The sequence below is a fragment of the Crotalus tigris genome, unplaced genomic scaffold (genome assembly GCF_016545835.1).
Source record: "Crotalus tigris isolate CLP2741 ecotype Arizona unplaced genomic scaffold, ASM1654583v1 scf7180000024412.151370, whole genome shotgun sequence".
NCBI classification, from domain to species: Eukaryota; Metazoa; Chordata; class Lepidosauria; order Squamata; family Viperidae; genus Crotalus; species Crotalus tigris.
The window spans coordinates 7,609-151,370 of NW_024100579.1; the positions used below are offsets into that span (position 1 = coordinate 7,609).

At 39.0% G+C, this 143,762-nt stretch overlaps 1 protein-coding gene and 1 pseudogene across 4 annotated transcripts; one reads left to right on the forward strand and one right to left on the reverse strand.

Moving 5' to 3' along the window:
* Positions 1–5,860: 5,860 nt before the first annotated feature.
* Positions 5,861–8,734, reverse strand: LOC120301935 (annotated as a pseudogene).
* A 50,397-nt stretch (positions 8,735–59,131) lies between these two features.
* On the forward strand, positions 59,132–121,618 carry SESTD1 (SEC14 and spectrin domain containing 1). 4 transcript variants are annotated; one of them, XM_039329745.1, is made up of 21 exons: positions 59,138–60,115; positions 65,168–65,233; positions 66,863–66,965; positions 80,711–80,791; positions 89,148–89,256; positions 90,998–91,088; positions 94,557–94,670; positions 98,369–98,482; positions 100,289–100,386; positions 100,950–101,005; positions 103,331–103,542; positions 109,600–109,722; positions 111,325–111,519; positions 112,462–112,576; positions 113,733–113,892; positions 117,339–117,420; positions 117,605–117,727; positions 118,736–118,927; positions 119,116–119,237; positions 120,334–120,498; positions 121,263–121,618. In XM_039329745.1, the coding sequence occupies exons 4-20, from the start codon at positions 80,737–80,739 to the stop codon at positions 120,461–120,463; spliced, it is 2,091 nt and encodes a 696-aa protein (XP_039185679.1). In that variant the 5' UTR covers positions 59,138–60,115; positions 65,168–65,233; positions 66,863–66,965; positions 80,711–80,736; the 3' UTR covers positions 120,464–120,498; positions 121,263–121,618. The 4 variants fall into 4 exon arrangements, with proteins under 4 accessions (XP_039185680.1, XP_039185679.1, XP_039185676.1 ...); XM_039329746.1 differs by having other exon boundaries at positions 59,132–60,115; positions 103,331–103,533; positions 120,334–121,618; XM_039329742.1 differs by having other exon boundaries at positions 59,410–60,115; positions 120,334–121,618.
* The last annotated feature ends 22,144 nt before the right edge of the window (positions 121,619–143,762 follow it).

Here is a 143,762-nt window from a genome sequence, read left to right on the forward strand (position 1 = left end):
ACTATTAATGTTACCATGCATTGTGTGGCTTTAAATTACAAGAAGGCATTTTATTAATCTTTTGGGACATTTACCACTGGCATGCCCATTTAGTTTAATGAGTGGAAATGTCAGCTTTCTATGTGGAATGAAATTGGCCCAATAAAACAAAATTTTGTTGCTTGTAAAAGATTGAGTTATTTTTAAGAAGTTGTCAGACAAGGTGGAAAAATTTACATTTGGAGGTTAATATCGATATTGACTTGAAACAAAGTTGAAATTTTGTCAGTGAACAGATTACTTTTAATTTACCTTTAAGTTAAACCCAATTTAATAAATAGATCTGATTAAACTCATACTGTAGGTGTACCTTTATATCTGACCAATACATAATATTATATATTATTATTAATAATAATACCTCCAAATCACAAGTCATTGGCTTTATTCTTATTCTTCCCCTCTGCAGTTTGAATATAAAGTGTAAAAGACTAAAAAGAGATTTTCGTAGACATCCCAGCCTTTGAACTACCCAAGGAATTGAAACAGCAAAGTTTCACTGTCGGGGAAGCTTCCACGCCAGCCACCTTTCTTTTCTCTTGTTTCACCTCTTTTTAACCTCACACCCCACCTTCTGTAAGGGAAGGCAAAAGGCTCATTCACCCTCTTGTGAAAGATGGCCTCCATGTTTATTTGTCTCCCACCGCCACCATCGGCTTCCACACCAAGCAGGCCACACTCTGGCTGTGGTGCTCCGGCACCTCATGGCTCCTCCTAGAGGAGGCAGAAAGCACCAGAGGGGACCCCACTCACACCGTACCACCAGTGGAGCATTTTCAAAAGTAAACAAGGATAGGAAGGGCAACAATAGGAAAAGAACGCAACTCTGGAAAATCCATCGAAAAAAGGTGCCGGAACTCCATTCCGGTGCGTTCTATGACAAAAAAAAGCCCTGGTTCTTCTTATCAGATACCAGAGAGAGTTTCTGTACCTTTGTGTTGACCTACTATATAGTCATAATAATGATTTTTTTTTTCAGTTCAAAGTCTACTATACAGGATAGTTTTAATGTACATAGGATTAGTCTTTCAGTGGCAATCACCAATTCTCCAATTCTTGGAATTTGGCTTTGCAGAAGTCACTGAGAACTGTGAGGCAAAAAAGAGGATGAGAAACTCCATTCCACAAGATTCAAATGGTTATGTGATTGTCCCTACTAATGGTGATTCATCACCCTTTGTCAGGCTGATACCAAGGTGACTTTAGATATATTATGAATTGAGACTCAGTTGTGTGGCTTAGCTCCCCTAGCTGGGATTGGTTGGCCCAGCCCACTAAACAAAAGAAATCATTTCTGTATATGGATGGGCTGTTGACATGAAATATTCACCAATCTCTACTTTTGAGCTAAATTTTTGAGGTTATCATACATTTTGGATTTCTATGTCCCTCTCTCTGGGTTAACCATTACTTCTTTTGAAAGGTGAAGCAGAATCAATACTAAGTAATATAAATGCATAATCTGGTCAGATTCAACTGAGGAACGGAATTGAATATCATAACTATGGTATTATGCAATATGGACATGAAAAGAACTGGTACAGAAGTTTTCATTGTCATTAAAGGATTGATTGATTACACCATGACACCTTTTTTTAAAGACATTTTGAAGTAATGAATGTGATAAGCCTGTTACAAACAGCCTGCAAGAAAAGCAGTCTATGTAATAAGTCCAAAGCAGGACTCAGGAAATCAATACCTGGATGGGCTCAAAAATGTGAAGATGGAAGTTTTGTGTGGCTTTCCTGTTTGCTGTAGCAGATCAGTGAAATGACTCATATCATCACTTCCAATTGCAAACCATCTTGAATTCCAGTTAGGATACACAGATGTGTAAACTTAGAGCAGTTAAAGTTAGGGTTAGGAGGGGATAGCTGTGACGGATCCTGGATTTTCTTAACAAGAAGGAGTGAACTGATCCAACAGCTCATACAAATATTGAAGCATTTTTACAGCAATGTTTCTTACATGGCATAGAGAAAAGCAGAGAATGTTTCAAAAAATTATCCAGAGGGGGAAAGAGAACCATCAATGTTACATATAGGTCTTATTGAACTAGTCCATGAACTCTAGCAGTTTAATAGTGCTTCATGTAAATGGCTGTTTTTTCAGAAAAGAAAAAATGATGAATGGAAAAGTATTTATTTGTTTGTATCCCACCTTTATTATTTTTTTATAAATAACTCAAGTTGGCAAACATACTTCCTCCTCTTATTTTCCCTTAAACAACAACCCTGTGAGGTAGGTTGGGCTGAAAAAGACAGACTGGCCCAAAGTCACCAACCTGGCTTTCCTGACTGAGGCAGGACTTGAATTCATGATCTCCTACTTTCTAGTCTGGTGCCTTAACCACTAGACCAAACTGGCTCTTTAGGTTTTGTTGGTGCTCAGTCACTATATTGTGTCCGACTCTTCTCAATTTCATGGACCATAGCATGCCAGGCTTCCCTGTCCTCCCTGTCTCCCAGAGTTTGCCCAAATTCATGTTCATTGCCTCAGTGACACTATCTAACCAACTCATTCTCTTCCATCCCCTCCTCCTTTTGCCTTCAATCTTTCCCAACATCAGAATCTTTTCCAATGAGTCCTCTCTTCTTATTAGGTGGCCAAAGCATTTCAGCTTCAGAACCTGCCCTTCGAAAGAATCGTCAGGATTGATTTCCTTTGGGATTGACTGATCTGATCTCCTTGCTGTCCAAGGGGCCCTCAAGAGTCTTCTCCAGCACCATTTTGATACTGTCCATGAGATTTTCTTGGCAAGGAAATTGCAGTGGGTTGCCATTTCCTTCTCCAGTGGACCATGTTTTGTCTTTTAGTCTAACTCCTTATTCCTAATGTTGCCATGTAAATTCGGTTGCATTTTCAGGCCAAGGAAGAAAAATAAATTCAGACAGGAGAGAGAAAAAATCAATTTAACCATATTATTTGTAATGGATCTATTTTGTATACAAAGAATCATTTGAGAATTAAAAACCTATTTTTACACTTTTTAATGGGTTAAGCCAGCTAAACACCCATTCACTGTGTATGTGTGTGTCTCTGTATGTAATAAATGCTAAAGAGGAAAACAAATGAGATGGGGGGAGAGGGAGTTATATTTTCCATTTTGCTTTCCATGCCCAATCATATCATGTTTTCACTCTTATCCTTCACTGGATTATTGCTGCAAAATGACAGGGTGGGGAAGGCTAGATTTCATATTCACCCTAAAAGTTCTTTCAAATTATTTTCTTTCAACTAATATGAATGTAGTGTTTTCAATTTATAAGCACTTTGTCATTGGCAGGATGATATATCTATGTATCCTAACTGGAACTCAAGATGGTTTGCAGATCACAATTGATCGGACCATTGTGTAATAACAAATTGTCCAGCCGAAATAATGAGATATAGAAATGGGAATCACTGAGCTTCAGATAGGAAATGTACATGCTGAGAAACAAATGTGTACAAGGCGGAAACAGAATAGGACATTCGATTGCATTTATTAACTTAAAGACAAGGTGACCTCTGGTTCATGTCTGGAATCTTAAATCCTATCCAACTTTAGATCTATTGAAGAATAAATGAAGCCCTCTGGTGGTTAGAATTGGATGTGCTAATGGGATTAGACTTGATTCGAAGGCAGATTGGGGAACTGGTGATCCTCTTAAATCAGGGGTGGGGAAAGAGGGCCTTTTTTTGACTTGTGGACTTCAACTCCCAGCATGTTGGCTCAGGAATTCTGGGAGGTTGAAGTCCACAAGACATAAAAGGGCTATCTTTCCCCACCCCGGCTCTAAGTATTTCTCATTGTTGAAGGACAACTACTAGCAAGTTTAGCCAGCATGGCCAAAGGCAAGGCATGCTACAAGTTGAAATTTAACAACACCTTATTCAAACTATCCACCACAAAATCTAGATGTTTTATGTACCTAGATAATTAGCTACATGCAAAGTTTGTACAAATACTGGGTCTTAAGCAGAAATATCAAGTACTTGCTTGTGCCCTTTATAAAAAAAAATAGATTTTTTTTTACCATTTTTATCATTTACCAGAAATTTACCATTCAAGCTCTACTCCCTGTGCTAATCTCTTTTTCCCACATCTTACCACATCTATCCCTCTTCTTAACCCTATGTCCAATAATTTTCTCCATATGCATACCCACATGTCCCTCATATATCTGCATATGCTTACATCTTTTTCATTGTTGCATCTTTTTCATTGTTTGGTCATACAATCATTCAATTGTCAATGGTTCATAATATGCTGGGTGTATCTTGACTGTTCTGTCCCTGGAATCTGATGAGATGGATATGGGAGATGCAAAGAGTTCAAAGGAGTTGCCTAGGAAACAAGCAGCTGTATCAATCCCCATGATTGTACCACTCCCATCTTCCCAAACCTGCCTTTTCCAGTAGACCAGATCCTCTAATCTTAGTTACTGATTACTGCATTGTATATTGAATAGGAGACTGTTCAATCATATTAGAATGATTCTTAGCCTTTGTTCTTGGCTGTCTCCTCCATATGAGGAAATGGCCAAGCTAGTGAATGACTGTTGCAAAGAACATGACATTTGCAAATTTAAGAACCATATTGGCAGTGAGATTGCTTATAAAAGAACTTTAATTTAAAAAAATCTCCCCAAAATATCTGATTTTACTCAAAAAGCTGAATCAGCTACTGTATATGCAACATTAGCCATTCAGGATCAATATATATGGAGTCTATTATAGCTGAGTCTACAGTTAGTGCTTATATTTTTCTTGTTCATTTAAACATATTATTGTAATAGCAGAGACTCTCTGGCTCCAGTTTCTTACCACAAGAATATATCAATTGAGCAACAAGCTCCCAATATTTTATTTGTCTATTATTTTGCATAAATTGAATGCTGTATACATTTTTGAACTTAATAGCAATCGGTTCATCCTTTGGTAGTTTCTGTTCACCCAGATTTGCAGTTCCAATGAGGTATAAACTATCCCCCATGAAAAATAGCAGAAATATACACTATGGATCATAGCAATCCTAGAATATTTTTATTTATTTATTAAGAAAATGTATATGGCCACCCAACTATCTTTCAATGAATTCAAGCAACTTACAAGAATAAAATCCAGTATAAAACCAATAATCCCTCAACCCTATATATATATAAACATATATGAATCTTTGGCCCATAGATCTAAATTGGTTTATAAGGCTGCCAGATATAGGATAGGACCAGGATGTGAACATTTTTGGCCATGGGGTTTCATGCTTCACCAAAAGCACTTTTTCTTCACCCATGTCATTCAGTCACCTTCATTTTCTGATGAGGATAGGGTCTCCCTGGGACTTCCTTTGCCTTTCTACTCTGTGAGAAGCCCCACTGAACCACACTGGCCCTTGGGATGCTGCTGCTTCTTATCTGGAGTGCTTTCAAAAAGCACCATCTCTCAGATGCAGCTGGATGCCATATCCTTCTAGAGCAGTGGTTCTCAACCTTTCTAATGCCATGACCCCTTAATACAGTTCCTCATGTTGTGGTGACCCCCAACCATAAAATTACTTTTGTTGCTGTTTCATAACTGTAATTTTGCTACTGTTATGAATCACAATGTAAATAACTGATATGCAGGAGGTATTTTCATTGTTACAAATTGAACATAATTAAAGCATAGCGATTAATCACAAAAACAATATGTAATTATATATTGTTAAATAGTTATTTCTAATTACAAATAAATGAATTTTTGTCTTGAAGCATGGTGTAGCATGGGTAACAGTCTTAATATAACAGCAGTAAACTACATTGCTACATTTTTCAACAGTATGTGTAAGAAGCCAATGTCAGTGGGAAGGTTGAGATTGCTTCTTTCGCACCAGATCAGCAATTCTCGGGGCAGTCTTTGCAAGAGCACAACGAAGATCATCTTCCACAACAAGTCTACTTTTGTATTTAGACTTGATAACCAACAAGCTGGAAAACTCTGTTTCACAAAGATATGTTGTTGGAAATGGAAGAAGAAGGCGCAACACAGTCTCAGACAGAATAGGATATGACTGCAAACATTTGATCCAGAATTTTGTAACTGGCATTGTAGAGAAATCAGTTCTCGCTGCATCGCTGTTAATAAGTTCAATGAACTCCTCTTGTGCTGTCTCAGGAACATTTTCAACTTTGATGGTGAAAGGGCTTCTGGCAAGTGCAAATGGGGTGTCAGGTAGATTTGGAAAGTACGATGAAATTTCATCTGCCAGCATGTGCAAGTGTTCTTTCACAGAAATGATCATTGTAATCCTTTTGTCTGGTTCAATGTCATGTTCCTCAAAGAAAGCAGATAAGGTAGGCAACATGTAAATTTTTTTGTCGTCCAATTTTTTTTGCCAAAGCTGAAGTTTTATTTGGAATGATTTTTCAGACAAATCGAGGCATGTAGCATTTGGTCCTTGCAGTGATAAATTTAACTCATTCAAGATGGCAAAGATGTCAACCAAGTAAGCTATTTTCTGCAGTTCACTGTTATCGCTGAAAAGTGCCTCGAAGTGTGGTCTTCCTTTCTGACTAAAAAACGTTTTGAGTTCATCACGAAGCTCAAAAACACGTTTTAAAACTTTTCCTCTCGACAACCATCTCACTTCAGTGTGAAATAACAGAGCATTGTTCAGCGCATCCAACTCATTGCACAATTGGGAAAACAGTCGACTGTTTAAATTGCTTGCCTTTACAAAGTTGACAGAATTTATGGCGCTTCTCATTACTTCTTGTAACTCTTGTGGCAGCGCCTTTGATGCTAATATTTGCCAATGAATCACACAGTGAGTTCCGATGGTGACTCATTCAGAACCAAACGTTGAAATCCAGAGCGACATCCTAGCATAGCTGGAGCACCATCTATGCAAACACCACAAACCTTTTCCCAAGAGATGTTATGCTCTTTCAGAAATAAACCAACTGTGTCAAATACATCACGTGCAGTAGTTGTTGTTTCAAGAGGTTTGCAAAAAAAGAAACTCATCTTTAAAATCGCCATCATTAATATACCTCATGTAAACCAGTAACTGTGAATAGTTTGCAACGTCTGTAGATTCATCAAGCTGAATACTAAATATTGGAAGTGGAGCAGATTTAATTTCTTGGAGTACCTGACCAAGAATATCAGCAGACATGTCATCTACTCTTCTGCGGACAGTGTCGTTAGATAAGGAAATTGCATTCAATTTCATCACAAATTCATCTCCGATCGTAAGTCAAACAATGTCTTTGGCCGCTGGCAACAGTAACTCCTCTGCAATAGTGTGAGGCTTCATAGCTCTGGCAATTCTGAGTGCCACCGCATATGAAGCTTCAACAGCTGCCATGTTGTGTTTGTGGTACTTGCCACCAGTGTCAAGTCTGGCTTTCTTGAGTCCATCAGCCTTGCATCTAAAATACTTGGTATCCTTGCCAGCAAAGCTTGGATGCTTGGTCTCAAAATGCCGTTTCAGTTTGTTTGGCTTCATGGATTCGGCTGATAGGACTTCAGAGCATATGACACACAAACCACATTGTGGTTTCTCTTTTCCAGCTGCAGTTATTGATGTAAAACCATATTGTAGAAAAGCCTCACAATATTTTCTTTTCTTAATGTTCCCCTCTGCACGATCCATTGTCATGGGATGGTTTGCTAATGAAAGTAATATATAACAATAGCTTTAACAATACAAAAGGTTATACATGGCAATACAGTTCATTAAAGTTTCCTATGATTTACCATTTTTTTTTGGTTACATACATGTTACTATAACCCAGTGGTTCTTAACCTAGCCAATATTGCCCCCCAGGGGGCAATTTCATTTTTCAGGGGGGCGATGGAACTAAAAGGGGCGACGTGGGCGCAAAGGAACAAAAAGGGGGCGATATGGGGGCGATGGAGCGAGAAGTTTTGGGGACACTTTTGAGACTTTTTTGTACAGTGAATGCCTGTATATCTGTTGTACAAAAACATCAGATCACTCGCTATTAGTGGATTGAATTGTGTTTTCAAATGTTCCTCCAGCTAGCTTCAGTACAGAACGGCGTACATATGTAAATATGCACTGCTTATCTTCATGCGTGTTGTGCAGCAGCCTCTACCCATACAGTGGGGTGCCATTAGCCAGAATATGGGACATATGGGGAAAAGACTGGAAATAAATTATTTGCATTGATATGTCCTGATGAACAATTTTAAAGAAAACAAAAACAAAAATGAGTAAATTGAAGAATTATTTCCTATGTTGTGATTGAGAGGTTATGTTGGGGGAGGGGGGCGATGACAACTTCCTCATTGGCTCAAGGGAGCAATTTGTTCAAAAAGGTTAAGAACCACTGCTATAACCCAGTGTTTCTCAACCTTGACAATTTTAAGGCATATGGACTTCAACTCCCAAAATTCCACAGCCAGCAATGTATAACCCAAAATGCATGCTTAAAGTGATGTTTGAATCCAGTCATTGCAAAGCAACATTTATGACACAGTATATGTCCTAAATAAGTCAGTTTGGGGCATACTCAGGAAACTATGGCCTACTAATATGTGTGAACTTGTATAGAATATCCTCCCCTTCTGCTTGCAAGGAAACCTGATCTTAACTTGTACTGAGGAAAGCCAAAGTCTGCTCCGGGCCTGACTCGGAACCCCTTGGACCTCCCTGGAGCATAGAAATGGCCAGCCACCAGCGGGAAGCTTGGCTTGGCCCCATGGGGGTCTTCAGCCTCCCCTCACTCCCTTCAAGGGTTGTGAGTGGAGCCCTTAAAGCACAGAGGCTTTAGCGAAGGGGTTATTGTTATTGTTAGCTGGTTATTGTTCGCGCCCTGGCTTGCCTTGGGCGGGGACCCCCGTCTGGTTTTGTCAGCCCGGGAGGGGCGCAGGCAGGGTCCCCTGACACCCCCCCAGCTATGGCCACTCTCCGCTCAGCAGCAGCGCTGCTGCCGCTGCTCTTTGGCAGAGCCTTTCCTCCCATGGGGCGCGAACCATGGGCCAGCACTTGCCTGCTTGCCTGCATGCCTCGGGGACTCCTGGGCGCCTGCCCTGTGCCATCAGCTCACCAGGACTGTGGCCCCGATGCTGCTGCAGACGTGGATGACATGGAACCTGGCCGGCTGCTCAGCCATCCATCGCGCCCCATGCATGGCATTTTCACACGCAGCACCAGCCATTGCCCCGCCAGAACCACCTCCACCGCCAGCCGTCCCATGCAGCCCCGCTGTGTGAAGCAGGCCCTGCAGCTCCCATTGCGCCACCTGCACACCACATCGATGGTACAGCACTTGAATTCGCCACCCAAGTCGGATGCCAGTGGGGGCGGCAGGAAGGTGCGGACATCAGGCAGGCCCAGGTGTCTGCAGGCGGTGCGGGCCAGGTGCTCCTAGGCGGCCATGTAGGCTCCCAAGAGGGGACCCCCATCCAGCTTTGTCAGCCAGGGAGGGGCGCAGGCGAGGTCCCTGACACCCCCTGGCTATGGCCACTCTCCACTCAGCACAGTGCCGCCGCCGCCACTCTTCAGCAAAGCCTTTCCTCCTGTAGGGCATGGACCGCGGCCTGGCACTTGCCTGCCGGCCTGCATGCCTTCCTCTCTCCCTCCGTCAGGGACTCCTGGGCGCCCGCCTTGTGCCGTCAGCTCACCAGGACCGTGGGCCCGATGCTGCAGGCATCGATGACATGGAACCTGGCCGGCTGATCAGCCATCTGCCGTGCCCCATGCGCCCCACATGCGGCACTTTCACACGCAGCACCAGCCACTGCCCTGCCAGGAACACCTTTGCCACCACCTGTCCCGTGCAGCCCCGCTGTGTGAAGCAGGTCCCACTGCACCACCCACACATCACACTGATGGTACAGCGCTTGAATTCGCTGCCTGAACCAGATGCCAGTGGGGGGCGGGGGAGGGTGCAGACGGCAGGCAGGCCCACGCGGCAACAGGCGTTGCGGGCCAGGCACTCCTGGGTGGCCACGTAAGCTCAGGATCAGGCAGCGTTGGCGCAGGTCCAGCACCGGCCAGGCCAGCCTCCCTTCACTCCCTTCAGGGGTCTGGGTGGAACCCTTAAAGCCTGGAGGTTTCATCAAGGGGATCTCTCTCCAGGATCAGCAGTGCCGCTCACCCCGGGCTGCCCTTAGAGACACCCAAGAGAGGCTGGTTATGGTTCGCACCCCGGGACGCCCAGCTTGCCTCAGCCCAGCACTTGCCTGCCTGCCTTCCTCCCTTTCCTCCCATAGGGCGCTGACTGCTTGCCTTCCTCCCTCCCTCAGGGACTCCCTGGCCCTGCGCCATCAGCTCACCAGGACCGCGGCCCCGATGCTGCAGGCATGGATGACATGGAACCTGGCCGGCTGCTCAGCCATCCGCCATGCCCCACACGCTCCACATGCGCCACTTTCACATGCAGTGCCAGCCGTTGCCTCACCAGGAACACCTCCGCCACCGCCTGTCCCACGCAGCCCCACTGTGTGAAGCGGGCCCCGCGGCTCCCACGGCACCACCCGCACACCACACCGATGGCACACGAGGTGAGCATGCTTTTTCGGCAGGGCAGAGTTAAGCGCTGCTATCCACCTCCCACCCCTGATCCTCTTTTACTTACAAGTAGTAGAGTAGAAGATGGTGTTCTGTAGTTGCTCAGCAGGAATGGGTGGAAAGTTCCTGCAAAGTCGCCTTTGCTGCAGAGAACTTGCAGCAACGTTTGCCATCTGGAACTTTTGGCACGCTCAGCAGTCCAGAAGCAGCCTTTAATGGCCAGGTCTGGACAATTCCTATTGGCTTGCGAAAGACTCTATTCTATTGGTTTTCAAAAGCCAATAGATTAAGAGTCTGTTCAAATAGAGTCTATTCTATTAGTGTTTGAAAGCCAATAAAATAGAGGGAGTAGCACAGCTCATGGAAAAATTGAAAAAAATCCATCAAAAAACATGCCGGAACGCTGTTCTGAGCATTCTATGCAAAAAAAGCTGGTCTTTGGCGACCCCTGTGAAATGGTCGTTCGACCCCCAAAGGGGTCGCGACCCACAGGTTGAGAACTGCTGTTCTAGAGGCAGGACTTTTGGGGAAAGCCGTCTCGGGACACTCCATGCAATGCTCAGGATCCTGACTGGTGAGTCTGACCCAGAGGTGGAGCCCTCTCTGAATGGAGATTACTCAGAACAGAAGTTGCAGGAATTCTTAGTTGCGTGAAATGGTCCTCACGAGTCAGGGGCTTACTCAAAAGCAAGTCCTTATTCCCAAGTAATTCTTCCAATCATGGTTAGCCATGATTAACAGCTAGATGAAAGCATCTACAGAGATAGATGCACTTTCACTTAGGAAGAAGCCAATACTATTGCAATGTGTTTGTCAAGCTTCTCGATGAATCTTAAGAGCTCCCTGGTCTTGAATTTGGGATATTTTTATCTGGACTCTTTGGCTATATTTCTTGTTCACGGCAATACTGAAAATGGAAATTCTGTTTCACTTTGACACTGAAAGGTTTAAAAGAAAATTAACTGACCTGTTCATCTAGATCAGGGATAGGCAACCTTGGCTCTTTTATGACTCATGGACTTCAACTCCCAGAATTCCTGAGCCAGCCATGCTGAGGGGAAAGGGAATGGTTTCCAAGTTGAGCCATGCTGGCTCAGGAATTCTGGGAGTTGAATCCACGAATCATAAAAGAGCCAAGGTTGCCTACCCCTGATCTGGATAAAGGCTAGAGAAAATCAAAGTCCAAGAAAATCAAATGTCATAGAGCCAATCAGGAGGGTGGATTTCTTTTCTCAGATGAGCTTTTAAAATAAGGAGAAGACAACTTCTACTTTTTCGTTGGCTTTATGTTTTCTCCTCCAAGGTTGGGTGAAGACCGATGAACCTTCCCACTTCAACATGGGGAATAGAACTGGGTCTAGTAATGTGAACAAGAACTATACTTCTGTCTGCTTTGTTTTATTGGCTGAGATCTGAGCTGGGTGAGCTTGTTCTCATGTATTTGTGGTTAGGTGAAATCTTAGAGGTAAGAGCAAGGCATGTTCTGTGCTGATTGAGATCAACCTCTACAGAAAATCGGTCGCAGAATGGATTCCCTGAAGTAAAGATGCTGATAGCAGTACACCTCCTTGACTCTCTCCAGTCCAGGAAAGCTATAGCGTGCAGCAGGACTGTAGTCTGCTGCTGTTGCTTAGGTGTTCAGTCTTTGGATGATCTCTTAGTGTTATTTCAACTCTCACCATTTCCACTGACCTGCTATTGCATTTGCTGTGTGACCTGTCTTCAGTTGTTTGACCTTGCTTCTATACTGATCAGCTTGAAGTTCTTTAGACAGACACTGTCTTATGCTTATGTGACTATAAGACCAATGACATTGTGGGAGAGATTTGGGAACTTTGGATTTTAAGCTGCCCCCTGTGATATGGTCCTTTGGCATGTCCTGTTGTTTGCTTTTGACTGGGAGAGCCTGGTACTGGTTCAGACCATATAGATGTCAACGTTGAGAAGTTTGGATTAAACATATGATTTTCTTTTGCTATCAAACAGCTTTTTTTATCACCTAAGTGAAAACAAAAATATGCTGTAGGAATGTGCAACAAACTCTATTCCAAAGACTCAAAAGCATCCCATTCTTCCTGCAGCCAATGCCAAGCTGGCCCTTCCAAGCTAGGTTTGGGAGCTTGTGATTCTTTAATCAAATATACATGTGTTGGATCATGTATATTTGAGTAAAGTATACAAGTAGTCCTTGACTTCTGGCCACAATTGAGTCCAAAATTTCTGTTGCTAAGTCTGGCTTATATCAATAGCACTTGGACTTATATACTGCTTCACAGTGCTTTACAGCCCTCTCTAAGCAATTTACAGAGGCAGCATATTGCTCCCAAACAATCTGAGTCCTCATTTTACCGACCTCAGAAGGATGGAAAGCTGAGTCAACCTTGAGCTGTTGAGAATCTTACGTTAGGACAGAATAAACCCAACAAGACTGCTTTGTGATGACGTGAAAACATTAAATCTTGTATCCTTGACACTTACTGAGTGACCTATTAAAGTAGTTACAAACAAATTAGCTTTTTGTCTCTGGTGCCAAGGAGGTCTGGGTCTATCCAATAGCAGGATGCAAAATTATATATCTTTGTGCTTTACGAAGTTTACAAAGTGAGGCAAGAAGTTAGCTGGGAAATAAATGAGCCCCGATGTACTTATTCAGGTGGCATCATATTTTTTAAAAATATGAGATACTGAACTGCGGCCCCAGGCCTAAATCATCATGATTCAGTAGTGAATTATCGCAGATCATTTTTTTTGTCTTGTGGGAAAATAACCTTTTCTTCCAATTTAGAAAACATCTGCTCATTGGCTAGCTTGGCTAGCTTACATTTTCTACTCCCATTTTGGATGACAATATAATTCTCAGTGGAGCATAAAGGCCTTCCCTTTTTCATTTGTTTTCAATAAGGATCTGCTAACGGTGACTAATATTTCTTCCCCTGCTAAATTTCTCCCCCTGTCCACATAATAATAACATCATTTTTATGGACTTCCTAAAAATCCTCCAGGGCAAAAGACTGAGTCACACTGACTGGACTGACTCACCTCTAAAACACTGAACAAGCTGCCCAATCATGCACACATATACACACAGCACACACAAAACAACAACCCACACACACACGCAAGACACCAACTAGGGTGTTTGTAAGTAATGTTTCCTTGGGCAGACAGAAATTGCCACTTATATAGAGCATCCCCATGGACTGTTAGGGGGTCAGGCTAGAATCTAGATTCCCAGATCTTGCTTACTGTATGCATTTGGATCAGGAGAAAAACTCTAAAGCAGAAAGAAGTCACGGTGGCCAGATACTGATGGAAAAGGAGATCGGTAGATATATATGTGTCTCCCAAATTGAAATATTGTACAATTATTAAGGTATAAAATAAATCATCTTTGCATGATTCAGTTTCAAGGGCATAATAACTGAGCGTGCAGTGCTGATTTAGTTCCTTTATAAGTCTACCCAATAAACCATCTGCGGAGAATACGAAAATATATATTGACCGACACATAAAAGATAGGCACCTGGATTCCCCAAAAAATCATATGCAATCCTCTTCTCCTTGCTTATCTACACTTCATTGTTCCATAATATAAGATTTTACTCTCACCAATTATATATTTTCAAATGGTGATGAGGTTCCTAAATCATGACAAGATTATAGTTTTTCAAAATGAAAGTTTGTTGGTCAAAATGTTTGGATTCACTATAACAAGAAGCTAAAATTAAATCAAACGCATGTTGAGTTTAGTTGCCATATAAAACCAGCCACTGCCAAGCTCTCACATTACTGATTTTTGTACCACTTTTTCAATCTTTTTTCTTAAAAAAATATATGCCATAGCTAAGTCTAAAATTAAGAATTCATATTGACTCATTTGTGCATCCCAACTCTTGAATGCAAGCCAAGCCTGGATTCAGTCTACTGGCTGTGCTGTCACAATATATTTAACACAAACCAGCCCATCATATTTTAGATTTGTACATTGGGCAAATCCATCTCCCATGAATAGTTTATGGTTCAATGTGTCATATACATATCCAAATGTAATTAAGTCATAGTCGAGTTTAAACATGGGTAAGAGTATTGGTGAATGACATTTTGAAGATATAGGAATCCTTTAAATTATTTTTAAATCTTATTTATATTTCAGAAAGTTATTGCAAGAAGCTGTAAAGCACCCTTAAAAAGGGGAACAACCATCAGTTGTTAATCAAAAATGGAGTATGAATTTATTTGGGAATAATAAGCCAAGAGTTTTGTTTTTATATTTCCCCCCCTAGAACAGAATTGTAATATTCTGAAAAACTTCATTTCCCCCACAACTCCAGAATACCAAACAGGCTAAACAAAGCTGAGCAAATTCCATTTTCCCAAACAGGCAGATGGAGACTCCATCGTTAACATGCCTGCTCCTTCAGAGGAGACATCAGTTGCAGCTTTTTGTTTCCTTGTGGCTGTAAAGATTAGCACAAGAATGAAAATAAGGAGTTTTGTGTAACTTCCCTCCCCCAAATTACACCAACTGCATAAACCCCAATTAATTTAATTTACTGGCACCAATATGTCTTGCATTTTATTTCTTTTTGGTCATCCCCCATTCATATGTTGATGTTCAATTTGCTTAGTTGCTCTGTAATGTTGAATAAGTAAATCATCTGTGCTGATTAGATAAAACTTGGGGACAAATGGAGAACATTTCTTACAGGCAAAGACTGTAATTTTGTTGCAAGCTTTATGGGCTATTGCTTTATCCAAAGCCAACAAGTTTATATTAGTAGCGATTGATTTTGTTTATTCTAGAGAATCTTAGAGAAACAGCTGTTCTGATCCAAGGAACAGCAACAGAGAAAGCATGGGGAGGGATACTAGGAGTCATTTCTAAATTACTCTTAAACTGTCTTCTTAAAATACAAAATAATAACATTGAAATTTAACTACTCTGTATAATTTGATATATAACGCCATATACCAGTGATAGCGAACCTTTTAGAGACTGAGTGCCCAAAAACTGGCCCTGTCCCTGCTCTGCCCCCTGCCCTTCCCTGCTCCACCCCTCCCCCGCCCCCACTTCATCCCACCCTGCCTGCCCGCAGGGCCACTCCCCACCTCCAGGGCCCACCGCAGATCACCCAGGCAGCCCAGCAGCACATTGGCAGCCACGCCCTCTGCCCATGTCCCGCAGCATCAACTGTGCATGTTGGGGCATGAGGGTAGAGTCTTGTCTATGCTGCTTTGCTGCCATGTCTTTGGCTGCACTGCTCCACGTGGGCCACACTCGGGGGTGACTCCTCCAGGGGGGTTGCTAGTGAGGAGCAGGTCGCGGATGGAGGCAAGGCTGGGGCAATGGCATGTGTGCCCACAGAGAGGGCTCTGAGTGCCGCCTCTGGCACCTGTGCCATAGGTTCGCCATCACTGCCATATACAATAGGTGTCACTTACAGTCACTATCACAGTTCTTGCAAATCTATATTGAGGTTAGGAGTAGAGATTTGATGTCTGGCCACTTCATGCAGAGATTCATACCATTTCCTTGGCAGAACTGGGAAACTGATTGCCATTACCCTTTTCAAGAACATATTTCCAGTTGCCAGAAATAAAACAAGAGAGAAAACTAAAATCCAGGTTTCTCTGCTTCTAGTCCAGGGCTGGTTGTACACCAAGCTGGCTCTTTTATATGGAAAGTTAACTATAAAGCTTCAATTTGAGTATTGGCAAAAATCAGTATTTTGTAATGCAGATTGATTGATTGACTGATTGATTGTGTACTGTATCATCAAGTCAGTGTTGATTTTTAACAACCAGATAGATAAATTTTCTTCAGGAGGATCTTTCCCCATACTGGTCATTCAGGTTTTCCTAAGCTGTACCTAGCATTGCAGTAGCTGGATCCATCCATCTGGATGTCATCTTCTTCCCTTTCCTTCCATTTCCCCCAGCATTACTGGCCTTTCCAGAGATGTAGGTCTTCACATAATGTACCCAAATTAGGTTAATTTGAGCTTGGTAATTTGTTGCTCAAGTGAGATTGCTGGACTTTCAGGATCCATTTATTAGTTTCTTTGACTCTCCATGGTATTTTCAGGACTCTTCTCTATTAGCAAAGTTCAAAAGTGTTGAAGCTTCTTCTATCCTGCTTCTACTAAATCCAACTTTGTGATAAAACGCTGGCCATATCTTCCTTTTTCTGGTTTGCTGGTGCATGGATCAGCTGAAAGTTATCAGATAAAAGGAGGCCTCATATAAAAGGCCTCCCTTTGCGTATACTGTAGTTCTTCAAAGATCTGCCCATGGAAAGGAAAGGAATTGGTGCTTGCTTTCCCTGTCTGGCTGGGGAGGATGAAGAAGGGAGGAGAATACACCTATCAGGAGTCAGGAGTTAGTTTCAGCGCAATGCATTCTGGACAAGGCTCTTCTAAATGCCTCTTCAATTTATTACCCTCAGGGGAATTTCCGGTATCTACACTACCCACAGCAGCACAGCACTTTAGATTCAGAAATGAGAAGTTGGAAATGCTTCTCAGATTTAACCAAATAGGTAATTCCAGGGACTGCATTGACTCCGGGTAATGTGTACTCACTCAACCCATTCTAATTCATGACTAGTTGATTCTCTGAGTAAGCTGGTTCTGAGAGGCTTCAGAAAGATTCTTGCCCTCCCACTCTGTCAGTCCTATCTGGAAATAAGTCAGCTATCAAATATCCTGTGCAAGATCAGCTTCCACCTGAAGAAATGAAATAGAGTATATATCTGAAAGGAATTTTTTTCCTCAAAATAATTTAACTTTTACAATGGTAGATTTACTAAGGATACAGTAATAGAGGCAGATCATCTTATTCTGACTAATCTTTGGAGTGGGGAGAGAGAGAGAGAGAGAGAGAGGATCATAAATTCATGATTGTCTTCCTTTGTGGCAAATAAGTATATCAAGGTAGAAGAGCTTGAAGAAACTGTTCTAAAAGGAAGGACTTCAAATGCTGGGAACATGAATAGGAATTCAGCAAAATCAGAGAATTGCCCTAAGCAGCCTGCTCTCAGTTGGCCCAGTAGCTGTGTCTCAAAAGGTGTGGAGTTATTTACCATGGCTCTCTAGGTTATTACAAGACCTCCTTGGGTGAAAACCACGGTGGGAATAACAAGACATTTTCGGACTGGGAAAGCTATTCAGCAGTGGAAAAACCTGCCTCCTGGAATCATTGCAGGAAGTTTTTTAGGCCAAAACTATCTATCGGGAATGGCATGAGGATCCCTATCCTGAGCAAGTGTTGGATTAAAAGGTCTCCAAAGTTCTTTCCAATCCTTTAATACAAGGTGACATTTCTTTGCCATGGCTTGCTTGTCGAAATGTATGGTTGGCTGCAGACGAAGGCCCACAAAGCGTGTCTATTTTGAACAGCAACCCCAGCCCATTTTGTAAGGATCATTTTAAGGAAGCACTTTCAGAGGCCCTTGTATCAGCTTATACGGTAACGAAATTTGGAGGTGCCAAGTAGAGGCGGGCAGTTTACGCTATAAACTAGATTGAAGTCCCATTGGTCTTTTTGCTCTATTGTTTTGGTTTCTGCCGCTACAAAGAATGTCCTCATCTTCCTTTGAATGTTATGTTCAACTCTCTCTCTCTCTTTTCCCCAAACAGTTTTTTTTTTTTTTTTTACATAGAAAGGATTTCTATTTAAAGCCAAAACGTGCAGAACTTGTTCAAAATCTCTTGCCAAACAGCTCTCCGGGACAGTAGCCAGAAAGCATTGCCAACATTGAGACGATGCAGGTACTTTTGATCTTCATACAAATGAGAGATTAGGAAACCTGCAAGGAGATCTTGTGAAAAAAAAAAAAAGATAGGAGGGGATAATGTTGGCAGGGCTTTTAGAGTAACTCCGGGAATTTCTTTTGCAATTTTTTTTTAAAGCACAGATGTGTTTCTATCTGAATAAGGCTATTTAGGTAGACTTAAAGTGGTTACCCCGTCTAGCTATTTGTGAGTTGTTTTTTGTTTTCAGAGACCAGGAAACTGCAAGGAACCGGCTTGAGCCTGCCTAGGGTCAAATTTCATTCAGGCACCACCTTGCCAAGATTGAATCTGCCCACCTAGTAAAAACACCCTGCTCTCAATTCCTCCCCTCCCAACCAGAGAAATGTGTTTGTGTGGGGGGGTAGGCTGGATTAAATATTTCACTTGTAGTCTTCAACATTATGAAACTTTTTGCCCCAGGAGTTTCACGAGCATTTTGGAAGGCTGTTAAAACAATTCCACCAGCATGTTTTCAATCTGAGATGGTTGCTTTGTGGTACCCACTTAGTGATGGGGTATTGTTTCCTATTATGGTTTTGGTTTTGTTGCTTGCCTCCCCCCTTCCTGTATTTGGATGATGGAGAAAGAGAAGGAGAAGAATGTACGGGATGAATAAGTAAGTCTGAGACTTGTAAAAGCTCCCACAGCAGCTGTTCAGATCCATTCTGTCTAAAGAGAGAGAATTTGAGTCATATTTGAAACTTGAACCAGAACTGATTTTCAATGCTGAAACTAAGGAAAAAATTTGAGTGATGATCTACTGTCTATGGAGATTCTCAGCCATCCAGGTCATAGCTATCCCAAAGCTGAAGAAGAGCTGAAGAAGCTTCCTGGATGAGAAGTAAAATATCTTCAAAGAAAAACAAGAAAGTCCAGTTGCCTCATGAAAAAACATCTTTGGGTGATGATCTACTGTAGTCTTCATCCTGCCATTCTCCTGCATTCCCACCTTGAAGAATTGCTGGTAGACTATAAAGCTATAATTCATATAACATATAAAAGACACTCTGGAGTCAGGGGCTAGGCCCAAAGAGTACCTGTCACCTGACTTTGTACAACTCTCTAACCAAAATGTTGTTGGTTATTTTGAAACTCAATGAATTATGTTGATCCAGGCTAGTCAGCAAAGCAGGGGGTAAGAGAATGTGCGGACAAGGCTTTTCTTTTGGCTTAGATATACATCAACATCCCACTGATGCCTCATTGAAGCTGCAAGATATCTCTGGTTACTTCTCTCCAGTTTGCTGCCCAGATTCCCAGTCAATCCTGTTCTGTTTCAGGAAATGAAGCATTGAGACAAAGCAATGAGTTCCAACAGTCTCCTTTATTGCAACACCAACAGAACAAGTTTTAAAATGGTGCGGCCCTCTTTTATAACCCCCCTGCACAATACCTTGCTGGCCAATCATTGCAAAGGCTGGAAACAGCCTTTCTTGTCCCGGTCTGCCCGGGCCAATCACTGCAGCCTGGGCCTGCCGGCCCAGGACATAATACCCCTCCCCCCTTGGCTAAAATAATAAGGCACACTTATTATTTTAAATACTCCAACACTACATTACATTGCTTACGTTGCATTTATATATACACAACACTACAGTCTTGCTATCGCCATGCTCCCCACTCCCCTTGAGCTGCATTACTTAACCCAGACTATCAGGTCTGCCCATGAACTGACAAGGACCGTACATAGTCTTGTAAGTATTTGGGAGGACCTCTGGCCTTCCCTGATCTTCTCATGGCCGGTGTGTGTGCCTGGCCTGCCAGCTCGCCTGCCAGGCTAGGCAGACCAGGATTTTGTGGCCCCAAAGACCCAGGGGACCCACCCAGCTGCTGACTAGCTGGATCTGCTAAATCCAAACCAGGGTTCCTTCGGGGGGAGTGGAATTCCCCAAGTCCAGTGGTAGGGTGGAATTCCCCAAGTCCCCAATGGACTCCTCTTGGGAGCACTGTCCCTTGAGTCCTAGACCAGCAGCTGGAGTGGCCTGAGTGCCAGAGGCCGGAGCTGCCTCCATGGCGAACCCCCTTTCTGCGGACTCCCTGTTTGGAGCAATAGCTGAAGTCTGGGGATGTTGGAGAGACCATGGTCCATAATCGTAATTGTAGTCCTCCCCCCCCCCGAGAGCAGAGCTAGGAGTGGAAGAGTTGCTGGGAAGCCTCCAGCGCAGTTGGTCAATGTGACGTCGGATCACACAACCATCGTCCAAGGCCACTTTGTATGACAGCGGCCCAGAGACCTTGCATACCACTGCTGTGACCCAGAAATGTCCTGGTCCATAGTTCCTTGCCCAGACCGGATCTCCCACTTGTAGTCTCCTAGGTGCCTGCGGTTGTGACACCTGTGAAGCCACCCAGTCTGGGTGCAATCTGTCCAGTTTTGTGATGAGGTGGCGACCCCAGTGGAGTTCATCTGGGCTCTTTCCAGTAGCTGTGCAAGGTGTGGTGCGGTGGCAAAGAAGGAAGTCCGCTAACCTGTGATGCCAGGTCCCATGCCTGATCCTCTTTAAGGCATCCTTGGTTGTGCGCACCATTCGTTCAGCCTGAAAGGGCCCTGCGTAGTCGATATGGACCCTCGACCATGGGGTATGAGTTTCCTTCCACCTATGAACTGGGGCCTCGGGCATCTCCGGCCTTGACTGTTGACAAACAGTGCACCTGTGGACCTGGGCCTCGACATCTTTGTCGAGCCCAGGCCACCAAAGATGGCTGCGCGCTAACGCCTTCATCCGGACTATTCCCGGATATCCCTCATGCAGAGACTGCAGGACTCTAGTCTTCAATGAGGTTGGGATTACTACCCAGCTACCCCATAGGACACATCACTTGAAGGTGGAAATTTTATGCTTCCTCTGCCAGAAGCTCTGGAATTCTGAGCCTGGACATGTGTCAGGCCATCCAGACAACGCCCAAGTCAGCACGCATGTTAGCATGTAATCAGTGGCTGTTTCTGCAGCCACGTCCCTAGAACTGAGGGGAGATTCAGGCAAGTCCTGAATAGACAGGATGCGATTGGCAGGTGCTGGATCTGCCTCTATCTGCTGTAATGGCAACCTGCTGAGACCATCTGCATGACCCATTTCTTTTTCTGGCTTGTGAAACAGTGTATGGTCATATGCAGACAGGAAGATAGACCACCTCAGCATTAATGGGGATATTATGTGTGGGGTTTGTTTGTTCGTTGTGAACAACCCCAGCAGTGGCTTATGGTCTGTAAAGATCGTGAAGTGGCGGCTGTATACAAAGTCATGGAACTTCTTTATGCCAGCCACTATGGCTAAGCTTCCCTATCTATCTGTGCATAATTGCGTTCAGGTGATGATAGGGTTCTAGAGTAGTATACTGTTGGGACTTGCGTTCCATCAGCCTTCAAGTGACTTAACACAGCCCCAATCCCATAAGGGGACGCATCACAGGCGATGCACACTGGCAAGTTCTCATTGAAGTGCGCGAGGACCGCATTTGAAGAGAACAAGGCCTTGACCTTTTTGAAGCTCTTTTCATGTGCTTGTGTCCACTGCCACGGGGACTGTTTGTCCAAGAGCCGGTGTAACGGCTCAGCCATTGCAGCCTTGTGAGGAAGGAATGAGTGGTAAAAATTTAGCAGTCCCAGAAAGGCCTGAGGTTCACCCTTGGATTTGGGACTTGGGGCCTGCTGAATTGCTTGCAGCTTGGATTCTGCAGGGTAGATGCCCTGAGCATCAATGCAGAATCCTAGAAACTCTGTAGCGGTAACCCCAATCTTGCACTTGTCTTGCTTAAGCTTCAGCCCCGCTTGGAGAAAACGTAGCAAAACGGCTCTCAGCCTTTCGGCTAAATTGTCAGCTGAGTCCCCCGTAATGAGGACATCATCATCAAAGTATGGGCAAATGCCAAGGATATTTTGGAGCGTTCGCTCCATTACACTCTGGAAGATGCCGGGGGCCACGTTTACTCCAAATTGCAATCTTTTTACCTTGAATGCCCCTCTGTGAGTCACTATACTTTGGGCCTCGGCTGTTTCCTCATCAACTAGCAATTGTTGATAGGCCTGAGCCAGGTCAAGCTTAGCAAAGATCTGGCCCCCCTTGAGGGAGGCTAGAATGTGACTGACCACTAGTACTGGGTACGAATACTGCTGCAGCGCTTTGTTAAGCGTGCACTTGTAGTCCGCACAGATTCAGACTTCACCATTGGCCTTCAGTGGCATAACTATGGGTGTTTCCCATGGACTACTGTCCACAGGCTCTAAGATACCCTGCTGAATCAGTTTATCCAGCTCTGCATCTATTTTACCTTTTAAGGCAAAGGACACCCTGCGTGGCTTGATTCTAATGGGGGCTATGGCTGGGTCTAGCCTCAGAGAAATAGGAGGGCCTTTGTAGGAGCCAAGTTCTGACTAAACACATCTGCAAACTCCTTGCAGACCCCAGCCAGTCCTGTTGTTTGCACGCTGTGTATTCCAGTCACCTGTTTCAGGAAAAGAGGCATTGAGACAAAGCAACGAGTTCCAACAGTCTCCTTTATTGCAACACCAACAGAACAGGTTTTAAAATGGTGCGGCCCCCATTTATAGCCCCCCTGCACAATTCCTTGCTGGCCAATCATTGCAAGGGCTGAAAACAGCTTTTCTTGTCCTGGGCATCCACATGGTCTGCCTGGGCCAATTGCTGCAGCCTGTGCCTGCCGGCCCAGGACATAACAAATCCCATATCCTTCTCTCTGACAAGGAAGGACAAAAGGGCCAGGGTGATCAGCCCAGAGAGTGGCTTGTTCTGGGAACTTCAGATTGCTGTTATATTTCCAGGGCAGCCAAAATACAACTGAGAAGAGACAAAAAAATTTTTTCCAAAAGGGAGGAATTCTTTCTATTTGGAAATTATGGCTTGACGGCCACTCATTGTACTTTGCTGTGAACCATATCAAGGGATGAAATTATAAATCTTAATTGTGTTCTCCACATACATTTCCTAAAAATTATTAATGCAACGCCCTACTGGCATTTAAAGCAGACATCATTTCATATAGTGTCACCATGTTACAATTAAGAATTTTGAATTATTAAAGCATCTTATTACAGCAATGAGGTTGAAACTGGATGCTCTCTCTTCTCCTTAACCAATGTCAATGATATTAGTTCTTACTCAGCCAGTTTAATCTCAACAAATCTGCATCTGTACAGTTGTACAGCTTCCATAATTGAACCACAAAGGCCCATTACATTGGCATTGAAGTTGGACATGAGTGTGTGTGTGTGTGTGTGTGTGTGTGTGTGTGTGTGTACGAGAGAGTGTTATTCTAAGAGCAGGGATCTCACATGAATAACAATTAGTGAAACAGGTTTCATAGCTATAATACATAGGAGATTTACTTACAGGCCAGGACAGACAAAGCCTAACACCTAGTTAAGTATATCTTAACAGAAAAAGTGCCAAAAGCCACATGCTCTGTCCATATGTGATAGAAAGAAGGCAGAAGGCAGTGGCCAGATTAGCAGTCTGATAAATAAAGAACAGGCAGAGTGACAGACAGAGCAAAGAACAAATCTTTAAATATTATCCAGTTCTAACTTCCTTCCCCCTCGTGGTCAGTAGTTATGCACTGAAGAATGGTCAGTGCTATTTGATTTGAGCCTCCAAATAAACGTCTCATTACAAGGGGACTATATTTAAATAGGTACCAATAAATAGTAAAGTCTGCAGTCTAAATGACAGTCAATTGAAATGAATGACCATGACTCTAAACAATAGCGCTCATCAGTAAATAATACACTGAATGTGGAATTAATCTGGTCATTTAATTTGACTGAAGATTACTGTTTTCATAATACCACACTGTTGTAACGGGAATTTAGAGAGATGAGTTTGCATGCTCTACCACTGGATTATTTTTAGAATAACTTGCTTGGGGCTTTTTAAATTAAAAGATGAATGCTTCATGGGTTATCAAGAGCCATGCCCACCATGATTGCCTGTGCTGTGATCAGATTTAACCCCTAAATTGTTTAAGATTCATACATCCTATCTTTGGATACTCAACCTTAGCATCACAAAATGGAAGTAATACAAAAAGACTGAAATCACACTGTTAACACAATACAAAGACTGAACACCTGGACCTGAATTGTGGCTGTTCATCTGCTTCCTGTAAATGGATTGTTGCAAACTACACACACACACAAACCCACATATACTAATTAAATTTGGCTATGGTAGTAAAGCCTGAATGCCAGAGCTAAATCCACAGATTAATTGCTGAGTGCCTTGCAGTAATTCTCAAGGATTAGTCTCCTCATGCTTCAGTTCAGCTGATTTATATAATCCATTGGGTTTTCACTAGAGAACTCACATCCTTACTTCTGTCTCTCACTTCTTCTCACTTAAGCCCTGCCTGTTTTTACATGTATTGCATGCTCCTAGATGTGCATGTGTGTGTACTTGCAGGCCTGAGTCTGGAAATTACATTATAACATTATTTTTTTACATTCTGAGATTCCAAGGGACCATTGTGTTATTTCTATTACTTTTCATTTTTTACAACGTCCCATAGTCTTTCAAGAATGATCAGATTTGGGGAACGTAATCATATCAATCATGAATAAATAAGGGATTTTAGCCTTCCAAATATAAAGTCATAAAAGAAGGAGAAAGCAGACCTAGTGAACAGAAGCTTGCCCAGAGATGGAATATACTTTAGGGATGATTACTTTGGAAAATTGGCATAGCAATATTACGATAATGGGTTAAAGCACCAGAAAAGCTGACACAATTGCCAAGATATCAACATTTCATTGAGTTAAAGAAAGGAGTGTGTGTGTGTGTGTGTGTGTGTGTGTGCATTTTATACAAAGACAAATTTCTCTCTTCCTTCTATTTCTGCTTTACAGAACAATAATAATTTGCTACTAACACTTTTCTCCTCGTAGTTTTATATCTTATTGCTTACTTTTATTGTCTTCTGATAGGATACTTTTATACATTTTACAGAGTTCACACTGTGGTGCTTTCAGGGATTTCTTGTGCCCATGGGACACCCATTGCTCAGCTCTGAACTTTGAAGCGTTCCAAATGAACCATTGCTTAATGAGACCAGGAGCATCTTTAAATCCTAAAGAAATGAGGAACTGCAGTCTGTTGGTCATTCACAATCGGTCAAGGACAGAGGAGGGCCAAGGAGGGCAGGAAACGCAAACAGCTGCATTTCTTGTATTGGGGCCAGAGGAGAGAGGAGACCAAAGCACGGTGTGGCACAGCGCCAATGAGCTCAGCCCGTTGTGTTAGATGATGAGGTCATTGGTCATAAATGCTAGGACCATCTGTTGCTGTCTTCTGTTCCTTTTCTCTCAGTATCAAATAGAGTGGACTAGCAGTCAATGTAAACAAACCAAAGCTAGCTTATAATGATAGGACTCAACTTAAAAGAGGTGCTTGGCTGGCTCTAAAACCTACAATGTGCATCATCTTTTGATAGATTCTGTGTGGCACTTACAAATGGAAGACACATTTGTGAGTCCCAGGGCAAGACCTTTATATTTATTTATCAATCAATTTTTAAATCACCCATCTCCCCCACAAAGGGACTCTGGGCAGTGGCATGAATGAAATATATGACACTGTATTGGCTCCAAGTAAATGTCTCACAGTGTTACTTTGGAGACTACCCATGATCTGTTGGATGTAGTAGAGAGGAATCTTGCCTTTTTTCTTCCCACACAGAGTTGACCATTTGTTAGTTAGAGAATTCTGCCCTGATCCCAACAAGGATCTAGTGGAATGGAATGGAATGGAACAGAACAGAACAGAACAGAACAGAACAGAATAGAATAGAATAGAATAGAATTCTTTATTGGTCAACTATGCTTGGACACACAAGGAATTTGTCACTTTTGCATAAGCTCTCAGTATATATACAAACAACAAAGTGATAAATCATAAATCATAAAATAAAATCATAAATTATAAGATACAATCAACAAAGTGATAGTCATAATCCATTGGGAGCAGGTAATAGGAAAGATGAGAAGGATAATAGTAATAATCCCCTACTACATGGGTAAATATCTTTAGGCATAAAACAGTGCTGTGGGAATTAGGTGTTTAGCAGAGTGATGGAATTGGGGGGAAGGAACTGTCTTTGTGTCTAGTTGTTTTGACATGCAATGCCCTATTATGGTGTCCTGAGAGGAGGAGTTGAAACAGTTTATGTCCAGGATGTGAGGGGTCTGTAGATATTTTCTCAGCCCTCTTGCAGTATACAGGTCCTCAATGGAAGGTGGGCCGGTTGCAGTTGTTTTTTCTGCAGTCCTAACTATCGACTGAAGTCTGTACCTGTCCTGTTTAGTGGCTGTACCAAATCAGACAGTTATAAAAGTACAAATGACAGACTCAACAATTCCTCTGTAGAACTTGTCAGCAACAACTTGGGCAATCTGCACTTTCTGAGTTGACACAGGAAGAACATTCTTTGTTGTGCCCTTTTAATGATGTTTCTAATGTTAAGTGTCTATTTCATGTCCTGGGAGGTTATAGAACCCAGAAACTATTGGTTTGAACTATTGAACAAAATATTGGTTCACAGTTGCTTTCCTGTTGCTTTAATGATTTTTTTATTGTTATTTCTGTTCATGAAAATCTTAGGTTTAATAGGGGATCTCATCTGTAGGCCAGATATTCCCAGAACTTCCCTTTTTAGGTTGTAGTGTGTTTGCATTTGATTTTGAAAATAAATACAAGTCCTCAGTCATTCCTAAGGAATGATAACAACAGAGGACATAGAGTCAATCAGCTGCCAAGTTTATTTAGGAACCAAAAGCAGGATTCCTCAAACATATATCTTTTCTTAAGGCCTTTTCCCAAGTTAATGGGCTTCTTTGGATTTTATCTTTTAATTTATATAGCCTTTAGGATTTTTCCTTGGATGTGTATGATTCCTTTGCTTTTTTCTATGAGGGCTCACAAACAGATCCATGGCCTTCTTCAGCAAGGACTGCAGATGGAAACATCTGAAAAAAACAAAAAATAATTGTGTGGGTTTTTTTGGTCTTATATTATTTATAAAGGCAGTGTTCCCATTGAGTGAGTAAGCAAGCTTTGTTCATACTGTCCTATTCCTTTGATTACTTATTGCCACCACTATAAGTTATTCACAATTAATAATAATAATAATAATAATAATAATAATAATAACAACAACAGCAGCAGCATTGGAATGTACCTTGGAGGTCATCTAGTCCAACCCCCTGCTCAGGCAGGAAACCTTACACCAATTCAGACAAATGACTGTCCAATCTCTTCTTAAAAACTTCCAGTGTTGGAGCATTCACAACTTCTGGAGGCAGGTTGTTTTGTGTTTCGGGGTTCAAGGCATTGAAGCACGACACATGTTGTAATCAAACTTTTATTGCTCCTTAACTCCAATCGCTCTGCAAACAGGCACACAGGCCTTTTATAGTTTTTCCAACCCCCAGGCAGTCCAGCCAATAGGAAACCCTCTTTCTTCACACCTTGCGCATGGACAGAAGTCCAGCACCAGCCAGTCTGGTCCTGGGCAGCTTTTAGGTTGCCCAGGACCATTTGCAACATTTCTGGGCCTGCTGAGTTGCCTCATCAGGCTCAGGACACAACAGGTTGTTCCACTGGTTAATTGTTCTAACTGTCAGGAAGTTTCTCCTTAGTTCTTGGTTGCTTCTCTCCTTGATTAGTTTCCATCCGTTGCTTCTTGTCCTGCCTTCAGGTGCTTCATTGGCTTTTTGGGCAGTGTAGCACACTGCTGACTCATATTTAAGTGATTGTCCACTGTACCTGTGCATGTGGTTTTTCTTCCCTAAGTGTAGAACCTTACTTTTTTCACCATTGAATTTTGTTAGATAGGTTCAGTGTTCAAGTCTGTCAAAATCCATTTGTATCTTTACTTACCAATACCACTCTAGTTCACACATGTCAGGAGAGGAAAATGAGGTTGTTTTTTCTGAAATACTGATTTTTTTTGATCTAATATTCAGCCCAATATTATAGCTGTTTCTTTGTTTTTCTCTAAAAAAAAATACCCAGTTGCTAAGTAACTGTAGCAGGAGTACTGAAATTATGCATATAAGTTTGATGTTATTGTTGCCCTCACTTTATTTTTAAATAAAGGTACGTGTATGTTGAAAATAATTTCAGAGTGAAACCACTGGGTGTTCTGAAAAATAATCATGCCATTGTTTGCTCTGACAACATTATCTGGCTTAGACTTTGGAACTGTTTTCATTGCATCATTGCACACAATTGCCCCATCTTTTCATGCATCTCTCAATTAAAACATGACACTGTATTTCTCCCTGTGAAAAGTCTCCTGTGCCCTTGATAGCTGCATGATAGATAGACATGTGAAGACCTCTTTATCCCTAGCATGGGAAATCTACCACATTTGTTAACATTTTCCTTGCAGTGAAGTTGTTTAAAATCAGGAAACAAGTTAGAAAAAGATGACAGTCCTGCATGGGAGATTTTTAAACAGCATTAGCTCTTCAGCTGGACAGGCTTTGGCACTGCCTAAAATGGCAGAGGCTGGAGGCTATGGAAAAGATGAGAGCTAGAGCAGTGGTTCTCAACCTTTTTAATGCCGTGACCCCCAACTGGTCGTAAGTCGAGGACTACTCAACCGGTCATAAGTCGAGGACTACTCAACTGGTGCAGCACCGTTTGCAGAATAGGACTTTTGGCGGGCTCAGCAGGGCAGAGACAGCCTGGACAATTCCTAAGTGGAATAGACTCTCTCTATTCAAGAGAGTCTATTCTATTGGCTTTCAAAAGCCAATAGAATAAAAGGGAATAGCACAGCTAAGGAAAAGGGAAAAAAAATGGTGGACTGCGTTGTTTGGTGACCCCCGTGAAATGGTCGTTTGACCTCAAATGAAGTCCCGACCCACAGGTTGAGAACCACTGAGCTAGAGCGATATAGCATGCCCTATGCTCCTCATACACAGGGAAAGTGAGTTCTTCATTGCAAGTCTTGAAAATTCAGCTGTTGATCTGTTCATCTTTCATATGAGGAAAGGAAAGAGCTATCACCTCTGCCGCTGGAAACAAAACCCTTTGGATTGTCCTGCTTCCCTCTGGTTTGAGACTGAGTTTTGATCAAACATATCCCTGAATGCAGACAACAACCATGTTGCCCACTAATGGTTCTGACACTCCTGGCCTTCCAGAAGGCTGTGAAGACCTGGTTTCCCACCAGGTGTTGAACCAAGAGACTAGATGAGGCCAATACATGTGTGTCTGTGCTGTGAGTTGATATTCAGTACCTTGGTTAGTCCCCAAGTTAAGACTGAGTTCTGTTCTCACACTCTCTCTTTAATCAAAACTTGTATGTAAATCGGAACTTGCTTTAGTTCCAGATTGCCTATTACTAAAATGTTGGATGGTATTAACCTTTCTCAAGCCGACAAAGCACTGAAGCTGCGCAGTGCTTTCAGGGACTGCTGAAAACTGCAGAAAGCAGTATATTAAAAACATGGAAATTTAGGGGTTCCTGAAAACATTGTGTGGCCTCAGTCAACTCAAGGAAGAAGAATGCCATCCACCATTTTTAGTAATAGGCAGCCTGGTTCATATCCAAGGGTTGCCATTAAGTTGCATATTCTTAACTTGGGGACTGCCTGCATTGTGTTATGGTTACTTTAATTGTTTTTTTGTTGTGTGTTGGTAGAGGCTTTATTATATTGGAGGCTTATTAGCCACCCAGATTTGTGTAAGGTGAGGGAGCCATATACATTTTCTAAATAAATAAATGCATTCACTCTACGCATTTTACCCACAAGAGGTATCCGACTGTGTTGTGGATTGTCAGATTTAATGCTGGAATGTAATCCTGTACCCCTGCTCAGTTAGTATATTTAATTTAGCGCAGGCAAAATAATGCTAACATTGGAATTATGTTCCAACCAGTCTTTTCTATAGTAACTAGTTTTCTTAAAGAGCTCCATTTTTATGCTGGGTTCATATTTAATTTGCTGTTATTTTCTTCTTCCCAGAGAATGAAAATTATACTTTACAAATAAGGGTTTCATATGGATTAGAGGAAATGAACGTTGCAGCAATATCAGTCTGGGGTGAATTTTGTCTTTGAGTGTTCACAATGTAATACTTTGCCTGCGTAAGCTTGAAAAGGTCAAAAATTGATTTAATAAATTAATCTTTCAAGAATATAAGGTCTGTTCTTTAAAGTCTAACATTAGCACTTTCTGGAAAAATGGATATGTAGGGCAGTGATAATGAGCTCTTTAACATGCAGATCATAAATCTGAGCCCATGCAAGGCAGCCATCCAGGAAGTTCTCTCTAATAGCCTTTGTGTTATCTCTTTGGATTGATGCATCAGAAGATCCTGATTGGTAGGATATCATGGCAGAGAGTTCCAGAACCGCAGGGCAACATTAGCTGTAGGCAGACGTCTTGTGATCTTAACCTCCATTGCACATCTGTGGTACTGGCAAAATTGGATTTGCTATTAGATAGAAAGATAACCTGTATTGTCATCTTTTACTGTGGTCACAATGGCACACATTAAAAATGGAATTTAATTGCTTGCTCTCAAAGTGTACACATACTGTACACAACACACATTTAAACATATTATATACAACATATGTATAGACCTACACCCTTACATATAAGTAACATATAAATATTAATCACTGTCCATCTTGAATACATAACAGAAGGAGGAAGCTTTTGAGTTCACAGGTTAATACTGTATGGAGCAAAACTGTGACTGAATCTGGATTAAGGCATCAAGCTAGCAACTGGGTCCATCAGTTCTAGTGCCTTGGGCACAAATCCAGATGGATAACCTTGAGCCAGTCCCTCTCTCTGTCTCTCTTGCCCTGGAAAGCAGGCAATGGCAAACCCCTTTTGAAAAAAACATTGCCTAGAAAACTTCAGGAACATTTCCAGGCAGTTGCCAGGAGTCATCAATGACTCCCATGGCAAAACCATACTTTGCTCCCTCTCCACAAGAAACTGGGAGCAAGCACATCTCTCACTGATGTGTGGAAGCTTCCTTTCTTGTTAGAAAAAGCAGAGAGGGCTCAAGGATGAAGTTTGTGTGTCCTAGTTGACATCTTCCCATCCCTCGGAGACCTTCTCCGTGCCCTCCCTTGGGATTTAACAGTAGGGTAGGAAGCCAGGGAGAGTACTGAGTGCTGGAGAAGTGCACATACAATGAAAGGTAAGATGTTCACACACACACACATTCCTTGGCCACCTTGGAAGTACAAGAACACCACCTTCCAACTGACAGAATTTCTCCCTTAATGTTTTTCTTCTTTGAAAGGATTTCTCAAGCAATTCTCTTTCATCAAAGAAAAAAGTATGCAAGATAATATCAAAGCATTGGACAGTCTATTGAATACACAAGATTTCTCAGTTTTGGTGTACTGTGAACTATCCATCCCATTTCCACCTCCCTTTCTCTTATGATCAGAACCAGGCCCACTCTCCTGAAGAAGAATACGGCTCACTTTTTAGTCCTGTCTCTTCAATAACAGTAGCAATCTTATTATGGATGGCAGCCAAGACTGAAGTGCAAAGCTGTCTTTTTAAGATTAGTAGTTTGGAGCAGATGCTCTCAAATGATTTTTCTGAAAGAAAGGATGTCTGCTGTGATTGGCGTGTTAAATATAAAAGATAGTTATTATCTTCTTTGGAGCTGCCATTTCCCGGAACAAGAAGCAATCCTTTATGACAAATTATGCCGGGCCAATCTTGTAGGAATATGGCTAATTGTCAGCCCATTGTTACAGGTGGGGTCTGGTCTGCTCCACTTGTGTCTGGTAGTTAATTTGTTTGACTTGACTTAAATGGCCACTCATCTCAAGCAGCTGATTCTAGTATTGCTTTTGTTTTTACTTATGGAATAACATCTGTCCCAAAAATCCATATTATGTCTATACTGTATCAATCAATCAGAATAGAGCTGGAAGGGACCTTGGAGGTCTCCTAGTCCAGCCTCCTGCTCAAGTAGGAGACCCTATATCATTTCAGACAAGTCCAGTCTCTTCTTAAAAACCTCCAGTGATGGAGCACCCACAATTTCTGGAGGCAAGCTGTTCCACTGGTTAATTGTCCTCACTGTTAAGAAGTTTCTCCTTAATTCCAGGTTGCTTCTCTCCTGGATCAGTTTCCATCCCTTGTTTCTTTTCTTGTCTTTTGGTGTTTGGAAAAATAAGTTGAGCCCCTCTGCTTTGTGGCAGGCCCTCAAATACTAGAACACTTCTATCATGTATCCTTGGTCTACTCACCAGTCTTGCGACCCAAATTCAGGCTTGGTTTTATTCTGGGGAGGGCAACTCTGCTTCTTGAAATAAAATGGCTTTTAATGCACTTCAGGAAAGCTAATGCTAGGACAAATGTATTTGTCTTTCAAGTATCCCAAGACATTTGAGTGTATGGGCAATAGATTAACACACTTATTTTACTGGAGCCTACCTGGAATGGTAATGGAGCTTGTTATTATGTATGTAGGTATGTATGTATGTATGTATATATGTATGGATGTATGCAGGGCTTTTTTTTCTCATAGAATGCCCAGAATGGAGTTCCGGCACCTTTTTCAGATGGAACCTTGTAGGGTAGGCAAGGCTGGTTGAATGACGTGTGTGAGTTCCGGCACTTTTTTTTTTTTTTTAGAAAAAAAGCACTGTATGTATGTATGTATGTATGCATGCATGTATGTATGTATGTATGCAGTGGTGGGATTCAAATATGTGAACAACCGGTTCTCTGTGTGGATGCCGCTTCTGGAAGTCCATTCTAGGCCTGGGCAACAAAAAAATAGCTACCAGTTCTGCCGAAGTGGTGCAAACTGGCTGAACCCCACCACTGTATGTATGTATGTATGTGTTGCGTCCTTGGCGGGAAAGCAGACACGAGAAGCAGCTGGAGTTCTCAGTTTCTTTTATTCAGCGTTCAGCTTACAGGAAGATGGCTTCAGCCTCGCCCAAACGCCTCGCAGCCTCTTATATAGGCAACTCCCGGGTAAATGGGTTACTTTTCCCGCGCCAGCACCCGCGCATGCGCACGGCGCTGGCGACAGCCTGTCTGGTCCCGGGCAGCTTTGCACCTGCCCGGGACTGCCTGCAAACGCCCGAGCCGTTTGCAAAGGCTCGGGACATAACACCCCTTTCCCCCGGGCTAAAACTACTACCAACATACAACATTTATTTTATATGACATTTTGCTCCCCAATGTTCCCACTGTTTACTGGCTTTTGCTTTGCCAGCAATGTTATGTAGTCTTCTAGGTACTTGGGAGATTTCTTTGCTCTCTGTGACCTTCTTAGCTCTGGATTACTGGCATAAGTCCCCTGACTGGAGGGAGGCGTGAGCCTTTTCTCTCTATTGTGCCCTGGTGTCTTCCAAGGACTGTGCCCCAATGCCTGGCCTGCTCGCTTGCCCACCGGGCTCGTCAGGCCAGGGCTTCTGTTGCTTTGTGACCTGGTTGACCTGCCTAGCTGTAGACCCTCGGGCCCCTTGAAGTGATAGCCGCTGCTGGGCGTCTCTGTAGGACCTCCTAGGTCAGTCCAAGACCTGTCAGGAGGCTGTCCATTCCCTGAACCCCATTCTGTGTTTCGGGCTCGTGTGGGTTTCTGTACTTTCCCAAAACTCAGGTGTTCCCTGATTTGTGCTAGGGTTGTTGTAGTCGGGACTTGGTTCCTCGACTAGCTCTGTGTATGTTTGACCCCCTGTAGGATTTGGGGTAAGGTCAGGCCAACCTTGGGAATTGTGTGCCAGCTCTCTTGCGGGGAATGATTTGTTGGGATGCCCCCGGGTATCCTCCGTTGCTGGAGTGCTGTGTGATGTGTGTGGAAAGTGAGTATGCCCCCGGGGTGACTCCCTGGCTGGAGTAGGCGTGAGTGCCTGTTGGGTGGGTAAGCTCCATGACTTTCTTTTCGGAGCAATTGCAGAACCTTGGGACGAGCCGTTTGTGGCTCCCTCAGTGGAGGTGGGCAGTAGCTCTTGCCCTTCCCTTTGCTCCAAAGGGTCCCCCTCCCCCCCTGGAAAAGACCCCGGAGTCTCAGCAGAAAAGTCTCGCCTCGAGCGAAGTTGGTCGATGTGCCGACGCAGGACACGACCGTTGTCCAGGGCACCCTCGTAGGAGATGGACCTGTGTCCTGGACACAGAACGGGACCATGTATACCAGGCCCGTAATTGCGAGCCCAAACCAGGGTCACCACAAATCTTGTCTAGGTGCCCTAGGATGTGAGGTAGATGAAGGCAGTCTGTCCGGAATGATGCAACCGGTCAAGTCTAGTATTACATTGGCGCCCCCAACGAGTTCAGCTGGACTATCTCCTGTAGAACGTGGACGTGTTGGTGCGATAAGAAATGAGAACGTTCAGCCAACCTGTTATTCCAGTCCCCGTAGGTGAGTCTCTTCAAGGCGTCCTTTGCGATGCGCACCATGCGTTCAGCCATACCGTTGGTGGACGGGTGAAAAGGCGCAGACGTGGCATGACGAATCAGGTTTGCCTGTAAAAAAGCTTGGAATTCGGAGGAGGTGAATTGAGGGCCGTTGTCGGACACAATGACATCTGGCAGCCCGTGTGCAGCAAAAATCCCCATCAGTACCTGAATAGTCTTTGCAGTGGTGGTGGATGAGACAGGCACAACCTCAAGCCATTTTGAATGGCTGTCAACAAGGACCAAGAAGAACTGGCCCTGAAAGGGCCCAGCGTAGTCAATGTGCACCCTAGACCATGGGGCTGGGGTTCCTCCCTCTATGCACAGAGCTTGGGCATATCTGGCGAGATCGTTGGCACAAGGTGCATGCCGTGCACTTTAGCTCAATATCTTTATATCTAAACCAGGAGCCACCCCAAGTGGCTTCGTGCAAGAGCCTTCATACGAACAATGCCAGGATGACCCTCGTGGAGGGATTCTAAGACCCTAGTCCTCATTGAGGTGGGAATGACAACTCTGTTTCCCCAAAGCAGACAACCCTGAGAAAGGGACAGTTCGTTTCTTTTGGACCAGAAACTCTGAAACTCAGGACTAGGGCAGTGCTCAGGCCACCCGGACAGGACCCAGGAGCGGACACGTGAAAGTGTGTGATCTGTACCCGTTTCAGCGGTAACATCCCTGGCACTAAGAGGGAGCTCGGGCAAGGCTTGGATTGATAGAATGTTGACAGCTGGCGCGGGGTCAGCTTCTACTACTGGCAGAGGCAACCTACTGAGGCCATCAGCATGGCCCATTTCTTTCCCAGGCTGTGGAGTAATGAAAAATCATATTCAGACAAGAAAATAGACCACCTAAGCATTCTAGGGGAAATGATGTGGGGAGTCTGCTTACGTGTGGTAAACAGTCCCAGCAGAGGCTTATGGTCAGTGAAGACCGTGAAATGCCTGCCATATAGAAAATCGTGGAATTTTTTAATTCCAGCAACAACAGCCAGAGCCTCCCTGTCTATCTGAGCGTAGTTGCGCTCGGCAGAAGACAGTGTTCTGGAGTAGTATGCAATAGGAACCTGAGTTCCATCAGACCTGAGGTGACTCAGGACAGCTCCAACCCCGTAGGGGGATGCATCACAAGCGATGCACACAGGAAGAGACTCGTTGAAATGTGCAAGAACACTGTTAGAAGTGAGCAAGGCCTTGACTTCTTTAAAGCAAGCCTCATGTGCTTGTGACCACAGCCACACAGCTTGTTTGTCTAGTAGCCTGTGAAGAGGCTCAGCTACACTAGCTTTATGTGGAAGAAAAGAATTGTAGAAATTCAGGAGGCCTAGGAAGGCCTGAAGTTCGGCCTTAGACTTTGGCCTGGGTGCTTCTAAAATAGCAGTTAGTTTGGATTCAGCAGGATGAATCCCAGCAGCATCAATTTTGAATCCCAGAAATTCAGTAGAAGGCACCCCAATCTTGCATTTGTCTTTTCTGAGCTTGAGGCCTGATTCCCTGAATCTTAACAGGACAGCCCTAAGTCTTTCAGCTAGAATGTGTGTGGAGTCTCCTGCAATCAAGACATCGTCAAAGTAGGGGCAGACCCCTGGTATACCTCGTAGTGTGTTTTCCATTACGCTTTGGAAAATCCCAGGAGCGACATTTACTCCAAACTGTAGCCTTTTTACTTTAAAGGCTCCCCTGTGGGTCACAATGGTCTGAGCTATGGCAGCATCATCATCAACAGGCAGCTGTTGATATGCTTGAGCTAGGTCAAGCTTTGCAAAAACACGCCCCCCCTTGAGAGAGGCCAGGATGTGACTGACCACAGGAACAGGATAGGCATGTTGCTGCAATGCCTTATTGAGTGTGCATTTGTAATCAGCACAAATGCGAATGTCCCCATTTGCCTTTAGAGGCGTGACAATGGGGGTCTCCCACGGGCTGGAATCAACAGGTTCTAGGATTCCCTGTTGGATTAGTTTGTCTAGTTCAGTGTCAATCTTACTTTTTAAAGCAAAAGGGACCCTTCTTGCTTTAATCCTAATGGGAGTGACAGTGGGGTCTAGCTTTAAGGACACAGGTGGTCCTTTGAATGTGCCCAGCTGGGGGCTGAAAACATCTGCAAATTCTTTGCAGACTTCCTGTAGGTCGAGTGTTTGTAAGCTGTTGAGTCCTGTGACGTGTATCCCCAGGGCCTCAAACCAATCGAGTCCTATGAGACTCGTTCGTTCACCCCCTACTACTAATAAGTCTAGTGGACCTTCAAAACTCTTGTATTGCACGTTAAGGGTGGCCTCCCCCTTAACACACACTCTTGAGTTCTGAAAATCTGTTAATACAATATCAGAAGGCCTTAACTTGGCCTTAGACCCACTTCTGGAACAAATCTTCCTAAATGTATGCAATGAAATGATGGACAGGGCAGACCCTGTGTCTAGTTCCATAGATAATGGAACCCCTTGTAGCTTCACGTTGAGTGACAGCTTTTTCTTCATGGGCTTGTGTGTGCCTGTTCTACAGATGCTTCTTCGCGAAGCGCAAAACCCTACCCTATTCTGGCTGGGGAATCTGGTACCTTTCAGGCGTTCTTCTTGGGGTTGTGCCTTTCGTCGGCTCAGACACACAGCTGCAATGTGCCCTTGTTTGCCGCATGCCCGGCAGGTAGCGGAGCGGAACTTGCAGTCGGTTCTTCTGTGGCGACCTCCACAGCCGATGCACTTGAGCGGAGCCGAAGAGCTTCCCTTCTGGTTCTCTTCCTTCGCGGGGTGTAGACGGTCGACTTCCTCGTCCGGATCCTCCTCGGAGTTTCGTCGGACGTCTTCCTGGTGCACGGACGCACCCTCTGCACTGTTTCTGATCGGCCGCATGTTTTTGATGGCGCCGCCTGCTGCTTCTTCTGCGGTGACTTCCCTTAAGGCGTCTTGGAAGGATAATTCTTCCTTTGCGAAAAGTCTCTGTTGTAGCTCGCGATGCCTTAACCCGCACACGAATCGGTCCCTCAGTCGTTCCTCGAGGTCCTTGAACTCGCAGGGCTTGGCGGCCTTCCGTAGCGCGGCGATGTATTCCTTGGCTGTTTCACCGGACCGTTGATCCCTCTGCTCGAAGGTGTGGCGCCATGAGATAACGGACACCTTGGGGTGGAAGTGCTCTTTCAGCAGCTTCTTCAGGTCTGCGTAGCTTACAGACTCTACTGGAACAGGTGCTGCAAGATTTTCTGCGATTTCGAAGGCGTCTTGGCCGCAAACGCAAAGCAGGGTGGCGGCCTTCAAGCTATCTTCCCTCACTTGGTTTGCCTTGAAGTAGTTCTCCATTCTGGATACGTAGGACTCCCACCGCTCTGGATGTGAGACGTCGAATTCCGAAAGCCTTCCGATTTTCGCCATCTTCGGATCTTCAGGAGACGGGTCTATCAGCCAGCCTACCCCCGAATGCGCACCGGATTGGCGGGCAGCTGCCGAGTCGACGCCGTTCCTCTTCCGCCGCTCAGGACTCCTTGGGTAAGCTTACACTTCTTCCTTTCCAGGTAGTGCAAGGCATCCCACCTTCGTCGCCAGTGTTGCGTCCTTGGCGGGAAAAGCAGACACGAGAAGCAGCTGGAGTTCTCAGTTTCTTTTATTCAGCGTTCAGCTTACAGGAAGATGGCTTCAGCCTCGCCCAAACGCCTCGCAGCCTCTTATATAGGCAACTCCCGGGTAAATGGGTTACTTTTCCCGCGCCAGCACCCGCGCATGCGCACGGCGCTGGCGACAGCCTGTCTGGTCCCGGGCAGCTTTGCACCTGCCCGGGACTGCCTGCAAACGCCCGAGCCGTTTGCAAAGGCTCGGGACATAACAGTATGTATGTATGTATGTATGTATGTATGTATGTATTGTAGCTATAATAGTGCTGTGTACAGTTCAACTTTGATTAGAAAAATAACACTTCAGGTCTTGTGTGAGCGTAATACCTCTCTGCTTCTCATTAAAACAATTATTGTTTTCCCCAAGTGTCTGTGTTGTAGCTGCTTTAAGTGTCAATCACATTCACAGGAGGTCTGAAGCACATTTTCATAAACAAATTCAAACTGTGTAATGCACTAAGATATTTCCTTTTTCTTTTTTCAGGCTCCTTACACCAGCCCTCTATGCCAGCCAGTTTTCAGAGGGTCACAAGCAAACAAACCAATAGTAGATTTGTGAATTATCGAAATAAGACATGGGGGGGAAACAGTCCCTCCTGCCCCAAAAACGGGGATTTCTAGCCAGTCCCATCATGTGCCGTTCTTGCTCATGGTATCCAGAAGTAAGAAAAGGAAAAAAATGAAGAGGTTCTCAGATGCTCGTGCAAATAGAGACATTTCTTAAAAGAACAAGAGGCAGGGAAAAATCATCCCTCTCACCCAAAATTCTCATTTATGACATGATACGGGTGGGAGAAAGAAATGTGAGCATTTGAATCCTGATTTAATTATCAACAGGTCTTGCACTTTGTACACATAGTTTGCTGAGATGCTTTTATTGCTATGGAATGCAAAACAATTCTATCAGATGAAAAAAATTTGTCCGTGACTCAGCAATTTCATAACTCTTAATTGCTGGCAATGTATAGAATCTGGCTGTAGCAAACAGCGAAGTTGTTTGGCAGAACAATAAGTCAGCTGCAGGAAGGGGTGGACTGCAAAGAAACCATTTATTCTTGGACTAGTAAATGGTGTGCAAAATGGGGAGTTTTCTTTGCAATCATTGACGGGCTGCTCCCAATCATTCCTGCAATTTCTGTTCATGTGGTTGGGCCGGATTAGGTACAAGGTGGCCAGACATAAAATAGGTTAGGGTTTCTGCGTCTTGAATAGTTGCATAGAAAAAGCATTTGCAGCAGGGGTAGTTTGTTAGGCCAGCTTTGTATCAGTTGGGATTCACTTTTCCACCTAATCCTTTAAGATGCAGGAGCCCCAGCAACGGAGATGGCCAAAACAGATTGACAGCAGCAAGATATAGCCTTGTGATCACCTTGGGTGCTGCCAGGAGACCATATATGGTGAAGCCACCCTGTGCCACACCATATTTTTATGGAGTCAAGATGCTGCCAACTCATTGAAAGCCTTTCTATTCCTCCCCCCCCCCCCCATCACCTCCAGTGCTTTTTTCTTCAAGTTTAAATCTGAGGAAAAATCCTTTTCAGAAGGATGGAATCACTGTCTTTGGACTGATGGCTGCAGGAATATAATGTAGTATTCTAGGTTTGCACATCCTGACCAGGCTTTGCCTATTTATCCATCAGTTATGGATACAATTATTCAGTAGATGGTCTTACATGCTATGTTAACCTATCAACCTCATCTTACCAGGGACAGGTTTCAAAACAGTCTACTATGTCCAAAGGAACTGAGCTGTATTGATGTAATGTAGAAAACCAGGCTTTGCCTCCCAAGATGTCTCCCTAAAGAGAGCACCATCTCTTTCAGAATAAAAGGGTCCAGGAATGTGTACTTTGATGACAGTGGTTTGGTTCAAAGATGCCAATCTGGAACTACTCAGCCAAACATGCCAAGGAAGAGCAGAATTGGAAAAGATTGTCCTCACATGTTGGTGCCAAATCCTTCAGCTGTTTCTCTTCCTGTATGGTTTCCTAAATAGAGGAGTTCATCTCCAGATGTTTACAAAATAAGTGAAGCAATAGCAAGGGAAGCTTGAAACAGCTGGTCTTATTTAGAAACTTTGAAAGTTAGTTTTTCCACAACATCCTTGGCCCTGCCTCATTTATCATTCCATTTTTACACACACATACAGCAAAATAGGCTATTCAGTTATTTACTCAGTTTTGTTTCCTTCTAAGATAGTCATACCTGGGCCTGGTTCATAGATTACCCTGAACTATAATGTAGTTAGTCTAGGCATTTGTCCAATGTGTAAATCCAGTTACTTGCAGCTTGTTTAACAGAGCACTATTAAAATGAATCAGGACTTACTAGGATCATTTCAGAGGATCCCTTAACCTTTCAGAGAGACCTTTGGAGAATATGGTAGGTCTTTGCATTGGGAAATATGAAGAAGGAAACTTTCCTTGAAGATCCAGATCACAGGCCGCCATATCAATCATTTAAATGAATAAATACTATCCAAAATGCTTTTTAGAAAGAGAAGATGTACAAGAGCTCGGCAAGTTCCTACTTTTTTCATCCAAATATGAAATCATCACACTTTGGGGCATGCCTGGGATATCCCACTGCACAAACAGGAAAGATTTTCTGTTCCTATAGCTTGATGCTGCTTTTGCATTTGCTCTCCCTACAGATGCTGCAGAATCCTCAATAACTTTCCTGATGTACAACCCTGGGTTATACATTCAATTAATATTCATTTGATCGTAATTCATTGAAAGTACAATTGACTGGTGTCTATGGAGATTCTGTCATCCAGGTCATGGTTGTCCCAAAGGTGCTTTTTCAAGAGACAACTGGATTTCCTTTGTTTTTCCTTGAAGATGTTTCGCTTCTCATCCAAGAAGCTTCTTCAGTTCTGGAGAAGTGAAGAAGCTTCTTGAATGAGAAGCGAAACATCTTCAAAGAAAAACAAAGGAAGTCCAGTTGCCTCCTGAAAAAGCACCTTTGGTACTATTGACTGACTTTACTTAGCATACCAAATAGTAAACCAGAATTTACAAATCCCTGTGACTGGATTTCTACAGCACATGCACAAATCAATTGAAGGCCCTTAAAACTGAAGAGAATTTGTGAGCTCAGCTTCATTCTGTTCCATCACAATGAAATGAAGAGCTGATTTCCAGGACACTCCTGTCTTTTCTGCTGAAGCCAACGACTGCCCTGTAGGCACAGTGATTATGCTGCAAATTTTCTAAAGCACTGTTCCATTTTGGAGAACTGTAAATTGAATTACTCCGCAGATGGTACTTGAGATTTTTGTGTAGGGAAGATATTTTGGTCTCAAAAAAAAAAAAAGAAAAGAAAAAAGAAAAAAAAGAAAGAACAAAAGACTATATTAAAATGGCTGCTTGTCTTGTCCTCAGCCACATCTGAAATCATTACTCTTTCTTGCCATAAAAAGCAGGAGGGGAAAAAAAAACTTAAATTTTGTATAACTCATTGTTTAGACAGGCTCCTTGTTTTGGCACACAAGGCCAAACTTGCTTTATCAGGACAAGGCTTGTCATATAGACAATTTGGACTTGTGGGGGTGACTCTGTGTGAGAGAGAGAGAGACAGGGAGAGAACAGCTGGGATGGCAAACAGTGTACTTTTTATCTAAGAATTGGTAGATTAACAGTTACAAATTTATTCCCAGTGATTCTGAATCTTTCTGAGAACCTAGTTGAACTGATACTGTGCAAGTTCAATAAATAAATACTTTCCTGCCCTTCCAAAACTGGCACTGTTGACAAATGGGAGTTTAACAGAGATGCAAAATGCAGTAAATGTGTAATGTTTCAAACTATAGCAGTGTGTCAGCATGAGACAGAATTAACTTTAATACTTGAATGCAGGTGTTAGTGTTTGAAAACTATGGCTTATGTTCTGCCTGTCCTATTGATCAATCATATAGTGTTTAAATCTTTTGAGTAATTTTGTTGAAAGAAATACAAACTTGTTTAGGAAAATGTCTCACACAGATTCAAGCCTTGAAGGGAATGTTACACTTCATTTAGTCCTGTCTTCCCCAACATGCTGCTTCCAGAAATATTCAGATTGGAGGTTAATCCTCAGGTAGTGAAATCCAATCAAGTATTAAGATGTTTCTTTCCCATAATTCCATGTGGCTTCCATGGAGTTCTTCCTCTGGAGAACTCATTGGAACATTCTAGTAAGATGTTTTGGTAGATTTGAATAATTTGAATAATGGGTAAGGGAACGAATAACTGCTTTCTGATATGTTGTTTTTTTTATAACAAAACAAACTCCTTACTTTTTGCTCAGTGAAAAAGAGTAAAATATGTTACATAAAGTAAAACATTTTGTTATAATTCCCTGTCATTGTTGTTGACATCTTATAATATTTAGTCTTCAAGAAGAATCTGAAGTGGCAAATCTTTTTCTTAAGAAGGTACTCAAAATTAGCAATGAACAAGTATATCCAATTTCATTTCTCTTGGTTTCTTGGTAAGAATTTTTTTCCAATCCCTACCTAACTGTTCCTCAACTGCCAATTCTTCAAATTCCTTTCACTGAGAAACCCACTGCAGCTGATAACTGGGATGATGCAGGGTTAGAGAATGCCCATTTGTGTCATCACCTATTGGGCTGAGTTACAGTTTGCTCAATCCAGATTGAATTAATATTGCCTGGATTAGCACACCACAATGGCTGCATCTATAAGCTAAGTCTAAACTAAACCAATGCCATATAGCGGCATATAGTGTATGTACTTTAGCATGAAGAATGGAATGGTGGATATTATATCTTCAAATTTTAGACTATGGAAATGGCGCTCTTTTCTGTTGCAGAGATCCTAATGTTTGGCACTGCAGATAGCTAATGTCTCTCTTTTTGCCATATGTGCAAACAGCTTTTTCACATTATTGGTTATTTAAACAACTGAAAGTCATTAATGTGAGTTAATGTTTTTGGAACAGCTAATTAACAGGATTGCTGTGATTCAATAAAGTCAAACCTCCCTACGTATGAAAAAAAAGTGTTAGGCAATCATTTTTTCCTCAGCATTGCAGATGGAAACTTTCCTGGCAAGCACCGGCATGCAATTTTTATTATCTTTGAAAAGTTATTAATAGAACCTTTAAAATGTCATTCATAAATAAACAACTGCTAGGAAAAATAATTGCATACAGTCCCGTTCCATTACCGATAAGAAGAATTTGTTTACTTGGTAATAATGCATTATTAGTTTTCCCTTTCTAGATTGTCTAACTTCATAATTTTCAAATGTACAGTCCAATATGGATAATATATTATTTTTCCCCAAATGAAATTAAGAGTTTCCCCCCCAAAAAATAATGACCTGTGAAGTAAAGGGGGGCATCTTTCTTCAAAATATCAAAGAACAGGCAGGACATCTGTAGAATATGGTCAAAAAAATCAAGATGATAGTCATGACTATGTGATCAAAACTTCAATTTTCTTGTGGATCTCACATGCACCACCAATCAAAAATGGGTGGAGGTTTGATTGCAGTCCTGTGGCCACAATATTTTTGATCACATCTTCTGGACCCTCCTGAAACAGAGGATGACAAAGATAAGATGGAGCAAATCGGTAGGTAGGAGGCACAAATACAATAATAAAAAGAACTGGGTGAGAGGGAGGAGAGAAACAATTTAGTCCCATCCCCTTATAGAGACAGCCAGTTTGCTGTAGTGGGTAAGACTTTAGTCTAGAAATGGGACTCCTGGAGTTCTAGTTCTGCCTTAGGCACAAAGCCAGCTGGGTGAGCTTGATCCAGTCACTTTCTCTCAGCCCCAAGAAGCAAACAATTCACTTCTGAAAGACCTTTCCAAGAACACTGCAGGGGTTTTTCCAGGCAGTTACCAGGAGTCAACACTGACTTAAAGACGCCCACACATACCCTCCTCATAGAGGTCTCTTTGCAGTGGAAATCCTCCTCTATGACAAAAGGAGGCCATTCCCTTTTGTAAACAGAAAGGTGCCTCCCTCCCAATCCAGGATGGCTTCTCCAGTTGCCACCCCAGAGAGTATTGGGGAAAACTGGGCCAAGCAGAGGAGACCCAGCACAGCAGCTGCTCAATTGAGCTAGGAGTAAAAAATCATGGAACTAACTGGTCACTTGGAATAGTTTATGCTCACTCAGCCTAGATCTCCAGACTCTCTTTCTCTATACGTGAGAGTAGTTTGTTTGAAATATAATGGCTCTTGTTTAGATGTGAGGATAAGAGATCAATTAATTTTACAAACAGAGCCCCTTATTTTATGGGCCATTAATTTTAATTGGTGACCATTATTTCAATTAACATTTGATTTGTTTTTGTTCTGACTCTCACTCTCCCATTTTTTTTTTTTGATAGGATAGCCTTTGGTTAATGTGGGGTGATATTTATAGATAGATGCACATATTTATAGATAGATGTGTCTATATGCAATATATATGGATATATCTCGTTAAGTATGTCCCATGCAAACATTTGTTGGGAGAAGAACATCTCCAGAATTGTTTTCAATGGGAGTTAACAATTACAGTTGAAAAAGAACCGCGGCTGGGGCAGACATGTCATTTCCCCATGACTGGTTGACTGACTGACTACTGTAATTGTTTGGTTGCCTTTTTCTTATCTAACCTGCTTTTTTTGTGAATGGAGAAGCAACCACATTCTTTGGGATACATACATTTGTTTTAGAAATTTGATTTTTGAAGGACACCTTTACAAAATGTTTTGGCTGAAATTGTTATTATCAAAGGAGAAAAATAAATTCACTGCTTAATATAAATGATTATACTGACTCTTGGCATTAGAGCACTTTTCCTTATGCTCCTATGATCCTGTATCAACCCAGGCTCTAATCTTCCAACATAAACTGTGCTGTCATGCTAGCCAATCCCTCTTCTGCCTTCGTGACAAGCTGACAGTTGGTGCTGCTTTTAACAGAGGAAAATTAAAGGGTAGTAATTCCTCCATTTGCATTCCCCATTATCCACCATCTCTTGGCAGAAGCCCCCTGTCCCTGTCTTTAATATGTGATAGAGTAGTTTTGGACAATACCTGGAACAGAGACTTTCCTCACCTTTCAAATTGTCTGAGTGACAGGCTACCCTGAAGAGGTTCTTTGAGATGGTGGCCCATCACTCAAGCGATTTCTAAACATCAGTCTATTGCTATTCTGAAAGAGAACTAAACCTGCCTCTGAAACAGCCCAGTTGACAAGCCAGTAGAGTGGAGAAGAATCCAAAGTAAAGTAGGATGGAGTTCTCTTGACACATCAGAAGATCTCTCCTGCTTCGCTCCATGCCTTTCTTCTACTGTATTGTTCGATCACGGTTAGCACTCTTCCAGAAAAGCAGTACTATAGACCCATTTTCAAAAATATTCAGAGTGACATAGCTGGTAAAACCTGTCTCTCTTCCCCAAGACAATCAATCTCCTGGGCTATCATATATTTGATGAAGGAAAAATAAATTTAAGGAATCCTGTCAGCCCTGCCTCAGCCTGAACCCCTGAGTAAAAAACAAAACAAAAAAAACCCAATCCTTGGGTCCATTTGTTGCAAAAGGTACCATTTTATTAGACATCAAGTGAATGCAGTAAATGAATGCAGTAAAGCAAAGCCAGAACTGAAATTTGTACGCCAAAATCCTCAAATGTAACTTTCACTCTCTCTTAGATACTTCCTCTTACTGGCTCCCCCATCAGTTTCCAAGAAGATGTTTCTGAAAGAGTCATTCTGACTTTGAATTTGAGTTGGTCAGCAGCTACATTCCATTCTTTGCAGTCCGACCTTGAAACCGTGTCTCAGGAGATACAGTGAACAGTGAAGCCTTCCCTCCTCCCATCTAGCTTCCCCCCTCCCTCCCCCCTCCAGAGTTCATGGCAGATTGGTACTGAGCGATTGCAGAGAGAAGGCGTGAGGTAGCAGTTCTGACCTACTGACTCCCTTTGGAAAGAAAGGGCTAGACCTGGAGAATAAAGAAAGAGCGGTTACAGTATTAATGAGAGCTATTCAGTGGGGTTTGTCAGGGTAGCAGTCATGGAATTTACACAATAGCTTTGGGGGCTCACATGTGCTGGGCAGCCACCAATTCAGCCTCAGCAGAAGGGAAATGTTTCCAGAGGACTAAGTATTGGCGTTTGCCTGTATAGAGGTATGAGATAGGATTTCCTTTACTTCAAAATGTTCTTTGCCCTCAATGAGAATGGGGGAAGGACAAGGTTCTGCCAGTGGACGTAACGGCGAGGTTTTGTCATGCTTAAGGAGCTTTTTTTTTTTTAACACAGGTCTAGCAACTATACAAAAGAGCACCTAAAGTTTATAGGTACCCCCAAATTAAACAAAATTCCTTTCATTATAGTTATTGACTTGTGATTTGATTTAACGAATAAAACCCCAAACATTTTAACGCTTTCATCAGTTTTCACGCACAGTACTGTATTAGCAAAGTTACTGATTTCATTTATTTATTTATGAAATTTAAGGGCCATTCAAGGTCATTCTGTCCCATCATGGTGATCTTCTCATTGCATAGCCTTGTCGCTAAGTAGCAAAACTTTGCTGGAGAATAGATGATTTTAGGATTTTAAGCAGCTGTATAACATTTGTCATGGAAACTAGGAAAATTCTTTAATAATGGCTAGAAGAGTTATCCTCTTGAATCAGACTAAAACAGATAAAAACCAAAAAGCCATGCTCCAGGAATCATGTCTGATGTACAGGGATGTTGCAATACTGTCATCGTCCCCCCATGAAATTTGCCCTTCTAGACGGCTGACAGAAAAGTATTAAAGCCAACCTTGGAAAAGGTCCATCTATAATTGGAGGAAGTCACAAAAAAAAAAAAAATGAAATATTTTGCAGGTGCGAGCCTCTGTATTTGCTTCATGTTTTGTAATAAGGCTCAGCTCTGTATTTTACTGCTCTAAATTTCCAGTCTGTTGCCTAATTAATTCCTTGGCCTTCTCCGAACCCCAATTTAACAAGAACTCAGGGCCACACTTTCTACAATCCCAGGTAGGCAGATGTCTATGTGGGAAACCGTGTGTCCCATCTCTCCTGCAGAAAAGCAAAAAGCACATGGAGAACATGGCCTAGGACAGAGGTCTCCAACCTTCTGGACAGCAGGGACCGGTTCCGTGGAGAGAGGTTTTGCGTGTTGCCTGAATCCTGCAGATGGGGCTTCGCTTGTTTCCACGGACTGGTTTCTGGCATGCGTGGAGCCCCAGATCGAGGGAGATTATCAGTGGTCTTGTATGTCTTCCATTTTCTAATTATTGCTCCCACAGTTGATTTCTTCACACCAAGCTGCTTGCCTATTGCAGATTCAGTCTTCCGAGCCTGGTGCAGGTCTACAATTTTGTTTCTGGTGTCCTTCGACAGCTCTTTGGTCTTCACCATAGTGGAGTTTGGAGTGTGACTGTTTGAGGTTGTGGACAGGTGTCTTTTATAGTGATAACAAATTCAAACAGGTGCCATTAATACAGGTAATGAGTGGAGGACAGAGGATCCTCTTAAAGAAGTTACAGGTCTGTGAGAGCCAGAAATCTTGCTTGTTTGTAGGTGACCGCATACTTATTTCCCACCATAATTTGCAAATAAATTCTTTCCAAATCAGACAATGTGATTGTCTGGATTTGTTTTCTCATTTTGTCTCTCATAGTTGAGGTCTACCTATGATGACAATTACAGGCCTCTCTCATCTTTTTAAGTGGGAGAACTTGCACAATTGGTGGCTGACTAAATACTTTTTTGTCCCACTGTATATCACATCCTATCTACAGTATGAAGAATCTTGTGATTTTTTTTCTCTGTCTTTCCAAATCCTACGTGGTGGATTTGGTGAAGATAGTTCTCCCAGTTTAGCCTCTATTTTTGCCAATGTATAGTTATAATTCATTTAAGTCTAATTGGTTCTGTTGAATGTACAAGGAAAGTGAAGTTTGGATTTGCATAGATAATTTAATGGGGCATAAGTAGCAAGGCTGATACTATATACTAAATGGAACATCAAGACATGGTTTATAGACCCCAATCACTAAGTTCATGCAAGATATTGAGTAAAAAAATAACCAACATTTTTACTATAAATTTGATATAATCAAGCAAAATACAATCATTCTGGAAGCTTTCCACTAGTATGAATGAATGAATTCAATTCCTCCCTCCCTCCCTCCCTCCTTCCCTCCCTCCCTTCTCTCTCTCTCTCTCTCTCTCTCTCTCTCACATTCAGTTTGGTTGGTTGTCTAACTCACCTTGGTGATACTGGGCAGCTCACAACAATTAAAACAATAGTGCCCAAGCCAGAAAAAAAAAATAAAAAATTTAAAAACTACAAACTTAATGGCTAATATAAAAATTATTTAAGCTATTTTACATGCATCACCCTTATACTTATGAACAATTAATTAAAAAGTTAGTTCTTGGAGCCTAACAATCATAATCTCCTAAACACAAATCTGATGTCCTCCGACTTTTGGGATTCTAGTCCCATCTAGGATAGCTAGCGTCATAGGATTATAGTTGGAAATATCTGAAGTGTAATCAAAAGCAGCTGTAGGGGATATCATATCTGAAGAATGAGCACCACTCAATAATAATAATTGCTTAAATAATGCTGAATTATTAATTAAAATACCATGCCTAATACAAGATTTAAATTATCTCCAGTTTTATTAATATAAAGACAATCTAGCTCTAATGTTTTCCACCCATCACAAAATATCTGCTTCACACAGCAGGTTGGATTTTAATAGCTCAGTCTTAAGATCCCCCCAGAACTAGAAACAGTTTTCTGCTTGTTTCTTCTTCACAGCAAGCTTCAAAAGAGTCCTTGGTGCAATTTAACAGCACATCTGTACAGTTCTTTAAAAAAATCTCAATTTTCATGCTGTTTGACATTCCATATTTCATCTTAAATAGTGGCTTGATGCAGAAAAATTTTCAACATAGGTATCTACACTTCCCGCCTTCCTCTTTTTTAAACTGTTTTGCCTAATGAAAAATTCCTTTGCACTTTTCAATTAATTATTTTTTGAAAACCTTCAGCTGCCCCCTAATAATGGTGTAATTATGGATTTGGAGTTTCTTAAAAAGTTTCCAAACTTTGTCTGTTATCTTTGTGGTTCAAAAAATGAAATATAATCTAAACTGAGGAACTAGACATCTACGATCCATGCACATATAATCCACAGGATGCTTAAGCTCTCATTGGATTATCGTGTTCTTTCTTTAAAAAAATAAAAAAAGATTTTCTCAGCAAGTGATGAGTTTTGTCAGAAAACCACCAAAAGCAATTCAGATTTTCATCATCCTTACAATCAGCGTGTGGTGATAGGCATGTATGCTGATTGATATATAGAAAAAATATGTTGGAAGTTCACAATGGAGGGAAATTAAGGTCATAGATAGCCTTCATCTGAGTTTCATTCAATTCATGTAACAGAGAAGAAACAGCAATATTGATAGTAATAGGGGTGGGAAAGATTCCATCCAAACACGTAGCAACAGAGTCACTTTCTGGAGTGAAGTGAGAGTGGTAATGAGTTTTCTCTAGAACATGGGTGTCAAACTTGCTGTGTCATGGGACGTGTTGTGACATGTCGTGACTTTTTTTGCATTGCTGGAGCTGGGGTGGGCGCGGCCTCTGCATGATGCAACCGGCCTGCAGGCTGGCAGTTTGACACCCCTGCCCTAGAAGGACTAATCCTTCAGGATATGGGGATTCATAACGTGAAACACTGCAATATTTTGCAGTTACTATTAATCCAGAATGCTTGAATGGCACCAGCAAGAAGGGGAAAAAAAGCCATCTCCTTCCATGTTTATTTCAGAGGCTTGTTTTGAAATGGGTGTAGGAATTTGAATTTGAAGAATGCTATATATGACTGGCTCAAGGTTGACTCAGCCTCCCATCCTTCCAAGGTCGGTAAAATGAGGACCCAGATTGTTGGTGGCGATATGCTGACATTTGTAAACTGCTTAGAGAGGGCTGTATGAAGTGGTATATAAGTCTAAGTATTATTGCTATTGCTATCTCTTTTTAGGAGGAATGGCTACACTATAGTGTACTATACACTACACTATACTATATTCCTATAGTAATAGGAAGCTGCGGCTATCTCTGTGGTAAATTTGATATTGTTGATCTAGAAATTTATTTGAGATTTGTTTTAGATGGGCAACAACATCAAATAGATGTAGTTTTCTTGCTTTCCTTCAGAGCATATTTAGAGCACAGATTTGGTACTTTCAGAAAAGAAGGAAAATTTGACCCACTGGCTGAATCTGGTCTTCTGGTGGACAAATGTAATTGAATAAATAACCCATTTAAAATATATGCTATTGAATTATCTATCTTTCTAAAATACTCTGAGCATTTTTTTTTTTTGCAATAAAGGGAGAGCTGAAAATACTTTAGAATTAATTGATCCATAATCCTTTTAGATTTTGGCAGAGGGGAATTTGTTGCCATTGAAACAATCCTGTGTCATTTGTATCCTTTATAAAGCCTTACTGAAGTATCAAGATATTAATTAGGAGTGAGTTAACTTCTCTAGCAATACTTTGGCACATCTTCTGTGTCCTCTAAAATCTTTTGGGCACCAGGGACTGGTTCTGTGGAGAAAGATTTTTCCGCGGACCAGAGAGGGTATGGTTTTGTATACTGCCTGCATCCTGTGGGTGGAGCTTTGCTTGTTTGTGCAGACCGGTTGCTGGCATACCGTGGCCCGGTACCAGTCCACGGACCGGGGGTTGGGGACCTGCTCTAAAATTGCTCCAGAATGTTTCCTCCCATCTCTTCCCAAAAGTGCAAGTAAGACCCACAAGGAAAGATGTTCCATTCCTATTACACCAAGAAAATTTACTTCCGCTGATGGTTTAAGATTTCCAGAGTATCAAAACCATTTAAAAATAATCTTGCTTGTTATAAAACACTTAAGATGTTACTGAAATATACAATACTTCCTATTCTTCCCAACCAGGTATGTTATAGTACATCAGCCTTTGGAGTGGCACAAGTCATCTACTCCCATAATTATCCACATAAGTACTAGCTGTAGTAAGCTCTCCTTTGAGTAATTTGATCCCTGGTGGCTTCACAGACATGTTCACGTAGGCTTCTTGGAAACTACCCAAAAAAACCTCCAATCCAATTCTCTTCAGATGTTTTTATTTTTATTTTCCAGGAAAATCTAAAGCCTTAGGATTTTCTGGAAATCTTCCATCTAAATAATAACCAGAGCTAATCCATCTGAGTTTCCTTCCCTAGGCAAGGGCAGCCAACTGCCTACCATTTACATGTATGTTATGTATTCCGCATTCCAGCTCTGAGTATATGATTAGCTTGGCCACAGATTTTCAGTCTACTTGATTTAGTATTTTTTTTCTTTCCACGGTTTGTTAGTCTTGGTCCTTCATGGATAAATGTCTCAGTGGTAACATATAATACGATGCACTGCTTTCTATGGACTAATGTAGTTTGAGGTAACTTGTATAATTATCTCCTGTGATCCAAGAAGACTGTGTTAGATTTACTCATCAAAATAAATTGGAGCTCGTAGATCATACCCGGTACTCCAATTTTATTCCGATAATAGGTTGATCAAGTAGTTTGGGTTAAAAGTGCAAGTACAATAGCAAAATATCTCACAGAGAGCTTCCATATTTAACAGCAGACTTGAATCTGGTTTCCATAGGCTGAAAGCTACTTCTCTTACAAGTTACTTATACAAAGTTATTTCTCACAGAAGATAACTGTAGATAAGAGAACTTTCTCAGCCTACATATTGTAGGAGTCCATACTATAGTAGTGAATCTGGTAGCACCTTTTCAAACTAACATATTTTACTAAAAGGTACAGCTTCTTCTGTTCTGCCTGGTGTTACGAAGTCCCTTTATTCCCAGCCATTGCTCTGTATAAAGGAAAGATGAACTGATAGATGAGAGCCAAATGGAGGGCACATTTCTGGTCTTTAGAATGTTTTTGATATTACTGATAAAGGCCAATATTTGTAACTCAGGGTTGAAATGAGGGGTCCTTGGTGCTCTCTGAGCTTGGTTGTTTTCCAGCTCAGAGAGCACCAAGGAACCCTGATTTTGATATTACGTAATATCTTGCTATTTCATCATCATATGAATTTGTCTTATGATATAATCCCAGTAATATCTGCTCAAAAATATATCCATTTTGTTGATTTATATCATTGCAACTATGCCCACCACTGAAGCTTTGTGGACATTCTTCCATACTTTCCCTACCCTGAACCAAAGCTATTTAAAATGTTGATAATGTAACATTACAACTTGCAGCCTTATGGGCAGAGTGCCGGGAATAGGAAATATAGCTCATGATAAATATGAAAAATAAGTATCAGCAATTAAGGTCAAATTGAAATAGAAAAAAAGGGTTGTTGTGGAAAATCTGCCATAGGTCTAATACATGACTTGTATATTCCATATCATACTCCTCCCTGAAGGATAATGAATCAAATCATTCTCTGAAGTGTTTCTCGAAATTTTATCATCATCATCATCATCATCATCATCATCATCATCATTATTATATGGTGGTTTCTTTTGTTTGACAGCAGAAAATGTTAAAATGGAATGTAAACCCTACCTTTACATAGAGATTGGACAGGATTCCATAGCTGATGTGGCAAATTTCATCCTTCAATGGAAGAAATGGAACATTTACTGAAGCAGTAGGATTTTTTTATATTAATAAAGAAATAAGGATTCCTCCTCAATCTTTTTTTTAGTCAATAGTCCATTATAAACTTGTAGGAGAATATTACAGACACTGATAATGGATGTGAGTGTGCATTATATATTTTTGAAATATTTTGAATATACAGTACTGGTGACCAAGAATTCTAATTACTATTTAGTTCTGTTAGTTAAAGAGAGTTTATACAGAAATGCAAAAATAAAAAGATATTTTAAAACACATTAAGACCTTTTTAAAGAAAAAAAACAGCAACAAATTGCCTGATGAAAGATATACATAGTGATTATTTTTCTAAAGGCAAATAGTGCATTATACAGCTCTTTCTCCATGCCAGATAAATGAGCTTCTGACACTGGGAATATCTGCAGAAGCCCCTCTCCTGCAGATCTTAATGCTCATATGCTTTGTAAGAGGAAAGCCATTCCAGATAGCCAGGTCCTTTAAGCTGCTTAAATGTTTAAAATTAACATCTTAATTTATGCTTGGATAGCAAATAGAGCCAAATGCAGCTCTGTCAGTGCAGACATCCTATTATCCTTGCATCTTATAGTAGTCAGCAACCCTGCCAAATTTTGCAATTTCAGCTTCCAGATAACTTTACACTGTGAGCTCCCATATAGATTGTGATGCAACAGAACATAGAATAATAGAGTTGGAAAGGACTTCAGAGGTCTTCTAATCCAAATTCCTGCTTGAGCAGGAGACCCTATACCATTTCAGACAAATGGTTTTCCAGTCCCTTTTTGAAAGCTTCCAATGAAGGCAAGCTATTCCTTTGGTTGATTGCTCTCACCATTAGGAAATTTCTCCTCAGTTCTAGGTTGCTTCTCTCCTTGGTTAGTTTCCAACCATTATTTCTTGTCCTGCCTTTTGGTGCTTTGGAAAATAGTTTGACCTGCTTGTCTTTGTAGGAGCCCCTCAGATATTGGGACAGTGCTATCATGTCACCCCTAGTCCTAGTCCTTCTTTTCATTAAACTACACATACCCAATTGCTGTAACCATTCTTCATGTTTTAGCCTCCAACCCCCTAATCATTTTTTTTGTTCTTCTCTTCACTCTTTCTAGACTTTTACTAAGGTCTTAGTAAGACTGATAATAAAGACAGGATTTGACCAGCACATTGATTGTTATCAAATCTGACAAGTTCAATAGAAATAGTACATTAGTCATAATTGTGTAAATAAATTCCTTACTATATTCCTTACTGTTAATCTAGAAACAACTCGGGATCAAGGATCTCTCCTACGCTACAGGCTACCTTTAAAGAAGCATAAGCTATCAAGAACAAGTGAACTTTAATCTGGACTCCAGTTTCCAGATCTTCTCTTTTTATCCAGAATGAATTTTAACTGATTCTCTTTTATATAGCCCATTACTGAACTTGCCCAATGATTAATAGTATTGATTGCTTCCTTAAAGTTGGCTGCAAAAGTGGCAGAGCTGGTTTTTGTCAGCATACTGGTAGAGAGCCACTTCAAAGCTCTAAAAAATCCTTTGCCTTCATATAGCTATTGAACAAGAGACACAAGATACAAGGTGGATCAAAATAGGATAATGGTCTCAATGCTGAATGGTAATCACAGAGCACATTATTTATACAGACTGATGGGAAAGATCAGAACCATTGTACTTCAACAAAACTCAGCCCCACAGATCAGACATGTCAAACTCGCAATGTCACGGGACGTTGCATGACGTATCGGAGCTTTTCCCCCATTGCCTGCAATGGGGTGGGTGCAGTTTTGTCATGACACGTCCGGCCCACAGGCCTGCAGTTTGACACCCCTGCCATAGATGGTCCAAGGAATACCACCATTATCAAAAGTTACTAACAGATCTGAAAGAATTAGTAGGATGGCATTGTTTCCATCAGCAACCAAGGTGATGAAATCAGACTCAGTATCATATCCATTTGAAACTTTATTTCTATGAGTTCAATTAATCAATACCATATTATCAAAATGCAAGGCCATCACAAGTTTTAACTCACTTACATGCTAATCATATGCTTCTCATCATATACTTCACAGACTTGGAGCCTTAGGATGCATACTTCTACAGTAGCCCACCATTTATTTTAATTATTGAGCTCACTGAATAACCCATAATGATTAGGTCTTCAGCATATTTAGTCATAAATTATAGTGTACAAACTGTAGTAGCAGAGTTCAAGCTCAAGCCAAATATACTGCACTATGACCCGTTTGTATTATCACCAAAGAAAAATATTATTGACATCTCTCAAGAGAGAGAGAGAGAGAGAGAGAGAGGGAGAGAGAATCATCTATCAATCCGTCTGCATACACATACTCAAAATTAATTTACTGGAGGATTTTTTGAGCTGTGCAAAATCCTATATATCTTAAGATCTTTACTATTTCCTGGAGGTAGGTTCCCTTCCCCTTGAAAGCAATGAAATATTTCTGATTAAATTGTGATTGTATTGTTATTTTAGGCCACAGTTCTGTGAAAGCTACTTAGCAAAAGCATAGATCAGGGCTTTTCAACCTTTTCACCCATTGTATCACTTTTAGGATATGGCAATATCTGAGTACCTCCAGTCACCCAGCAAGGTATCAAAAACTTGATGACCCCCACTCAAAAAGGAAAAAAGTGATGAAGTACAGGTAGTCCTCGACTTACAATAGTTCGCTTAGTGACTGTTCGAAGTTACAATGACACTGAAAAAAGTGCCCCCCAAGCCACAGCCGAGCAAGACACCTGCCTGCCCGCCCACTGGCGTTCTTCCTCCTGTCCAAGATTTTCATTGTTGTGAGCATTTCTGTTGAGGATTGGCAGCAGGGGTGGGGGGTGTTTGGTTTTTATTCCCCCCATCTGCTGGGTGTTTGCAGCAGGTTTTGGTCATTTCACATGACCCTGGGACACTGTGACCATCATAAATATGAATCAGTTGCCAAGCATCTGAATGTAAATCACAAGACCCTGGAGATGCTGCAACATTCCAGCTGATCAGTGCTTCTTCAGGGCTCAGCAGAAGTGCCAGGATCAGTGCCGAGCTCCAGCTGGACCCTGGCGCTGATCCTGGCACTTCCACTGAGCACTGACACTCCCAAAGAAGCGCCAATCAGCTGGAAAGCGGCACTGATCTTGGCGCTTCCGCTGAGCCCTGAAGCTCCAGCCATCTCTTGCTCAGGCTTGTGCGGTGCGGTTCAGCTCATTCCCCTCCCCCGTTACTTTTCTAGGATGGTCATGTACCACCTGCCTGGTGTCAATGTACCACAGGTGGTACCCGTACCACTGGTTGAAAAGCCCTGGCATAGATAATATTTCTCATGCTTGCAGGAAGTTCAGAAATTGCCATTCCAAAATGTGCCATTATCTCAATGTCGCAGTCTCAAAATATCTGAATGGCACCAAGATGAAGAACAGTCTGGATTTTTTGGGGGGGAGGGGATGATATGATTGCACAATTTAATTCATATTTACTCATTAAAATATTTTTGAATTACTTGGTTCTTCCTCCCCCCCCCCAGGGCAAATATCTAAACATTATAGCCTAGTATTATGTAATATTGAATTCATATTCTATAAGGGTAAAACATAATTCAAGGTCTAGCCTTTTAATAAAATATAAAGAATAAAGTTTACTGATATCCTACATCATTACCTTCACAATAATTATTTACATCTTAAAATTTACACACACACCCCACCCCAAGAAGACAGATGAATACTTGTTTTTCTATTTATGAAAATATTTTAGGATGGCTTTGATTTTATTGCACTGATGTTATTGTAAATCCCAATCTAACTTTTGGAAAATCTTTAAAACAGAAGGGGGTCTTACTGAATATCCTTAAAGTGATTAAATGGTGGCTTAATATAATCACCCTTAGAAGTTAATCCACAGAGCAATTCTCCACAGCAGAGATGATTTATCCATTATTCTCATAAGCCTCATTTTCATTACTGTCCTGAATGTATTTGGTTTTCTCAAAACATCAGCAATATAAAGAGCTTGCACTTTTGGTTGCTGCAGAAAGAGAAAAATCAGTGTCCTGAAGATTTTTCTGAACTCCAAGCCTGACAATTGGCTAGACAGTTAGGGCTACTAGGGGTTTTAATTCACAACATCTGGAAAACATCAGGCTGCTTTCTTTTTTATATTACAATAGTACCTCTGAGGTAGGGATGAACAGTCATCAATTTGGTTTTCACCATATTTCTCACTTTATTATTCTGTTCAGTTCTGTTCCCACACTGATTTGGTATCTCCTCCCCTAACAAAAAAGACCAATGCTCATTTGTGCATATTTTTATACACACTCTTCCTAATTTTCCAAGCATTTGCAATACATGCAATTATTGCTAGATATGTTTCGATTGTAGCATCTTTTTTTGGCAGGATCCAAGACTTTTACCTTGCTCTTAAATTATTGGTCAACTAAGCTGGACACCTGGACATTTTTTTGTTAAAGTAACTAGGATTTGGAAGAAAACTTCTTCCTAACTGCCTTTGTGGGTTCCTCACAATATAAAGAAAGAAGAAAAGTGAAGGACCCTTTGCCCAGGCAACACCTTAACATAGTTACATTCTTTAATACAGCTCTTCCTTGAGCAGCTGGAGCAGCCTCAGGATAAGAAATCTAGCAACCATTTAAATAAATAATAGCTGCAATCGTGAATAATATTCTAATATGTAAAAACATAACCTGGAGCCTTTTCCATTAGGGCTACCACAGAGCCATTGTTGTCAAAGGGGAGGGGAAGAATCAAAAACAGTCTAGAAGAGGGGTCTGTATTTGCCTTTCTTGTCACACACTTCTAGGTTCTTCCAGGATGGCTTTTGAGAGAAAAAAATCCTTTGAATACCTAGATCCCAAATGGTCTTGACTTTTAAAAATGATATCCAGTATGTGGAAGGGTTCATTATCTGTCTTTTGCTCCATGAACCTGAGAGTAGGCCAACATGTTCTTAAACTCCTACCCACTCTATCTCATGCATGTATCTTAAATGCATTTGAATTTACCCAGTCTTTGTAACTATACCTAATCTTTTCTCCTCAGAATATTGTATTTGTATCTTCTCCAACTCCATTTTATCCTGTGACAAATGAAGTAAACACAGGAGCCTAAATCAGTTAACTTAGAATACATGCTTTCTATTTAGCTTCAAGTCATTTTTGAATGGGTATTTCTCTTTAGAGATTACCTTATTTAGCACAAAGGTAAACATTTTCTTCATATAGTATCTCATTAAAAAAACAAGTGTAGCCCTCAGTCTGGAAAAAAAGTACGTATCTTCTTTATCCATATTTACACATTTCATCAGGATGAATTGACATATAGCATAATTAACATTATTAATTTTATCAATTTTTCGGCTATAAATTAATTTTTCCTCCAATACATGAGAATAGTCTTCTATAACAGAGGTCCCCAATCTTTTGGGCACCAGGGATCAGTTCTGTGGAGAGGTTTTTCCATGGACCAGAGGGGGCGTGGTTTTGTGTACTGCCTGCATCTTGCGGATGGGACTTTGTTTGTGCAGACATAGTTGCTGGCATGCCAAGGCCCAGGGGTTAGGAACCCCTGTTCTGTAACAAGCTGAAAAAAGGAGACTCTGTAGTATATTTTCTGGCAGTGAAGCTTATCATTGGCTAAATTGTTATGGTTTCAAACATTTTAGCTGCTTAAGCAAGAAAACTGCCAGAACCTTTGCAGTCCCAATGCTGTGGAAATTGTCCCTTGCTCCACTCAGTGAATAAAATGAATATTCTCTAAGAGTTTTGAACAGGCAAAGATAGGGATTAGTATTAGCAGATAATCCTGTTCTAGAAATGTTGATCTGGCAACAGGGTATAAAATACAGTGATTTTTATTGTAACCACTCCCCCCCCCTTTTTTTTCGGATTTAGGAAATAACAAAGACAACAGTTCCGAAATCCGTGTTAATGCAGGGTCTTTATTAACCCGAGACAAGGTCACAAGCAGCAGGTAGAATTCTTGATCAGGCATGAGAAGAAAAAAAGGGGAAAAGAGGAGCAGAATAGGAAAAAAGTCAGCAGCCTTACTACTGCTTTCACACGAGAGAGACGTGCTTTGGAAAAAAAAGCCTGATTCATAGAATCCACCTTTCTTATTTCCCAACCCACTTCAGACCAGAATACCATGGTAGATGGAAAAAAGGGGGAGGGGAAGAGCCCATGTTGGGCGATTCAACCTTAGATGGAATTGGTAAGGAAGGGCGACAATAAAAGTAGAGGGGAGGGGAAGGACAGAATCTGAACTGCGATAGCAGAGAACTAATGCACTTAAGTTGCAAAGAGATGTACGCAACGATTTCGGAGCACCCAAGCGTTTAAAAAAAAAAAAAAAGCACGTCTGAGCTCGGCTTCTGTCATCTTGGAAGCCTTCAGGGCTAATTTGCTTAATCTCGCTACCACGGCGAAGCTAAAGTCAAGGAAAGCACTTCGTCCTTTTCGCCCGAACCAGAGATAGGGCAAGCCCGCGGCCGTTGCACACGTGCGCGATCCTCTTCCCAGGGGACGGGCCTGAGGAAGAGGGAGCCGCGCAAGGCGGGTGACTCGGCTGGTGCATTGTTCCACTTCAGGGTGGGGCTTGTCATTGCAGGCTCTGGGCTGACCCTGCCTGAGAGCAGCTGCATCTGCTAGCCGAGAGAGAAAGAATGTGCACGTTGCGCGTGTTAATGCCAGGGAGGGATGCATGTCGTCGCCTCCTCTGACCCAGGGTGGGCTTCCTTCCGCAAAAGTGCCGCGCTCTCCAGAGGGGCTGGGAGGGGGAACGGGTTCGGCGACTAAGTAACGCGGCCCTCGCTTGGACTAACGGCCGCGGCGAAAGCACACACACACACATCCCACCGGCCGGCCCCCGCTTTTGTCTGCTGAGTAGCGGCAGCAGGCCAGCGCGGCGGCGGTGAAGGAAGAAGCCCGGCGACGCTCCTTGCCGCGCGCTCCCTCGCTCGCGGCCGGCGTTGGTCCCGCCTTTCCCGCTCCAGCAAAACGGCGCCGCGGGCCGGCCCTCGCCGGGCTGGTAGCTCAGCAGCCGCGCTCGGCCCAGGTGAGTCCGCTTTGCTCGGCCTGGCGCTTTCCCGGGGATTGCAGTAGACGGAGAGAGAGGCAAAACAGCAGAGCAGGCCCAGCCTTGCGGCCTGAGTAGGCTTTGTTTCCCGCCGCCTGGAAGGCTTCGCTGGCGCTGGCTGTTGCTCCTTCCTGAGGCTGCGGAGGTAAACCGTGCTGGGTGGGAGTCTCCTGAGAGTGAGGGGAAACAAGCTGCCGCCGCTTCGTTACCTAAATATGTGTGTGTGAGTGTGTGTGTGTGTGTGTGTGAGAGAGAGAGGGAGAGCGCATAAAATCCCTCCCCCTCCAGCCATTCTTCCCCTTTCCTTCAACCTGGCATTTCTGCTACTGATTTTTTTTTTTTAAATAATTGTGGCGGAGGCTCTTTTTTTCAACGTGGCTTGACTCCGTGTTTTTTTTGGGGGGGGGAGGGGGGACTCTGCTTTAAGCAAGAATTGCATTAAGACAAGAGCAACAGGTATTTTCTTATTTGCCTTTTGGGTGGGTTTTATATAGCTTTATAACGTTGAATAAGTAATATACACGCACACAACCGCTGGTAGAGAAGAGTCGATGCTGCCGCTTTCTTCTGTTCCTTCTCCCTCTCTTTTTGTGTTGTTGACATTTGCAACCCCAGCCCTGAGCAAAGAGAGTGGGTGATTGAAGGCACCATTCTCTCTCTCTCTCTCTCTCTCTCTCTAGACATCTTTCTATTCCGAAGCAATATTATTTCCGTAGTTTTGACCACTTTCTGTGTTATTTTGCACAATAAGATTTTCTAGACTTTAAGCATTTTTTAACCACGAAACAAAGGGCTTATGGTTCTGAGAAGGAAGAAAACTATTGATTTTGTTTTCTGAGCCATAAAAAGCCTGCATCTTTGAGAAGACTACAGACCGCTTCAGGTGAACACTTCACCCTGACTTTTTAGAATTACTGTAGTCAAATTGTCATCCTGCCATTTCAAATGTATGGTAGCTAATGTATGGCCAAAGTGATGGGTTCCAGTCTTGGGTTGTTCCATTGTTTGATACAGTGTTGCTTCTATCTAGAGAAAGGTGGACTGCTGACAGAATCTGCATAATCTACAGATTTTCTTAAAACATTTCCAAACCATTGTTTGGGAAATGGAGAGTAGGAGGAGTTACTTTTTTAAAAAAAGTCTGGAACCTTTCCATAGCAAATAGCAAAAATCAGGTTATGTATTTTTTCTGTGTCTTTACTGCAAAGCAGTGTATTGATTGCAGGTTATTTGCAAATACAGAAATTGTGACAGTGTAGATACTCTTTTATGTAAGTATTATTGTTTGTAGATACTCTCTTATGCCAGTATTACAATTGAGCACTGATTTCTTTCTCCCTTTCCTGCCCTTTGATAAAAAAAAAACAACCTGGAAATAGATACAATTCCTTGCCATATTCTTTCATCACCATGGTAATGTTTTTATTTTTATTTTTGAACTAAATGTATCTTTTCCAGTTTTTTTTATTGATCCATTGTCAGAGGAAGAGGGATTATAATTTAAAACTGGAATGGTTTCAGAGGCATCATTTTTTTTATTGAATTGAATTTTCTTTCCATTCTCCACATCCAACTTCCTATACCAAGTAATATCTGTGGATTCATTGGTATTAACTGTATATGTTTGAAACAGTGCAGGAAATCTTGAAAACTTACGAATTTTTCTGCCTTCTGTAGCATTAGGCCTTAGTATCTGATTTGCACAACAACACTTGGTTACAATCTGATGAATTTTTTTTGTAGATTATGAATGTGTAGAAGCATTTAGAAGTGCTTCGTGGAGAAAATTTCTTAATAAAAAACATTTCTGTCAAAAGCAGAATAACTTCAAAGTCTGGTACTCTGGTGAAGATCATTCCTCTTTTTTTAATTTTACAGATTGATATTTGAGGTTGAAGTTGTGTTTTTTTTAAAAAAAAATGTAAAAAGGCTTTTTTCAAGTAATAAAAATGAAATATTATATATCTGTGTTTCTTCTTTACAGATTTATAGAAAGAGGAGGAGAATAAACAAAGACATATATGCAACTGGCAGAAGAATGTAGTAGTAGCAGTTGCCCAAGTATATAAATAGTAGAATTTGGAATTCTATTACAGGACAAATTAAAAAAACAGAATTATTCAATAATTTATATTCCTCCAGTTTTTCTAAAATCTTAGCAGTTCTTTTAGTTTTTTACGATGATGTGACTTAGCTCAGTAGATTGTCCTTCCATACATCTTGGAACTACAAGGGTAGAATAAAGAATCAATGAAGTATATCAAATTTAGTTTTGAGGGTTTTTAAAATCAATTATTGTAACCTGCATTTTAGTATATAGATTAGGCCTTGGGCACGGAATAGAATATTTAGAAAAACTAGAAAGATCTATAATCTAGATTGATGACAATCAATTGCTAGTTATCCTGGACTTCTGACTTCCGCATTTGGCATTGCTCGGCTTCTATAAAAAAATACTATAATGGGATTGTTAATTTTACATAAAATATTTATATACATACTTTCTGTATCTAAAGAATAAGAGCCTGAATTGTGTTATGCTATAGTATATATATTTTTATCAGGAAATCAGTCTTGGGTTGGGAGGGAGTCAAATGGCAATTTGGTGTGTTTAAGAGGCAGACTCTACCATTGTATTTAATATCTGTAGAGATCCTCAGCTTGAAATATGTTTGGATTTGATACTTTATCGAAAAAAGAAGTTTCCTGTGTAATGAAGACTTCCTGGCACAGTATAACATATTTCAAAAGCTACCACTGATATTAATATTCCCCTTTCCTTCCTTTAGAAGCTTTAACAATTCAACAGTTAAATACTGAGTCCCATAGGACTGGCTACTATATATTGTTCCTGATTAAAACATACATATTCTATTTTGAGATTGCTCTATTTGCAACACTGCAACAGATGCAGGCTTAGCTGTTAACCAGTACAAGTGCTAGTTCTGTGTAAACGCACTGGGTTATCCTCAAGGTTTGGGTACAAGAAATTAAAATCCATGCTCTGCATGTAGCATTTAAACACCACTAGGTGTACATCATTACTCTAAAGTCATTTTGTTGTGTCTGAACATGACTTGAAGAAACAGTTGTTTGGATGTGGTAACAAAACAATTGAAACCCATAAGAGCTATGCTTTAATTAAGAGCAAAAGTTCAAATCCAGTGCAGTTTAGGACAGGTTAGGAGAAATATTTATGCTCAAAGTAGGTTAGACAACTCTAATGTGAAAAGAAATGAGAATTTTTTTTAAAAAAATAATGACAAAATCCAGTAAAGTTGATATAAAAAATATTGTATCTATTTCAATTGTCTCTTTTTTTCCTGAACCTCCCCTCCAACATCTTCAGTATGTTACAACTCTATCCTACCCTGTTCTGAGTTAAAATCCTCTGCAAAGGTTAATCCTGGTTTATCATTACAAAGCTTATCTGTATTGCAAATGGCAACACAACAGCAGCCACACTGCTGAATTTTTAAAAACATTTCAGCACTCATATAAAGTAATGTATCTTGCATTGGAATGGGTGAGGGGATGAGGTATTGGATTTAGATTGGTCCACAAATAGAGTGAGGCTTGTGATTAGATCATCAATGTTTTTTTTGGATTTCCAGTCAGAATCATGACCAAATCAGAATAGGCCAAGTCCACACTGGTTTGGGATAAGTTTGGTTGTATCTAGGGGTTCAGATCCAATCTTGAAATGTGTTGGTCAGTCTCTGAGAAGCCTCAGAAGTAATGACATGTTACAGAGACTTGTTCTAAAGCTTAAATCCAATCCCTGTGGATGGCAGTATTCCATATGAAATCTCTGGTTCTATTTAGTCTTTTAAATATTCTTTCAATTTCAAAAAGGAAAGCCAGTATGCTGTAGAAAAAGATTCTTCAAGTAAATCTTTTGAGCTTCATTTGGAATTATGAGCTGTGGTGGCACAGTAGTTAGAATGCAGTATTGCAGTGTAATTCTGCTGACTGCTAGCAGTTCAGTTCTCACCGGCTCAAGGTTGACTCAGCCTTCCATTTTCTGAGGTCGTAAAATGAGGACCCAGATTGTTAGGGGCAATATGCTGACTGTAACAGATTAGAGAGGGCTCTAAAGCATTGTGAAGCAATATATAAGTCTTAAGTGCTATTGCTATTATGTCTATTTGCACAAAAAAAAAATCATTAATTGGTTTCAGTTAAGAGGGGCCATTTCTAGCTGGAGAAAATGGTGGGATTCAACTGTACTAGTTGACACTCAGATGAGTTTTGTTTTTTGTTAAAATTGCCCATAATAGCAACCATTTTTTATGAATGCCTTAGTACGTTTTCAGATTTCTTTTTGTATATTACATCCAAAAGATGGAAGAATGCTTTAAATGTCCATTTTTACGACCATTTTCCATTGTCTTATGACCTAGGGTAAATGAGCAACATATTGAATAAATGTAGTCTAAAAGAAATTGTCAAACTTCTCTACTGATTTTCTTTCCTCCTGTAATTCAAAGTTTTGTACCTCCAGCAGAATAAATTCAGTATGCGAATCTGGTTCTCTTTGATTTTCCACTATTAAATGTAGTGATGTACAGGATATCTTTGATTTACAATCTGTGGTTGTAAGTTGAGGCACTATGTGACTGAACTTGATTTTACAACCATTTTTTAGGTTAAACATAAAGTGAGTCAATGCATTGTTAAGTTTGCTTAAGTCATTAAGCAAATGCAGCATATTCAGTGGGCTTTTTCTGCTGAAAAACAGCAAAATAAATCACAAATCATGGTTATGTGACTGTAGGTTATATACACTCATGTGACTGTGGAGTTTGGTGGGGTAGCTGTAACTTTGAGAATGAGTTGTAAGTAGCTTTTTTGAAGTCCGTACAGTTGATAAGTCATGAATCAAGGGCTACTTGTACCAGTCATTGTATTGTGGAACATATTCCTATTTTGATTATTTTATTTTGAATTCTATGGTGTGAAAGAAGTTAATGTCTTTCTAAAGAATCTGTTGTAAACCGCCAATAGAAAATTTCTAATTTATATTCACAGGGCTTGAAAAGTTGAATCTGTTTTGTTACTGGATTCCTGATGTCTTTGGAAATTGCCATAAACACAGTAAGTATATCTAGCGGGCATAGATATATAGTTTATTTTTGCCAATTGTCAAAATGTTTTAATTTTTATATAGATAGGTCTGTTGACACAAATGTTAGTTATAGTTATAGACCACATAATTAATAGCAAAAATGTAAGTATGTTTACATAGGTCAGGTTTTCTGTGTTCACTAAAATCCCGGAAAATTGAATCTGAAATTGTGCTTTTATATTTAATAATGTAAACTAGGGGTCCCCAACCCCTGGTTCATGGACTAGTACCAGGCTGTGGCATGCCAGCAACCGGTCTGCACAAACAAGGAAAACCCCATCTGCGGGATGCAGGCAGCACACAAAGCCGTGCCCCTTCTGGTCCATGGAAAAACCTCTCTCCACATAACCTGTCCCTGGTGCCCAAAAGGTTGGGGACCTCTGATGTAAACAATATAATTAATACAATAGCACCAGTATTGCTTGTTGCTTGCAATGGGGCATGTACACTGAAGGCATGAGTGTGTTTGCTTTGTGGCCTGCAGGAACAGAGCCATTGGCCAGATCTTTAGACTTTTTAAAGACTCGCTCGCACGAGTGGGGCTTCAGATGCCCATGATGATGCTTCTGGCAGTGCTCGTATGAATGGGGCCGTGAATGCTTGTGATGCTCTTGGCGGCATTCACGTGAGTGGGGCTGTGTGCATGTACACACACACGTGCACTGACCAGCCACTCATGCAGCCCCGTGGCCAATAGGCCACAGCCCACAGGTTGGGGACCTCTGCTCTAGTGCTGTCTGGAATTTTTTGCCCTCCAGATTTGTTTGTCTTAGTACATTACTGATACAACCTGCTGAGTGAATGCCTCAAATAAGCTCTGTTGCTGTTCTTCCCTGAAAGCACCTTGTTTGTGTAAGCCCTGGGCAGCATAATTGTTCTCCTTTAAATATTGAATTGATAACTAATGATAGCTTGCCAGCCTTACTTCAGAAATTTGCCCTGATCTGCAACAGAGCCTCCATAGTGTATGGATAAAGTGAAAAGTATGTTAGTCATAATCAACTGATTAAATACTCCAGAATCAAACAGTGATCTAGATCTCAGGAATGAGGCACAAACCAGTGTCTGCATGGTTAAGGCAAAACCAATGTGCATATATTCTGATTTAAGCTAGCTGCTCACAAATTGCATTCTAGGGACCTTTCTTGAAAATTTACCAGGAATTGCTGAACAAAGAAATCACAGAAGTTAAAATACATTTCCTCGTCCCTGTCTAACTTTTGCTTTCTTAACCAATAAAGAAATGTTGATAATAACAGATCAAAAATATTCACACATTTTGATATGTTTGTGTCCAGGAGCTAACTGGGACGTCAGGGTAGATTTTAGAATCATATAAATTGTGTTTGTGTTATTTTGTGTTATTTTTAGTTTACTTGGAAAACTGATCAATATGAAAAGTATTCTTGATACAAGAAACTAGTAAAATTAAATGAATGAAACTCAATTAGATGATTTAATAAAATAGATGATTTAATAACAGGCTTTGAAAAATAGGACTGAAATTTGTTGAAATCTTATGAAGATAGTATTGAGATTTTTTCTGTTGAAGTCCTATAGGCATAAAATAAATATGGGATGTGGTCTTCTGCTTTTAGGTGAGAAGATGAGCAGCTACGGTTCAGAAAAACTGAAGTTTGAAATTTTTTCTGACAAAACTAGAGAGAGAAATTGCATTGATTAAGATAAAAAGACATGAAGGTATGACACAGTTAAACAGATGAACAATTGCTAAGAGTAATTGGGTGGGGAGAGATGATGCCTGAATTTGAAAATCTTTTGGATATGGATAGATAGTGATACTATATAAAACTTGTTACTGGGGACAATATTGGAAGAAGGATTGTTTGCCTACTATAGAAGAATGGACGCTTAAAGTCTCAAATTTAGCAGAAATGGCTAAGATTTCTGCTTATTTGAAGGATCATTCACAAGAAAGATACATTTCGGTTTGGAGAAGATGGATAGATTATATTCAGAATAAATATGGGACTAAAAAATTCCATTTACTTTATGAGTAAATTTTAGAGTATTATTATTATTAATAGTTTACTATAGTGGAATTTTTATTAGTTTTATTATTTTTAGTATTAATATTGTTTAACAATTTGGATATTGTATTGTTCAAGAATTAGGATATTAACTTGTTTATATTATTAGGTTTATTTTTAATTTGTTTATTTTTATGTTAAAGGGGAGTTAAACCGCATTATGGACTTGGTTATTTACATAGTTGGTTAATGTTAGTTAGAGTATGATTATTACATTTGTTACCCTGTACTCAGCTCTGGGAAGTGGGGGAGGGAGGGGGGGGTTTAGGGTGGGTGGGTTTTGGGGTCTATATTGTAACTTTTATAAAACTTTTCAATAAAAAAAAAACCTTGTTACTGGCAGTCAAATTTGACAGAGTGGTTTCTGGTCAAGCTATGACAAACTGTTTTGTTTGGGTCAGAAGTGATGTAATATTATTTCAAGGCTAGTTAAAATGTGGCTGCCACTAACCTGATAATTTCATATTCTTATATTGAAATTGTTTCCTATTCTTTTCCTAGTATTGTAGTATCTTGGATTGTCATATTGTGTCATTTACTTGGGATTAGTGGATTATGAACATTTAGAATTTGACAATTTTATTGTATAAAGAAGTATTATAGGAAATAGGTGTTTCTGTTTAAATAAATCAATGAAATTTCTCTTGAATACTTCAGGTACAAAATAATTCTCTTCTTTTTGCTTACCATATCTCCCTTTCCTTCAGCTGTATCACTTAAATATGATTAAATATGATACAATGACTTAATATGAGCTAGCAGTGTGTGGCAGCAATCAAAAAAGCTAATACAATCCTTGGTTATATAAACAGAGCCATAGAATCAAAATCATGTGAAGTATTAGTACCACGTTATAAAACCTTAGTAAGACTACATCTGGAACACTGCATCCAGCTTTGGTTACCACATTGCAAAAAAAAAATAATGTTGAGACTTTGGAAAAAGTGTAGAGAAGAGCAACTAGGATGATTAAAGGCCCAGAGACTAAAATATATGAAGAACAGTTGCAGGAACTGGGTATGGCTAGTCTAGAGAAAAGAAGAACTAGGGGTGGCATGATAGCAGTATTCCAGTATTTGGAATACTGTAGTTTTCAGTATATGGAAACTAATCAAGCAGAAAAGCAACCTAGAATTAAGGAGAAACAGTGAGAACAATTAACCAGTGGAACAACTTGCCTTCAGAAGTTGTGGGTGCTTACTTCATCACTGGAGGTTTTTAAGAAGAGACTTGCCAGCCACTTGTCTCAAATTGTATAGGGTGTCCTGCTTGAGCAAGTGATTGGATTAGTAGACCTCCAAAATCCCTTCCAGCTCTATTCTGATTGATCGATTGTATTTCTCTTCTCTGACCCCTCCCCACCTAGCATTTCTCTTAGATTTGTACTTCATATACTGTAACTGCATTGGGCACCCAAAAAGTGGCAGTCTTGAAAGCAGGGTGTCTCCCCAGCTTCTACCCATTGGAACAGTCTGCTGCCAGTGCCCTGGACCTGCTTCTCTTACTCCATTCCTGGTTGAACCAGAAATTGTGCCTGAAGAGAAACCCAGATATTTATCTTGGAATCCTCTTAAAGGGTGATTCACGCATAGGCGTAACTAACTTTGTTTTATTTATTTATTTATGACATCTGTATGCTGCTAAATCTTCACCACAAGCTTACAAAATAGAATAAAAGCATTCAGAACATAATAAAATAACAAAAATAATGTAGTAATAATGGAAATGGTAATAGTGATAATACCTCATCACAGAAAATAGTAATCATCACAATCATTCCCCAAAGGTTGCTGGAACATCCTGATCTTTAAAAGCTTCTCTGACGTTATCAGTGATGGGGCCAGGCTAATCTCTACTGGGAGTCTATCCCATAATATAAGTGCCATGATGGAAAAGCAGTCCTCTGTGACTTCAGCCCCGTAGACTTATGATCTTTTAAACATCTGGATCCCAAGCTATGTAGGACTTTTATTCCTCAAACCTAATACTTTGAATCACACCCAGAAACCACTTGGCAACAATGCAAAGCTTGCAAGATAGATATTGAACCAGCCAATTTTACCAAATGGTCTTCAAAGGGAGCAGTCTGGTGATGAAAGTATGGATTACTGTGTCAAGATTCTCTTATTCCAGAAAGGGCCGCTACTAGTGTCCCAGAAAAACTGGGCAAAGCCTGTTCTGGTCATGGTCTCTACCTGCCCATCTAGCTGGATTCCTTTTCTCATCAAAAGACAACACAAACTGGTAGAAAACTGCAGTAAACAAACCATCTTGCTTGGGTTCAGTTTTAGCCTACTTAACCAGACTTCAGCACAGAGCTTGGAACCAGAACAGGCACAGAGCTTGAAATAACTGAAATTGCTATAAAGCCTGGGGATTTATCAACTTGACAGCCAGATTAAATTGGGATTAAATTGGGTTGCAGGGTGATTGGTACACCAGAAGAATACTCAGCTTATCTTGACAACCTGTGACAGGGACTCACCTTGTCACAAAAGCAGTACCCTGGTTGTATAGATAATCCTTACATAATGACCGATCTGTTTAACAGACATTCAAAGGTACAGCAGCATTGAAAAAGTAACTTTACAACTGGTTCTCACACCATCACAATATCCCTACAGTCACGTAATTGGGATTTGTGTGTTTTACATCAAGCAGGCACTTACAACTTTTATAGCATCTCATAGCCACATGGTCACACCATTTGTGTGCTTCACAGCCAGATTCTAGAAAGCAAAGTTGGTGGAGAAGCTGGCAGTAAAATCATATCACAGTCATGTGATGATTTGCTTTATGGCTGATTCACAACTGCAGCAGAAGTGAGGTTGAAAGTCAATTTCAGTCATGTGATATCTTGCTTAACAACTATGTTGCTTAGTGATAAAATTGGTGGTCCAAATTGAGGTTGTTAAACAAGGGCTACCTATATATACAATTTGTCCCATAAGATCAATGCTATTCGTTCTTCTAGCCAGTTTTGTGCTAAACAATAAGCCATGCTTTGCATTCTCTACTGGTCGGATTTAGTGTTGAATCCAGTGAAGTAATCATATGATGCTTTAGTATGATGTATGAATACAATCATTATGCAAGCCTAAATCAATTCATGGACTTGTTGTAAGATTAAAATATTGCTCTTCATTCCTTGGAAAGAACTTAATAATATGTTGTAGATAAAGAGTATCCTGAAGTTGGAAAATAACTTGAAAATCCATATTCATGAATTAGTGGTGAAGAAAAATGTCAAACAGCTGATTTGTGCTACTTTTAAGAGCTGACTCATAAAATTCAGTTATATGTAGTGTACTTAAACTTATAGAACCAAGTATATTTAGTGCATTTATTTCAAAGAGTCTTCTTACATGATTGTTCTTCCACCCACTTAAATTATAGTATTAACTAATAATTTCATAAATAATTTAAAACTAAGAATTTTTGAGCATGAAGAGCTACTGTGCTCTTATGACTTACTCCAGAATTTTCTTTTGTATTAACAAGTGTTTATATGAATAAGTGTACAAAGAAACAAGGGTTATAGCACAAAGGTCTAAGGGAAAATGTGGGTGGAAATAATGCATCTGGCTGGGAGCCAGAAAGATAGGTTGTAACATCAACCTTTTTTTAATGCTATATATTTGTTCTTAAAATTGTACAACCGAGTTATAATTTGAATCAATACTTTAAGTGGATTGATACGCACAGCTATCATGAGAAGATTACTACACCAAAATTATGGTTGTAGGAAATTATTCTTGGATGCTCATCTGTGTCACAGCGCACTGCCTACTGAAATGCACTTGTCCTAAATTATCATTTTATATGACTTGGGTGGCACTCCTTTACTGTCCTGCTTCCTTTTCTTTTGCCTTTGTGTAAATAAGACTGCAAATTAAACTGTTCAGTATAAAGTTAAATCAGTATGCATTTCAAGATTTTTTTTTGTCGGGACTTTATCCTGAAAATGGTGCACTGATGGAAGTAATGTTTAGTTTGGGTTTTCATATTTCTTGAGTAAAAAGAGCATTAGGAAGGCGTCTTAGAGAATTCTTCTTTATTTCTTTGTCATTGTTTGGCATCATTTACTTCACCACAAATGTATGCTTAAAATTATCATGTGAATCAAATTTTAGGAAGCTAGTGCTTTTTTTTAATTGATACACTTTATTAAGTATGCCGGATGAGAAACATATAAATGATAAACATATACATTCATTTTCATAAATGATAAATGAATATATTTTAAATTCGACAAATGAAGTGGATGCAGTACAACTATGTACATCCAGTCTTTAAATTTTTTTTTTAAATAACGAACTTCTTTGAAAATGCATGCATATACAGGGACATGGTAGAATCAACACATTTACAATATTATATCAGCCCACAAAAGTATCATTGAATTCAGAGGCATTTGCTTCTGAGAAGACATGCATATAATTATTGTTTTTGCAAATAATCATTTCCACCTAAGTAATTATTTCATATCTAATGGAAACAGGTTTTAAAAAATAGTTCTGGGGTGTAACACCTGATATTTATAAGCATAATGGATATATATATAGTTCTGCAATTTTTGCAAATTGTCAGTAATGATAACTTGTAAGGTTTCACATGGAAAAAGAGTATAGCTTGTTTTCTTAGGAAAATAGGTACCATTGAATATTAGGAAGGTTTTTCTAACAATGAGTGTTTTGACAGAGTAGCCAATTACCTAGAAATAATAGGATTCTTTTCCCTGGCTATCTTCAAGAAGGCACTTAATTTGGATTTCTGCACTAAGCTAGAATTGAGTGCAGCCTATAATTGTTCCCCTTTATGGATTACTGCCTTGTCGTGGCGAAGGGGCTTGCGTAACTCAATGAAGCTATGAGCTATGCCGTGCAGGGCCACCCAGGGCGGACAGGTTATAGCAGAGAGTTCTGACAAAATGTGATCCACTGGAGAAGGAAATGGCAAACCACTCCAGTATCTTTGCCATGAAAACCCCATGGACAGTACTAAAAGGAAAAAAGATATGACGCTGGAAGATGAGCCCCTCAGGTCGGAAGGTGTCCAATATACTACTGGGGAAGAGCAGAGGGCTAGTACTAGTAGCGCCAGAAAGAATGAAGCGACTGGGCCAAAGCCGAAAGGACGCTCAGCTGTGGATATATCTGGTGGTGAAAGGAAAGTCCGATGCTGTAAAGATTTTTTCTCCATAGGAACCTGGAATGTAAGATCCATGAATCAAGGCAAGCTAGACGTAGTCAAAAAAGAGATGACAAGACTGAACATCGACATCTTAGGAATCAGCGAACTAAAATGGACAGGAATGGGTGAATTTAACTCAGATGACCATCAGGTATACTACTGTGGGCAAGAATCCCTCAGAAGAAATGGAGTAGCCTTCATAGTCAATAAAAGAATAGGAAAAGCAATACTGGGATACAATCCCCAAAATGACAGAATGATCTCAATTCGAATCCAAGGCAAACCATTCAATATCACAGTAGTCCAAATCTATGCCCCAACCACTGGTGCTGAAGAGGATGAAATTGACCGGTTCTATGAAGCCCTACAGCACCTTATAGAATTAACACCAAAAAATGATGTCCTTATCATCATGGGGGATTGGAATGCTAAGGTAGGAAGCCAAAAGATAACCGGAATAACAGGCAAGTTTGGCCTTGGAGTACAAAATGAAGCAGGGCACAGGCTAATAGAATTTTGTCAAGAGAATACGATGGTCATAACAAACACTCTTTTCCAACAACCCAAGAGACGGCTCTACACATGGACATCACCAGACGGTCAACATAGAAATCAGATTGACTATGTGCTCTGCAGCCAAAGATGGAGAAGCTCTATACAGTCAGTAAAAACAAGACCAGGAGCTGACTGTGGCTCAGATCATGAGCTTCTCGTTGCAAAATTTAGGCTTAAATTGAAAAAAGTAGGGAAAAGCACTAGGCCACTCAGGTATGAACTAAATCATATTCCTGATGAATATACAGTAGAGGTGACAAATAGATTTAAGGAATTAGATCTGATAGACAGAGTGCCTGAAGAACTATGGATGGAAGTTCGCAACATTGTACAAGAGGTAGCAACTAAAACCATCCCAAAGAAAAAGAAATGCAAGAAAGCAAAATGGCTGTCTGAGGAAGCTTTGCAAATAGCTGAGGAAAGAAGGGAAGCGAAAGGCAAAGGAGAAAGAGAAAGATACACCCAATTGAATGCAGAATTCCAGAGAGTAGCTAGAAGAGATAAGAATGCCTTCTTAAATGAACAGTGCAAAGAAATAGAACAAAACAACAGAATAGGGAGGACCAGAGATCTCTTCAAGAAAATTGGAGATATGAAGGGAACGTTTCATGCAAAGATGGGCATGATAAAGGACCAAAATGGCAGAGACCTAACAGAGGCAGAAGAGATTAAGAAGAGATGGCAAAACTACACAGAAGAACTATACAAGAATGAGCTTAACATCCCAGATAACCACAGTGAGATGGTCATTGACCTCGAACCAGACATCCTAGAATGTGAAGTGAAATGGGCCTTAGAAAATCTGAGCAACAACAAAGCTAGTGGAGGTGACAGTATTCCAGCTGAGCTATTCAAAATCTTAAAAGACGATGCAGTAAAAGTGCTACACTCAATTTGCCAGCAAATTTGGAAAACTCAACAGTGGCCACAGGATTGGAAAAGGTCAGTTTACATTCCAATTCCAAAGAAAGGCAATGCCAAAGAATGTTCAAACTATCGCACCATTGCACTCATTTCACATGCTAGTAAAGTTATGCTTAAAATCCTACAAGCTAGACTCCAGCAGTATGTGGATCGAGAACTACCAGAAGTACAGGCAGGATTTCGAAGAGGCAGAGGAACTAGAGATCAAATTGCCAACATACGCTGGATCATGGAGAAAGCTAGGGAGTTCCAGAAAAACATCTACTTCTGCTTCATTGACTATGCAAAAGCCTTTGATTGTGTGGATCACAACAAATTGTGGCAAGTTCTTAAAGAGATGGGAGTACCAGACCATCTCATTTGTCTCTTGAGAAACCTATATGCGGGTCAAGAAGCAACAGTGAGAACCGAACACGGAACCACTGATTGGTTCAAAATTGGAAAAGGAGTCCGGCAAGGCTGTATACTGTCGCCCTGCCTATTTAACTTATATGCAGAGCACATCATGAGAAAGGCAGGGCTAGATGAATCAAAAGTTGGAATTAAGATTGCCGGGAGAAATATCAACAACCTAAGATATGCAGATGATACCACTCTAATGGCAGAAAGTGAAGAGGAACTAAAGAGCCTCTTGATGCGGGTGAAGAAAGAGTGCAAAAGTTGGCTTGAAACTCAACATTAAGAAAACCAAAATCATGGCATCCGGCCCTCTCAATTCCTGGCAAATAGATGGGGAAGAAATGGAGGTAGTGACGGATTTTATTTTTCTGGGCTCAAAGATCACCTCAGATGGGGACTGCAGCCAAGAAATTAAAAGACGCTTGCTCCTGGGGAGGAAAGCTATGGCAAATCTAGACAGCATTCTAAAAAGCAGAGACATCACCCTGCCAACAAAAGTGCGTATAGTCCAGGCCATGATTTTCCCAGTTGCAATGTATGGCTGTGAAAGTTGGACCATAAGAAAGGCTGAGCGCAAAAGAATTGAGGCCTTTGAACTATGGTGCTGGAGAAGACTCCTGCGAGTCCCTTGGACTGCAAGGCGTTCAAACCGGTCAGTCCTAGAAGAGATCAACCCCGACTGCTCTTTAGAAGGCCAGATCCTGAAGTTGAAACTCAAATACTTTGGCCACCTAATGAGAAGGAAGGACTCACTGGAGAAGGGCCTAATGCTGGGAAAGACTGAGGGCAATAGAAGAAGGGGACGACAGAGAATGAGATGGCTGGATGGAGTCACTGAAGCAGTAGGTGTGAATTTGAATGGACTCCAGAAGATGGTAGAGGACAGGAAGACTGGAGGAACGTTGTCCATGGGGTCACGATCGGTCGGACACGACTTCGCAATTAACAACAACAACAACACTTCCGGTGGATTTTGCGCGCGCGATGGCGGCTACTTTGTAGCCGTCCTCCTGGGTAAGTGTAAGAACCGCTATGAACAGCAGACATCAGCTGTTCAGCGGTTCAAAATCCCCCTCCCGGGCAAAGGGGGGGGTAGAGAGTGTCTGAATAGTGGTAGAGCCTCTTTTGCACCCCCCAAGTTTTTTTTGGGGGGGTGAAAGGAGTGCTCCCACGGAGTTCAGACTTGTCTCCGCTTCCCAGCTGTTTTTGTCCTCAGGGACAAAACGAGCCGCTGCAAACACCTCCGTGCTTAAAGAGAACTGGTGAGGTTTTTTTTTTTTTATAAACGGACAGAGCTGAGTAGAGGATTTAGTTTTTGCTTTCTTTGACTTATTTGGATTTTAAGTTTTAAGACTTGTTTCTATTTTTATTCTCTCTTTTTATTTTTCTTTCTTTGTTGAAAGGGAAAGTAAAATGGCGATCGGCAAATCTCTCGGTGTTTTTTTCTGGAAGTTAGAATGCTGACCGGCAGGCTTTTTGGTGTTTCTCTTTCTTTCCTTTCCCTTTCCCTTTTTATTTTCTTATGATTGGAATGGTTGTTTTTGGTATTTCTAAGTATTTTTTTGGAACGGACTTTTTCTATTTAATTATTTTTTTTTCTTCTCCCTTTTTTTTTCTTTTCTTTGAACTCCCTTCTTTTTATTGTAATGACCCTTTTTTGAAGGACTTTTTTCTGTTTAATTTTTGCAATTTTTAAGAAGGAGTAAAGCTTTTTTTTAATTCCTTTTCTCTTCTTTTTTTTCCCTTTTTTCTTTTTATTATAATGACCTTCTTTGGAGGGAGTTATGATTTTTGAAGGAATTTTTATAATTTTTTAAGAAGGACTAAAGGTTTTTCTTTAAGATGGCTCCAAAGCGTCCAGGGATTTCTACAGCTTCTAAATCAACAGTTTCACCCTCTTCTGGGGGTCAGCTAATAACTATGAAGGATTTGCAAGACATGATGGGAGATGTTATAATTCAAATTAGGGCAGAAATGAAAAAGATTTTAGAGGAAAATAATAAGATCTTGAGACAAGATTTTGTTTTGGCTTTAGAAGGAGTTGCTTCTGTTCTTGAAAAGGTGAACTCCCATGTGGAAGAGGTAGCTGAAAAAGTGGACATAATGGAGGGGAAAATTGAAAGTATGGAAAAAGAAATGGAAAATGAGATTCTTATGCTTCAATATGGACAAATGGAATATGCCTTAAGAATTAGGGGCCTGGGAGAGTCTTTGCAAGGAGATCTGAAAGAGATGGTTGCAAAGGACTTTGCATTGATTTTGAATAAAGAAAAAGAGGGAATACTTAGTGAAATTGAAAAATTATTTAGGGTTAACTCTGTGGTGGCAGCACAGAAGAATCTGCCAAGAGATGTGGTAATTTACTTTGGTAAAAGATCTTTACGCAATGAAATTGTGCAAGCCTATTATAAGAAGAGATTTCAAATTGCTTCACAAGATGTTATAATTTTTAAGGAGATCCCATCTAAAATTTTAAGAAGAAGAAAGGAGTTTGCTTTTCTAGCAAATGAACTTAAAAAGAGAAAAATTTTATTCAGATGGGATGTTCCGACTGGAATGGTGGTGAATTACCTGGGGACATGTTATAGACTTAATACTGTTTCTCAAGCAAAAGATTTTTATACTTCGGTCCTGGGGGTATGTGCATCGCCATCTACTAAGTTTAAAGCTTTGGAAGAAAAGAATGTAGAATTACAGTTTGAAGAGCCTATATTTATGAAAACTGGCGAATCTTTGTGTGAGAGGCCTCAACAAGTCCAGGTTGAGGAGCAGAAGACAACTTGTGCAGTATACAATTCCAAAGAAAAGCAGCAACAGAAGAAGGTTAAGGAAGTTTCATATTCAGTGGTCTCTGAATCTCTGGGAGATGTTAGACCTACAAAGTCTTTGGAGCAATCTTCAAGGGTGGAATTGCTGCCTGAAATGGAAATTGGGAAATCTCAGTTTGAGGGGCATCAACAAGAGAGGAACGGGCAGAGGATAACTTGTACAACTTACAATTGTAAAGACCAATACAAGGAGGAATTCAAGGAACCCTTACCTGTATTGGCTTCGGAGTCGATGGGAGATTCAGGAATTTTGGAGCAGTCTCCTAAGGCAGAACTTGCAGCATTTCTTACGAGTTTGATACAAGAATGGAGAAGGGAAATGGAAGAATGGAAGAATGGAGAATGGAAAAAACTGGAATGTGAATAATTAATAATAATACTAATACAATTGAGACTGATAAGGATGCAGTTTCTTACGGATGGAATTTGTTATTGGTGAAGATTGAAATGTTTAATGTGTTTATTATGGATAGGCGTATAAGGGAATTTTGTTGTTTTAAGTTTTGAACCTTTAATGATAATATTGTTTAAATTTGTGTTTTGAAGGGATTATAATTTGCTCATTTTAGTGAGGGGATTCTAATGTTTTAAATTTTAAGTAATGTTTAAATTTGTGTTTTGAAGGGAGTATAACTTGTTCAAGTTTTAAGTATGCTTAAATTTGGTTTTTAAATATTATTAATATTTTTAAGAGAAAATAATTTGTTTAATTAAATGTCTAGATTTGTTTAGGAAAGAAAGTAATGTTTAAATTTGTGTTTTTGGAGGGAGTTTATATAGAATGATGATTGTATTTAGATTTTTTTAGGATTTAAAAGTGTTTCTAGTTTTTAAATATTATTATTAATATTTTTAAGAGAAAATAATTTGTTTAATTAAATGTGCTTAGATTTGTTTAGGACTTATAGGTTTTTTAAGTTTTTTCTTTTTGGATAGGAGAGAAGATTATGAAGATTGAAGGAAATATGTATTTACTTTAAGTTTTTTAAGAGTATTTAGTTTTAATGGTATAACAAAGGTTTATATGTTTATTTTTTCGTTTTAGGATAAAGAAAGAGGGAGAAATTAGATTTTACACTATAGATATAGATATTCAAAGAAAGTAATGTTTAAATTTGTGTTTTTGGAGGGAGTTTATATAGAATGATGATTGTATTTAAATTTGTTTAGGTTTTAAAAGTGTTTTAAGTTTTTTTTTTTTTAATTAAGCCTGTACTCAGCTCTGGGAAGTCCAGGGGAGGGTTTGGGAGGTTGGGAAGGGGGGGGGTGAGGTAGGGTTGGGGGGGGTATGGGAAGGGGATTTGTTTTTGTAAAATGTAAAAAATTTTCAATAAAACAACAACAACAACAACTATAATTGTTAAATGTTTGGATGTGATGAATTAACTGATCTCAAGTTTCTGAGTCCTGATGGGAGGAAGTTCATAAATCAGGGTTCAGCCTATTTTTGATATAGTTGCAATCTCTTTGGGAAAAAAAAAGCCCAATTAGCAGGGTGGAAGTGCTCTTTGATCCATATCTATCTCAGCAAATTATGAGACAGTGAAAGTTCTGAATGTAATTTTTGTCTGTTGAATGTTCCCACTTGATTAGAACCTAGAATGTTTATGTTTTAAAAAAATTAGAACTGAAAAAATGTAACAATATTGAGAATTGTAAAATTTAGAAAGCAATGGACATAGACATTATAAATTGTTGATTTAGTCTAATTAATTCATTTTTAAAATAGATTTAGGCATACTTTCTTTACTTTTTATATACCTTAATACTTTCTTTCAAGGAAAAATAGGGCTAATGCTTTATTTGAATTGAGATTCCAAGGTTCAATTATTTTTTTTTTAAAAAAAAATACATTTATTTGATCTTTTTTTAAAAGGTGGAAAAGATGCAGAGTGCAGTGATCTATTTATGATGTACTTTTAAAAGCACTGCATAAAGAAGTCATTCAATATTTTTGATTCAGAACTTGGGAAGATTTTATCATGTTAATGGTGAAGTTGTAACATGAATTTTGATTAGAAAAATATGTGTCTAAAACAAGTTCTGGCTTTTGTACAAATAATAAATAAGCTGCAGTTGAAAACAGTAGGAGGATTTGTAAAATTAAAATGGCCTGCGGAATCTCAATTTTTGAATATAGGAAATGTATTTCTGAAAAGCTTCTGGCAATCAAAATAATTGAATGTGTTTTATAGAATAGTTTATATTGTAAAGATAAAATTGATGGTGATACAATAATGCATTTTCTTTACATAGGGTAGATTAAGGAAATGTGCCAGTGTTTGATAAAATTGCTTTTCTAATACAGAAAAGAAAGATAATGCTCAAAAAGATGTTACTCAGCCAGGCATGGTATCAGGGTGTCTTTAACTTACGTTCTACAGTTGTTACTTTTATAATTACAATTATATGGGAGGCATTGCATACACCATGTCATTTCTTTTAAATTTCAATATTTGTTTCATGGATATGAAAGAATGTTGTAAAAATGTTCTTCTGCTAGTCATAGCATCTTTTATCCTTCATATTTCATCAGTGTATTATATTCTTTATGAAAAGTGCATTGTATCCTAAAGAAAAGCTTCTAATTCTGTTTGGAAGGCCTTAGTACCCGTTCTGCTAAGCACATATAATCAGACGTTCAAAGAAAAATTATAATTGCTTATGAACTGGAAGAAAGGTATTTTTTATTCTATGGGCAGAAATACCTGCTTTCCCTATCTTGATTCTCTAAAATAGAATTGGATTCTAAAGTTCTAAGCAACGAAAAATGGATGAGGAGGAATATTTTAAGTGTGTTGGGAATGAACATGTTATTTGTGCCTTATATGTTTCACTGTTCTTGTTTGAAATTACGGTACATTTCACTGCTCTAAAATATATTTAAAGCAAACATCACATAGAAGACAAAACAAAAGCTGAAAAGTTTCCAGTTCTCTTAATTAAGATTTATTAGGCTGGATCAGATTAGTCATGCAGTATATGTATAAAAATTCTTTCTACATATCTGAAAGTTTTAAAGTTTATTAATAAGTAAAATGCAAATCAATTAAGGTGATTGTTTGAACCCTGTATATGAAAAAATAGCACTAAGGTTAACATTACAAACAATGCATTTTTAATATTTGTCAGATATGTACAAACTAACATAATGAAAAGGATTTTATGGAAAGATGGATCTATGTCTTAAGTTAGTAACTAAAGAGTGAATCAATAAAGAGAGTCAGTTTAGTCCAGTGCAGGGGTGTCAAACTGCCGGCCCGCGGGCCAGATGCATCATAACGAAACTGCACCCACCCCAAAACTTCTACAGTTCATCAGGGACTTTAGAAAAGAAAAATAGAATGTGGCCACTGTTAATGGGTTTAATATCATGAAACATTCTTCAGTTGTAACGAGAGCATGTGGATTACTATCTGGACAAGTGTAACACAATTACATATAATAATTTATTTTCCTTGGCTGTGGCTTCTAATATTATGCTGTTCATTTTCAGATCTCTGAAAGTTAAGAGACGATAGGATGGATGCTACCGTAATATTGTCTATTCTGAAGAAAAAATTAGCTTTCCTCTCAGGTACAGTTGTGTCCTTTTTATTTTTATGTATTATAAGAAAAACTTTTAAAACACTTTTCTGCTTTCACTGTTTTCTGATACGTGGCATCAATATCCAGTAGAAATTCTTCTGACAATTGTGCATTTTATATTATCTTCAATCTCATCTTGTTCTTGTGGAAATAATGATTATTAGTTTTCTGTAGATACTCGGTAAATAAAATTATATTTCTATTTTGGTGTATTAAAATTCTCTCCATATTCTATGTTTATTTTTAATTTTAAAATCTTACATTAATAGCAGTTCAAATCACTGTCTTACGCATGTCTAAAATATGGAGAATTCAAAACATTCTCAAAAGTACTTTTTCAAGAAGCAACTGGACTTTCTTATTTTTCTTTGAAGATGTTTCGCTTCTCATCCAATAAGCTTCTTCTGCTCTGACTGGATGGTAGGGAATGGAAGGATTTATATCCCTTGCAGATAGCTGGTCATTTGCATTCTTTTAGAGAGTTGTTGAGGTCACCTGGACGTTTATCTGTTCAATTTCAAAATTGAATATTTGCACCACTCAGGTGACCTTGAAGACATAGATAAACCTCCAGGTGAACCTTGGATGAGAAGCGAAATGTCTTCAAAGAAGGTCCAGTTGCCTCTTGAAAAAGCACCTTTGAGACAACCATGACCTGGATGACTGAGAATCTCCATAGACAAATTCAAAACAGTTTTGATTGAGATGTTGATCAGGTTGAGAGCTCTTTCAGTCTTAAGCTACTAGATGTGTTCTCTTAGGATGCATTTGGATGTTTTAATTTTAAATGCTACAAGTAGTGCTTAATATTTGGTTAGCTTTATGTTTTTTAAAATTGATGTTGGACTCTGAATGCTTAGATTGCCCTCTGATATAGTTGTAAAGAAAAAGTATTCCTGTTAAGCAGGTTTTATTTGATAATAGAGGTATTGTTTACTCCTATAGTTTCTACTGAGAGCCCACATTTTTTCCTTTCTTAGAATCCTGTAAAATGAGAACCATAATTAATACTTATTACATTGTAATAACACCAATCCTTGAGGTTTACTTCATGTAATATAAGGTAGTAAATTGATTAGTTCATGACTAATGAACTGCTTAATAACAACTCTTTATATTTGTGTTGCCTTATTTATTGCTGTTTATAGATGACTGAGTGGAAAAGTTACAAACTTTAGGACATTAAGAGTTTTATCATTTAAAAGCTTACTTGTAGTATATAAATACAAGTAGTCCTTGACTTAACGACCACAATTTATGTTGCTAAGTAGGAAATTTGTTAAGTGAGTTTTGCCCCATTTTATGACCTTTCTTGCCAGATTTGTTAAGTGAATTACTGTGGTTGTTAAGTTAATAATATGATTGTTAAGTGAATCGGGCTTCCCCATTGACTTTGCTTGTCAGAAGGTCTCATAATCTGATCACATGACCCCAGGATGAATATGAACCAGTTGTCAAGCATCTGAATGTAAAACATGTGATCATGGGGATGCTGCAACAGTAGTAGGTATGAAAAATGGTCATAATCACTTTGTAACTTTGAATATTCACTAAATAAACTGTTGTAAGTCAAGGACTACCTGTAATTTTTTTAGCAATATAATTGGCAGATAAGAATGTATTTGGGAGGTGCCAAAAGGAGAACTTATTTGAATTACAAGTTGCTAGCATAGATGTCAAATAATTAAAAAAATGGTTTTGAATGTATAGATGCATAATAGATCCTAAATAGTTGTAATATCCTTGCTTGCTTAATGATTATTAAAGTATCAGATGCACATTACAAGTTTTATCTCTTCCTATCTCTCTCTCAACTGTGTGTGAATTCCACGCAGCCATCTCAAGCAAAGAAGATGATGTATTTCATTCTATAGTTGACTTCCAATCTTTTATTTAGGGCAGGGGTCCCCAATCTCCAGTCTGTGGGCCAGCACCGTTCCACAGCATGCCAGCAAACAGGCTGCACAAACAAGCAAAGCTCCATCCTCGGGATGCAGGGAGTATTCAAAACCACACCCCCTCTGGTCCCCAGAAAAACTTTTCTCCATGACACCAGTCCCTGGTGCCCAAATTTAGGGGATTGATGTTATTAAAGTAGAGCAATGTTCATCCTCATTGAAAAGGCAAATAAAAATAGCCTTAATAAGTAACTGCTTATAATTGTAAGCATCATCTGTAACTAAATGTACTTAGAGAGAAATTTTACTTATTGCAAAGGAACTTGGGACTAAAGGAAATGTTTAGAATTGGTCTAGAGATTATTAATTATTTTATTTTTGTAAGCAAAAACCATATTGCTTTGGTTTCTGAAAATCATTTTGAAGATTTACTAAGTTGGAATTTTATCTCTCTGTATGTATCTGTCTTTCTTTAATTTTCCCCAGCTATTTTTGCTTTTTACTGGAAGACTAGATTTTATATTACATGCAAAAACTATATTTAGAATGGACAAATGGAAATAAATTACGACACTTCCCATAATATCAGCAGTGAAGAGCAAGGAACTATTCAAGAAAATAATTTTACATAGTGATGTTCTTAATTACACATATCTTCATTTCATCCTTCTGTTTTCTTGGCCAAGATGTTCCTTTGTAAACCAATGGTAATACGATATAATGCAAACAGTCTCTGACTTTGGTAAACCCACCTCTACATAGCTCTATAAAACATGATAGTTGGCTGTATACATGCGTGAAAAGGTGGATGCCATTCTGTGCATTCTCTAAAATCTGTCTGTCTCAATCATATATGTGGAAAAAGATTGTTAGTTTTTGTGCAGGTACAAAGGAGACGGCCTGTTGACATGGAAAAATTGGTGATCTAAATTTTGCAAAAGTTGATATTTATGGAGTGATATTTATGTATATCAGAAATTGCTTAAACCACTGATACAGCAACATGTACGTAACAGTCTAAGCAGATAGTGTCCTTCTTTTTTAGGGAAATGGGCAATTCAGAAATTAAGCAAGAAACTTCCATACTCACCATATGTAATTTGAATACCAATGCATTGGTGGTTGTCTGGTTGATTGCCTTTATGTGGTATTACCCCCCTCCATCCAACATCTCTTAGCGGCTTATATAAAATACAATAAAGCAAAAAAATAAGGGTATGGTTAAAATATTAATAAAGTAGCAGCCATAAAAGCCCAAACTGGGGGGGTTGAAATAAGAATTCAGGATGAATTAGTTTGTTATCAGTAACAAAATCAATGTGTTTGAGGGTGGATGAATGGATGAATTTCTTAGGTGACAACTTTTAAGAGTTTTGAGAATGGGGTTTTTCTAATTACTGAACCAATCTGTGCCTGTTAGTGGCTAATTCATTATAAAGTTTATATCTCAAATGGAAGCACATCTTTGAGGATTCATACATTTTTCTTTTTTTCTTTTTTCTGTTCCTGCAGGAAAGTATAGTATATAGCCTGTTAGATTTGCAATTAGACCCTTGACAAAACTTGTATATCAAAGCTGCTTTATTGACTTTCAAGGAATGATTCTCATGTTTTTATGCTAATAAGGATATTCTGTCCCCTTCTTTGTTACCTTACATCTTTATCAGCTATAAAGTAATTATTTCCCAATTGAGGTCTTGCACTAATGTTTATATATGTTCCAGCTATCTTTCAACAAGATTATATAATTAATGTAACACTGTAACCTTTACTCTTAGATCTTTTGGGTGGAAGAAATCAGGAATTTGTTGTAACATACAAGTTTAACATCTTTCTGAAAACCAATAAGCTTGATTTCCACCAGGAGACTTATTCCAGAGCACAGGAAAGGGCAACAGCATTTGGCTTCAGTTCTCTTCCATCCTCTTAAATGTGGGATAATGAGTTTCCCCCTAAATAATCTAGTAGGTTGAGCTGACTCTGGTTAATTCATCATTTTCATTTTTTTCATTCCAACTATGGTCAGTCATCTTCACTGATGGGAGATTATTTCCCACTGATGGGAGATGATTGCCCACCATAATTTCCTACTATGAAACATTTCATTTTAGATTATGCCTTCAGATTCTACTGTTTTGATGAATTTATCATTGTTCCCATCCAACCTATGTACTACACATATTTTGAAGTACAGTTCAAAATAGAAAGCAATACTGTGAATAGAAAATAGAGAACAATGCTATGGATTTGGCAATTATGAGAGTTTAATCCACACATAAGGGTGGCATTTATTTGGAATATATAATATGTTATTTGGTTTTCTCTATGCCTTAACAGAAATTTCTTTTCTTTATGCATGACATGGTGTGCTATCCTTGTAAAGCCCTCTTATCTGCTGCAGTCCTCTGCAGCATATCCATATGTTCCAGAGATCCCCCAGCCCCAAGAAACAGCGTGTTAGATGTTTATGTGGATTGCAATGGGAAGGGGATTTAGAAGGCATCAGATTCCCCTCAATTAACTATTGCCATATGCATAGAAAAGCTTTCTTGAGAAGTATAAAATCTCCACTGAAAGGAAGGATAATCGATTTGTTATTTGCATCAAGCATTCATTATTCAAGATTTTTTTTCCTTCCTTTTTAGAAGCATGTTTTATCTTTTTCACATTTTTTGTCATCTTGCTTTATAGGACAATCAATTCTTTAGCAGAATGGGGTACTTTTTTCTTGTTCAGTCCTTTTTAATTTTTAAACTCTTGTATAAACAACAACAATAGCAAGAAAACCTTAAAGCTGACAGTGAAATGTTTTATTATTAAACACATGGAAACCAGCCCTATTTAAAAGAAATACAATAAAAGGAAGAAAGTGCAATTTCCTTAGTGATTTCAAATTACAGAATAAATATTCTTTTGAGAAAAACTGAGTCATTTCATCTTCCTCCACCTGCAGTTTATAATTGGCTGAATTCCTATTTCATGAGAGAAGTAGAGGTAAGGCAATATAACAGAGTTGGTCTTCTAGTCCAACCCCCTGCTCAAGCAGGAAACCCTATACCATTTCAGACAAATAGATGTCCAGTCCCTTCTTTAAAACCTCCAATGATGGAGCAACCACAATATCCAGAGGCAAGTCATTCCACTGATTAATTGTTCCTAAGAAGGAAATTTCTTCTTAGTTCTAAGTTGGCTGTCTCCTTGATGATGATTTTGAGGATGATGAGGCCTGCAAATTCTTTGCAGTTTCAGATATAAAGATGTAGAAACTTAAGCAGGGGAAATTTGACTAACTAGGTATGCTTTGTTGAAGTTTTGGGACAATTAATATAGTACAAGAGAAGAAATGTTTATTTCTTTCTCATTTTGGGTAGTAAAATTTTCTTCACCTGCTGAAAATTATAGAGAAATCAATATAGGTAGTCTTCGACTTATGACCACAATTGGGAGCAGAATTTCCATTGCTAAGAAAGAAAGTTAGTTAGTGAGCTGTGTCCAATTTTATGACCTTTTTGCCACAGTTGTTCAGCAAATCAGTTCAGTTAAATGAATCTGACTGCCCCCAATGATCTTGCTTGTTGGCTGTGAAGGTCACAAACAGCGATTATATGATTCTGGGATGCTACAGCTGTCATAAATACACAGTTGGTTGCCAAGTGCCCAAATTTGGATTACATGACTAAAGGGATGCTATGACAGTTGTAAGTGCAAGGACTGGTTGCAAGTCACTTTTTTTCGGTGCCTTCATAACCTTGAATGGTCATTAAATGAATGGTTGCATTACTATTTGTTCCCATCTATTTGTTCAGAATAAATAATTTATGCTAGCTTATACAATTGAATTTAAGTATCAGAGAATAAATTTTCTTTATTAGGGGTCTCAAATCTTTATCACATGTATGCTGCCCTCCAAATAACTTTCTACTACCACAGCAATATTTTATAGTCAAAAGATTTTGCCCAGGAAAGTCAGGGTACTGAATACCACAAAACTGGTAGACTGGACCATAGGAAGCATTCTTAAGAAGAGCAATTCAATGGCAGCAGCTTCACAGCTCATCCCAGCCTGACCTAATAGATTTTCCAGCAGCTGTGGGGTTTAGTTGGCTGGGCTGAGCATTTGGTCTGTTACTGTAAGCAGCATCACTTTCCAGGAACCCTTATTTGCTCTTGAATTTCAGAGTGGGTGAGTGCTAGTTCTGAAGCAGCCCAGGGCCGTTCTACAGGGAGATGAGGTTGGCTTCCCTAATAGAGAGGAGAAGAACTCATCTGAGGGCCAGTTCTGGTTGTCCCAGTGCAAGTCTTTTCCAGATGAGAGAGAAGAAAAGGGAAAGATACAAGGAAAGAAAGATCTGTTCCTTAAGTAGAGAGAAGAAGAAAAAAAGGACAGTTTGAAGAGCTCTTGCTTCAAGGATGGGATTCTTGATTAAGTCAACCGAGTTATGATCTTGACAAAATGTCTGTGTGAAAAGGCTTTGTCTTGTGCCTCTTTCAGAGTTAAAAAATTACACATTTATGTTTAACGGCATAATGTGATACTCTTCATTTTCAACTCACACAAGAGACTTTTGTATCAGCATGCAAAAGAGCTTCAGTGTTGCAGCCCTTGGGTTAATGAATTAGTCTTTATGTGGCACTCATGACATTTTGAGTTTGAGACCCCTGTGCTCATGGAAGCTTAGCATGTTGTAAGCAGAAGAGTTCACCTTTATTAAATGTTACAATTTATATAATGGAACTGAGGGTAGAAGTGATTTTTCACTAGAGCCCTCAAATGGATTATTTCTAGATGTGTCAAAAAAATGGATGCCTACAAAGGATATGCACAGAGTACTTTTTTCTTCTGTGCAATCATTATTATTGGTCACTTAGTGAATCATATTAATAAAATCAGAACCGTGAGGAAATCATAATGGTAGAAATACGTTATAGAGTTTTAAATGTTTGAGGTTGTAATTATCTATCTTCTGTGAACTTCACAGCATTTCCTTTTTGAGCTGTAAAAAATTCTATACTTATACCTGTTTCAGCATGTCCTTTAAAATTCTGTGAAGAAGTCATTAGTTTGAATAAACTATGCTGAAATATATTTGAAAAGAAAGACTCATTCTCGTCTCACAATCCTGAAGCTGTATGTAGGAGCTATAATCTGATTTTCTTGCCGATTTATGAAATATCCTGTCATGGATGAACTTTTTATTTTTATTTGTAGCTACAGAGATCTGCTTTCTTTAACTGAACACATTTTATTGGGGTATAAAATTTCATGGGCTGCAGTTCACATCATAAAGTTGAAGCCACAAAAGTTTATGTAATGATAAATGTATTCATAATTAAGGTATTACAAGATTCTCTGTTGCAACTGCTGTGCTGTGTTTATACTGTGTGCTGTGTTTATTTAGATACTGTGTGCTGTGTGCTGTGTTTATTTATACTGTGTGCTGTGTGCTGATGATACTGTGTGCTGTGTTTATTTAGACTTTCATCTGTACTTTGCTTATTATTACATGCTGATTATTGCATTAATGAGAACACAGCGTATTCCAAGGAAGATTTTAAAGTCCAAGGGACTTTCAGGATAAAGAAATTTGTGGAACTCTCTGGGTTTAATCTGCCAAACTCCCTAAGCCAGTGATTCCCAACCTTGACAATTTTAAGGCATGTGGACTTCAACTCCCAGAATTCCACAGCCAGCATTGCTGGCTGTGGAATTCTGGGAGTTGAAGTCCACATGCCTTAAAATTGTCAAGGTTGAGAAACACTGCCCTAAGCTAAAAAAGCTGTGTTTCTTTCTCTTCATTGCCCCACCCACCACTTTATTTTCATTTTAATCTTTCCAGTTACTCATGAGGCCCAAAGCTTTTTCCTTCCTGTCAGACATACATGAGCTTCTTAAATGCAAGCAGCATTTGTTTCTGTTTCAGCATTGGACTTCTAAATCATGTGTTAATAGCTAGTCATTGAGAGTTAGAGATTCTTTATAATTTCCACATTACTTATGTATAACATCGATGATTAATCATTCAAACCGTGTTTCTTATTATAACAGCAATTTAAACAGAACATAATTTGAAACATGGGTGGTTTTGATACATATAGACACATAACATCTCTGATCTTTTGTTATTTATTAGTACTGTATTAGGTTGGCTTCAGTGGCATTAGCTACATTCAATTCTTTCTCCTTACGAAATTCCCAGGTCTCCCAAATATGCTCTGGATAATGTAACCCTTATGGATGATGCAGAGATCGAGAGAGAAATGAAACTCAGGTTCCTTGAATGGAAATCAATTCCTGCCTATAATTAATAGCCAAAGGACACAATTTCAGTGCAGTACTTCAATAGTACCATTCAGTTTTGAAAATATACATTTAGTTCTAAATATATTAGGTAATAGTAAATAACTATTGTTAATTGTTTTTTAACCATTTCATCTATATTTTTGTAGGTGGGAAAGACAGAAGAAGTGGCCTCATTCTGACAATTCCATTATGCCTTGAACAAACAAATATGGATGAATTGAGTGTCACCTTGGACTATTTGTTAAGTATTCCAAGGTGATTTTTTAAAGACTTATTTAGTGACATGGTATAACCTTCAGCAGTCATTTTATCAGTCTTGGATATTTTCACTTAATTTTCTTTTCTTCCATGGTAATTTTTTTTGCAAGATCTATGGCTGGCATAGTCTGTCTCACATTCAGAACCTCTCACCATCTTTGTATCCTTCACTTATTCTTTCACTCTTAGCTTATAAACAATCAAATCAGTAATGTTTTTAGATTTATATTCATTCGCTTTAACACACACACGTACACATCCCTACACCCCTGAATAGACTTGAATTTAAACTGTTTATTTGAAACAAACATAACTTTATCTAGGCAGATACTAATCAGTCACACTTTCATTCATACTTTTAATTCTAAATTAAATTTTGAAATCAAAAATTAAATTATTTTCTCGTTCCTCATCTTATTCCCATTTATCCGTTTACATAGATAATAGAGTAACATCTTCTCTAGATTGCATTCATCCAGATTGTTTCACAATTTTCCCTAAAGCTACAGCCCAGTTCTTTCATTGTGACATTTATCTCAACTTTACATATATGTGTCACCAGTACATGAAGTCCTGTTTTGATATACAGCCTCAACAGTATAGATGACTAAATTCAGGCTTATTAATTAAGCCTAGGCTTTAGCTTCCATATATTTATCTACTCCTATCCATAAGATCAGATCACCTTCATTCATATCATTTATATCCCATTCCTTTTAGTTTCACAAATGCACATTATTTTTATTTCATGTTTCTTACATACATCATGAGATGTTTTCGTAAATACTGATATCCACTGTCCATTATGACTTTAATGAATCAAGGCTTTCATGTAAATTTTTTTATATTGGAAAGGAAAAGTATAAACTAGGTTTTCAATTTTTGTTGAGTCTGTGATACATGTACCATTCTTGCTAACAGTAGGAACAGTACTAGTCAATATAGGCATGATTTAGGTAATTGTACAAATGTTGCCAGAAACACAAAGAAATCTCATTTTCTCATCAAATATACTAAAACTATGCTGTGCAGGATATCTAAAACTATTTTGCAAGTAAAATTACCACTATCCATGTGCCAGCAACTAGGACATGCATTCAGTTATGTTGTTAATTTTGTAAATGCTTAATTATTTTTACAAAAACAACAGTGTCAGGAAAGGAGTTTAAACAGTATGAGGAGGAAACATGAAGTATGAATTGTGTGTTCTCTCTTCCAGATTGTCACATATATAGACAGTTTTCTGTTTGAATAGTTGGTACACATAGAGCAGCCAACCTCTACATACCCAAATGGTATCTTCCAGCTTGCACCTAACCAGAGCACATGATCTGGCATATTGTTTTTTCTGCTCTGTTTCTGTAAAGTTGCCTTCAACTATTCCCAGCCCATTAATGAGATAGTACTTCCATAGTTGGCTATACTTCAGCCAGTTCTGTCTCCAGGCAATACAATTTTAATAAAACTGAGGATAACTCATAACTTTTGTTCTTCATTAGAATTAATAAAAGGAAAGGCAAAGCAAGTGAAAAAGCAGATTTTGGATCAAGTGATTATCCCTCTGAAAATTCTTACACTATTTTTTGTGAAAGCATATTAAAAAAACAAATAGACACCTGAAAAAATGTAGTTTGGCACAGGAAAGTAAGTAATAAGGTAGACTGTATCAAACATTTTTTAAAGCAGTGAATAAAATACATTGCCCATATATGCTTGTATATATTTTTATTTTTTATAGTGAAAAGTGTAAAGCCAGAGGATTTACTGTTATAGTGGATGGTAGAAAATCTCAATGGAATGTTGTAAAGACTGTGGTGTTAATGCTACAGGTAAGAATTACTTTATGAATCTTAGCAGATAATTCAGTTTTCTGAAGTTCTTCAATATCTCACAAGCTTCACACATAATGATAAACCATAATGTGATTGGGCTTTGATTTTATAAAATAAGCAAAATGATGCATTATGTTATTTTCAATAAATCATGTTTGAAACTTTCAGTATATTTATATATTCTCAATTGCTTTAAATATAGTTTATTTTTATATCTGTGTTGTAAATGTAGATTGTATGCTAGATTGCAGGTTGCAGACTTGAACGTGCAGTCTGCATCTAAATCTTCATAACATACGCAGAGAATCAGATACCCCAGCTGCTGTCTGCAGGAAATACAGGCAGTCCTCATTTAATGACTGGATGTTTAGTGACTATTCAGAATTATGATGGACACCCCCCCAAAGGTACTTTTTTTGGGTGCTCAGGAACTGACCCAAATTTGTGGCCTTTTATATCATAATGTAATCAGTGGCACGGTGACCTAGAGATGAAGATGCTTGCCTCACACTCAGGAGATTGAGAGTTCAATCCTAAGTAGCAACAGATGTTTCTCTATCAGGGCACAAAGAGAAAATATGTGTTGTGAACTCCGCATCCGGCCGGTAAAGGCTCAGCTCCATTCAGTCGCCCCAACTCCACCCCAGTAAAAGGGATTACAGGGTCATAAAAAGAAAAAAAAAAGCATCCTGTAATCATATAAATGCAATTTACTACTGTTTTTTGCTAGAAACTGGTGCTTACTTATGGTCTCTATGAACAATACGTTTGTTTAACAATCACTGCATTTGCTTTATGATTGCCTCCTGCATTTTACAACTGCCATGTTCGGTCAATGATCACCACAAAAAATATCATAAAATCAGATCGGTCATATGATGATGTGCTTAAAGACTGGTTTGACTTTATGACCATAACTCTGGGTTCAATTATGGTTATAAGTTGAGGACTGTCTGTAGATGAAAAGTTTGTTCCATTTAAAAGAAGGCAAAACCCGTTTTAACTGTTGCTGGGATAAACCGTGTATGCATTGTTTCCTACAGCATCTGATTCAAATTTGAAATTTCTAAGGACCTAGGATGTTCCTATAATTAAAGCAGAAGACCTGCTTCAGTAATTCAATTTCAGTAGAAATAGATAGAATGTGCTAGCCATTAATTTTTCTAGATTTAATTTTGAGTTTCTGATTTGGTTTCTGATTCACGTTTTGTCTCATTTCTTATGTATCTCTGTCCAAGATAGGAAATGGCATACTTTAAGCTTTATTTCATCCTTGTCTCAACCTATAAATTAGGGTATTTTATTTATTTAATGCAAAATAATATTTGAAATACTGTGAATAATATTTTACAATATCTTTTTAGAGATTCTGAGAGATTTATAGATCACTACTAACTTGTGTTCTACACTGAGCCCATTATTTTTATTGTTCCCTCCCCCATTTTAACCAAACTGCTGTTTTTCCATAATTTACTTAATTATAATTCTTCTTCTGTATTATGCATTCTTCTTCCGCATTCTTCTATATACATTGCATGTATGCATTTTGATATTTCAAGTTAAGGGATTTGACATTTCATTTTTTAATGTTTTTCTTTAATAAAGTTTGATTTTATCCGTTTCTGTGAGATTAATATAGTTCCCAAGAAAAGGCTACATCCTATAGAGATAGATGGCAGCAAAAGGAACTATCAAACTGCTATTCCAAAATAGAAAGTGGGCAGCATGTCGAAATTCAGAGGGCTTCTAGTTTGAGCTCTCAGCTCTCCATGCCATCGGCTTAGCCCTGCTACAACCTTTATCAGAATTTTGGCTTAGTCTGGATATTATATTTTCTTGGGTTTATGTATATATTTATAATTTCTTATGGGTTCTGGGAGAAGAAATTGAAAATTACTTAACCATATTAAGAAACAATTACTTTGGTTGTCTGTAATATTGACTTTAGATTAATCCTAGGTTGTTGAGCACACTGGACTTGAAATAATTCTTAGGTTATTATTAAGCACAAACTTACTCCCGGAAAGAGTAATAAACCATTGTCAGTGTCACGTTTATAACATTTAAGAGAAAATTTAACAGTGGTCTCTATAGTATGCACCACTATCATGGGTTCCCAGTACTTCTCATTTTACATTCTGGTCTGCAAAGAATATCTTGTAGTTTATGTAGGATTTTAACAATTCTCCATAATTATCACCAAAGCTACAACATTCTTTGTGTTTTTAATCTATTGCTTTTGTAAGATAGCAATAGCAACAGCACTTAAACTTATATACCGCTTCACAGTGCTTTACAACCCTCTCTAAGCAGTTTACAGAGTCAGCATATTGCCCCCCCCCACAATCTGGGTCCTCATTTTACCGCTTGGAAGGATGGAGGGCTGAATCAACCTTGAGCCGGTGAGACTCGAACTGCTAAACTGCTGGCAGACGGCAGTCAGCAGAATTAGCCTGCAGTACTGCATTCTAACCACTGCGCCACCAAGCCTCTTTGAAATGCTCCGTTTCAAGAGTCAATTTTTAGGTATCTTTTACAACAACAACAACAGCAACAACAATAATAATAGGGTTGTAAGGGATCTTGGAGGACTTCTAGTCCAATTCTCTGCTCAGGCAGGAAACCTTATACCATTCCAGACAAATGGTTGTCCAGTCTCTTCTTAAAAACTTCCAGTGTTAGAGCATTCACAACTTCTGGAGGCAGGTTGTTCCACTGATTAATTGTTCTAATTGTCATAATGTGGGCATTATGTTTGTTATATGTTTTAAAAAGGATGGATCCTAAAAATAAGTAGAAATAAAAGCAGACCCATGGGAGAAAAAGAACTGTAGAAAGAAGTAAGCAGAAGGTGAAGTTCCAGCAGAATTTTATTAGCCCTTTTTTATTCTTTATTCAACTGCATTCAAATGACTTTCCTTGGCTTTATGAAAATCTTTAACAGATGTTGACTTAATGAAGTTTGACATTTTGATCTCAGACCATTTTTATTAACTGTCAAGATACAATGCTTCTTTCTTTTTTTAAACTTGGAGGATATATGCTGTCATAATTATTAAATAATAAGTGATTGTTCCTGCTATCCGCCTATTTAATGTTACATATATATTCACTTAGAGACAAAACTGAGAAATAACTTCACAGGAAGGGGAAACAGTTGTGAAGCATGACCTCTTACTGGTGAATAGAAATGGTTCTGTTTCTTCTGAGTTCATAGGATTGCAGTGTTAATATACAATATCTCTCAAGATTTTTTAAAAATTGTTTTGAGGATGATTATAACTTAATAATGTTATTTTCTGTAATAGGGTGTTCATGGTGCTTATTTTCTTCATTGTGCCAGTCCATACACTATTTTTTACAAACATTTTGTGCTATATAAAGAGGAGTGATAAGGCCATTATGTTTTGCAGTAAGAAATGTAATTGTGTATTTAATTTAATTGTGTATTTTTTACTATTTTAGAATGTTGTTCCAGCTGAAGTATCCCTTGTTTGTGTAGTAAAACCAGATGAGTTCTGGGATAAAAAGGTTACACATTTTTGCTTTTGGAAAGAGAAAGACAGACTTGGCTTTGAGGTATGTATATTTCTTTCTTTCTGGCTTAACTATTGCACTTAATCTATCATTGCATGCATCTAGAATACAGATTCAGTTCCTAATGAATGCAGATCTGGAAAAAAGTTATTAAGTGATTCCTTGAATTGTTGTTAGTTGCAAAGTTGTGTCCGACCCATTGCGACCACATGGACAATGTTCCTCCAGGTCTTCCTGTCCTCTACCATCTTCTGGAGTCCATTTAAGCTCACTCCTACTGTTTCAGTGACTCCATCCAGCTACTTCATTTTCTGTTGTCCCGTTCTTCTGTTGCCCTCAATCTTTCCCAGCATTTCCCAGATTCCTTGAGTATTACAGTATAAATGTTTCATAACACTAACTTTACCATATTGTAACGTATTGTTGAATAATTAACATTGCTCTGATCCCTTGTTTCTACAGAAATTTGGCTTTTTAAACTTGAAATTTCTTAGTCATAGCTGTAAGTGGCTTCCATTTGAAATCAGTCTCTTGAAATACTTTTGCCATAAACTTAATTACCAGTTTCTCTTACTAATAATGCTTCATGTAACTAGATCCTTGTAAGATTAATTTTTCATTCGTTTTAACATTTCATGGTCGGTGCATTAATACTTCTTCCAATGTAAGACATGCTTATCCTGCTTTGCTCATCTCCAAATCTTCTGTTTGTCAAGATGCTCTTTCTTCATTGAGTAAAAGATATAGAAAAGTTGGAGGGAATTCAATAGCCTGTGAATGATCTAGCCATGAGTTTGTCCAAGCTGGGTTGGCTTAAAATAAGGCCCTTCCCCCTCTCTAAATTTCCATCTTTTAGGGCACAAAATGCAAGGAGCATTTGCTCTCTGTCTCTTTCTACTTGGTGAAAGTTTTCTCTGTGGACCAGAAAAAAATAAGGCACAACCACACTTCAAAATATATCTTTGAATTTGTTCTGTTGAGGGCCATCCAGTACCATCTGGGCCTTTGTTTTCCTTGTGACAAGTTTCCATAGTTTGAAATGTATCCCCATTAAAAAATTCTCCCCCATATGATTGATTTATGCACTTTCTGTGTCATGGCATTGTTTTCTTTCCAAACAAATTAGTAGAAGGCCTAGAGAAAAAACTACTAAGGCACTAATGAGCCTGAGATAATATTCATATTCTATCATTTTCAGAAATTTGGACAGTTTTTATTATTTTACTCGAAGGACTGATTTTCTGTCAGTGATTGCATTATAAAAATGTATTTAATTTCATTCAGTATAGAGACATTTAATTAAGAATGTGATGGTAGCCATGAGGGTAATTTGTTATAACTAAAATTCAGTTATGAGCATAAAAGCAAAATGATTGCAGTGAAATTCAGGCATGTTGATTTTAGTAACTTCATTACACTGTTGTCAGTTGACAGTAATACAGAAAATTTGAGGACACTCTGTCTGTGTGTGTATATCATAAATGTTACAATGTCTGAAAAATAGTATGTTTAAGCTAGCAAGGCTTTAAGAGCTGGCAGCTCTTTCCTCACCCCCATCCCAACTCAGAGCTGCTACCATTTTTGGTATATTAGGACATAGTTATGCATAAATATGACTGGTAAGGTTTTTCCCCCTACAGACTCTTTAGATGTCCTATTCATTTTAACCATCCAACTTTTTTTCTGAATATTCAAAAATATATTGCTGGAGATGAAATAATGTTTGATGTAAGATACTTAATATGTTCTCTGCACAGGATCCCTAAGGATATTTTCCATGCACTTTTTTTTCTTATTTTAATACAGTATGGAAACCGTGCTTTTATAAATAAACATATAGCAACATGTTTTTATAACAAAATTTGAGTTGCAAGCTCTGGAAGATACTTATTTTTTATACTGTCTTAAGAAAGATATTTTCTGCTGTGAATTCTAAGGTACTCATATAATGATTCAAATATGCAGCAAATTATTCTTGCATTTCTCTATTTATGAATTCATTTTTAAAAATGGGTAAATATAAAACAGAATATAATAAAGTTAGATAGATATAAATGGTTTGCTGTGGCTCAGATTAAGTTATTCATTCAAAATCTTGTGATCCAGTACATTGTACATTGCCATACAGTTTCCCTTTGTTCTGGCATGAAGCTGTTGCGTGTGAACAGAACTCCCAGTTGACAACCCATAATTTTTACATGACACTTCAGACAGTGTGATTTTCTATTGCCCAAGATTTCCTTGAGTTGACTCTTATCACTATTAAAGTTACCAGGGTTTTATATATATTTCTGTGGTGCAAACTTTGTTAAGAGAGATGTCTCAGCCAACCAGTACCCTGTAATTGAGTGGTCCATGAAATCAAAGCAAAATCCAGAAACTACTCACTTTTTAGGGAATTTCTTCTTTGCAAAAAATCCTTTGTGAATGGAAAAATAAGTTGTGCTTCCACAATCAAACATACCCGGTATGGAGAGTGATCAGTTTGTTTGGCAAGCCAGTTTGAGTTCCTTGTTTGAAAATCCTCTTTTACAGAATACAGTAAATACTAGATAAATACTTACACAGATATGTTAGCATCTACATCGGGCATGTCAAACTTGCAACGTCATGTGACATTGTGCGACGTATCACGACTTTTTCCCCATTGCCGGCAATGGGGTGGGTGCGGTTTTGGCATGATGCAACCGGCCCACGGGCCGGCAGTTTCACATGCCTGATCTACATGCTTGGTTAGGATATTTTAATCCATTATTTAAAAGTGCCAGGTAAAAGTTAGTTAGAAAAGAAGGAACTAATACTTTTTTAAAATAATTAAAAAATTAAAAACATATGTCAGTTTTCTTAAGTATTTTACTTTGTCATCTTTCTTACAGATGACTCATCTATGAACATTGGAATTTGATGACAAAATTCATTATGCTATTTGTGTCTTAAAATGTTAGTTTGAAAGGATGGCAATTTGAATGCCTGGGGATTGAATCAGGGAGATAAAAAGAGATAAACATTTAAAAATTGTGGAGAAGAAATTCAGTTAATTGAATTTGCAGTCTTATAATGATCTTGTTACACTACCCAGCAATGTAGCAACTGAAACAGCAATACTTTTTGTATTAGTGGACATAGGATAACATTGTGGTCCCTAGTGAGCAATCTGATTTGCAGATTACTTCCACATGGTTGTAATAATCCAGTTTCATTAAAGCTAAAAGCAGTTGTTCCATCTTTGTGGCTCAGGATTTCTGTCATGATAACAGTAGTGTGGAGGAAAGCCTCTTTCCAACAACTTTCATTACTTTTGGAGAGAGGTATATACTTTCATGCTTAGTTCATTATGATTCATTTGATTTTACATCATCAGATGGTAAAGTATGTGCTTCGGCTTATTCTAAATAATTTGATAAGGCAAGGTGCTAATACTATAAGTATAATAGAAGTAAAATATTGAGTTACATTAAGTACATAAGTATAATAGAAATTAAAAAATGAGTTACTTTAAGTGAGATGAAAATATTAATATTTGTTCCAAGTGATGAAATATTAAGACTTGTCTTTAAAACATTAGTTCATTGATGCATTTTAAAATGTGTCTACTTATTTATTAAAGTATCATAGCTAAAAGTCTGTTATGCTTCCATCTTGGCTATGAAAAAAATGATGGTTTTCAGTTAGACGCATAATACATTATTTGATTTTCTAACACAAAGTTCTAAATTTCCCATTTAATTGTTCATATATAGGTTATTTTGGTATCTGCTAACAAGCTTACTCGATATATAGAACCATCTCAACTAACAGAAGATTTTGGAGGAAGTCTTACCTATGATCATATGGATTGGTTGAACAAAAGACTGGTTAGTTTCTTGGCAAATGCTTTTCAATATAATTGTCAATAAATATAACAGGCATCTAGATACAACTGTGTTTGGTGCTCCCTGAGGTTTTATTACCATTATTACCATTTTATTACCATGATTAGTTGACAGTTCGGGATTTGGAGATGCTGTCATTAGTTGTCCTTTTGTTGTACACATTTTTTAAGATACAATTAGGATTAGAGATTTTTTTTAATCTCCATTGGCTACATAGATTGTAATAGTTATGAATGCTTCCTGATAAAACTTTAGATTTAAGGATAGTTAGTTTTTTGCCTTGTATCAAATCTAAATGTGAAACATAAAATTGTTTACAGTCCCTCTATCTTTTTTTTCATGTTACATGTTCTAATAAGTAAATAAAATAAAACAGAGATAAGATACATGTAGGAAAGCCATCTTGATACAGTAGTTAAGGGATCAGGCTAGAAATCAGGAGACTGTCAGTTCTAGTGCTGCCTTGAGCACGAGGCCAACTGGTTGACCTTGAGCCAGTCACTCTCTCTCAGCCTTAGGAAGAAGGCAATGGCAAACCATTTTGAAAAAAACTTGCCAGAACAATTGCAAGGACTTGTCCAGGCAGCCTCCAAAAATTGGACATGATTGAACATGATTAAAAAAAAATAGATGTGTAGTTATTCAGTAACTGCAGTTGGCCAATGTGATTGTAATTCATGCTGAATTACGTGAAAATAAAGATTAAGATTGGTTGATAATAGTGGAATATTAACATTATCCTTGCTTGTTTTTGAATATTCCCTCTTAATTGATTATTTCAACACACATAAAGATTCTCTGCTGAAAAATTATTGATACTGCCATTACGACTAGTATCAGTGTGCATGTTTTACTTTACATTCCATTCCATTGACATGAATCATCATGTCCTGGATACTTATCATTACCTTTGACAGGAAAAAACAACAACAACAGCATAATCATTAATGTTGAATGAAGTTTCTTAGAATGGCTTCTTAGCAGCAGCTCTCAAAACATAGTGACTACTTTTGCAAGTCAGACTTTGATTTTTAAAAACTTGTGTCCAGCAACCAAAGATTATAACCTGAAGTCCTAATTTAATTTGGTGATATCCTTAGTCTAATTCTGCTTTAAATGGTTATGACTGAGCGTTTAACCTAAGCCTTGTGTATCATCAGGAAATTACAGAGATAATCCTAAATTTATGACCACAACGGAACACAGAATTTCGAGCACAGTCGTATGCATGTTATTGTGGTTGTGAGTCTAGGCACCACATGACTGGAGTAACTTTTAGAACTTTTTTTTACATCAATTGTAAAGCAAGTCATCACAGTCATGAAGCTAATTATGTGGTCTTTAAGTGAATCTAGCATATCCAATGGCCATTTTTTGCTGAAAAATAGCAAAAAAAAAAGAGATCACAAATTGTGGTCACATGACTACGGGATGCTCTAACTTGTTGTAAATGTGAGTTAGTTACCACGCACCAATAATGTGATCACCTGACATAGGGAGAGTTGCAGGAAGGGGCATAAGTAGATTTTTTGAAGTCTATCGTAATTTCAAATGGTCTTTAAGCCAACAGTCATTAAGTAACGACTCTCTGAATTGATAGATGCAAAAGTAACACATTTCTGTGATATGACAGTTACTATTAATGCAAAACGGTAGAGACCAACCACTGATAAATTGCTTGACTTTAGAATTTGTTCATAATGGAACAGTAAGAGCACTATACTGCAAAACTCAGAGATTAAATGGTAAAATTCAATCTCTGAAATGCTAACTTACTATTTTATATAGGCATTTGAGAAGTTTACAAAGGAGTCTACATCCTTACTTGATGAGCTTGCATTAATCAACAGCGGAAGTGATAAGGGAAACCAACAGGAGAAAGAAAGGTAATACTTTTCTTGCTGTTATTAATTGTTCCATAGGTATTTCCTGTGGTCTTTAGCTTTCAGAAGTTATTTGCAATTTTTTAGCAACCTTGTTACAGGAGAATCTTAATTATCAAAAGTGTGGTGTTTCTAGCTATTGTTGGGGTCTTTCTTTTCACTTCTAGCTGGATCATGCAAATATTCTTGTAACTCTCTATAGCTCCCTTACATTTTACATAGTAAAAAATACTATGACTATATTTGCTGTTATATTGCAGTAAAAATATATGAGATATGTTCTGAAGAGGACATATGAAAGTTCTCTTTTATTAATAGCATCTTTCTAAGCTCTTAATGTCTGTTCACTTATTTCCTTTGAAAAATCACCAAAACATTTGCAAAAATGTTAAACATTCCTGAAATTTTGAAAATTCCTTTGGATATTGACAGATGTGTACTGAAACAAAATATGACCTCAGTATTTACAATGGCAAAGAAAAATAGAAATTTGGATATTTTTTTATTGCTATTTAAGTCTTAAAACTTCTGTTTTCATTCACAATAAATTATTTTTCTCTTTCAAGGTCTATAGATTTAAATTTTCTTCCATCTGTTGATCCTGAGACTGTTCTGCAGACAGGTATATCAGCCCAATATGGCACATTTTTTTTAAAAAAAATCGTGAATAGCATGAACATAAACTGAATCAGCTACTTAACTAAAGTCCACGCAGTTCATCAGTTACAGTTAATAACTATATAATAATGCATTTATGAAAATTTTCCTCTTCTTTTTAAATATAGAATTTCTGCATAACAAGTAATCTGCTTCCCTCTAGTTTCTGGGAATAGCAGCAGTAGAGAAATAAAATACTAGTCTCTCTTTCTGCTGAAATTGTTGAATTTATCTGTGAAAACAGTAAGCAATTACGAATTAAAATCCCTTTAAAGATAGACTTGTTTAAGAATTAAGTTGGATGGTAGCTAAAAGCAGAAAACTCATACCAGTCCAGCTATTGTATTTCCCCCAAATTCTGAAAGTGGTTTAGTTGCTATTTCTGCTTGCCAGCTTTTCTGAAAACAGTTCGTAAATACAGTGGCACAACTTAGAGAGGGAAAGAGAAGCAACTTTACCTTAGTACATCACCATTTTATTAGAGGTTGCTTTCACATTGTTAGCCAGTGATTAGTTAGGTATTACAAATTGGCCCAAGGAATTAATTTTATCCTAAAACAGTTGTTGGGGCATTTGTTCTCTGCCTTCTTGCTGTTGTACTCACGTTCTTTACTTTTGGGAGCGTTAACTGAAAGTTGCAGATAAATGATGCCAAACAGCATCAGTCCTTTTCATCTATCACAGGGGTCTTCAGACTTGGCCCTTTTATGACTTGTAGACTTCAACTCCAGATTCACCGGAGAAGAGCCTAATGCTGGGAAAGATTGAGGGCAATAGAAGAAGGGGACGACAGAGAATGAGATGGCTGGATGGAGTCACTGAAGCAGTAGGTGTGAATTTAAATGGACTCCAGAAGATGGTAGAGGACAGGAAGACCTGGAGGAATGTTGTCCATGGGGTCGCGATGGGTCGGACACGACTTCGCAATTAACAACAACAACAACAGACTTCAACTCCCAGAATTCCTCAGCCAAGCATGCTGGCTGAGGAATTCTGGGAGTTGAAGTCCACAAGTCATAAAAGGGCCAAGTTTGAAGACCCCTGATCTATCACAACTGATATTCTGAACTAGGTCTTGGACTAAATAATGAGTAAAAATAAACTGAGATTCAGTCTATTTCAGATGGAGTTAATATTTGCATAGGTTTAGCCTGGCTAATTAAGTGGTACTGAGTTCTGAAGGCATCTGCTGTTCTCATAAAAGAACTTTGGGGTATTCTGGTTGCCTCCATTATACATAGGTAATCTCAGTGAGTTGGAGTATCTTTTGTCACATTGGACTGATACAGTAATTTGTTTAGTCATTTCCAATTCTTCATGGGCATCGTGCTAGTTTCTTTGAGCTTTCTTGCAAAATTTCTTGCAAACTAATGCTTGTGTCATCAACAGTAGTATCAGTAGACACTGTCACTAACCTTAGAACTTTAATACATGAATCAGCTTTTAATTTTGTTTATACATAATTAAGCAATTGCACTTCAAAATGCTGTTTTGAATATCATTATTTGAATGTGCACATTCAAGCATATTGCAAAAGAGAGTGCGAGAGAGAGAGAGAGAGAGAGGGAAAGAGATGAAATGAAGTGATATTGCTATCCTCACTCCACAATCTTATATCATGCTATGGTTTTAACCCCATACAAACTGAAAGAAGAAGCCTTTATGTTTCCAGAAAAAATTATCCAGTCTTTCCCATTAAACTTTAGTTCATTTTTTGCCTGAATCATTAGATCAGGGGTGTCAAATTCAATTTCATTGAGGGCCGCATCAGCATTGCAGTTGCCCTCAGGGGGCCGGGTGGGTGTGGCCAGGGTGGATGTGGCCTACTGGGTGGGCGTGAATGGAGTGGGTGTGACCTACTGGGTGGGCGTGGCCAGCTCTACATCATTCGCGTCAAGGGTGCCTGTGGGGGCCTGGGCAGGAGAGGGAGAGATCTGAGGGTCTCTGGTAGAAGGGGGTGGGACCAGGGCAAATGCCAAGGCATGGTCCACTGGAGGAACCTCACTGTTCCTCTCAGGCCATGCGGGGGGGAGGCTTATAGAGCTAAGGCTGAATGCGTTTCCGCATAGATGGCCACCACAAAATTGTACATTGGCTCCCGGCTGGCCTGGGCCAGGGCCAAGGCAGAGGGGACCGTTCCCTCACTGTTTCCAGGATGGCTTTGCGGGCCACATGAAACCACTTCGTGGGCTGCATCCGGCCCACAGGCCTTGTGTTTGACATGTCTGCATTAGATCATTTGGATACTTAAATATATATATGTCTCTGTTTGTGTATATATTCTATTAAGGTCATGAGCTCTTATCGGAATTGCAACAACGCCGTTTTAATGGTTCAGATGGAGGAGTCTCCTGGTCTCCTATGGATGATGAACTGCTTGCTCAGCCCCAAGTTATGAAGTTACTAGATTCACTCAGAGAACAGTATACACGGTATCAGGAAGTATGCAGGCAAAGGAGCAAACGAACTCAGTTGGAAGAAATTCAACAGAAGGTAATACAGGTAAGTGGCATACTCACTTGTGTCTATTCTTTGTGTTAGTAAAAAGATTAGATGGAGAATTAATAGGATTTTTAACATGCTGTATCAGCTGTTGGGGGCACCTCAAAGCTGCTACAATTTTTCCTGGATTTATGCGGCTACCATTTGCAACTGATGTATGTTATACCTGGAAAAGATATGCTTGATTTCAGGTATCCCTGGCAAGCATCACATTCATGCCCAAATCACATTTACTCTTCACATTTGAATCACGGCATTGCATTACCATAAAATTTGTATATCTAGTGATTGGAATCCAAATTTGCCCTTTTAGTGCAAGGCTGTTCCCCACCAGAGTAATAATAAGATAAACTTGAAACAATTTGTGCATTGAAAGGTCATGAAAGTTCAAGTGGTGCTCTGGAAATTGATATTACAGAGTTAGTTTGGTAGAGTGGTTAAGGTGCTGGGGTAGTAGCTAGGAGACTAAGAGTGGTTTGGGGAAAATAAGAGGCAGAAGATATATGCATGTTCACTGCCTTGAGTTGACTAAAAATTAAGGTAGGATAAAAAATACAATAACATATACCTTTGTTTCAATAGCAATAAAAATAGGGGACTTCCGGTGCATTTTGCGCGCGCGATGGCGGCTACTTTGTAGCCGTCCTCCTGGGTAAGTGTAAGAACCGCTATGAACAGCAGACATCAGCTGTTCAGCGGTTCAAAATCCCCCTCCCGGGCAAAGGGGGGGGTAGAGAGTGTCTGAATAGTGGTAGAGCCTCTTTTGCACCCCCCAAGTTTTTTTGGGGGGGGGGTGAAAGGAGTGCTCCCACGGAGTTCAGACTTGTCTCCGCTTCCCAGCTGTTTTTGTCCTCAGGGACAAAACGAGCCGCTGCAAACACCTCCGTGCTTAAAGAGAACTGGTGAGTTTTTTTTTATAAACGGACAGAGCTGAGTAGAGGATTTAGTTTTTGCTTTCTTTGACTTATTTGGATTTTAAGTTTTAAGACTTGTTTCTATTTTTATTCTCTCTTTTTATTTTTCTTTCTTTGTTGAAAGGGAAAGTAAAATGGTGATCGGCAAATCTCTCGGTGTTTTTTTTCTGGAAGTTAGAATGCTGACTGGCAGGCTTTTTGGTGTTTCTCTTTCTTTCCTTTCCCTTTCCCTTTTTATTTTCTTATGATTGGAATGGTTGTTTTTGGTATTTCTAAGTATTTTTTTGGAACGGACTTTTTCTATTTAATTATTTTTTTTTCTTCTCCCTTTTTTTTTTTCTTTTCTTTGAACTCCCTTCTTTTTATTGTAATGACCCTTTTTTGAAGGACTTTTTTCTGTTTAATTTTTGCAATTTTTAAGAAGGAGTAAAGCTTTTTTTTAATTCCTTTTCTCTTCTTTTTTTTCCCTTTTTTCTTTTTATTATAATGACCTTCTTTGGAGGGAGTTATGATTTTTGAAGGAATTTTTATAATTTTTTAAGAAGGACTAAAGGTTTTTCTTTAAGATGGCTCCAAAGCGTCCAGGGATTTCTACAGCTTCTAAATCAACAGTTTCACCCTCTTCTGGGGGTCAGCTAATAACTATGAAGGATTTGCAAGACATGATGGGAGATGTTATAATTCAAATTAGGGCAGAAATGAAGAAGATTTTAGAGGAAAATAATAAGATCTTGAGACAAGATTTTGTTTTGGCTTTAGAAGGAGTTGCTTCTGTTCTTGAAAAGGTGAACTCCCATGTGGAAGAGGTAGATGAAAAAGTGGACATAATGGAGGGGAAAATTGAAAGTATGGAAAAAGAAATGGAAAATGAGATTCTTATGCTTCAATATGGGCAAATGGAATATGCCTTAAGAATTAGGGGCCTGGGAGAGTCTTTGCAAGGAGATCTGAAAGAGATGGTTGCAAAGGACTTTGCATTGATTTTGAATAAAGAAAAAGAGGGACTACTTAGTGAAATTGAAAAATTATTTAGGGTTAACTCTGTGGTGGCAGCACAGAAGAATCTGCCAAGAGATGTGGTAATTTACTTTGGTAAAAGATCTTTACGCAATGAAATTGTGCAAGCCTATTATAAGAAGAGATTTCAAATTGCTTCACAAGATGTTATAATTTTTAAGGAGATCCCATCTAAAATTTTAAGAAGAAGAAAGGAGTTTGCTTTTCTAGCAAATGAACTTAAAAAGAGAAAAATTTTATTCAGATGGGATGTTCCGACTGGAATGGTGGTGAATTACCTGGGGACATGTTATAGACTTAATACTGTTTCTCAAGCAAAAGATTTTTATACTTCGGTCCTGGGGGTATGTGCATCGCCATCTATTAAGTTTAAAGCTTTGGAAGAAAAGAATGTAGAATTACAGTTTGAAGAGCCTATATTTATGAAAACTGGCGAATCTTTGTGTGAGAGGCCTCAACAAGTCCAGGTTGAGGAGCAGAAGACAACTTGTGCAGTATACAATTCCAAAGAAAAGCAGCAACAGAAGAAGGTTAAGGAAGTTTCATATTCAGTGGTCTCTGAATCTCTGGGAGATGTTAGACCTACAAAGTCTTTGGAGCAATCTTCAAGGGTGGAATTGCTGCCTGAAATGGAAATTGGGAAATCTCAGTTTGAGGGGCATCAACAAGAGAGGAACGGGCAGAGGATAACTTGTACAACTTATAATTGTAAAGACCAACACAAGGAGGAATTCAAGGAACCCTTACCTGTATTGGCTTCAGAGTCGATGGGAGATTCAGGAATTTTGGAGCAGTCTCCTAAGGCAGAACTTGCAGCATTTCTTACGAGTTTGATACAAGAATGGAGAAGGGAAATGGAAGAATGGAAGAATGGAGAATGGAAAAAACTGGAATGTGAATAATTAATAATAATACTAATATAATTGAGACTGATAAGGATGCAGTTTCTTACGGATGGAATTTGTTATTGGTGAAGATTGAAATGTTTAATGTGTTTATTATGGATAGGCGTATAAGGGAATTTTGTTGTTTTAAGTTTTGAACCTTTAATGATAATATTGTTTAAATTTGTGTTTTGAAGGGATTATAATTTGCTCATTTTAGTGAGGGGATTCTAATGTTTTAAATTTTAAGTAATGTTTAAATTTGTGTTTTGAAGGGAGTATAACTAGTTCAAGTTTTAAGTATGCTTAAATTTGGTTTTTAAATATTATTAATATTTTTAAGAGAAAATAATTTGTTTAATTAAATGTCTTGATTTGTTTAGGAAAGAAAGTAATGTTTAAATTTGTGTTTTTGGAGGGAGTTTATATAGAATGATGATTGTGTTTAGATTTGTTTAGGATTTAAAAGTGTTTCTAGTTTTTAAATATTATTAATATTTATAAGAGAAAATAATTTGTTTAATTAAATGTGCTTAGATTTGTTTAGGACTTATAGGTTTTTTAAGTTTTTTTCTTTTTGGATAGGAGAGAAGATTATGAAGATTGAAGGAAATATGTATTTACTTTAAGTTTTTTAAGAGTATTTAGTTTTAATGGTATAACAAAGGTTTATATGTTTATTTTTTCGTTTTAGGATAAAGAAAGAGGGAGAAATTAGATTTTACACTATAGATATAGATATTCAAAGAAAGTAATGTTTAAATTTGTGTTTTTGGAGGGATTTTATATAGAATGATGATTGTATTTAAATTTGTTTAGGTTTTAAAAGTGTTTTAAGTTTTTTTTTTAATTAAGTCTGTATTCAGCTCTGGGAAGTCCAGGGGAGGGTTTGGGAGGTTGGGAAGGGGGGGTTGAGGTAGGGTTGGGGGGGGTATGGGAAGGGGATTTGTTTTTGTAAAATGTAAAAAATTTTCAATAAAAAAAAATAGCAATAAAAATAGGGATCTATTTATTGTCTTCGTGCTTATTGTGTGTGTGTGTATGTGTATGTATAACAGGCTGGAAACCAAGTGACCATGCATTCTAGTTTTATCTTAGGCAGTTTTTGTGCCTAGGAGAATGGGAAGGAAGCAGACAGTGGCAACCATTTCTGAAATCTTTCCCAGAAAACTCAGGGACTTATTCAGGCAGTTGCCAGGAGTCAACACTGTTTCGAAGGCATACACACAAAAAAGTATATTTTTATTGCTGAACAGTACTCAGTGGAAGGAATATATTTGAAACTTTAGCTTTGAATATTAACATTTTAGGTTGAAGTAATGGGAGTCAGAAATTAAATTACTTTTCATTCTATTATACTTAAAAACAAAGCTAACAATTTTGTCTTTTAAATCTGTAACAAACCTTTTTAATAATTCAGCATATCCTTTTAAAAAGCACTCAAGACATAGTATAAAAAGCATTTTCTTGAGATCAGGAGATACTGAATATGGTCAATATAAGCAAAATATTATATATATTTTTCTGTAACTTAGGTATTTAGAATATCAAAACAAAGGGGAGTTGATAGAGAACAATGCAAATTCTAGTTAGTGAAGTGCCTTTATTAATGCATTTGTTTATAGGAGTATCAATCTCAATTTATATCATTCTAATTACAACTTGTCATTTTTTTGCTCTGTGTTACTGAATTACAAAGGAAATTAATTAGACTGGTAATAAAATCTTGTGTTCTCTCTTTTTTAGTTATTAATTTAGAAATCATCTGCTAAAGATTTTTAAATAATTTGGTGAAGGGAGAAGGAACCATGTCACTTCCCCATTATACTTTGTTTAGTTTTTTCACAGATGCTTGTGACTGACAGGTTGTTTATCTTCTATGTTTGTTTTAAAAAAAATGGAATGAATTTGCAAGTGCCTGCATTTATCCCTCATTTAAAACCATGGTTATTACATTCCAAGTACTATATAGTAAACAGACTTGAAGATGGAATTGACACATTTTTAGTTACTTTCTATTAACAGGAATTTAGTTAGCAGTTTTAAATTGACCGCAGACTATGATTTCTGAAGCTGACTCCTTGAATACTTATTCTCATATTCAGTTTCCAGTATAAATAACATGAACTGCTCTTCTTGATTAAAAATGGATGCAAAAGCTTCCAAGATCTTCATATCTTAATATGCATGTCATTTGTAAGTGATTTATGTGCACCCAAATAACAATTTAATGGATTGTACTTCAAATGGATTCTGTGGGATGATTTAGTATTATATGATAATGCACATCCATATTGACTTTGATGTGAATAGTGCAGAAATTGATATTTTATAGGTTAGGTAGGAAGAATACCTGGGATAATGGGATAAAGCTTGACGTTGTCAGATTTGTATAACTACTGCGTAGTATCTTAGGCTGTAAAACCCTTGGAAGTATTAAAGGAAATATTAACTAGCAAGGGAGATAAATCAGCATGAGAATAGCCAAGAAGGAAGTGTCTGAAAGCTTTATTTTCCATTTGTTAGCCTTAAATAGTCATGACCTTTGATTACTGGCTTACCACAGATAAGTTGGGCTGGAAGGATCTTTACTATCCATGTACAGTTCACTTTGTGAACCCTTCTGAATTTTCAATGAAATCTGATCTGTTCTCCAAACAAATCCTAAAATTAGATAAAGAGAACCTAGTTAAATCAGGGAGTCAAAAACATTTAAGCACCACTGCAATGTAAGATATGCTCCTAGATTTTTATACATTTTTTGACAAATACTGTTCTAATGCCATTTCGTTATAGTATATGAAATAATACATGCTAAGGTTTGTTAGGAAATTTATCGAGATAATATAATTCTACAAATTAGAAAAAAATTACCTTTCACTAGAAACAAAAAGTTGTTGCATTTTATCTGCCAATATAAGTATAAGTTGAAAATGAGAAGTGTGCTTATGCTGCTTCTGATATGAGACTGCAATATTATTAAGATTCACAAAGAAAACATGCATTTAAAAAAATGGGATCAGGTTGTCTAGTCCCTTGATTTTGTACCAAAGAGGTTTACCAGCCCTGACTTCTCCAGTCCTTGTTTTCTTTTTTGGAAATAAGGTTTGCTATTAATGTATATACTATGAACTGTATTAGGAAAGGTTGCCTTAAATAATAGAAAGCCTTTAAAATCTACCTGCCCTGTATTGGTTTTAAATTATATGTGATGATGATCATGTTTTTTTTTATTTAAATAGGTAGTGAACTGGCTGGAAGGGCCAGGTTCGGAACAGCTTAGAACCCAGTGGGGAATTGGTGATTCAATTAGGGCTTCACAAGCTTTGCAACAGAAACATGAAGAGATTGAAAGTCAACACAGCGTGAGTTTTCATTTTCCCAAGCAAGTTACTGTGTAATGATTTTTATATGTCATTTATTGTGTGCAATATTTCTAGTGGCCTTCTTTTCTAGTGAATTTTAGACACTGATTTATGTATTGGTAAATAGGGCACCTTTTCTTCTAAAACAAGCTACTGATCATATAAATGATCAGTTCTAGTGGCATAAATAGTATGCTATAGTTGAAAAAGGAATGACCGCCTCTGAGACTGAAAAAGACAAAATAAATCATTGCCTACCAAGGACCGTCTAATCTTTTGGACTCTAGGGGTGGTGGAGATTTCATTTATTCCTGCCAGTTTGGGGCAAAGAATAGTTATTTCCCCAATGAATTATTTGCACTGGTTTCCCATTCTTTCCAGCTGACTTGGGAACAGGAAGATTCCTTCCATTCAGTTCAATTGAGCTTCTTGCTTCAACTATTTGAATAAGGATGTCACGCCAAATTCTGTTCGCCTATTTGCCCTTTGCCCTTTGCCCAACAGCAACTGATAGATAAGAGTATTCTATAGTCAACCAGTGATCATTATGCTAAAATAACAGGAATAAGGATAGGCTTTGTATAGCTTCAACAATTTTCTGGGTGAAATTATAAGCCAGTAGTGAGGAAATGGTTCTCTCTGTCCATTTCTCTACAGCATCTGTTCCTTCTGCCTGCCACCTTCTTCAGTCCACTCTTCCTCTGTCCCTACTTCTCAGTGCTTTTGTCCCACTCTTTGTTACATGTCCCAGTGTTTTTGTTTAGCCACCTGTCTTCCCTTGCCCCACATTTGCATTTTTGCTAGCATGTAAGTTTCTGCCAAATGTTGCAGGTGCTTGGCATTACTTCAGTTCTGTCTCCTGTGCTTTTAAGAACGGGAAGACACTTCCAATGTATCAACTAGAGCAGGGGTGTCAAACTGCCGGCCCCCGGGTCAGACGTGTCACAATGAAACCACACCCACCCGATTGCCAGCAATGGGGGAAAAGCTCCGATACATTGCGCGATGTCATGTGACATTGTGAGTTTGACATGTCTGAATTAGAGGATGGGTGGTGGTGGGGGAAGCAATAAAGAAAGCCTAGGAAATTGTTTAATAAATCTAGAGTAAGGAAAAGGAGAGGGAAGAATTGTATGATCAAGGGAACAAATAGATGAGCAGACAAATACATTTTGCTGAGTGTTAAATAAATGCAAATCAATATTGTTGTTTTTGAAAAAACAGATTTGGGCAAATAAAAGAACAGGATATTACAGTTAGGGAAAATGAAAGAATTCCTTATATGAATAAGATAAAGAACAATTTGAAAAAACACCTCAAGAAAAAAGTGTTCTTGAAAATTGCTTCCAGCTTCTGAAATTGACAAAATAATAGAATCATTTTATTATGTTGAAAACAAAATGAAAGGTGGACTTAATTTTGAGTTTCAGCAGATTTGCATACCATTGGCTTTTAACATAACATTGTTAAACAGAGATGTGCATAATCTTGCTCAATATTTCAGTAAGCTGAGGTTTGCTGCATAGCTGTTGTACTTGTGCTTTTAAAAACATGGCAAAATTAACAATAATGATGATATACTTTGATGGGCTGATTTTGCAGGAATGGTTTGCAGTGTACGTGGAACTGAATCAACAGATTGCAGCTTTACTGAATGCTGGGGATGAAGAAGATCTTGTAGAATTAAAAGCGTTGCAACAGCAGTTGAGTGATGTTTGTTATCGGCAGGCCAGCCAGTTGGAGTTTAGGCAGAATCTGCTACAAGCAGCCCTTGAATTTCATGGTGTTGCTCAAGATGTAAGTAAAATATGCACTTTCTTATTGTACATCATGGCTTCATGATGCCATTGCAGATCAATAAATAAGCCGGTTATATTTAGGAATAATTTTGCCCAAATAGTTGCAATGCACATGGAAAAAGTCTTCAAATAAATGAGAACAAGGAAGTATTAGGGCTCACTTGGAAGTTTGCTGTTAATTAATGGAGGCAGTTTTTAAAAAAGTGTCCATTTCTCTATATACACATTGACGAGATGAGTGTTCCTTTTCCATATTTCTTATAGACAAGCAAAGCTGGAGCAGATGAACAAATTACATAAATCTCTGCTAATAATGTCAGTTGGATTTATCTAGACATGAACTCTGAGGCAAGCCAATGACATAAATTCAGTAACTATTTGTCCTTTTGTCTGGATTCTTTTCAACACATGGTTCTTGAGAAAATTGCAGAGTATGTGAAGAAATTAAGAGTTACCACCTGTTTTTAGAAAATTGATTTGGAGAGGTTCTGATCCTTCTTGGCAGGCAGTATTTAAGAGGCCATTCTGGGGGATGAATTTTGACAATTTAGTCACTGGTGTATGGTGACTCACAATCCTACTCTGTATGCAAATGAAATCATTGAGGAAAAAAATCATAAGGGGCACTGAAATGCCATCAGTGTAGACTTTGCTGTTTAAACCTGAATGAAATATTTTACTTTACTGAATATTATTTAGATTCTTCCTGGGCAGTTTGGATTGGATGAAGTGGCAGCAGCTGAAATGGCTGGAAACTAGAGCTTTCCTTTGCAGCTGTTTGCACAGACACTGTTGCTAGCCCTATGTCCTAGCTCTGTCTCTTTTATAATTGAAGAAGTCATAGTTCTGCCTGCCATTCATACAACACATCTCTTTAACTAAGGAGAAAGACTTAAAATCATAAAAATAACTTGCTGACTTTGGGGTTGGCTCTTTTCAGTTGTCTCAGCAACTAGATGGATTACTCGGGATGCTGTGTGTTGATGTAGCCCCAGCTGATGGAGCGTCAATTCAGCAAACTTTAAAACTACTTGAAGAGAAATTAAAAAGTGTTGGTAAGGAAAAACAAGATTAAATTGCCAAATACGCTATAGTGAATGTCCTCTGAATTGCAGAATAAGGATTGGATTAAATTGCATACTTTTTCATATAAGCCTAACAAGCACATTGAATGGAAAACTGCGGTCACTGATTCTCTTCACTTGACTGGCTCACAAAGGGAGCTTTAAAAATACCTCATTGTAGAATGATATTCAGTAATACGCATTGACCACCATATTCATGTTTTGTGAATATTCAATAGAAACTAGGAATCTGTGTTTTTGAGGTTCCAGCTCCTATGGAAATCTAAACATGTAGGCTTCCAAAATCTGTGCATGGCTGACAAGGGCACGGCCACTTCATTAGCTTAACCAAACCCAGTTTAAATTGCCGGATGTTACATAACTAACAGATCAAGATGGCATATAACTCATAGACTCATATGAAATGGATTTGAGCTACTGATTTCCAACAGCAGTGGTCTTCAAATGAGCCTCTACATTTATATTTAAAAGAATTTCATTTTAAGCAACATCTGTTGTTCTAATAATTATTACTGAAAGGGTATTGGGCAGAATAAACAAACCAATTAAGGGCAAACAGAATACGTGTGAAGACAATGTCTGATTTAATAGCTCATAAATATGTGGGGAGAGAGCATAATAAAGACAAAACTGCATTAGGGTAAATCAGGACGTTGGTCATTTGTGCCCACTTGTGCCCACTGCTTCTTTCATTGGCTAGTAGTATGTCTTCTAGATCTTGGGCAGCAATTTAGGTCTTGGGAAACAATCTCAACTAATCTGTTTCTTTTTATATGATTGTACCAAAAATTGAACCTGGATTTTCAGTGTGAGTAGTACCACAGAGCTACAGTCCTCACTTATAGTAAACACTATCAAGCCTGACATAAATCAATTTGTGTATGTGTCTGTACTGCTGAAGTATTAACCATCCTTCTTACCAGTTGATATAGTTAACTGTCAACACTTGAAGGATGTGCTTACAGAATATATCATTTTAGAGTTTAGTAGGTTAAGTGGGAACATGTGACAATTAGATAGCATCTAACTTGCACAAGGGGAAAAACAGAATTGGGTACTCATGATTTAAGAGGATAGTTCATCTTACATTGTGTACAAAATAAAATTTTGTTCATTATCCCTGTAGACTTGGGCCTCCAAGGTTTGCGTGAAAAAGGTCAGGGTCTTCTTGATCAGATTTCTAACCAAGCTACCTGGGCTTATGGAAAAGATGTAACAAATGAAAACAAAGAGAATGTTGATCACATCCAGGGAGTAATGGAAGACATGCAGCTCAGGAAGCAAAGGTATTCAGGATGATGTTGGACTCCGAAGAATTTCTCTTTCCTAATGACTGTTAGCTTCTTTTTAAATGCCACCATATTTTTCAAACAAATGAAAATATGAAAAATAATCAAAATACAAACCTAAGTGTACATAGGGTGTATCCTGTGTATTTTTTTTGTTCTGAAATATATGATTCCCAAAACTTATAAGTAAGTTTTTTGTTTAAACTTGACACTAAACAAAATCAGTTAATTATAAAAACAGCGTTTTTGTATATAGTTTCATACATTTAGATATTTTTGTTACTTTCAGTATTGTGCAATACTTATTATTAAGAGAACCTAAAGTATTAATGCAAATTACAATTTATAGGTTCTGTAGTTTCTTTAAATATTGCAGAAAAACTGCTTTTAAGATTAATTGGTAATTAATGGCCTTGATATCATTTGGAAATGTTTAATGTTCCATTACATATTGTTCCATTTTCTAAATTTCGATGAGGAATTATGTACGAGTTTACATTTGCTACAGAAACTCCTTTAATTTTCCTGATAATTTAGCAGCTACTGCAATATTTATTTAAATAAAATACTAAATCCTCCTGATATACCACATTTTTAAGGAATATTACAACATTTATTGAATAAGGCATTACACTTAAAAATAAAAACACAGTTTTGAGCTCAGATACAACTTTGAAAACTATAAACAAAAAAGAACATAGAATAATAGAGTTGGACGTGACCTCAAGAGGTTTTCTAGTCCAACAAACTATTAGAGCAGGGGACTCTATACCATTTCAGACAGATGGTTTTCCAGGCTCTTTTTGAAAGCCTCTATTGATGAAGCACCCACAACTTTTGAAGGCAAGCTATTCTATTGGTTGATTGCTCTCACAGTTAGGAAATTTCTCCTAAGTTGGATTTGATGTTAGTTATCATTTTTGTAGGATTTCTTTAAAAATTCCCATTGTATGGGTTGCTACTTTCTTGGCAACAAAGACATAATCTGCTACTATCCTTTGGGAGTCAGCTGCTTTAGCTGCTCTTTGTAAAAGGCTAGTACAGGTGGCTTGTATATGACCTCTTTTCTGCCTGAGGTTTGGAATATACTTTGGAGGAATGTTACCACTTCACAGGACGCTCCTTTTCCTAATGCACTGGGCTCATCTTCCAATAAGCTACACTCCCCAAAGATTTTCATCCCAGTTCTTAACTGCCCTAGCCTATGCTTGGATGTGACATGAGGCACCAAGTTTGAGGAAGACTGTGCCTGTAGGTAAAATAATCAGAAGAGGTCATGAGCAACCGTTACGTAACACAAGACAATGAGAGACAGACAGATAAATATGAGAGCCAGAGTGGTATAGTGGGTATAGTGCTGGACTGGGGGTAAAGATATTGAAATTATAATCCTCACTTAGCAACAGAACCTGCCTGGGTGACTTTGGGTCACTCATCAAATTTGCAGACGACACCAAGCTGGCAGGAATAGCCAACACTCCAGAAGACAGGCTTAAGATACAGAAGGATCTGGACAGACTTGAACACTGGGCAGTAACTAACAAAATGAAATTAAATGGTGAAAAAAGCAAGGTTTTACATTTAGGCAAGAAAAACCAAATGCACAAGTACAGCATAGGTGGCACCATGCTCAATAGTAGTAACTGTGAGAGGGACCTCGGAGGCCTAGTAGACAATCACCTAAATATGAGCCAGCAGTGTGCTGCAGCTGCCAAAAAGGCCAACACAGTGCTAGGCTGCATTAACAGAGGGATAGAATCAAGATCACGTGAAGTATTAATACCACTTTACAATGCCTTGGTAAGGCCACACTTGGAATACTGCATCCAGTTTTGGTCACCACAATGTAAAAAAGATGTTGAGACTCTAGAAAGAGTACAGAGAAGAGCAACAAAGATGATTAGGGGACTGGAGGCTAAAACATATAAGGAACGGTTGCTAGAATTGGGTATGTCTAGTTTAACGAAGAGAAGGACAAGGGGGGACATGATAGCAGTATTCCAATATCTCAGGGGCTGCCATAAAGAAGAGGGAATTAAGCTATTTTCCAAAGCACCTGAAGGCAGGACAAGAAGCAACGGGTGGAAACTAATCAAGGAGAGAAGCAACCTAGAACTAAGGAGAAACTTCCTGACAGTGAGAACAATTAATCAGTGGAACAGCTTGCCTCCAGAAGCAGTAAATGCTCCAACACTGGAAGTTTTAAGAAGAGACTGGACAGCCATTTGTCCGAAATGGTGTAGGGTTTCCTGCCCGAGCAGGGGGTTGGACTAGATGACCTCCAAGGTCCCTTCCAACTTTACTATTATTATTATTATTATTCTCTCTCAGCCCTATACTGAGAAGTCAAAAACACCTACTAACTTATCCTAAAACAGCATAAGTATTAAACATTTATAATCTCCAAAGAAGAAACCTTCATCCCATAGCGGATTGATATGTGCTGATCATTATCGTCATCACAGTCCTTCATCCATTAGCATCTATCCTATATATAACTATAGGATAGTGAACTATGTAGCATCAACTAGTTTGAAGGACATAGTTAGTATCACGTAGATATATAGGCTTATGTAGAGTGGCTTCTGTCTCTGGCTGTGGGAATTCTTCTAAAGAGATTCTTTGCAATTTACAGGAGCCCATTGAAAATAGCCTTATCTTTCATAACCTAATCCTGACTGCCTGCATGCATTTGCATTGCTGCACCTGCAGTCCTGGGAATAAAGTTGAAGCAGCTGTGCATGAGCACATATGCAGTTGGCCATGAGCAGCTAGTTAAGCAGCCATGCTATGAATGGCTGCTTTCATTATTCAGAGGGAAGTGCTTGCTGTGCATTTGCATAGACTACCTCTTTCAGAGGATATGCACAGTTCTACCTTTTCCTTATTACTACTCTAATTTATCTTGCTGGAATAGTTTATTAACATCTGAACTTAGTTTATTGTTTAAACTGCTGTTATGTTCTGATCCTGTCTTTTTTTGAACTAACTTAGTTTTGAGAAAATCTGGTTGAGAACAAAATCTTCCAGTCCCACTGCTATTTTCTGAGGAAGGAGAGTATGGACCCCCAAGCTTGTTCATACGATGTTAAGGCATAATTTAGCACTGTATGTAACTGTAGCAATAACTTAGCATTGTATGGCCGTGAGTCATAATGCTGTTCAATAAAGCAGTATAAAATAGAATTTCCATGGCTATATCATAAGCAGCTTCAAAGTTGTATACGGTAGCTGAACTTTCCAAAGGGCTTATCAATATTGGTATTTAAGGATTAATTTATCAGATTTGGGGTATTCTTAAAGTGTGTGTTATTCCTTATCACAGCATTTTAGACATTTCCCCAAATTTCATTGCTACATTTAAAAGTAAGAATTGCTCATGTATAATTTTTTTATAAGCAGAGCGACCTTTGTGATGCAGTTTTATGTTCTGCCTTTCACAGATGTGAGGACATGGTAGATGTGAGACGATTAAAGATGCTTCAGATGGTTCAGTTATTTAAGTGTGAAGAGGATGCTGCTCAGGTGAGACTGATGGTGACAGCTGTGGCCTAAAACAAAGCTGCCAGACAAATTAAGTAAACTTTGGGAATTGATAAAGCACTGGGTAGTTTAGAGTCAGGGTAGCTGCGTTTCTTTATGCAGATTTGACAAATTTATTCTATGTCTCCTCTCTTACTTCACAATCTCACTCTGCTCACTTCTGTAGGCAATAGAATGGTTAAATGAATTATTAGATGCGCTGCTGAAGACTCATACCCGTTTGGGAGATGATGCCCAAGAAACCAAAATTTTGTTGGAAAAACATAGGAAATTTGTTGATGTAGCTCAGGTATGTTTGCATTTATTTTGTAGCAAATTAGTTTGCTATTAAGGTTTGCTATCTGTATTTAAAATGGTCATTTTGGTTATTTGCTGAGCAGTATACTAATTAAAGTTATTGCTGTCAATCATGGTTAGATTTGGTAAGATTATTGGCCATCTGCAATCTTATTTAAAGTTAATTTATTATTTATTTTATTATTTATTAAATGTATTGCTCCCCCCAGCCTACCACAGGGTAACTCTGGTTTGCTTACAATGTTAAAAAGCATAAAACTATACAAAACCTATATATAATATGAATAAAATACTATAAAAATACTATTCTCAACCCTAACTAAAAAATGTGGAGGGAAGGGAGTAGGATAAGCAGGGGGAGAGGGAGGTGGGATGTCATTAATCTACCAACCATTTATTAATTTATACATGTCAAAATGCTTTTCGACTATTATGAAATGCTTGAGTTCATTTTTCTTCCATGAATATGGAATGGATCCACATTGTACTTGGGGCCACAGTTTTATTTTTCAAGTCATTTCTCTAACTAGATAGCAAGGATTCAACATTTTTGGTATAGAATAATAGATCATTTGGCATGGATTATTAGGCAGAAGAAAAAAGAAATGTTAATGCTGTGGTAATGAGGCTTGATGTTCAGGTGAAATGAAGATGGGGTGGCGGATGAGTAGAGGATGATTCAATAACAGGCCAGATCCTTCTAGAATTTCCATAACTGCCATATAAAGTAAGATGTGACTCTGTACACTTGTAGTCTCTAATTGAAAGCAGTCTAGCCAAGAAAATCTAGTTTCCTTTCTTTGCTGTATCCTTCTTCCCTGTTTGGATGTTCCTGCAAATGAAAAGAGCATGGAAAGTCAAACTTGTTTTTAATAGGCCCAAGAAAAGCTATAGTGTCTTAACGATTCATGTGTTACTGTGTTGTGCCTAAATCTGTAAATCTGTTGCGCCAACACTGTAAATGCCCACCTTAATGTCTATTTTTCTTTTTCTTTTTTAGAGTACCTATGATTATGGGCGACAGTTACTACAGGCTACTGTGGTTTTGTGTCAGTCTCTGAGATGCACTTCTAGATCGTCAGGAGAAACACTTCCAAAGCTGAACCGTGTATGGAAACAATTCACAATCACTTCAGAAGAAAGAGTAACAAGGCTAGAGATGGCTGCTGCTTTCCATTCAAATGCAGAAAAAGTGAGTTTGTGCAGTTGGATTTCAGTATCTTTGATATAACATTTTAAAGTGTGCATTTTATGTGTTCATTTCTATTTAATAAAGTTTTATCATGTTTACACAGAATGTTAAAATTCATGGTGTGATTTCTTTTTATTGCAACTTACAGTTTGACCGCGTCCATTTTTTAAAATGTTATTTTATTACAGGTTTTGCAAGAATGCCCAGATGAGTCTGAATCTATATATGATCCGGAACAATTTGATGAGATTGAAACTGTTGGAAAATCCCTTCTGGATAGATTAACAGTTCCAGTGGTTTATCCTGATGGGTACGTAGTAGGCATTACATTGCTCACTATGCAGTGCAAAATATTTCATTATGTGTAGCAATAATTTTTAAAAAGCAGATATGACAACAGAACAGACCAAATTAGAAGTGAGCCAGAATGGAGCAGCAGGTCCAGTTCCACATTGGTTTGCACTGGCCAGAACAGACGATTGGGAGTGGGGATAGGGATGGGTGGTGAAGGAATGGATGAAGTCCTTTAGAAGATCTGTGGTGTTCCATATTCAGGAACTCCAGAGGCATCTGAGTAAGGAGAGTAAATGGGAAGGCAAATGGACGAAAGGCATTGTATGCCATCCCAGTGCAAATGCTCCCTCTTCTTTCTATATGCCTTGTGAAATTGCGTGCATGTGTAATGAGAGTGATGCTGCTTTCATTATTTTGACAAAAGCTTCCTGCCTTAATAGATGCTTCAGAATAGCTCTTGACTTTCCATGGATGGAAAAAGGCTGCCTAAACTTTGCCTAATCTTAACTGCTAAGTTAATTTTTGGTTTAGGATTGCACTTTTATAAATCAGATGTCAAATACTGAGGTGCTGGAAAATATTAAAACCAAGAAATACAATTTAACATTTTATTAAAATTTAATAGTGTTACTATGTATTATTTATATTTTACGTCATCAAAACAAGCAAGATAAGTTCATCCTTACATTGGAATTCAATAAAGAGATAGATACCTCTTGATTATTTGAAATGAAAGTAAACGCTAATAAGATAGCTTCAAAGAATTGGTTTGAATGACAACAAATGTAAAAAGAAACCGTTGGTATGTTTTAATACAGTTGTGAAGTCTGGTATCAAATGACTTCACACATAAATATTCCTAAGGTTGGGAAGCTGTTCTGAAATTTCAAGTATTCTATTATTTTATATTATCCTGAAGCTACTGGAAAGTTATTTCTGGTAGATCCAACAGTTTCTGTGATAGGATATTATAATAATATATATTATCCTGAAAGCTGCAAAGTGACCAAATAAATCTGTGAACATAGCAAAAACTCGTATTACTTTCTTACATGTAAGGGCTTGGGGGGGTTTTGCTTGTTTTTTTTTGTTTTGTTTTGTTTTTTTTTTAGCACTGAGCAGTTCTTTGGGAGCCCAAGTGACATGGCTTCTTCAGCTGAACACATCAGAGAGAAGATAAAGTTGGTTTGTCTGAGAAAACAACAACTGACACAACCAGACGCCTGTACCACAGAGACCTAATAGCCTTTCCCTGCCAATCCATAAGATGTCTATTGGTAATTCTGCATGACATCTGCATTCTATGCCTACCATAATACATGAAAATGCATTTCACAGCTATTATTAAACATAAAAACCTCTTCATCCTTCTTGAAGCAAATCTTAATCTACACCATAACCATGTATTTCTACGAAGCCATAATTTAACATGCTATGAACCCACAGACTTCAAATATAATTAAAAGGAACAGATGACAATGCACTGAATACTTGCTTTGAAGCTTTATCCCAACCTATCAGGTGCTTCTTTCTCTAAGCAACTGATGCAAGTTTTAAAATGGTGCTAATAAGTGCAAGTTCCACAAAAAATAATTCTGTTTATTCTCCAGATGATGTAGTATTTTAGGCTGTAGGTAAACTATCTGTTGTATAGACAGCGGTGACCTATAATTTTGATTTGTATTTTTTTTAAATGGTCCTTTTTATTGTGCCGATACGTGCCATCCAATTCTTGAAATTCATTATAGTTGGATTTTTCCCAATTTGTATGGATAATGTATTAAAAAATGTTTTGTGCTTAATAAAATCCACCTTTTAAAAATCCAGAAACTTTTATGGAAGCTTGTATTTCCTACTTTATTGCAGGAAATTGTAAAAGAGAGTACAAGTCCATTTTGGATCGTCAGTTTAAGTTTCTTAATAATTGAAAAAAGAAGGAATAAGCATCATGTAAGCAAGGAAGAAAAAAAATGATATGAAAGTAGCTTGTGGGAGTTAATGGCAAATTAAGTTCATTTTTCCTGTTTACTTTTGTTTGTAGATGGGGAGGAGAAAGGATTTACATTTTACAGGAGAGAGTAAGGAACAAAGTCTGTGGCAAAAGGATTTGTAGATACAAATTGAAGCTGTCCAGCTAATACATGATAAGAGAAATTGATAGGTTTCTCTTTTAACGTATCTTTTTTCTCTTTTTCTACAAGTATTGATATTGGACATATATGTTCCACTAGTTACATCCTTATGACTGAGTAAACTCAAGTAACAGCTAATGATGCAATTTCCAGAGCTGATAAAAATGCTACATATTGTAATAAAATTATCAAATATAGGGCATAAATTATGTATTCATTCTTCCAATCTGCAAAAGCCAAATAAAAATGTTTATATATTTATGAACTATGAGCATAAGTTTATTCTTTTTTAAAATTTGGAAAGGCAGCATGTTATGAAATGGCAGCATATCCTTGGAAGACCTATTTGGGATGTGTAATAAAACTGCTTGCTGTATAGATAAGGGAGTTAAATGGCTTCTTGAAAAGTAAAATACATGGCCTGATGGATAAAGCACTTTTAAGTGAGAAGCATCCTGGCTTTTTCCTTTTATGGAGAATCAGAGGAGACTATTTTTAATCATATACACGTACTCTTTTGTCGTCATAAACACCCCTGAGAAGGTCACAAATGGCAATCTCATGATCCCAGGATGCTGCAACCGACTGTCAAAACACCCTAATTTTGATCATATCAACATGGGGATGCTGTGAAGATCATAAATACAGGGACCAGTCAAATCACTTTTCACTATTATTGTAATTTGTTCTCAAAAGTCCCACTAGACACAACACCCAATTCATTTTTCTTTTGTTTTACTATTCATTTGGGGCAAGAATAACCACAGAAATTAAACATTTGAATCATCTTTTTTTGGGAGTTACCATGGACTACACACTGATAATAATTCAGAAGCCAGATTTTACTTGTGTTGCTAAGAAAATTCATATGTACATCTTTCCGCTTTTGAAAGAAAATGAAGTGAAGAGTTAGGTCACAACATCACAACTCTTGTTTGGGGTAGTTTCTCAGACACATCACATCCCCTTAGTCTGTTTGTCTTCCCTGGAAGTGGGCTACAGCCAACGATACTGAGGAGGTCTCTAGCATTAGCAGCAACCATCTTGCCTTTTCCTTGTCAGGCATTCTGAGACTTGCAGATTTAAATCCCTTCCTGGCAAGAGAAGAAAACAGAGCAATACAGAAAAGAAAGCTTTCCCCCCCCCCACAGGCCAGATTCTCAGTATAAATAGTCCTTGACTATCTTGAGGACTAGAAGTTCTGTTGCTAAGTAAGGTGATTAAGCCATGCCTGATCTTCCTTTTTACCATGGTTGTTAAGGAAATCACTGGAGCTGGCCTTTCCCCCCCGTTGAATTTGCTTATTGGAAGCCAATAGGGAAGGTCACAAATGGCAGTCACATGATCCTGGAACACTGCAACCATCCTAAATACATGCCAGTTGCCAAATGTCCGAATTTTGATCATGTGACCATGGGGATGCTGCAGTGGTGGTGTGTGCAAGGGCTGTTTCTAAGTCACTTGTTTCAGTGCCATTGTAACTTCAAATGGTGGCTATAAAGCAGCGGTTCTCAACCTATGGGTCGCGACCCCATTTGGGGTCGATCGACCATTTTTCGGGGGTCGCCAAAGGTGGCGATCCACCATTTTTCCCGGCGCCGTGCACGTGCGCTGCGCACGGGGGTGCCGCCGCGTGTGCATGCTGCGCATGGGGGGGCGCCGCGCACGCGTGTCGCGCATGGGGGCGGCACCGTGCACACGTGTCGCGCGTGGGGGCCGCCGCGCACGCGCGCCGCGCATGGGCTCGCGCATGCGTGCCGCACATTGGCCCCCCATGCACGCGGCGCCGCGCATGCGCAGGACATTTGTGTGACGGGAGTCGCCGTCACACAAACGTTGAGGAGCACTGCTATAAAGGAACGGTAAGTCAAGGATTCCCTGCATTTCCAAAATCTACAACATTCCTGATCAGGAATTCTCCTAACAAGTAAGTTCTAGCCAAATCCCTCCCAGAGGAGAGGCCTCCTGCAGGATCACAGATAGCGATGCCCACACAAAAAAGAAATGCCCTTATACCAAGTTATATCTGGAAGGACTTCCTTATTCAAAATATTACCATTAAGTATTTATATACCAATGACTGGCTTGAGCATGTGAGCCATGGCATTTGCATGATGTCATATGCTCCAATTCCCCCCTTTCCCAATGGCTGCAGGCATGTTTTCTCCCCCCTTTTCTATTGCTTAGGTTTTGTGGGACATCTTGGAGTATTGTTATTAGTTGCAAAGTCGTGTCCGATCCATCATGATCCCATGGACCACGTTCCTCCAGGCCTTCCTGTCCTCTACCATCTGGAGTAGGACCAATGCAAATGAACACGTTCCTAGTAAATTTGCCCAGTAAAGATTAAATGACCTGAAGAAAATGAGAGCATGAAATGGAAATAATTGATATTTTAGTCTGATTCCTGTACTGCAATTTTATCAAAAAGGCTGCATTTAAATTTCTTGGCCAGAAGTTCCCTATTAAGTAAATTGGCCTAATTTTTATTATACTGTGCTCATGACTTACATACCATATCTTCACAATTTTTTTTTCAGTTTAATCTTTGAAATCCCAATTCCAGGGGATTGGAAACATAACTGGTTGCTAGTCCCTCCCCTGATCTTTGTGTTTCTATTTCCTATTCAAGCTGCCTGAACACAGAGGTAAATGATGAACAAAATTGTTGGGTTCCAAAAATATGAATACTGTATTCATTAGATGGCAGCAAGCTAGCAAGAGAGAGAGGGGGGAGAGAGCCCTCCTAGTGGTTGTCCTGGTTTTTTGCAGTTTATATCTGGTAACCCAGTAAGTTTCCTCTCATTGAATATGTTATTGGGAAATTACAGATTTAACTTTCTATCAATCTTTGTCAGCAACACATATTCTTTTACTGTTCATGTCTAAAGTTCAGTAGGGAAAACATTGTATAATCCATGATCTGCAAAACTGGTTTCCAAGTACCCGTGCAGCAAATATGCACCAACACTATGCAAATAGGAATATGACATTAAACAGTGCATCAATTTGAAAGAATAAAAGGACTTCATAAGATCGCAAGAAGAGTGTTGTGGAGTATTACTTATATACTACTAAAATTCTCTTTGTCACAACATTTATCTGGGTAAAATGGTGCATCATAGGGCAAAGTTTTTGAACCAAGGGACTTCAAATGGGCTTAAAACAGGGGTCCCCAACCCCCGGTCCATGGACCGGTACCAGTCCGCAGAATGCCAGCAACCAGGCCGCACAAACAAGCAAAGCCCCATCCTTGGGATGGAGGCAGCACACAAAACCACGCCCCCTCCAGTCCACGGAAAAACCTCTCTCCATATAACCGGTCCCTGGTGCCCAAAAGGTTGGGGACTCTGGCTTAGAGAATCCATCCAAAATCTGGGATTCATGACTGAGGGAATGAAATTTAGGGAAGTTGTAGCTGCTTCATGGCTATTTGCTATTGCTGGGCTGCTGCTGAGGCCATGTAATTTTCGTTTTCAATGTTCCATGACTGTTTCCCAGCCAGTCTCACAATCTTTCACTCCCCTACCCAGCAGCAAGAAACTGAGTTATCATATATCCTTTAAAGCAGTGACATTACAGTGCATAATATTTTTATTGTTTTATGTGCCCCTTCTCTGGCACACAAATATTCACATGTCACTGAATCCCATCTTTGTCCAGGAACTCAACATCAAGGTACATACATAATGGTCCATTCTCTTATAAGTAGTTTGTAAACAATACACTATTTAGTTTTAGCAGAATATAAACAATACTCTGCAACATTCTTCTTGAGATCTCACAAAGCCCTTTTATTTTTTTAAACTGATGTTGAGTTTAATCTGGCATGTTCCTTCACAAAGGTAGATTGGACAGAAAGTCATCAAATGAGCTGCTGTGGCTCTAGATGGAGTAGATCTCTGGTATGAATCAAACACGTTAGTCCCTATATTTTAATCCTTGCCCATCCTGCTTCATTTTTCAACTGCTTCCTGTTCTGAAACTGATTGTAGACCAGTCTTGGCCTAACTCCCTGGAGATCACGTGATCCTCTTTTTAAACTGTCTCTGAAAGTTTTCTGCAACACAGTGGAAAAGCCAACAGGTTCTGAGGTGAGAACAGCAACATTATGATAAAATAAAATATTGTCAGCATAATTATGCCATGTTGAAAGAGGGAGAGGGGGGAGGTCTATTATGGTCATGAGACAACACCAAATGTTGGGATGTGGTGAGGAGGAGGAGATGAAGAAATGGAGGATGAAAGGGTCTCCAGAATCACAAGGGAAGTTACAGAATAAGAAGATAAGAAAAGATGGAGGGAAAGAGAGAAGATCAACTCAAAAATACATAGCATGGGGAGGACGTGGAGTATAACCTAATCCACTGGACACCTCCATTTAGGGCCCCAGATCAATTGGCAGAACCCTGTCTTCAAGATCTTTTGGAAGGCCAAAAGGGTGAGTGCAGATCTCACTTGGAACATTTGTTGGTGGACCAAGATATATGATGGAACCACACCATGAGGTATATACAGATTCCAAGAATTAAGCTCAGTGTGACAGCATCTTTTTTTGGAATCAGCAGCCAAATGATTGTCCAGATTTAATTACAACAGTATTCAACTTGAAGACAAAGTTATGCATGAAGTACCTCACTGTAACACATGGTCTTTGTCATAAGCGTATTGCTTATATGCAAAGTGCTACATACCAAAAGTGGGGTCTGTCTCATATGCACTGTCTGCTGTGGCTTGAAGCATCCAAGTCAAGATCACAGGATTATGATACATTTGTGTAAGCCAAAATATGAGACCGAAATGAAGAGTCAGAGATGCATAATTTGGTATTGAAGCACATGATCCATGGTCTGTATTGCAGCAAAATCTCAGCATGTTGAGAAAATGGCACATGTAATAAAAGGGACACCCAAAGCCTTTGTAGCAAAGATAATCATTGATATGTTCAAAAATGACATTCTCATGATTCCAAGAATTATGCTCTATTTATCAGAAAGCAAAGACATCCTTCATCGGTGGGCACAGTTCCCATTACAGTCATGCTTCGCTGCCAATATACAGAAAACACAAGGGCAAACCATGGAGAATGTGCTGACACATTGGTGTTCCAGCATGGTCAGCTGTATGCCATTTTAAGCCAAGGAAAAAGTGAAACTGTTAAGAATATTCTTAAAAATCAAAAATGTTGATTGATCTGCAAAAGCATCCTTTGTTAAATGAAAAGCATCTATATTTGTCTTCCTGCACATCTTTTTTCTTTAAGAAAATGATGTTTTCTCCTTTAATTCTAAAACCAAAACAATAGTAATCTCCCCTTGAACATTCTGCTTCTCTGTTTAGGTAAGGAAATATCTCTGAAAGGATAACCCAATGGTTCATGGGTTGTCTAGTCCCAATCTAAAAGACCGCAACACTTGTTCTAAACTAATCATCAAAAAATACCATGAGCTCACTGGGCTTAGCATCTTGAAGTAGAAACCAACAGCTTCTCTGGAAACACGTGATAAAATAAGTAATGTATAAAAATAAAAGCAAGGACTCTTAATATCCCCTTTCCCTATTTTTGGGTATGCTAGTGGTTTTGTTTCATGTCAGCTTTGGACATTCTCACTGGAAAGAAATTCTTAAGCTATCTTCTGCTATCACAAGATATATTCTGAATGCATATTCTGCAAAAAGTATAGCTCAGTCTTATGAATATTGATTCAGATTTAAAAAAAAATAAAATTGGTGCTCCCAGGGAGCTCAAATTGGGACTATTGAGTTGTGACCTAAAAGTCACATGTTTTCATAACAACCCTGTTTGAGTGATTAACTTTTCCAATATCTCGGTATCTGAACCATATCTTTATAATCCTGATGATAGTTTTTAATTGCTTATACCCACCTAGGTGGAGCAACATTGCAGTTTTAGATCTATTTTGAAGTCTGTAAAACAAAAAGTTTTAAAATAGATATTACCAGTACAGATATTTGTAAAAAGATCTGTAAAATTATTACAATAATCAAACATTAAACTGTTAATGCCTACACATTATTACTTTGATACTCTATCTTGCAGGTTTTGTTAATAGGAATCATTGGAAGAAGGAGATAAGGAAACCTAGAAGAAAACAGAATTTCCAGTATTTTTGTGCTATATTTTCTTTCATTTGTATTCCCTGTTCCATTCCTCTATTTAAAACTAATCGTAATAATCACATTCAGCTTTGAAGCATGCATTTTCTTGCTCTTTTATGGTCTGTGCATTGCTGTTCTCCACATTCTCTCTTTTTGAGAAACTGTTCCAAATAGTAGATCAGTGACAACATATTCCCAGTATCCTGACTGACTTTCCAAGTATGCCAAAATTGCAGCTGCTCCACTTCCCTCTCCTGGCAGAACTGGGCAGTCTATTCTGACATGCATATTTCAAATACTATTTAATGACACCTCTTATCTAGAGCCCACACAGAAAATAAATTGCTGTGTAGTATTAAATCTCTTTTCTTGGTCTATTGGGCAATGTGTTAAAAAAAAAAGGGAGACATGTTTCCTAAAGAAGAGGAATTGCAGTTGGAGGGGGGGTCGTGGGGCTCCCAAGGGTTGTTTGACCTCCCTTTGATCAATGAGACCTTTGAATGGAAAAACTGAACTCTATGGGATCTTCTGGCCCTCAGTGCCTCTGGAGTGCTACAAACCCAAAGATTTAGAGGAGGGAGTAATCCCAGCGCATTTGAAAATGGCAATTAGATCCTTCTTCAGTCTCTAGTAGCAAGAACAACTGAGTCAATACCAAGAATGCCTCCAAACAATTCTAAGCAATTGATGATTTATTTCATGCAATGGTGCTGCTTTCTATTTTAAGGGAGGAAAAAATTAGATTAGTCTTGTAGAGAACTTTAGGAACAGTTAAGTGATGGAAACCGAAGTTGTCTCAGATCAGTAATGCTGATGAGGGTGGTTTACAGAGTTTCTGTGCTATGAATACTCTGAACTCAGTCTTTCCCATGGAATGAAAATATTGGTTAGTATCTTGGTATACTTCTATGCTGTGCATCAAATCCAGTGAGTTGTCCTAAAGGTGGAAGGACAAGCCTCTGCTGAGCAAAAAGGAAGCTGGCGAGTCACATGCAGCCCCAGTGGGTTTAGCATTAGAAATAATCCAAAATCAAAAAGAACCAACAGCATCTACCAGGAGGCAATCAAGCAGATAAGAGGTCAGATGTGGCATTGCAATGCAAGCCTTGCCCTTTTTGTGTGTGTGTGTTGTTCCATGTATATTCAAAAGGAGAGAGCTTGCATTGTGAAGCTACGTCCATCATCTTGTCTGTGTGTTCCCAGGCCCCTAGTGATCACATGGAAGAAAACTTTATTTCCCCAACCTCCATGGACTTCAGCACATCTGCAGCTATCTTTGTTCTACTCAATAACCATATTCTTAAATTATTTCCCTCCATGTAGCATGGAGTGGGACCGGTACTGGCAAGCAGGTCTCCTGCTTTGCTTCTCCTGTAATTGGCCATGACCCCATGAATTCAAACAATGTGGATGTTGCATGGCCTATCAGGAATAACACCACGCTGGGCATCCAGTGATGATGAAGATGAGATGGAGACAGGAGGTAGCCAAGTATGCCATCCTGGCAGAAACAGAGAAGCAAGCTGGGAATTTGTCAGTGCATTCAACTTTTTCCTTTTAGAACAACTTTAACAGGATGAAAATGAAAAACATACTTCAAGATCAATGCCTACAACTTATGAGGAACATGGCCCCCAGTTGGCCTTTGAGTGGCTTGCCCATGGGCTCATTTCCCAAAATAGATGGATTCCAGATAATTAATGAGATTTCATTGTAAACTAATTCCCTTTCAATAAAGTTTAAGGTTAAGTTTAAAGGTGTAAAATCAGTACAATTACTCTCTGTGCATTGAATTACTTTCCTTTTCTCTCACTTTAAAAATTACAATTTGGTAGTGATCTTTGAAGAATTTCTAAGGTATAATCAAGGACAATGTGGAATAATCCAACATTAAATGATCTATTGCTGGTCTAACTCTATAAATAAAAATGAAGAGAGGGGTATTTGTTGTTTCTCTGGTTCAGAATATGTGTTAGGTAGTGGGGGCCAACAGAGCAAAAGTGACATGGAAATGCCAAAGAGCATTACTTAATATAGCTGCTATCTACAAAGTCTTCTCTCCTGAAAAGATACAATGTGATATGGATTTCTCACACAGTTCCATTGGCTAAAGTTGGGGCAAATGCTTACCCACGGGTAATCAAGATAAAGCCTCCTTTGAGTTGGGCTCAGATCCTAGTGGTTTCACTGAGGCATTCATGTTACTTTCTTGGCAACAATATGCAAATGGCTTCCCTTGTCTTGTTTGACTTCCCAATCTGATCTCCATGTCTGGATTTTCTGATTATCTTCCATTGAAGGTTTAGTTTCTGTCCAATCCTCTTTTGAGATCACTCAAGGTTAGCTAAGGGCCGCCTCTGCTGTGAGAATCATCAAAAAGAAAATTCCAGAGTAATCTCAAATAAGAGCAGCCAGGATCATTAACAAGCTTGAGTGGTTTTATGTTTGAGATTATTATTATTATTCAGCGTATGGCAAATATTTGAGAAAAGAAACAAAATAGTTCTGGCATGACTCAGAAGTTAATATGTAGCCTGGAGTGGTGAAATAAGGAAACTAATATTTCAAGGATGTAAATTCTCAATATGGAGAACAGTTGTGGAATTCAAGACAAGAAGGATTCTTGGGTAAAAATGTGCAACACCCACTCTTAAGCCAAAAATGCAATGTATTTGCCTGAAACCTATATTTCCACAGGCAGGCATGGGGAGGGGAGGGGGGGGGTGTCAACCCTGGGAAGATTTGAGAAGAAGGCAGCCTTTAAGGCAGGGTAGCATGTTGTAGATTTCTTTGCTTTGACTCCTGGCAAGTCATATCTTTCACAAAGGTTGATGAAAAAGAAAGCTACAGCTGATTACACAGGCATCAAATTGATTTATTTAAAAGAATAGAAATGTCAGAACCTGCAATAACAAGAAAAATATTGCTCGGAGTAATTTGTGTGCCTTAAGATAAAAAGGAATGATTTAACCAGTCTGATTAATTCAGAATAATTACTGTAATAGAAGACAGAGAATTTGTACAGCTTATTGGTGCACATTGTTAAGAAAAGCATGAAGTGGCAAAATTTAATGTGTACTTAATGTTCCATGTAATAATAATCAAATTATAATAATACAGAGACCGGTTTCGAAACCTAATCAGAGACTCTGCAAATGTATATTTTGCCAGTATATTTTAATGGAGAAGTTTAGTTTTTTGGAACGCTTGGTTTATTTGGATATTTTATACAGCTTTTATTGAGGGAGATAAAACCGCATTGCATAACTTGTAGGGCTAAAGTCCTTAGGCTAATGTGAAGCCATGGAATATTAGGTAATATTCTAAATTATTTGCAAATGAATATCAGAAAAACAGTAATAGCAGAACGTCTGTTAGAAAGGAAGAGATGTCAATTGCTTGAGGAGATAGAAACCATGAAATTCTTTACATTCATTGCAAATAAAATCTGAGATCTTTTTATACAAACATCCACCAAGGAATGGTAAACAAAGATGGATCCCAAGGACTCCCCCCCCCTTCTGACTTCTACTATAGTATATTTCTCACATTGTATAATCTTGAATTATGAGAATTGCAGTTCAATCCATCTGGGGAAGACCATTCTCAAGCAGTGATATACAAAAAAAGACATTAAAATTAATTGATCATAGTTGTGCATCATTGCCTATTATCAGCAATTTAATGTCAGCAATTTAATTCCTGCGATATCATGTGAAATCACTGAAATTACATCAGGCATCAGTCTTTCAATTTTTCAAAATTAAACTTTTAGGTAATTGTACACTTCCTTGGTGCCTGTTGGCGTTAACTTTACTAACCCTTGCTCTAGATAAACAAATCATTTGATTCAGTGTTAGGCAGCCTTCCCAGTTCGGTTTGTTCCAGTTGTATTGGATTCTAACTCTCCTAATTCTCCTACTAAAAGGACAGCTGGTATAATGCATCTTTAAAATGATTTTGCCACCTGCATTTTATACTCTGGCATCAGTTCACCAGGCACCTTCCAAGCCTTCAATGGTTCCTTAAGCTTTTGCTTTACATTTATTTACCAAGTGATATAGCACCAACTATACAATGGGTCATTAAAGCTTCCTTAATCTGATGGAAATGGTTTAGGGCAGTGGTGGCAAACCTATGGCACATGTCAAAACTGACATACCATGATGTTTTTGCTGACACCCCAGCTTTTACACCAGTGTTCACCAACACCTGACAAGTATTCTTGAAAACATATCCCATTCTCGGGTGATTATTTTCAGGCTGCGGAGACTGTGAGAACAGAATGTGCTCTTGCATGGCTTCCGGAGACTCTGAAAATCATGTGAGAATGAGGCATGATTTCTAGAGGCTGCTGAGGCTATGTGAGAACAGGCCATGCTCTGGTATGGCCTCTAGAGCCTCTGAAAATTACATGAGAATGGGGTGTGCTTTTGTGGAGTTTTCATGGCTGCAAAGGTTGCAGAAGAGCATTCTCTGAAGTTGTTTCAAAAATGAAGGCCTTGTGTTCTGTCCTCACTACACGTTTATTTATTTATTTAATTTATTTATATGCCGCCCAATCCCAAAGGACTCAGGGCGGTGTACAAAATTAAAACAATCATCGAGAATAAGACAATAAAATAATTCAATCATACCGCAAGTCCGATCATGTCCCGCTCCCCCCCTGGGGACATCAGCCCCAGGCCTGCCGGAACAGGAGAGTTTTAACGGCTTTCTTAAAGGCCGGCAAGGTGGGAGTTGTTCGAACCTTGGGGGGAAGTTGATTCCACCAGGTCGGAGCCACCACAGAAAAGGCCCTTCCCCGAGGGCCTGCCAGCTGACATTGTCTGGCCGATGGGACCTGAAGGAGGCCCACTCTATGGGACCTCACCGGTCTCTGGGAACTGTGCGGCAGTATGCGGTCCTGTAAGTAACCTGGCCCTATGCCATGAAGGGCTTTAAAGGTGATAACCAACACCTTGAATTGCGTCCGGAGACCCACAGGAAGCCAGTGCAGCTCACGGAGGATAGGTGTCACGTGGGCGTACCTTGGCGCGCCCACAATCGCTCTCGTGGCTGCATTCTGAACCAACTGCAGCCTCCGAACGCTCTTCAAGGGTAGCCCCATATAGAGCGCATTACAGTAATCCAGTCTTGAGGTGACGAGGGCATGAGTGACTGTGAGTAAAGCCTCTCGGTCCAGATAAGGCCGCAACTGGTGCACCAGGTGAACCTGGGCAAAGGTCCCCCTGGCCACAGCCGATAGATGTTGTTCCAAATTTAGCTATGAGTCCAGGAGGACACCCAAGTTGCGTGCCTGCACTGAGGGAGGTAAATTTGCCCCCCCCCAGGACTAATGATGGACCATCCAGTTGACCTTTGGGAGGCAAGACCCAGAGCCACTCGGTCTTGTCAGGGTTGAATCTAAGCCTGTTCACCCCCATACAGACCCTCACATCTTCCAGGCACTGGCACATCACATCAACTGCTTCACTGAAAGGACACGGGGTGGAGATATATAATTGGGTATCATCCGCGTACTGATGATACCTCACCCTGTGTCGCCGAATGATCTCACCCAGAGGTTTCATGTAGATGTTAAAAAGGAGAGGGGACAGGACCGAGCCCTGAGGCACCCCATGATCAAGGCGCCTAGGGGTCGATCTCTGTCCGCCCGCCAGCACCGACTGCGACCTGTCAGAGAGGTAGGAGGAGAACCACCGCAATACGGTGCCGCCCACCCCCACCTCTCCGAGACGACGCAGAAGGATACCATGGTCGATGGTATCGAAAGCCGCTGAGAGGTCAAGAAGCACCAGGATAGAGGAGTGACCCCTATCCCGGGCTCGCCAGAGGTCATCGGTCAGTGCGACCAAAGCAGTCTCAGTGCTGTAGCCGGGCCTGAAACCAGATTGAAAAGGGTCCAGATAATTAGTTTCATCCAAGGATCGCACGTTATCCTGTGTGCAGCTCAACAGGCAGCTAAACACACCTATCCTTCAATAAACCAGACCATGTGCATAGATCCTGATGCTTTATTAAAGGAACGGGATGTGGTGAAACTGGGGAAAATAGAAACACACACAGCAAGAACCCGAATAAAAAGTAAACAGTGTTCAGTTGCTGCTGAGCATAACAATTAGCAAATACAGATAAAATGCAAGTATCATTAGCGATGCTATATATATGGGACATGAATTTTGTCCTCAGATGAACATGCACCATGGATTAGGCTGGATTCTTTCAGGTGCTTCTGTTTCCTCAGAATGTTAGAAAATGGAGTCCTAGGGTGCACCATTTTCCCCCCTCCTCTCCAGAATGATGGATGATGGGAAGATGGGCACTACTAAAACCAACTTTCTAAACAATGAAAGATTTTGTCTTTGGCCACTCAATGGAGCTCTCTACATGTTAGAGAACAATAACAGTGTATACATATACAAACTCTATGCCGGAGACATAACATCTTCTGTGACTTGAATCAATCTCAACTAGTCCATGGGGACCTATTAACAGAAAGAAGGCAAGTGGAGTGTTGCAGATTCTGGGGAGTGTTGGGTTGTGATGCAATTATGTTGTTCTCCAACGCTCGTACTTCTTGGGGAATAGTGCGCGAGACGGCCTTTCTGAGTGGTAGCAGTGGCAGTAACTTTGAAGTCGAGACCCTCTACTTATCTGAAATGGTATAGGTTCTCAAGCAGGGGGCTGGATTGGAAGTCCTCTAAGGTCCCTTCCAGCTCTATTCTATTCTATTCTATTCTATTCTATTCTATTCTATTCTATTCTATTCTATTCTATTCTATTCTATTCTATTCAGGGTGGCCTAAATAGGAGAGATGGCAAAGAGATAGAAAATTGTTTCTCTTTTGTTTGGTGGGGAGTATGACATGTTGGGCCTTTGGGGCATTTTCTGAATTTTTGACCCACTGAGCCCAAAATGTTCACCATCATTGGTTTTGTGCCTTGTATTCACTCTGGGGTCCATTCCTGAAGTCAGTCTTTGGAGACAGACTTTTGGTTTTTAGGAGTATCTACAAGGAGTCCTCAACATAGCATCACAACTGAGCCCAACATTTCTGTTGCTAAGGAAGATAGTTGATAAGTGAATTTCGCTCCCCTTTACAACCTTTCTTGCCATAGGTGTTAAGGGAATCACTGCAGTTGTTAAGTGAGCAACATGGTTGTTAAGTGAATCTGGCTTCCCCATTGACGTTGCTTGTCAGAACCTGGCTGGCAAGATTGCAAAATGTGATTGCACGGCTCCGGGACACTGCAACCGTCATAAATATGAGTCAGTTGCCAGGCATCCAAATTTTGATCACATAACCATGGGAATGCTGCAATGGATGTATGAGCCAAAAGCTTTTTTCAGTGCCGTTGTAATTTTAAATAGTCATTAAACAAACGGCTGTAAATCAAGGATTATGTGTATGGGCATGTGAGTAGAAGAGAGATGTATTACTTGTTCAAGCTTTCTAATAAATCTAAAACAAGATTACCATTTGCTATCTGCTTGTCAATCAACAGAATCTAGTTTCTGACTCTTCTGTGTTAGACTGGCTGGACAGAAAAATGCTGTGATTGATCATTTGAAGTTTTCTGAACTCATGCTCTGAAGCTTGGAGGTTGGGAGAAATCTGGCAGGAGTTATCAAGATACGAGTGGTGGAGAAATATACTGGAAGCTAAGAAATAATGCTGAATATTCAATATTCCTTTGCCAAAACTTCCAGTAAGCTGTGATGAGCAATGTGAAATCGGCTTTCATTAAAAAATGATTGGCCACTCAGTTTTCCTAGCCCGGAACAATATACCAAGATCAGTTATCTATAAATATAAAAAAAACCTTTTAAGAATGAATTTGGCAGCTCTAGAAGAGAATATGGATTTGTGTGTGCGCGCATATGAGTATGCATTTATTCATTCATTCTTAAAAGGTACAGTCTCAAAACCCTTTTTCTTCACTTAATTTTCCTTGCTGTATTAACATCAATAAAACTATTTGTTATTAAAATTGCTGCAGTAGACTTTATCTTTCTCTCTTGAATACTAGGAATAGAATTTTACATCTCTTAATGAAACTTTTTATTGTTGCTTTTTGCTCAGTATGCCTAACATTTTGCTTAGTCTGTGAATGTCTAGCCATATTGGAAAGTCCTTAATTATTTATTTTACTAGCTCAATCTCTTTCACAAATATAAATAAAGTATAGCTTACATAATTACTTACTGTAGCATAGCCCCAATATAGCCAAAGTAACAAAGTCAAAGTATGCAAGATATATGATTTGCTATTGTCATTGCTATTTCTATTACTATGAAATAGCACCATAGTATAGTTTCATGTTTACTGATTACTTTGCTCATATTTAATTATAGCCTGGTTCAAAGGATTAAAGATAGCTACATTAAAATCAGCCACTTCAAAATTCTGGATATCTACTTACCAAAGTTCTTTCTAATCTTGAAGAGACTGACCTAAAAGATAATTACCAATAAAACCAGTATCCACAATGAGCAGTAATACTAATAATAGAATTTGCTGACAAAACAACAGCTTTGTCCTTTGTGTAAAATGTAGCTCAGCTGCTGTGTATCCACAATGTATTTTCCAATACATGCAAAGGAGACACAAAATCTATAAATCATTTGTGGGAAATTCCTCTCCTCTCCCTTGCCAAGTAAGTAATTATGTACAGTATCATTTCCCCCTCCTGATGGGCCCTGTTGTCTGACACAATCAATGATTGTACATAATCTCTACAGAGATAACATTTCTGGATCAAAATCAAGGTTCTTCTCTCTTACCAATTAGCACAGCTTCTTTTAGATCTGGATATATAAATTGGAAGTTTGGATCTATCGTGAGGGATTAAGCTAAATGCCTTGTTAAGAGAAAAAATCTACCACTTTAATTAACTGGGTTGCAATGATGACCCTCATAATAAGTAGCTTTTCAGAACTGTGGGGAGAATTTCAAGTATATTTTTAATTTCTCTTCCAAATATTATGTAATGCTATAGGCCTCTAAATTTTCCCTAAAGGAGCAGATTGACACATGTGTAAAAGGAGAGGGGCGTTGATCACATCACTGCAGCAGCCATCTTGACCTTTTAGATCCCTCATGGTCCCCCCCCCCGCATTCATCTGTCCATCTGTTTCAAGGAGGGCATCAAAACTGTTCTTTTTTCCTTTCGCCTGGGTGCCAAAAGCTGAGCATGGAACATGACAAATTGTGCATTAACCTCTTTTTGAGATGCAAGCCTTGCTCAGGAGTATTTGCACCTACAAGTCACCCTTTCTATCCTTGAGAGAAAAGATCATTGTGTCCAGTGGCAGCCTTTCAGCTGTCCATCCTGGAATGTAAGCCTGGCTTCGGAGTGGCTTTACCTCTGGTCTCTGCAGCGCAGACCTGCAGTAATTCATGATCTGTTGTTATGTGATTGTCATGGGACTGCAAATGTATTGACAACCTGAACATGCAAAGTATGGAACCTAATAATGCCCACAGAGAGTCAGCTACTGACATTTCTTTTAGCTTTTCTAAAAAATGCTCCAGTAACTATCAAATGCCTCCTGTGCCCTTTGGTAATTTTCCTATTCTATTTTCTAGGAGCCAGGCTCATTTCTGTGAAGGCTAGCTTCTTTGAAAGAATTGTTCTTAATGCTGCCACTTTCCTCCCTCCCCTCAACCAAGTGCATTGTGTTTGTTACAACATTATTATTATATAATTACGATTACTAACAACAACAACAACAACAACAACAATCAAACATCCAGATCTGCCTATCCAGGGTCCTTGGGAAGGACTCAATAGGTAGACAAAAATACCAAATCCAGTCTGAACATCTGGCTGACTGTGCGAAGGACCATAATAATAATAATAATCCCCCAGTGAGGCACTACCTTGACGTGGTTGTGGGGCTTGTGTACTCTGAGGAAGATGAGAGCTATGCCAGAGGTTCAACCATACAGAGGAGTCAGACAAAGAGTGTCTCTCCCATAAAAAATATGGTGAGATGTAAATTTCAGAATGCCATACCGGCTCGGATGTCGCCTGGGTTAACAAGGTCCACGCTAGATATCGGAGTTCCTGGATATCTGGTGAAAAATGGGTTACAGGACTCAGGACTGATGGCTGAGCAACCAGGGCCAGCAGCTGCAGAACTACTGGAAGAAAAGATGTTTACCAGTCGCAGATACACAGTGATTGAAAACAAAGAAATAATGATCTGTTACTACAGATCAAGTCCAACAAGAAGAGGATATCTAAAACGAATGCACCAGTTGTGGAAAGAACAACATCCAGAATCAGAAATAACAGAACAGAGACTAGCAGATCAACGCCGATTTATAACACGAAATAAAGTATTCACAGAAACAGAATTGGACGAACTGCAAAGGTTTACCCAAGGCAAAGAAATCAAAGCCTTACCAGAAGTAATTCAGAATGTAGAGGGCATATGTAGAAGGGGATGTCGGCAGTTAAGGGAATTTCAGCAGAGATATAAAAATGTTTCTCATTTGGAAACCAGGCTATTCTTCCCTCTCAGGAAGAACAAACCCTCTAACTAAAAGAAATAAAAGAATTGATAACAAAGAATAACTGAGCATCTAGAACAGCACAAAAACAACAGAATTAAGACTACCTGCATTGAAGCTTGTCCAAAGACACAGCTAGCACAAGCATAAAGATGCCAAATCTGCATATCAAGTTATTAATTCACTGCAAGAAAACAAACCAACTAATGTACAGCACAGCTGCAGTTATAAAAACCGAATACCTGGGAGCAAAATCAACAAAAAGAAAAACAAACAAACAGTGCACCAGAAAAATGAAAGAATAGACTAGAAAATAAAATCAGCAAGTTAAGGTCACATGCAAGCAAGCTAGAACAGATGAAAGAAAAGAAGCTGAAGAACAAGAAGACCAAAGAATACCTAATCAAGAAATATCACTTAGAAACAAGGAAGATCAAGGAAGCACTGGAAATAATAAAGCAACAAATAACAGCTATAGCCAGGAAAAATCAGTAGATATGAAGCTCGAATTGCAAACTATAGGCAGAACCTCCAATTTCAATCCAATCAGAAATGTTTCTACCAATCCATCAATGGAGAAACTGCAAGGAATCAGTCAGTACCTGAAAAGGAAGAAACAGTGCAGTTCTGGAAGCAGATATGGGATAACCCAAAGAAATACAACAAGGATGCGGCTTGGTTAAAAGAGGTGGATGCAAATAAAACAGAAGTTGAAATGAAAGAACTAGTAATAACAACAAAAATGGTAGGAAAAAAGAGCAAGGAAAATCAAAAATTGGTCAGCACCAGGTGAAGATCGAACTGCATGGTTTTTGGTTGAAACAGTAATGTTATACACCCACTCATGCCCAAGCAATTCAACAGTATAATACAAGGAGGAGAATTGAGAAGTGGCTCTCACACTGGGAAAACCACCTAATAATGAAAAATCCAGCAAGAGGCGGCAACACAGGTAACAACAGGCCAATTACCTGCTTACCAACACTTTCAAATTACTAAATGGTTGTGGAGTGATGCAGATAAAACAGCACTAGTGAAAACAATCCTTTCAACCTGAGCAGAAAGGAAAACCGCCCCAATAGCAGAGGATCAAAGATCAACTACTATAGACAAAATATCTGAAAACTGCAAGAGAAGGAGACAACCTGAATGTGGCATGGATGACTACAAAAAGGCATTTGACTCTCTGCCACATGACTGGATAATCAAGTGCTTAGAAATAACAAGAGTCAGTACAAACATCACAAAATTTGTGCAAAAATCGATGGCACAATGGAGGACACAGTTGCAGATCAATAGTGAGAGACTGGGAGAGGTTAATATTTCAAGGAATTCATTGTCACCATTACTATTTGTTATTGCACTGTTTCCTCTGTCAACAATACTGAATAACTCAGGACATGGCTATCAAACATCAAAAACATCTGCCAGACTATCCCACCTCCTTTATATGGATGATCTGAAGCTGTATGGAAAAACATAATCTGAAATAGAATCGCTGCTCAACACTGTCCGTATATATAGCCAAGATATTGTAATGGAGTTTGGCTTGGACAAATGTGCCACACTTACTATCAAACAAGGAAAAATAGTGAAAACTTAAGGAATCAAGATGCCCCACGAAAATAACATTAAGAGTCTGGATGAGGAAGATTACTACAAATACTTGGGTATCCTTCAAGCTGACAACATCAAGCACACTGAAGTCAAGAAAAAGATTAGAGGTGAATACATCAAGAGAGAGAAGAAGATCTTAATGTCCAAACTCAATGGAAGACATACCATAAAGGCAATCAATACCTGGGCAATTCCAGTCATTAGATACACAGCTGGAATAGTGGACTGGACTCAAGCAGAACTAAAAGCAATGGATAGGAAGACCAGAAAAATAATGACAATGAATCATGCCCTTCATCCACGCAGTGACATTGATAGACTTTATCTACAAGGCAAATAGGTGGGCGTGGAATGCTACAAGTACATCAGATGGTTGAAGAAGAAAAAATGGCTTGGAAGAATATCTGAAGAACAATGATGAAGATGCACTGAAATTAGTATATCAGGAAGGCTTACTGACTACTGGAGAGACCAAACTGGCCTACAAGAAAGACCAAATGAAGAACAGAATAGAGGCATGGGAAGACAAAGCACTACATGGCCAATACATTAAAAAAATAGCTTGGAAAGCAGATAATAACAAGACCTGGCAATGGCTAAGAGCAGGAAAATTGAAGAAAGAGACCGAGGGACTAATTCTGGCTGCACAAGACCAAGCCTTAAGGACAAATGCATACACAGTCAAAATTGAGAAGACAGCAACAGACAGTAAGTGCCGCCTATGCAAAGAAGCTGAAGAAACAGTGGACCACTTGGTAAGCTGTTGCAAGAAGATTGCACAGACTGATTACAAGCAGCGACAGGACAAAGTAGCAACAATGGTGCATTGGAGGATCTGCAAAAAATATCATTTGCCTGTAAGCAAAAACTGGTGGGATCATAAAATAGAGAAAGTCATAGAAAATGATAAAATTAAACTGCTCTGGGACTTCAGAATTCAAACAGACAAGCACCTGCACCATAACACCCCAGACTTAACAATTGTCGATAAGAAAGACAAAAAAGTCTGGATAGTGAACGTGGCAGTGCCTGGAGACAGCAGAATAGACGAGAAAGAATGGAGTAAGATAACAACAATACAAAGGACCTACAAATTAGAATAGAAAGACTGGGCAAAAGCAACGCAAGGGTCGTCCAATATCATAGGCTCCTTGGGCGCAACCCAAAACAACTGGAGCACCACTTGAACACATTCGACATTGACAAAATTTCTATCAGTCAATGCAAAGGCGCCTTATAGGAACTGCTTTCCCTCCTGACGTACGCACATGTAATACCTCAAACATCCATATGCCTATCCCAGGCCTGGGTAAGGACTCGATATGAGACAAAATACCAACTCCATTTGAACATACTGGCTGGACTGTGCGGAGATTGAGAATAATAATAATCACACCCCCCAGTGAGGCATACCTTGACGTGGTTGTGGGCTGTGTACCTCTGAGGAAGATGAGAGCTATGCCAGAGTTCAACCATACTGGACATGTAATCAGAGGAGTCAGACAAAGAGTGTCTCTCCCATAAAAAAAATAGGTGCGACGTAAATTTCAGAATGCCCTCCCGGCTCGGATGTCGCCCGGGTTAACAAGGTCCGCGCTAGATATTGGAGTTCCTGGATATCTGGTGAAAAATGGTTACAGGACTCAGGACTGTTGGCTGAGCAACCAGGGCCAGCAGCTGCAGAACTACTGGAAGAAAAGGTGTTTACCCGTCGCAGATACACAGTGATTGAAAACAAAGAAATAATGATTTGTTACTACAGATCAAGTCCAACAAGAAGAGGATATCTAAATCGAATGCACCAGTTCTGGAAAGAACAACATCCAGAATCAGAAATAACAGAACAGAGACTAGCAGATCAACGCCGATTTATAACACGAAATAAAATATTCACAGAAACAGAATTGGACGAACTGCAAAGGTTTACCCAGGGCAAATAAATCAAAGCCTTACCAGAAGTAATTCAGAATGTAGAGGCAAACCAGGGGGAGTTGGCAGTGAAGGAATCTAGCAGAGATATACAACTGTTCTCATTTGAAAACCAGGCACCTCTACCTCAGGAAGAACAAAACACTCTAACTAAAGAAATAAAAGAATTGAAACAAAGAATAACTGAGCATCTAGAACAGCACAAAAACAATAGAATAATGCTACCTGCATTGAAGCTTGTTCCAAAGAAACAGCTAGCACAAGCATTAAAAGATGCAAATATTGCAATATCAAGTATAAGCACCAATTCATTGCACGAAACAAACCAACTAATGTACAGCACAGCTGCAGTTATAACAGAATACCTGGGGTGCAAAATCAACAAAGAAGAAAAACAAACAAACAGTGCACCAGAAAAATGGAAGGGTAGACTAGAAAATAAGATCAGCAAGTTAAGATCACATGCAAGCAAGCTAAGAACAGATGAATGAAAGAAAAGAAGCTGAAGAACAAGAAGACCAAAGAATACCTAATCAAGAAATACCACTTAGAAACAAGGAAGATCAAGGAAGCACTGGAAATAATAAAGCAACAAATAACAGCTATAGCCAGGGAAATCAGTAGATATGAAGCTCGAATTGCAAACTATAGGCAGAACCTCCAATTTCAATCCAATCAGAAACGTTTCTACCAATCCATCAATGGAGAAACTGCAAGGAATCAGTCAGTACCCGACAAGGAAGAAACAGTGCAGTTCTGGAAGAAGATATGGGATAACCAAAGAAATACAACAAGGATGCGGCTTGGTTAAAAAAAGTGGATGCAAATAAAACAGAAGTTGAAAGAAAGAACTAGTAATAACAACAAAAATGGTAGAAAAAAGAGCAAGGAAAATCAAAAATTGGTCAGCACCAGGTGAAGATGAACTGCATGGGTTTTGGTTGAAACATCTAACTGTTATACACCCACTCATTGCCAAGCAGTTCAACAATATACTACAAGGAGGAGAAATTGAAAAGTGGCTAACAACTGGGAAAACCTACCTAATAATGAAAAATCCAGCAAAAGGGGCAACACCAGGTAACTACAGGCCAATTACCTGCTTACCAACAACTTTCAAATTACTAACTGGTGTAGTAGCTGATGCAGTGCAACAGCATCTAGTTGAAAACAATCTCTTTCCACCTGAGCAGAAAGGAAACCGCCCCAATAGCAGAGGAACAAAAGATCAACTCCTAATAGACAAAATGATCTTGGAAAACTGCAAGAGAAGGAAGACCAACCTGAATGTTGCATGGATTGACTACAAAAAGGCATTTGACTCTCTGCCACATGATTGGATAATCAAGTGCCTAGAAATAACAGGAGTCAGTAGAAACATCAGAAAATTTGTGCAAAGATCGATGGCACAATGGAAGACACAGTTGCAGATCAATGGTGAGAGGCTGGGAGAGGTTAATATCAAGAGAGGAATATTTCAAGGAGATTCATTATCACCATTACTATTTGTTATTGCACTGTTTCCTCTGTCAACAATACTGAATAACTCAGGACATGGCTATCAAACATCAAAAACATCTGCCAGACTATCCCACCTCCTTTATATGGATGATCTGAAGCTGTATGGAAAAACATCATCTGAAATAGAATCGCTGCTCAACACTGTCCGTATATATAGCCAAGATATTGTAATGGAGTTTGGCTTGGACAAATGTGCCACACTTACTATCAAACAAGGAAAAATAATGAAAACTGAAGGAATCAAGATGCCCCACGAAAATAACATTAAGAGTCTGGATGAGGAAGAGTACTACAAATACTTGGGTATCCTTCAAGCTGACAACATCAAGCACACTGAAGTCAAGAAAAAGATTAGAGGTGAATACATCAAGAGAGTGAAGAAGATCTTAAAATCAAAACTCAATGGAGGAAATACCATAAAGCCAATCAACACCTGGGCAATCCCAGTCATTAGGTACACAGCTGGAATAGTGGACTGGACTCAAGCAGCACTAAAAGCAATGGATAGGCAGACCAGAAAAATAATGACAATGAATCATGCCCTTCATCCACGCAGTGACATTGATAGACTTTATCTACCAAGGCAAATAGGTGGGCGTGGAATGCTACAAGTACATCAGATGGTTGAAGAAGAAAAAATGGCTTTGAAGAATATCTGAAAAACAATGATGAAGATGCACTGTAATTAGTATATCAGGA

What these genes read in the sequence shown, in the direction of transcription:
- SESTD1 (XM_039329745.1), top strand. Translation starts at nt 80,737, where the DNA reads ATGGATGCTACCGTAATATTGTCTATTCTGAAGAAAAAATTAGCTTTC. An exon ending in AAGACAGACTTGGCTTTGAG is followed by an intron (nt 94,671 to 98,368) that starts GTATGTATATTT and finishes GTTCATATATAG; the next exon opens with GTTATTTTGGTATCTGCTAA. An exon ending in AATTTGTTGATGTAGCTCAG is followed by an intron (nt 117,728 to 118,735) that starts GTATGTTTGCAT and finishes TTTCTTTTTTAG; the next exon opens with AGTACCTATGATTATGGGCG.